General features: G+C 47.4%; 3 protein-coding genes across 4 annotated transcripts; 1 reads left to right on the top strand and 2 right to left on the bottom strand.

Moving 5' to 3' along the window:
* Window positions 1-1,239: 1,239 nt before the first annotated feature.
* On the bottom strand, window positions 1,240-11,229 carry POLL (DNA polymerase lambda). The gene is made up of 7 exons (XM_059821058.1): window positions 11,115-11,229; window positions 10,549-10,843; window positions 9,838-9,880; window positions 5,515-5,688; window positions 4,420-4,548; window positions 2,230-2,398; window positions 1,240-1,842 (listed from the first exon to the last, which is right to left on the bottom strand). Exons 1-7 carry the CDS (start codon window positions 11,227-11,229, stop codon window positions 1,478-1,480), a joined length of 1,290 nt encoding a protein of 429 aa, XP_059677041.1. The 3' UTR covers window positions 1,240-1,477.
* Window positions 11,230-12,892: 1,663 nt separating this feature from the next.
* On the top strand, window positions 12,893-21,442 carry DPCD (deleted in primary ciliary dyskinesia homolog (mouse)). 2 transcript variants are annotated; one of them, XM_059821061.1, is made up of 7 exons: window positions 12,893-12,959; window positions 13,189-13,269; window positions 13,940-14,064; window positions 14,896-15,029; window positions 17,831-17,837; window positions 20,094-20,153; window positions 21,304-21,442. In XM_059821061.1, exons 1-7 carry the CDS (start codon window positions 12,896-12,898, stop codon window positions 21,406-21,408), a joined length of 576 nt encoding a protein of 191 aa, XP_059677044.1. In that variant the 5' UTR covers window positions 12,893-12,895; the 3' UTR covers window positions 21,409-21,442. The 2 variants fall into 2 exon arrangements, with proteins under 2 accessions (XP_059677044.1, XP_059677042.1); XM_059821059.1 differs by lacking the exon at window positions 17,831-17,837 and having other exon boundaries at window positions 20,051-20,153.
* Window positions 21,443-24,227: 2,785 nt separating this feature from the next.
* FBXW4 (F-box and WD repeat domain containing 4) lies at window positions 24,228-87,556 on the bottom strand. Its single transcript, XM_059821215.1, is given in 10 exon segments — window positions 24,228-24,972; window positions 25,224-25,365; window positions 25,538-25,678; window positions 40,723-40,788; window positions 70,301-70,395; window positions 72,915-73,047; window positions 74,217-74,402; window positions 76,469-76,564; window positions 87,220-87,418; window positions 87,421-87,556. Coding segments are annotated over 10 exon segments (1,311 nt in total). The 3' UTR covers window positions 24,228-24,855.
* Between the last annotated feature and the right edge of the window lie 19,609 nt (window positions 87,557-107,165).

Here is a 107,165-nt window from a genome sequence, read left to right as displayed (position 1 = left end):
ATCAGGTGTTCAGTAGAATGGCTGAGCTGACAAGTGACACTGCTGGGACCAAGGCCTCCCCAGCAGACACCCTAGCCCCACTGCTGGTGCCCAGCAGCCACGGCTGACACTGCAGCAAGAAACTGCAAACCCACCAGGTTTAAACGCCCTTGTGCCTGCCCTGGCAGCAAACATGCAGCTTGTCACTGCACGTGACAAAGACACAGCAGAGTGCAGAGCAGGGGCGGCTGGGTCCCCCACAAGACAAGGGAGCAGGAAGCCAGGCCAGGCCCAGAGACCAGCCAGAGGGAGTTCTGGGGTCCTGGCAGAGAAACACCCACCATGGCATTCCTGGCAGCCAGTGCTGCAAAGCAGCACCTCTGCCAGAAGGAACCACTGCAATACCTGTACCGGAGACAGAGCACTGAAAGTCTCTGGGACATTAATCTCCAGAATATAAAAATAGTTGGTTTCCTGAGAAATAAAATTCACTCCCATAGAACTGACAGGGCCAGCACACACATACATGTACACTCAAACACAGACGCTCTCTGATCAAAGACCAGATGACTCCATGGCTTCCACATGTACAAAGGGAAATCTTTGCTTCACCCAAATTAGAACTAAACTATCTCCTTGTGTTTCTCTCTGCCTCCATACCTCCTATGCACAAACACACAGCCCTGCTGGGTTACATTCAGTGCCGTTACATTCAAACCCCTCCTAAGCACAGCTCCCTTGAGCTGGGAGGTCCACTCCTCTGCTGCACTGAGAGGAAAGGAGCCCTTGGGGCCAGACCGGGGGGATCACAGCTCTCTGAACTGGGGGATCCTCAGCACATGACGGGCTGACAGCAAGCAGGCACAGCACATCAGGTCCCTACACCTCCTTCAAGGCTTACCTGGCACCAGGGGAAGCTGCAGCATTCTGGCCCCATGCAACGAGACCCACCAGAGGACCCAAGTCAGCTCAAATGGAGGAAGGACACAGCAGCAGCACAGGAAGACCCTTCACGATTACCGCAGTCGCGAGAAGGGGAAAGGCCTGTTCCAGGGCCAAGCCAGATCCTGGCTGCCTTCACACACAGCTCAGGCCGGAGATTTTGGGGTGTCTGTGCTCAGATACAGAGGAAGACACATCCCACTTCCCCTGTTCCCAACCACTGGGAGGGGCTGGATCACAAGGCTCTGCAGCCCAGCATTCTGAAGCTTCCCTGGGGAGAGCACGGCCAGGGTAGCTGATGGGCAGCGAGCCCTTTTGGTAGTCAGGGGCTGGCTGTGGCATCAGGCAGCGCTTCCCGTGTGATTCCAGCCCACAGCCTCTGCTGGGTGAAGCCACACAGTTCTGCCAGCAGCAGGGCCTTGTGCTTGGGAGGAGCCCTAGTTTGCTGGGTTATGTTCCCCAGTCTGCAGTCACCACAGAGCAGCACTGGGGAAACCGGCACCCTTCAAAACAGCAGCATGGCAATGGTCGGAGGGTGCTGGGTGAGAACCAGGTGTCACCAGTCTCGTTCTGAGGGCTCCCGGTAAGGCAGCCCCAGCTGAATGAAAACATCTTTCTCAGTGGGAGTGGGCAGAGTATGGCCAGATGCCACCTTGACACCTCCAGGGCCTCGCACCACGGCTGAGCTGAGGGCATGCTCCGAGAGGCTCATGCCTTTGGTCTTGGCCAGGGCCCGCATGGAGCGGTTGAAGTGAGCTGAGCCGGTGAAGTAGAGCAGGGCACAGGCAAACTCACTGTAAGGCACCACGATGATGTCAAGCCGGCGGTGATGCCGGGCTGGCCCGGGGAGGCGGCACACCCCCAGGTACTTCTTCTGATCACCGTTGTCCTCTTGAGTCACCAGGTCATCCGTAAGGAAGCCTGGGGAGAGAGAACAAGCAGAGAGGAGCTGAATGGCAGAGACTGACACCCCCATTCTGAACTCCCTGCTGTCCAGACAGCAGCTGAGGTGTCTCATAACATCCTATGGGACCCCAAGGGCAACCCAGCTTCAGCCCTGACAGCCTTACGCAGACAGGAGAAGCCAAGCTGAACTGCAGCAATACTCCCTCCTTAGCACTGGCTGTAGAGCTGCCACTGGAGCAGGGCCAGGACCAGGGGCAGTACTCTAAGGACTTACAAGATGTCCTGTCCTTGGGAAAAGCGATCACACGCCCTTCAATGAATGCCATTCACCTCATTGCTTCCTCAGTTTGGCCATGCTAAGAACAGCTTTGAGCACCATGTGCCAGCCCCCAGCCCTCTTACCGCTCCTGTGGAGGCTGTCAAGCAGCTTGCTGAACACCCCACGGTGAGACTGCCCATCTGGGTGAGTGACCAGCACATCCACATCTCCACAGGTGGGCTTCCCCCGACGGTAGGAGCCACATGCCACACACACGAGCCCAGGCTTCAGGGCCAGGGCAGCTTGTCTGACCTCCAAGAAGAGAAAGAGGGATGAGGAGTGAGAGATCAGTCTCTTCATGCCCTTTTCATCAAGGCAGCAAAGGATCTTGTGCCTGCCTTGCAGCCTGTCCTGCATCTCCAGGGTCTCCATACAGAGCAGACACTTGGCAGGCATGGCAAACTGCCCCACCAAGGAGGCTGGCCTGCTGTCAGGCACCACGTGAACCGGGGTGGCCTCCACCTGGTCCTGCAAGAGCCCAGCACACTACCACGGTGTTACCATCACTCATCAGCTCTTGGGAGCACTGGGCTGGAGCTTGGTTGGGACAAGCAGGAAGATGCAGCAATGCTGAGGAGGCAAAGTACGGCACAACCGTTCAGAGCCTTTGGTTTCCGAGACAGCAGGAGAGAAGAGGTTTTTCAGCTCTCCTGTGGGCCAGGAGGGCAAAGCTCACCAGCTTTCCCCACAAAGAGAATCAGTTTAACACAAGATGGTCACAGGTCCTGTTTCAGAAAGGGAGATGGGCTCATGGAGAGTCTCCCTAGCAGGACACAAGACAGCAGTAAATCTGCAAGTGTCCCTTGGAGTCCACTCCTGCCAGGAGCTCTGCCTTTGCAGGAGAGCTGGGCTTCGTGACCCAGAAAAACCACAAATGTCCCAGCATTTTAGACCGAATGGATGCCAACATGCTGCTGCCAGCAATCAGACACATATAATCAGAACTTCCCCTAATGCAGCCACCTCCAGACTTGGACCCCAGCTCCTGTTTTGTGCAGACAGTGCTAATTCTGATGGCTTCATTCATTAAATGCTTAAGAAAGGCTCCCAGGTCCTTGGACAGGAGTAAAGTATTCTTGGTCTGATTGTGCCAGTCACCCTGCTGGCAGCAAATAATTAGGGGCTCAGCAATTGCCAGTGATGAGGCCATCACAGAGGCTGGGGTTCAGGAAGGCAGTGTCCATGCCCACAGCCCCTTGTCACTCTCGGGGATCATCCTTCATTAGCAAGAGATAAACCCATTAACCTTTGCCCCAGAGGTGCTCCAAGAAGCCACAAGCCTTTCTCATGCGGAGCAAGCCCTCCTCTGGTGTCCTTGCCCCCCTTCTGGCTTTAAATGAAGATTTCTAGAAAACTCCTAGCCCCACCTGAGAGCCTAAAAGCTCCTCAGATCTCACTGTGACAGGCAGCACAGACAGTGACTAATCCCTCATTCTGTCTCCTGGGCCTGGATCAGAGGTGTGTGCGTGTGTATGGAGGCGAAAGCAGTAATCCCATCAAGATAACAATAGACCCACCCCCAAGAGCCAGTTTCTCAACCCAGCCTCCCTGGGAAAGGGACCGCTCACCACCAAAATGGCTAATCCGGCACACGGGACTGACACCCCAGCATGAGCCTGGCGGGAGTGTATTCTTCGTGGCCAGGCCCTGTGGCCGAGTGACAGGGTCACGCTGGCTGCTGCTTCCATGGTGATCAGAGAGCATGGGGTAGCAATGACAGTGTGTCCCCCAAGCTCTCTGCTCACATTAGGGTACACTGGCTTAGCACCCCATAATCCTGGAGTGCCATGGCATAGTAGAGCAAGCAGCAACCTGAATCCCCTTTGCTTCCAGCAAGGATATCCATGCTCGGTCTCCCCACTGACAACCAGCTCAGAGGGTGCTCACAGCTTCCTTTGGAGAAGCAGCACCAGGGAGAGAGCTCAGGGGCCTTGGCTGAAAGCAGACATCTCAGAGAAGATGAGAGGCAGGAAAGAGGAGCTGGAAACCTGCTCAGCCCACCATGCCACACGCAGTCTTTTTCAAAGCAGTGTACAGAACTGACACCTGTGAAGTATCCTCCTCCTTGCCAAGCACTCAAACTGAACTTTCCCATGGGGCAAAGTAGGTGCCTTGTGTGCCCATGCCCAAAAAGGGTCCCCCAAGCACCGACCCTGCTCAGAGGAGAGGCTGGAGAGCTCAGCTATAACAGCGAGGCACACTTCCAAGTATGCACCCTCCTGTCAGGTCCCAGGAGGTACTCTACTCTGAGGGCCCGGGGCCAAGCTACTCACAGTCTGTTCTATTTCTGCAGCTTCCTCCCGAGGCATGCGCTCCAGGAAATCTGCGTAGTGCTTCAGCCCCACAGCTTGCTGGCTGGTGAGAGTCGCCTTGGTGCGGATATCATCCAGCGTCCGGAAACCCTAGTGCAGACCATGTCATGATATTCAAACATCTACCGAGACTTTGCTGTTTAAATACTTTCAACAAAGATTTACGGATATTGTATTTAAGCTGTCTCAAGTCCAGGCCAGTCACAGATTCTGAGATCACACGTAGAGATCACTTAGGGCCTGGTTCCTAAAAGAAGGGATTTAGGCAATCCCACTACCCACACACACCTCTAATCTCCACCCAACAATGACTTTGAATCTTAACTAAAGCTGACAGAAGGCTACTGTTCTTAAGGCACTGTGTTCCTACAGCTTGAAGGAAAACAAGTGATGCAGGTAAAGGAACAACACCTAGAATATCCCAATGAGGGAAAGCCTACAGTGTAAACACAACTGTATTTTTAAGACAGCAAAGAATCCAGTCACAAACCAAACACTAGAGGAAACCAGACTTCATTAGCTCTGTGCTCAGGAAACAAACTGTTTTTAAAGAAGCAACCCACCCAGCGGCCTGGGTTGCTCCTGTTGGCACAATTACTTTAATCTCATTTTTACAACTGCCAGACAAGGTGGACGGCTGCTCTGACAGCTACAGGAGCCAGGCAGGCCAACAGGCCAGCAACTGGATCAGGAGCTTTCACGGCCAAGATGTCCTGGCTCAAGCCTGGCTCTTAGCAATGTCATTGCAGTGAACAGTGCGAGATGAGCTCCAAGCAGCGATGCTAAGGGAAGAGGCAGTGTGTCCCTCACTCCTCCTATTGCATGTCTCTGTTGCCTATCCTCCACCCAAACTCAAGTCTCAGCCAGGTGCACTCCATTCTCCCCAAATACACCCACAATGGGAGACAGCCTCCCACCTCCTCCCATAAAACCAGACTCAAATCCCATGTCTTGATATTGGCAATTGGAAACTATTTGCGAAAGTAATTCTCCTGCACTCAGAAGCAGTCTTCAAACCCTAGTCTGAGAACCTCTTGTGTAAGGCACTAAACTTACCTGCTGGTACCACATCTGAGCTGTCTTGACCCCTGCTCCCCAGATGTTGGAAAACAACTCCAGCACAGGAACACTCTCACTGATGTGATCCAGCTTGCGCAGATGCCCACTCTCCAAGATCTCCAGGATCTTCTCTGCCATTCGCTTCCCAATCCCAGGGATTTTACAGGCTTCCTAGCAAGAAACCAGAGCCGCTGCTGGGAAAGTGAAGGCTACAATCTGGGAGGCTGCTACCCACTCAGAGCCTGGTTAGCCATTTGATAAGTGATTGATAAGTGGCAGGACTAGTTCTGACTGCTGCTCTCTTCTCTAGGCCAGGCTTACATAGGCTACATGGATTCAATGCCAAGTGGAAAAGGACAAGCATGCAGAACAGGACTGAAACACTAACACACTGAATGGCTGGACTGTCACAGCCAATCAGGCCTAGATCCAGTTACTTTTATATATTATCTTCAATGGTGGCAGTTGCTGATACTTAAGAGGAAGGTGAAAATGTCTCTGCATTGAGCCTGGAGAAGGCATTTATCTCATGGGTGCTCAGATCTGGTCTTAAAAGACTCTGACTCCCCTTTTCTGCTCATCTGAAAACACAGCAGGTGGTCAATAAATACAACTTGCACTTACTACACAGCTTCCATCAAAACCCTCCCACAGGATGGAGTTGCCAAGGCCTGAAGATAAGCTTTTCTGTGTACAGACAGAGAAAGGAATCTGGCTCATAACAGAGCTAAGACGCTGGGTCTGTCTCCCTGCTCCACCACCCTAGGAAGGTATCTTACCTGATAGGAGGTGACTGGTTTGTGGTAGCTCTTGAGTGCATTGATGGCTTTGGAGTAGCCCAGAGCTCTCCACTTGTCCCCCTGGACAGAATAGGCCTTTGCCAGCACTTCCAGCTTCTCTGTGATGCACTGGTTGTGATTCTCCTTCTTGCTGTTGGAGGAATGGGCACAAACCCACTTGCTGGCAGGTTGGGCCACTGTGGAAGAGCTGTCACTGGTCTCCTCTGACGATTTCACAGGGTAGCGGCCAGAAATCAATGCTTCCAGATCTCCCTGGGTGACAGTAGCATCTTCTCCTTCACTGTCGTCATCATCAGAGACTTTCTTTAGGGAGAGATAGAAAAGCAGCCATGTGAGAATAAGTGCATGCCTCACATATGTCCCCTTGGCACAGGCTGCTCCTGAGAGCAGGAAGTCAGAGCACTAACCAACCTCCAGGGCATGCAGTGCTCAAATTGCTATCTCTGGAAGCTGTTGGTTATATGCACACCATAGGTCTTCATTCCCCAAGCTACACATGCATCCCTTGAAGCTACATGCACATCTCACAAAGCACAGGAGACTAGAGACTGCTGTCCACCTGTGATCCAAGCACAAACGCCACACTACAGCCAAGCCCCTGAGACCTAACTGAGGTAAGACGCTGTTTAAGCTAACAACTGCCACCAGCAGCATGGTATAACAATGCTGAAATCCCTGTCTGGGGGAGATCCTGACTCCCTGCTCCCACTGGGAAACCTTTTACTGGTCTGGTGGCTGCATAGACACATCCCTCACATTCAGACTGCACCTTCCATCCCATGATGCAGATCACAGGACATATGCACTGAACTCTGTTTTCACGTTACAGACACGAAATCTTAACAGGGTAGTAAATTACAACCCCCCCATTTTCCCCATGGCTATCTGCAAGAGAAAAGGGGGAGGAAAGAATGACACAAAGGACTCCACATTCCTCAGTGACAGAAGAAAGAACCAATGTATACATTTGCTGATACCCTCAGCATTAGGATGCCTCTGTGTGGACTTAAGAAACAATGAGCCTTGGCTTCAGGTAACGAACAAAAGGGGATACAAGTGGGAAGCTGCACACAGGCTTTGTAGACTGCTTTACTCACTGGGGTCCCCCTCTCTCCTGATGTATAAACACTGGATTCCATGAAGATCCAAGAGCTCCTGTACTGTGGAAGTAACCCTGAATGGCACAGGGCTGTTTGGGATCAGTCCAACAAGTCCTGTTATGAGTTTCTCCAGAGCATCAGCCTAAGTCAGAGCCATATCCTTACTACCTCTGGTACTGCTGGCTAAGTTAGTCTGGACACAATTCCTGCAAGATACAGAGCTGAAGTCTTTAAGCAGAAGAGGCAATCCTGTTTTCCAACTCTGAAAACTGGGTCAGACAGAGGACTTGATAGACTGAAGTAGTTTTATTCGCCTTGAAACGCAACTCCTTTAAGACACTGTTCCCTCTAAGGGCAGCAAAGCCTCAGAGTGTTCAGATTGGTTAGTAAGCCCCTTAAAGGCATTTAAGGAGCGTGTTATGCAAGCACAACGCAAACAACTCTGCAGCTGGAGCATGCAATTCCCATCCTTTTGGCCAGCAGTGTCACATAGATAAAGCAGTACATAAATCCCTGACTCTCTACGCTTTGCCAACAAAGTTGATGGACTCTTTACAACCATACGCGCAAAAACAACTAGTCCGATTAGCTTCTAAGATACTCCAGGATCCTACAGCAGCTGACTTGCTAACGCTGGGTGAGGCTGGGATGCACATGGTTTGTCTGAAGCACAGCACAGGAACCAGGATAGCATCTGAAGCCAAGTACCTGTGGCAATACTCCACTTGAGAGGGAGGCAGGCAGCCTGGGGTAACACGCCCAGGGTTCAGTGAGTAACTGGCACTGCTTGCAAAGGCTGCCTTGCAGAAAACTACTGCATCCAGATGCCAGTCACACAGTGGTTGCTACAGTCTGACTGGTAACAGGGTTTTATCACAGGAGTTTACATCCAAACACAGAACTCCCAGAGCAGCCCCTGTTCAGTATGAAACACTGGCACACTCATCATCTCCTAGAGAAAAAACATCCACCCAAGCTAGAAAAGACTCTGGGCTTAAATGGAGGCTACTTCTAAGCTCAGATTTCAGCTTCAGCTTTACTGTTGTAGCTGGGTCTTAAAAGTGGTTGGTACTGTCTTTAAAGCATAGCCTGTGGGTTCTCTTCTCCTCCCCAAACTCACATAGTCCTAAGCTTGGGACAAGAGATTTTACTGAAGTGTCTACATGGATTGCTTTTGTGCACAGACTAACAGGAAATATCATTGCTTGAGGGGATTTGAAAGAAAAAAAAGGCAATAAGGCTTTGACTCTAGCAGCTGTCTGACCACCCAAAGTAAATGTGAGCAGAAAGCAGGGCAGATACCACAGGATCCGTAACAGTACAAAAGATCCTTTCTCCCATTAAGTGTGAGATTTGTTAATAACGATTGCCACTAAATTAGAGTTACAAGAAACAGCAAAGATGGGGTAATTGCTAAGGTGATGCAGTTAAGAAGCAGCCAACTCTCCCTATAGCACACTGGATAGTAAGTCTGGGGAGAAAAGATCCCCCCCCCCCCCGCCATATTCAAGAGAAAGACTGAAACAAAGGAGTCCTCAGTGGGCTGCCAGTTATGGAGTAACTACAGGGTTTTGTGAAAAAAAAAAATTAGGACTGTATTTGAAAAAAGATGCCAGCATTACAAGGCAGCTGCTGCTCTAAGAGGTCTGGGGTAACTTTCCTACAGATAGATTTGAATGATGCAAGTGCCCAAAAAGAATTCAGCAAACAAGCAAAAATACAGAGAAAGGAAAGAAAGCTAACAGCAGGTCAGAGAAGCTGACTCACAGCAGAGGCCACTAATAACCCAACACAGATATTTTAAGCACACCACCACGATAGTTCAAGTAGCAACCTGATCCATTGCACATGTGTCTGAACAGGGTGCTTGCCAAGGAGTGGAGAATGGGTCAGTATGGCTCAGGCAGGAACACGGGATGAAATATCAGAGACAACTTTCTGAAAAAGAGATATTCTCAGCCAGGGAATATTCCTCAAAAGGATGCAGGGGAAACACGATCACCAGAGTGAACCTTGGCCTGATCAGAGCACCAGGACTGCTTCAGCTGGAAATGTTCTGATGGGGACAGGAGTTTAAGAGGTGCTGTTTCTATTTTTAACACCTAAAAGGGACAAAGAGAAGCAGTAACCATGTCCACAACCTGAGTCTGCCAGCACCAACCCACTAAAACATCCAAATGCCTTCCCTTTGCTGAGAATATCTAGCACTGTACCCCTGCAGGGATGGTCTTAGCCAGGAAAAGCAGCATGCAGGATCTGTTCACAAGGAGAAGGGCCTGAGCAGGAAGCCTCACCTCAGCCAGTTGCTGCTGTCCAAGGGTGCCCAGGCCTTGCTGTGAGGAATCCTCCACCTGTGCTTCAGTATTTGGTTTCACTGCTTTCTCGTCTGCTGGGGGCTGGATCTCTTCACTGCCCAGGACCTGCTGCTGCTGCTCTTTCTGCCGTTCTCCCTCCTCCATGTACCTGCCATGCATCAGATGCCTTAGTATAGGAGAATGAGGACTTTTCAGCCCCCAGAATTTTCACTGAGAAATTTTTCTGCGTGTTTTGCGATGGAGCAAACAACCTGTATGAATTGTACTCTCTCAGATCACAGATTAACTACTCTGATTTTGGCTCAATTCCCCAATTTCCATCCACCTTGCTGACCTGCAACTTCCACTCTTATCTACCTCATTCTTAGACTCTTTAGCCGGAACTCTGCTAAAACATTTTGATCCTAACCTGTGGCTGCCTGCTGCTCCATTCCTTATTTCCTCTTGTGGCTAGTTGTCAATTCTCTCTCTACTTTTCATTTGCAATAAGTAAGAAACAGCATTTAATCCTCAGCATTTTTAAAAGGAATCTTATTATCACTGATGGATTAGGAAGAGTTGCCTTCAGCACTTGTAGCAAGTGACAGCACTCCGCACTTCTGGGCTCTATTCCATGTTTTGCTACCCCACCGAATGGCCACTGGTCACAAAGTCATTAAACTTCACAGACTGTATGGGGAAAGGTGACTTTGAGTCATGCCCACAGGAGGTGCACGGAGTTGCAGTGCGAGATTTTGAGCAGAGGTCAAATTTTAGTGCTGTTCAGTTTAGGATAGAAGCTCTGTAGGGAGGAATGACAGCATGGCATTTGCATACCTGTGCGGAATAAAGACACCGTAGCCAGTGGTACTCAGCAGCTTCTGGTCTCTAATGCAAGCACTTAGCCAGGATGCCTTCACTAGCTGCAATCCTGAAGGTAGCTTGGTTAATTTAAGGAGCCGAAAGGCCCGATCACAGTCCATGTCTTCAGCCACAATGACGTGCGTCACCTCCAAGGAGAGCTGGTTGTGTACAACACCCCCATTCTGGACAATCTGCTTGTGGAAGATCTCTGCCCTGGCTTGGCCGATGCCAGCTTGCAACACGTAGGCGGTGACTGGTTTCAGCCACTCTGCTGAGGAAAACACAGGGGCAGAAGCTCAGTGACAAGAGAAACAGTGTCCCAAACCAACAGGGTGACATATCTCACATAGGACTTGATGGCATCAACAGCGGCAGGCAGTCTTTGGGGGGCACCAGCTGGACACACCAAAGCAAGCTGGCCATGATCTCTACAGAAAACACACTCAAGGGCCAGAAAAAGCCTTTGGGGGAACAGCACCTCCAGTTAACAAGCTGGGGTAGGAGTATGACATTCCACATCATGGGCATGCAGGACTTACTGTCAAGTATCTCTGTTCCTTCCTCTTTTGAGATCTTTGGAGGGACGCTTTTCCCTGAGTCATCCCTCACCTTCTTCCTCTTGGGAAAGGCTTTGACAATCCCTCGTGGCTCCATAGGCCTGGTGGGAAGTTTAGCTGCAATTGCTGAATACCAATAAGAAAGAGGGAGGTTGCTTAGAACAGTGTTACACAATCACAACAACTTAAGATTCACTCACTTGCTCACTGTCTTTGTTGGTTTGGAGTTTTTTTTGTTGTAGCCTTCCAAAAATGCTTGCTCTGAGGGAGGCACCTGGAAACAAGAATTGCAGCCCACAAGGTCAGAAAAATCAAAGTTAGAAACCACCAAAAAGCCAATTAAGAAGGCACTGCTTGAATACCTTAAAAACCACTAAAGCTGATTTCTTATAATAGAAAGTATTCAGCTACTTTAACATTTTGGAGCTCCTTCCTGCCCAGCCAACAGAAGCAACTTTATTTCCCAGGTACTTCTTCAGCACGTTCCCAAGAGGGAAAAGCCTCTCCTGCCAGGGCTGAAATCCAATCGCCGATGAGAAGAGATAAAGCAGCTGATGGACACCAAGTGTTTCATACAGCCACAGGAGGAAAACATCCAACTTGGCTTCAGCTGGAAATAGCAAATTAGTAAAGATTAACTAGCCAAGCTCCATATGGGTACAACTGTAGCTTTACCATCACAAGCCTTGCAAAAGCGAACTCTGGGCCATTAACTATCGGCCGAGGCTACCACGAAGTTCAGTTTTCTGTAGCCCAAACAACCCCTCAAATCTCTGTATATCCCAACAGCCCTTTCCACCCAGCTGCAGCATTAAGTCAATGCCAACTTGGTTTCCTCTTTGTGCAGCGCTTTGTGTTTTGCTTAGAGGTTTCTCACACACAAGCCAGCACAAAACTATCACATTAAGCCTGGAAGAGCTGAAAATGGTCCCACCTGGCCATGTCTCCTCCCTATGATCACCTTCTCATCCTAGCATTAAACACAATCCTCTGGAAGACCAGCCCAGAGCTGGACTCAAGTCCTTGCTTCAGCAAGGAAGAGTTCAGCTTCAGGGAAGAAGAAACCCTGCTACATTTCTAAAGCTCAGCTTCACAGAAATGTTCCTGTTTTCAGGACATTTTGACCAAAAAAGCCCTCTGAAAACAGTAATACTTTCTATTAGACAAAGAAAAAAAAAAAACTACACCCAAAACCTCCAAGCTTCTAGGTGCCCAAGTCCTTTTCAGGGCTTGGAAGACTGTTTTTCCAGGTAGTATTTTAACTCGTCTAAGACCAAACATGCATGCCAGGTACCAAGCTTGCCTTGCCAGCATCCCCAGGGCCACGAAGGCTTCAACGCCACCAACCCGGCTCGCCCCAGGACTAGCGGCACCCAAAACCTCGGGGGCAGAGACAATTCCCCCGAAACCCCGCGGCTGGGCCCGAGACCGGGCGGACCGAGGACCAGGGAAGGAAGACGGGAGCCTCCCCGCGCCCCGGCCTGAGGAGGGCTTGCGAGAGGGCCGAGACCCCCCACACCAGCGGGGGGGAGCAGCCAGAGCCCCCACGACCCCAGCCCCGAGGAGGGGAAGGGCCCCCCTAAACCAGACGGGACGCGGGGGCTTTCCCGCAGCCGGGGAGCGAGTCGGGGGGAGGCAGGGCCCTGCCGCGGGGCCGCTCTCACCTGCGGGCCGGGGCCGGGGCCGGGGCCGGGGCGGCGGGAAGTGGTTCCGGGTGGCGGCCGGAAGTGTCCGCGTTGCCGTGGCGACGGGGCCCGGCCGCCATGGCGGTGCCGAGCTGGCTGGAGAGGCTGCGGGCTGCCAGCAAGACAGCGCTGGTGCAGGACGGTAACCGCGGCGGCGAGGCGGGATAGCCCCCTCCTTCCCCCCCGACGTGTTTTGGGGTGACCCTGAAGCGAGCGGGCGGGGGGACGGAGCGCTCCCAGGGAGGGCCCTGCACCCGGGAGAGGGCCCCAGCAAAGGACACTGGGACACGGCCCCAGACAGCGGGACGGGGCCCTAGATACCCAGGGATAGGTGTATTCCTATGCACCCTCACCACCTGCCTTGCCTCTAGGGAAGCGGAAGATCCACTACCTGTTCGAGGATGGGAAGGAGATGGCCGAAGAGTATGAAATGAAGACGGGTCAGTTAGTGAGTAAGTGGTGCTCTCAGCTGGCCCCCAGCAGACATGGGTCAAGGCAGAACTGTGGCATGCATGGCAGCGGGTCTGCATTCACAGGACTGGGGTGTTGAGAGGAACCACCTGGTCAGGAACAAATTGCCCCTAAATATTCTAGGAGATAAGCATGCCTGTAGCTGAATTTTGCAGGGACATAAGTATGGTTCAGTTTGGGCCCAGGGCTCTCTGACTTCTGTGGCGTAGCAGACCTTGTTTTAGCCCAGGATCTCTCCCAAACAGCTCATCTGTCACAGGAGACTTGGACGGACTAAATGGGATTGCCATCTTGCATTGAGTCTGTACCACATGCTGGGGTGAAATATGCTTTTTGGTGGCTTCTGCAACCACAAACAAGCAAGGTGTCGGTTATGGCTCTTGTCTAAAACCACATCAGCTGCGGCACGGCACCTGTTGCAACCCCACCATGGCTTCAGCACCAAGTAGCAAAAAAGAGAGGCACCCGGTACAGAATTTCTGACTTCAGGAATAGGTCAGCTAACAGATCCACTCACACCAAAGTGGAAATTATGGGCATTAAAATATGTATCGTCCTGTCATCTCGGTGTGCTGGGCAGCTTTGGCAGTCATTTGCTGGAGTTCTTCTTTTAGAGCAGAATAGTGAAAACCCTTCTTTTCCCTTCCACAGGTAGAAAATGGCGGGAGAAGAACACACTTGGGGGCTCCGGCAAGTGGCAGGTTGAAGTGGGAGAGCCAACCTCGCCGCTCCTGGGACCACTGGAATCAGACCTCATAAAGGAAAGCAGCTCCAATGTATGTAAGGGTCTGCAGGCGCAACTGCACCTAAAACTACCTAGTCTTGTGCTTACAGCAGTAGTTGGTAGACTGCAGATCACTCACAGCCCCAAGAGACAGCTTTAACCTGCCCAGCACTCTACTACAAATTGTCCCAAACCTGCAGGGCTGGGTAGAAAGAAAACTTAGGTTCTTTTGGGGTCTTCAAGAGATTTGTAGTTTCCTTAAGTAGAGAAACTGTAGTGCTGTGTTGGCCAGCTACAATTCTGGCTTCCGAAAGAGCAGGCTGAAAAGAAGGCCAGTGCCAGGACAAGTCAGGGGATGGAAAGCAGAGCCCATGACAATGAAAGGCTGACACAGGCAGGGCATAGCAGGCTGCTTCTTAACATAGCACAGCCTGTTTCATCTTCACATCCCTCTAGCATAAGGGGCAGAGGTTTTAGTCTCTCGCCATCTTTTCTACAAACCTGAAACACAAGCACAGCCCTGCACAGCAAATTGGGGCTGAGCTGGGACTGAATCCAGCAGGTCCCTAGGGTAGGCAGAGCTCAGTATTCAGTTGCCTGTGAGGAAGAGGCCCGGTTTCCCTGTAACCCTGTCCTGCAAGGCTCCCTTGCTGAGCACTTTCAGCCTCCTACAAGCATGGCAGGCGGTGCCCTGGGTAAAGGCAGAGCAGTGCTAGCTCTAGGGAAGTGATGCTCAGGCACTTTCTTGAGTCACTCCCTAATGCTCCAGTGTGAAAGAAGAGCTACTCCCTGTATTACCTCAAGAGGCTCCTCATGGAAGAAAGGGACAGGGAGTAGAGGAGACAGCTAGAGGGGCCTTGCTAAAGGTACTTGTTTGCTGTAGCCTGTCTTCATGAGGAAGGATACACTGACCAGCTTCCAGTGGCGGATCCGTAACCTGCCCTACCCCAAGGAGGTCTACAGCGTCTCTGTGGAGAAGGAGCAGCGCTGCTGTGTCATCCGGACCACCAACAAGAAGTCAGTAAGAACAGCACTGCTGGTGCTGATGGTCCCTCGGGGTGGGCTAGCACAGAGGGCGGGCTAGTGATTGCACAGGGCTAGTGATTGTCCTTTCTTGCCTTCTATCCCTAGTGTGCAAGGGCTGAGGAGCCACACCTCACAGCTGCATTTCTCCACCTGTCCGGTTTCCATTCCCAACTGCCCCAGACATGTTTATGGTAGAGCCCCTCAAGCTCTGTGCTGGCCTTTGCAAACCTATCTTACAGTTCCAATAGCATGGTGTTTGCTCTGTACTTTCCCTGTCAAATGTCGCTCCCTTAGAAAAAGTAAGAAAGACCCCTGCAGACCTTTTGAAGCTAGAGCATCCCATCCTCTCCCCCTGACACGATACTTTGATCTAGTCATTGTATCTCAGAATGCATGGAGCTGCAGGATTCAACAGGTACAGCAAAGTCTTGGGCACCCAGGCAGACAGATCTCCCTGTGTAAACCTGTCTTGTAGTCACAATGCCAATGATATGATCTGGAGGTAGCGAGAAAAAAAGGCAGACTGAATCTAGAAAGGAAGCACCACAGTATTCTGCCAAAAGAAGTTTGAGATGGGAGGGGGAAAAAAAAAGAAAAGGCTTTTAAGCATCATCTTATACTGTGTCATTACATGGCCTCTCTCATGGAATGAGAGACACACTGTGCCCCAGAGCATTTACAGCCTCAGTGAGATAAGACAGGATGAACAGTAGTATTGGGAAGAGACAGCAATGAGTGAGTATTAGGAGAACAAGGGAGGATATTGGAAGATAAGTGAAAGCTATTTACAAGCTGGGATAATACACCGGTATGGAAAGCTGGGAAGGCTGCCCTCTGCTTGCCTTCCCTCCCCGGCGTTGCTGCAGAACACAGAAGGATCAGATTCATGGGTAAAAACAACCCCACGGTTTCCCAATCTGCCCCCCTGCCCTCTTTAAGCCGCTCTTTGTGGCTGGCTGTAGGTGGTGCTGTTGGCAAAGAACTGCTCCACTTTGGCTGCTAACGCCTTTCAGATGGCAAAACCTGCAAGTCTTCAGGCAAGGCTTTACCACATCAGAGCCCGTGGCAAGGGGATGTTTGAGTTCTGCACCCGAGCACACCTGGACTCTCAAAAGCAAGAGGCGGCTAGACAGGAGGAAGGGGGAGTCTGCCCCATGGAAGCAGCAAGCAATTACAGCTCTAATACAGAAAAATGCTGGCCTGAATCCACACACAGGGATTCACAGGAGAAGAGTAGCCATTTAGTAGGGAGACCTATGTAGCAAAGATGAATGAGATTCCCGTCAGCCACCTGTGGGTACTCGTGGAGCTAGGCTAGGAAAGGAATATGTGAGCCTAAGTCCAACCCCTGTCTATCACAGGCAGGCTTATCTACTCCCAATCCTACTAATAGAGTCATGGTGAATAGAGTGAAATCCAGTTGTCGGCCGGTCACAAGCGGAGTCCCCCAGGGCTCAGTTTTGGGACCGGTCTTATTTAATATATTTATCGATGATCTAGATGAGGGGATTGAGTGCTCCCTCAGCAAGTTTGCAGACGACACCACGTTGGGTGGGAGTGTTGATCTGCTCGAGGGTAGGAAGGCTCTGCAGAGGGATCTGGACAGGCTGGATCGATGGGTTGAGACCAATTGTATGAGGTTCAACAAGGCCAAGTACCAGGTCCTGCACTTTGGCCACAACAACCCCATGCAGCGCTACAGGCTTGGGGATGAGTGGCTGGAAAAGGACCTGGGGATGTTGATTGACAGCCGGCTGAACATGAGCCAGCAGTGTGCCCAGGTGGCCAAGAAGGCCAACAGCATCCTGGCCTGTATCAGGAATAGTGTGGCCAGCAGGAGTAGGGAAGTGATTGTGCCCCCGTACTCGGTGCTGGTGAGGCCGCATCTCGAATACTGTGTTCAGTTTTGGGGCCCTCACTACAAGAAGGACATTGAGGTGCTGGAGCGTGTCCAGAGAAGGGCGACGAAGCTGGTGAGGAGTCTGGAGCACAAGTCTTATGAGGAGCAGCTGAGGGAGCTGGGGTTGTTCAGTCTGGAGAAGAGGAGGCTGAGGGGAGACCTCATCGCTTTCTACAATTACCTGAAAGGGGGTTGCAGAGAGGTGGGTGTTGGCCTCTTCTCCCAAGTGACTAGTGACAGGACAAGAGGAAATGGCCTCAGGTTGCACCAGGGGAGGTTCAGGCTGGATATTAGGAAAAATTTCTTTACTGAGAGAGTGGTGAAACACTGGAATAAGCTGCCCAGGGAAGTGGTGGAGTCTCCATCACTGGAGGTGTTCAAGGAACATGTGGATGTGGCATTGCAGGACATGGTTTAATGGGCATGGTGGTGTTGGCTGATGGTTGGACTTGATGATCTTACAGGTCTTTTCCAACCTTAGTGATTCTGTGGATAGTAGTGTGTATGTGGGAACTTCCTTGCCTGCTTGGGTGCTGTAAGGTTATAATGTACCACTGAGGCTTCACTTCAGTTCACGCTTTTTTTTGTTCCATCCTCAGGAAAACAGTAGAGTCCCCCCACAAGCAGTCTATGCCTACACACTCATAGACTAGAGATAGTTAAAGGACCTGACAGCAGCTCATGGCCTGCATATAAAAGTTAAGGACTTTTGGAATTAAAGCTGAAAGTCTCCTCACTGGGGACAAGAACGATTTTGCTGTCAGTAAAGAGCAGGGACAGACTCCAGCACCAGAACACTTAGTACAGGCTCCAGGATATCTTGTATCATTTCTCCTGGGTCTCGGCCAGGGCAAGGCACCACTCAGCAACTAATTCCAAGATAGCAACAAAGACATGATGTCCACAGAGAGGGTGTGCATCACTATGGGAGAGAAAGGAAGCCTCGGAGCCTCTCCAGCCCTTGGAAGTCAGCCACACTGCTCCTGAGCAGCAGAACTGTGCTGACCGCCAGCCAGAGGCACAAGCAATGGGATGGGTTGCCAAGTCACTACTGAGTAGCTCGGCTTTAAATTCTCAGCATACCAGTAGCAGTTTTCCCTGCAGGCTGACAAAAAGTGGGTTTCCAGTAGGAAAATAAGAAGTGACTTCACATACTCACTGTGGATCTCGGGCCAGGACCCAGGCTGAGTGCAGTACTGCCCTTGGCCATGGGGTGAGAGGCGAGGGCAGAGAATCCGCCTGCCTCAACAGGGGTAACCGCCCATCAGCTACCTCCGCAGCCCAGACAGGAGCTCTTCACTTCCACCAGTCACTCCCGTTCCCTCTGGCCACGGCAAGGTCTGCTCAAGTGGGATTTGCTTAAAACCTCTTGCTGTAAAATAAATCCATTAAACTAAACTCCAAAAACAAACCCAGAAAGCCACCTCCCCAAAGGCCAAACCTGATTCAATTATTGTAGCGAGAGGCAGTGGTAATGTTAGGAGGAGGAGGGGGTGGCCAGGCAGATCTAGTTTCCTTTGATCTTGTCACAGATTTTAGTTTGAGGCCAGCCAAAGCCATTCTTTTCCCCTTCTCCTTAGTCCTGGAGCAGCAGAATGCTGCTGTTTCATTGATGACTCCCAAGGCCCTTTGAAACAGTGGGTTTTTTCTGTGTACTGCTTTTTTTTTTTGTCTAATCGGTAAGAAGTTAACACTTCCTTAACATGTCTTTGTGTTCATCTAATCTCTGCTGTTTAACCTTTGACATCTCCCTTATTATCCATGTCTGCCACCTTTTCCAAATACCGACAGCAGTGACAACACAGAACGGTTTGAGCCCTGCGGTAACAAGCTGTGTACATTCCTCCCACTGCACCAGGAGAGCCATTTGCCCTTTGTAGCTGTTTTCACCATGACTTGGAAAATAAACTGCAATTTGGGCAGAGGTAGCTAGAGAGGCCAAGCCTCATACACAGCCAGCTGAGTGGATAAGAACCCCTCATGGCATGACAGCAGCTGCTGCCTGTTCCAGCTCTGCTCTGGGCGCCTCAGTACCAGCTACAGGCCAGGTCCTTGGGGAGGATTACCCACGAGAGTGCTGGAAGAGATTAAGAGCCCAACCATGCCTCTGCACAGGCATAGGACTACCAGCTAACGTATTTGGTGCAGCCTCAGAGAGAAGCAGCAGATACAGGGCAAGCCATGCCAAGGAAGAAGGGTCTCAGGCAAACATACACAGGTCTACAAGGTTCTGGTCCCAAAGTCTTAGGAAGTCTCTTAGCTGCCTAGACAGCTTATAACTGCTCCAGTTATACCTGAAACATATCCCTTTTCCTTCCTATTGAGCAAAGCCTAATGTTTGGTCCATGCAGAGGCACAGGCTGGATAGGGAGCTGGCAAAAACCTCTCTGTCCTCTGCTTGGATGTGAGTGGTGGTGGGGAAACTGGGATAGAGACCAGGGAGAGGACAGCTAGGGGAGCTGGGAGTGCAGAGGAGCACCACAGCCACCATGGGGGCTGCATGGAAACGCTGCAGAGCGGAGGCTCAGGTGACTGTGGGCAGCTACACCTGGAGCTCTGTGCCTAGGGGTATGCCTGAGCAGCGCCATGCCACCAGGAATTGACCTAGGAAGCACAGCAAGAGGCCGAAAAGATGGGTTTAGGAAGAATTGCAACACAAAATGGTGCATCACTCAGGAAAGTATGTCACAGGGTACAAGGGCTTTGATAGCTGTTTTGACAAGAGCTAATGGAAGCTGGTACTTAGAGGGAATGAGAGGCCATGAGCAGGGACAAAGACAAGGGACACCTCTTGGCAGGGCTGAGTAGTCTGTCCCTAACCATGTCTGGAACTACTGAAAGGGAAGCTGGAGGGACCAAGCCTGGTCTCACACACCAAAGCCCTTCAGGATTTCACCAGCTCCGATTTCCAGTTTGGAGGTTTGTTTCCAGTGCTCCTGCCAAGCCTGGGGGCATCAGCAAGCACACAGCATGGCATAGGGTCCTCCTGCCAACCCTGAGCGGTCTGTTGTACTCATCTACACCTTGTAGAACAGCATTCCATAGCTCAGCATTGCTAGCAGGGGAATAGGAACCCCACCTTCCTCACTTCTGTCTCCTCTCTCATTTGTAGGTACTACAAAAAGTTCTCTATTCCTGACCTGGACCGATACCAGCTCCCCTTGGATGCAGCTGCCCTGAGCTTCACCCATGCCAACAACACCCTAATCATCACGGTGAGGTTTTAGCCACGCAGAACAGCACTTTGCTCTTCTCTTTATGTCCGCAAAGAAGTTAAAATTCTTACACGTGGGGAAATGAGGCAGAGCAGGGAGATCTGCTGAGGGTCACTGATGAGCCCCCTTCTCTGTCACACAGTTGGTGGGAGTTTCAGATTACACTGGGCATGCTGACACTAGCCAGGACAGCCCACACCACAGGAGGGTCCCTGCTTGCTTCTCAAGGTTACTTGCAGGTGGAAGAGTGTCTGTCGTGCCCTGTTTTCCATGTGTCCCCTCCCTTAGGCCTGAGCAAGACTCCACTCTCAGTGACAGCAAGTTTCTCTTGCCTCAGAGAATAAATGTTAAGAGTCCAAGGACCTGCTGCAGATGGAGATCTCGCAGTCTTAAAAAAAAAACAAACATCACCTGCTGGTTTGTGCCAGAGGGAACACACTTCCACATGCATGGTGGAAGTGAGACACTAGCAAAATGGGCACTTGCCTATTGTTGCAAGGAGCAGACAGAGGCAGACAGATGCTTTTGAGCAGCAGGTGCTCATCTTCTTAAATGTAGAGCTCGGCTATCCAGAGAGCATCCCCTCTGAGGGAAACCTTGCAGCAGAGCTAGGGGTGCACGTGCAGAGGAAATAGGCCAAGGTAAGCACCTTGAATCCTTCTGAGCTTGTTTGCTATGGGCCAAACCCTTGCCAAAAAGCACCTGCATCCACAACTAAACTGCAGCTGGGTGAGAGGGCTCTGAGGCATGGATAGAGGAACTGCAACTCTTACTTCTGTCTGCCTTTTAAAAAACACGTTTTATGTATCTGTATCTTTCTCTCTCTCTCTCACACACACATGTGAGCATACAATCAGCAAGCACACCAGGGATCTACATGACACAGGATATTCCAGAGGGGTTGGTGGGGTCCAGGACTCCACATCCAACTGGAAAGTTTTACTTGCACTGTAAAAGACACTCTAGATCTTAGCAAATGTCCCTAGTGTGATGGCACCACCTCTCCAAACAGGCTTTGGAAGTAGCTGGTAACAGAAAGGCCTCCCGTGGCAGGAGGGCCCCATCTGCACTGGTAGCACCCGGCCCCAGTTCGTCTGCTTGGAGCAGAGGTTGGACAGGAGTGCTAAGGGCATTTCTTTCTGTCCTACAGTACCAGAAGCCGAAGGAGATCCTGGCTGCAGAAGAGCAGCTGCAGAAGGAGCTGAAGAAGATAAAGGCAGCAAACAATGGGGATGGCGATTGTAAGACCCAGTAGGCAATGGCTGCTAAGAGGCTGAGGTGGGGGCAGCTCTCTGGCAAGGCTTCATGGTATTTATTTTGCCTTTTCTAATAAAAATTAGTCATGTTGTTAACAGAGTCGTTTGGAGGAATCTTTGCAGGCCCAGGGAGACGGCAGGGTGGTTGATCTCTTTACTGCCTGGTTTGCTGATTTACACAGACATTAATGATCCTTCTATGAGTTGTGGGAAGCTGCAGCGTGCAAAGGAAGTGCGCCACAGCCACATCCCTCTCTCCATCCTCCATGAGCAGAATCGACATGAAAGCTGGGTAGTTCCCCTCGGGAATTCCCTCTGTCTGCCAACCCTCGCTGAAGGCAGTAACATCTAGAAAACAAGAACCCTTTCCTTGCACCCCTTACCTGCCGGGGATGTGCTTGGAAGCCACTCCCCTCCTGTGCTGTTGTGCATGGTCCTCTATGCAGTTAGAAGGGTGGTTTGGCAACTCTGGTATCTCTGCAAACTGCATCAATGCTTAGACCTGAATGGGCACAGCCTGTGAAGTAAGGTGAAGGAGGACTGCTTCCTTACCGCCAGCCATGCACAACGTGACATGCAGAACACAGGCAGCTGTGCAGAGCGCAGGAACCGAAATGCAGCCACCTTCATTTGCATGGCATGGAGGGGAAAGTGATGACATGGGCCGCTGGCCAGCTCAGGAACAGCAGTAGCACACCCCTTCCGAGAGGGCACAAACATGGCCCATCACAAACCTCGCTGCACAGACAGCACCCCATGCACAGGGACAACCCCAGCAGTGCTGCTTTAGCAACTCACCGTCCGAACAGCTCCTGTCTCCACCCTGCACCAACCATCGCTGTGCTTAGATTACTGTGTCTCCTGCCATCCCGGTTCATATTTTGAACAGCTCCTACCCAAACAAACACTACTTTGAAGTGAGCAGGTCACAGGTCCCCAGCATAACTCCCCTGATGAAGACTGCTTTCAAACCATGAAAACTCCTTAGAGCCCAGGTGGCATCCCCAGTTAGAGCCTCACTGCTGGGTGGCTCCAGGACCCACCTGCGTAGTCCTCCCAAGACAATGGAGGCACCATCAGCTGACAGAGCTCACAGCCAGTGAGCCAGCTCCATCTCCAGCTTCCCCATTCCCCAAAGTCACCTGAGATGCAAGGGTGCAGCCTTCTACCCACCAGTGCTGGCACCACCACGGGGCTGCAGCTCTGCTCCAGGCTTCAGCCAGGAAGAACCTAAAAGCAGCTACAAGAGTGCAGGACCCACCAACATGGGCTGCAGAAAGGGACTGGCAGCAGCAGTGTTGCAGGAAGGGCTGTCACAGGATTCATCGCCTGCACCAGTGATATTTGTTCACCTGCTCAGCTGACATGCTCATTCCCACTCTGGGCCTTGCCCAAGTCCCAGGGCAATAAAGAACCTCTCCTCCCACCCCACAGTTACTCCAGTTCCTTCACAGCCTCTCCTTGGGGACACTGCCAAAGACATTTAATATCTCCACCCCTCCCTCCCAGTTTCATTACAGGACCTGAGAAAAACCAGACCTCCCCCATTCCCAAGCTCTGCCAGCTCTCTCTCTCTGGTCTTCTATCTCATGCCTAATCACTTACCTCACATGCAGAGCCCAAAGTGCTCCAAGCAATACAGCAGCAGTATTTAGCAACCTCTGATGCAAAGCACCATCTTTTCAGCAACAGCTCAGTGTTACCAATAACCCATAGGTCCCTCAGAATCATTATCTTGGGCTAGCAGTCTTTGGGATCTACAGCTTTGAGCTGATGCAAGATTGTTCCAGCCATGGCTTCTTTTTGAAGCAGCAGATCATTGCTTGGGGCACTTAGACATCAACTGCCACTTACACAAGGAGAATACGTAGCATCATGGTAGCTACAAGGGAGCTGGCAGCAAGCAGGCAGGAGTGGCAGCAGAGGAACAGGCACAGATCAGGAACTGTGACAGGGAGCTGTGCTGAAAAGATCCTTGTGAGATGTGATCTTGCAGCAAAGGCATGCTTTTAAATTACTTTACACCCTGACCTGCTGTCTCACATCCACTGGGCATGGAGGGCTGCTTTCAAGCAGGTGAGGAGCTGGGTGGTTTCGCTCCAGCCCTGCTCAGGCAAGGGCTCCACCAAACATCCTCTTCCAATTTTTGTGCATCACAAGGGAAGAGCAGCCTCTTGATAGTGGAAATTACCTATTAAGTTCTAACAAAGGACCATGCTGCATGCTTTGCCCTAGAAGTGCTCTCGGTTTGTGATACAAAACCTCTCCTCTACCCATCCAGCATACCCAAACTCACAGCCAAGTAGGGTTCATGCACCTCCTTCCCCAAGGAGGACCAGACCACAGACACTGCTGCATTCTCCCACAGCACATTCATCCATAGACCATCCACATTCATCCAGACAGCACAGAGCACGCTGAAAGCTATGGTTGTTCCGAGACCCAGCTGGAGTTCAGAAGGGCTGACACAAAAAGGAGCAGAGCCCACTTAGATGTGCTTGCAGGATCCCAGTAAATCACACCAAGGCCTTGGTGTTTGCACTAGTCCAGTTTACTGCTTCATTATGCAGGCAGCAAGCAAATTGCAGATCCTACTTCTTGATTTCTTGTTGAAACAAGTGACATGAGATCCAATATCCCAGGACCTGCCTTCAACACAGCAGTGTCACAGGGTCTAGCCAGGGAGAGAGATCTAATAAACATGTAGACAGCATCTGAAAATAGACCCAACCTCCTCCACCCAGCCAGGCCTCTGCGATCAGCAGGTAACATCACAGCCCCTTTGGAACTTGAAACAAAACCATACAGTCTCTTTTGTTTCCCATCAGAGTTTTATTTAGCAAAACGCGACTGTTTCAGCCCTGCCAAGTGCACAGCCCGACCTGACAGCCAGCCTGGGGAGGCATACACTGAAAGCAGGGCTGGCTCTGCCTTTTAGCTCAATTCTTGCTGTTGGCTGTGAAGGACAACACAAGCAGCTATCAGAAGAGCAAGCGCAGGTGAAAGGTGGGCCCTGCTCCAGGCACCTTTCCCTTCCACCAAGTCAGTCCACCCCACACACAGCCTAGACTTGCTTCACATGGCTCAGAGCTTGGCTGATCTCAACCTGACCAGCACATACAGCTGATAGGGGCAAGTTGAGCCGGGATGCCCTCAAATGCTGTATCCATAAAAGAAAAAAAAAAAGAAAAAAGAACAGTTAATAAAACAAACCCTGACTTGCACAAAATAAAAAGGCTAAAGGACAGTCAGCCTTTATTTCCACTAATAGGCAGGTGAGGTTGAGAAAGTCTGGCCCTTTGTGCACTCTTCTACGTAGCTTTCTGGCAGGCAAAAAATCCCTTCAGAAGCCTTGGGGGCCATTCTCACCTCTCCTGCCCTGCGATTCCCTGAGCCAAGTGTCAACTCTGCTGAGTTGGGGTGACCAGAAGCAGCTGTGGTGCCCTTCATGGGGCCGTGAAGTCTAGGACGTACAGGGCTGATGCCAGGGCAGCGTACAGATGGGTGGTACTGAAACGGAGGCAGTACACTGGGCTGCTGGTGGGTGAAGACAGGTGAAAGCTCTGCAAGAAAATAGGAGAATCAACTTTTCAAAGAGGTCAGCCCAAAGATCCCAACCAGTGTTACAGATCCAAAGGCTGAGATGCCTGAGCAAAGCAGGCTTTTCCCTGCGTATAGGTTAGGTTCCCCATGGTGGGCTCACCCCAAAAGACAGCCCAGCAGCCCCTCTCTTTTCTTCTAAAGAGACACGGTCATTGGGCTGCCAGCGAACCACTCAAACTCTGCTGCTGCCCTGCTTCTGGCTGGCCCTCACCTGCAGGCACCGAGTCTGCCGCTTATCCCAGAGGCGCACCACGCCGTAGTAAGAAGAGCCGCTGGCAATCATATGGTTCATATCACTCCTTATGCAGTACAGGGCACTGTCATGGGGCTCTTCCCACTCCTGGATGCACTTCCTGCAAGGCCAACACAAACGGGAGCGGGGCTGAGCCTCCACTCCTCCACCACTGGAACTGAGGCCCAATTTGCCTGAAGGAGCTAATTCAGCTGCAGGCGAGTCCCCAGACACTGCACAAGGAGAGCCCAGGAGCCTCATGCAGGCCCTAGATGTCAGCAGGGTAGGCTCACCTGGTGCTGGTCCGTATGTCCCAGTAGCGGATGTAGGTGTCATACCCACAAGAAAGGAGAAGGGAGGGCGTTTCGTAGAAGACATCAAGGACTCCAGCTCCACGGTGGAAGTCAGTCCCTAAACAGGTCAACAGCTGACCACTGCAATGAAACACAATAGGGGAAGAGTCATTCAGAGCAGAGCACCCTTCCAATTCAGCTGGCCAGAGAAGAGATGGTGTCACAGAAGTCTCCTAGATCTCATTTCTGTAATTTAACAGAATGCAAAAACCCGCACAGTTTTCCTCCCCCAGCTTCTGCTACTGGTTGGGCCACTAACTGTCATGGAGGGTGACCAGCAGGAGTCACAGCTGTAAAAGGAAGAGCCAAGGAACAGGCACAACTGACCCCCAGCAGAACGGGATCATTTTCCTTGGGAGAAGTGACCAGTACTCTGAATGATGGGGCTCCATTTCCATGGGAGACAATTCTCAACTTAGTCAAACTCCAGATAATCTGCAAAAGACACTTACCTGCTCAATCCCATCCCAGATTCCATCCTTCAAAACACTGCCCACTAGGGTATTTCCCCATATCTTTGGCACACAGCTCAGATCCACAGGCAAATCAGACTCTCCTGACCCAGTCTGCCATGGCTGCTTTCTTCAACCCCCTCCAGTTACACTGCATACTGCAAACACTGTATCTGGGGCTGAATATGACAGGTCAAGAGCAACCACCCCAGGGCTGCTCTGGAAATGACTTTCCAAAGGCTAGTTTGTTGTTTGGGGTTTTTTTGACCCCTTCCTCCTTTTTAATTCCTTGCTTGCTGTGAAAGAGCAAAAGCAAGATCTCCACAAAGCTCTAAGCCAGATGCTTTGTGGCTGTATCACTCAGCTGCTTGTTCATGTGCAGAACCAGCAGCTCACCAGGTGGATGGTGCCTGGTGAGGGCCCACCCTGCCAGACTGTAAGAAGGAGCTTGAGCCCCTTCCCTGGGTCATATGAAATTGCATCAGGCACAGCCCATCCCCAGTATCACTCCACCAACCCCAGCAGCCAGGAACATCCAGCCATGGCAGACTCCTGGGAATAGAGGAGACAATCTGCCCAGCTGCTTGAAATGGCCACTATTGCAAACCCTCCTTTTCTTCCTACTCCTCCTCACACCCTCTAAATCAAAAATGCTGGACACAATAAACCTTGAAACACCTGCTTTTCAAACCCTGCTGCACAGCCACCCCTCTCCAACAGACTCTTGGTTCTCAGGACAATGAAGCAGTCCTGAAAGCCAACAGCACAGATCCCACAGTGGGGTCACTCTCAGCATCTCCCCCCATTATTTTGTTACTTTCTGCTCCTTGATCCAGCACCACACAGTTCTGAGGCACATCGCCAAATGCCTTAATTCTATCTGTAATCTGGGCTAAAGCCCTCGTCGGGGGATAAAGACCACACAAAAGGAGAAATAGAGTCCCAGGAGATGTTAAAACAAGTAAACACCTTTGTGTCAGGAGACAGAAATCGCTGATAAAGCAGATTAGCGCCTCGAGCCCTGGTGTCCCCAGATCAGAAGGCGAGCCCTGGCCGATCTTTGCAGCCAGCACGCTTCTATGATCACAGAGCTGGCGGCATGCTGGGGCCAGCCTGTTTCCCCACAGTCACTCTCCAAAGAGCAGATTATGTAGAATAACAATTTCTTTGTGGCTGTGTAATTCCCTCCGTGACCGTGGCTGTGGGCAGCTACATTGGCCCTTGATGCCAGGGCCCTAGCAACCATTTAGAGAGGCCAACCAGCCCTAGCGATGGCCCCCCCGTGCAAACCTCTCGGACAAGCTTTAACATCAAGTGCATGAATTAATCCCCCCCAACACGAATCCAGGGGTGCTGGCTTATTGGACTTTGTGTTTCTCCAGGCAAGGGATCGAGGGGATTCCAGGCTTCAGCCCTTTGCAACCTTCTCACAATACATTAACCCTTGGAAGGTTACTTGCAAAACAACCCAGCAGCAACTCTGCACCTGTGTGCAGGTCGAGAGGTTGAAGTATTTGCAGTTTGAATACTGGGAGCAAGAGCTGTGGGGTTTGGCTGAGGCAGATGAGTCCTCAGCTCCACCATGGGGTGAGACATGGGTGGGCATCTCTGAACTCTGGCACACCCCTGCCCCTCCAAGCACACAGATCCCCTCCATCTGCCATTCTGCAAAGCCAGCAGGACAGATGGACGTGCACACAACCCTTCAAGGCTTCCATAAAACCTTCTTCATCATACAAATTATATGTGTGGCCCAGAATTGTAAGACGTACAACAGAGGTATGAGGAGGAGTCAGCTGTTCTCCCAAACAAGAACCCTTGCACTACCTGTGAGATGCATAAGGGACCAGACTGCTGAACCTGCAGAGTCCTCTGCCAGTTGCTCAGGCAGGAGCAGGGAGTTACAGGAGATGAGCTATCTCAGCGAGCCCTAAGTAGCACCAGCAGCTCAGACCCCTCTCTCCCCACTTCTGCATGCTACTGCTTTTTTTTTTTTTTTTTGGTTTTGCAGGGTAGCCCCTGGACTGGTGGTCTGAGCATGTGGCACTTCAGGAGTGGAAACCAGGATGGGCAGCTGCACATGGGCCATGCAGCCCAGCAGCACATCTCCTGCTAGCTAGCTGAAGCCTGTTTGTGTTATTTCCTCTCCACCATTTTCCCTGCTAATACACCTTTAATATGTAAAGGGCTAACAGAGCTCAGGGAGAGACAAGCACTGTACTGAAGAAAGGTAGCAGGACACAGAAGCACATCCAGGCGTCTTTCACTCACTGGGACCAGCCCTATTGCTCCTCTCAGGTGCTTGAAACAGGTCACAGCAGATCTTCTCACAACCTCCCACCTCTGAAAAAGCACCCATCACACCCAGGGCAAGCCTGGCCACACTAAAGCTTGTCTTCCATCTCCCAGACCAGACCTCAGTCTGTAGTGCTGCAAGAAGGCAGCAATTTTTAATGGCAGCCTGGTGATGTCTCCAAGTGAAAAGTTTCAGCGTCAAAGGGACAGGAGAAACCATAGAGTCTGGATTCCTGCTTTCAGAGCCTCCTGGGCAGCACCGAGCACCCAGGTGCCTTGCTCCTAGTGTTTCTCCATGCCTTCACACCTCACTGCAGTGGTACCCAAGCATCCCAGCAGAGTCACACCTGCCTTCCTCCCTCTACTTCCCTTTCCAGCCTAGGCAACAAATAAAGAAAGAAAAGGAAAAAAAAAAAGGAAAAGAAAAGGATTAGCTTTTCTCTGTAGGCAGAAAAGGAGCACAGATACTTGCAAGTTACTGCAGCAAAGCAAACCTTGCTTTGCTAGTATGTTAATCAGTTCAATTCTCCTGCCCCAAGAATAGGTCAGCCAAGGCAGCTTCCAACTGGGAGGTCCAGCCCCTGCATACAGCAGCAGTCCTTGTAGCAGTTTACAGAAACAACACATTAGTTGCTACAGTGAAGCACTTATAATCTGACACCAGGGGAAAATTATACTGTGCACTGGGCACACAAACCAAAAGACCTAAGTGTTCTGGCATAGGCAGACTTAAATTGATAAAGGCGCAGAACATGATTAATATTTTCCCGTTTTTCAGCAGATTACGGTATCTCTGGACCAGCTACCACCACGTCAGGCTAGCTCCGCATCCCTGCAGCATACACAGCCATGCTTGAGCCCATGCTGGGAAGGGAACTCTCTGCCACCACAACTCTCCCAGCCTTGGGATCACAAGTTAGTGCCCACAAATTATCCAGTCTTCATTATTCCAAATACTCCCTGCCCTCAAACCCCAGTCCTCAACAGCTTCCACTTCTTAAGAAGCAAGACCCACAGCTAATCCTTAATAACCCATAAAGGATCAAGATAACCCATCAAGAGGCAACAGAAGAGAAGCAGATACACCAGCACATCACTGATGGTTTTCTAACAACTTACATGGGCAGAAGTTATCTACTCAATGAGGGACAGAAAGAAATATGACAGCTATCTTGAACCTTGTTTCTCACCAGCTTGCAGAGATCACCAGCACCAGCCAAATGCAGCAGGGAACAGCCTTCTCCTTTCCTTTGTGGGCCCTTTTTCACCCTCTGCAACAAACGCCTTCCAAAAACCAGGTAGCTGATCCTCAGCACTTCAGAGGCCAGGGTGCCCTGTCCTTGTTACGCGCTATGAAGGCTAGTCAGCAAGTGACTGTGAAGCCCAAGCAAAACCAAGCACGCAAGGTCCACACCACCTCCCCAGCGTGCCCTGGCCCTCCAGCAGTAGCGGGTAGAGGCTGTTTCACTCCAAGGCCTTCTTCGGGCAAGCCAGGTAGTTAACAAAATGCCCACCATCTGCACAGCTATGTTTTCTGTACCGAACAGCCTGTGCCAGGTAGTGCCAGAGTTCAGTCCCCGTGCTGGGTGGCACTGACAGAAACAGCTCCACACCAGTAGAGCTCTGAGGAGCAGAACCACAAATGCGACAGTCCAGGTTTTCTGAAAAGGCCAGTTTAGAGCCAGAGCTCTCTGCTTCAGCACCTTAACCACAAACCACCTGGGCCAACACAGCACCTACAGACACACAGGTAGGCCTCCAGTACTGAGCAGGAAACTCACAGATATTCCTACTTTCTCTTAACCATCTAGACAGACTGAAATCATATTGGCAGTAATCTGGTACCAGCCCACAAGGAACAGAGCCAGGGCAAATCCAGCAGCCCATTTCGTCCCTAGCACAGGAAGGCCGTGTTAGCCCCAGGCTCTGGACTCCTTGCTGATAGAACAAGATGTTTAAACGAAGTCCCTGGGCCTGGGAAATGTATTGAACTGATGAGTCCAAAAAATGTACGACATTTTGTTCAGGCACTATAGAGAATCCTTTGATTCATCTCCAACAATTCCCACATCCTTCCAAAAACAAGACTTCTTAAAATTACTTTTAAAATAAGGGGTTTTTTGGGGATTTCCACATTTGACTCTTTTCTTTCCATGCTGGAAATCTAGCCATGAACATTGCTATTGTGACACCTCCAGAAGGCAGGAGCCTTCTAGCCTGGAAGCAAAGGGAACTACCAAGGAATGGCAGAAACAAGCTGGTTTAAGTTGTTTTTTTCTTTTTAAAAACTTCTTAAGGGTCTATTCCTCCTCACCCCAACAATATGAAGACAAAATAAGATCAGTCATGGCAGAGCCCAGATGGTTAGTTTCCAGATAATCCATGGGATGCTGCCGTCACCAAGTTAAAGCCATATACAGCCTCCCAAGCCACAGTGATTATTTGTGTGACCATAAAAGCTCAGGATTTCCCTGAGACCTTGTTGCTGCAGGTCTTGGCCAGCTGTCTCCAATACACATGAACTACGCTCCAAAAGCTGGGATGAAACAATAAACACTTTTCTCCCCACCCTCAATTTCTGGTGACCCTGATTCACTAGAACTGATATTACACAAATATGCAAATTCTAGGAAACTGCTGAATTTAGAACATCTGCTGAAAACAGATGTATGAAATTGAGGACATACTCATTCGCTCTGGAAACCTCATGTGTGAACTGTGATCATCCATCGAAGAAGAGAAGCCATTGCACGTAAGCAGGTGACTGTTCAGAAACTGGGCAGAACTCTAAACCAGTATTTTATCCCCAATAACTACTTGCAACAAGCCAGGTGGGAAGCACATACTTTAAAAAAGCTGAAAGAGCACCGTTCAGTTCAAAGTGCTGGGATATCTGAGCAGAGTATCAAACACAGAAAGGAAACAAAATCCATTTAAAAACAATTATCCAGAGTGCAGCATTTGCACAAATTCTGTTATCCAATTTGGAAAGCATACTAAAACCAAAGGGAAGAGCTGAGCTGTCTTCTCTTCCAGGTGCTTTGCAACAGCAGCTGAGGCACCCAGGGGACGCAGCAGCTTATGCTAAGAAGGGAAAGCCTTAGTCAAACAACATCTGTAATGTACATAAAGAAAAGCATAGATCCTTGGTAAAGTTATTCTTCATAGAGGTATCCTACCCCAAGGTTACCCCTGCGTTTAGCCAAGGCTACTAATTTCTGCAGGGAGATGTGGGATTGGCTTGGGGAATGTTGAGATCACCTCCATGTGAAATGGCTCAGAGATACCATTATAAGTAATTTTCAGGAGAAATACCTCTCTCAGCTTCCCCAGCACAGATGAAGGGACTCAAGGCAGTAGGGGGGAATGACACCAACGATGGTTTGAGATTGTGTCGGGGCGGGAGAGACAGAAGAAGGAGTTTTGCCTTCTTTTCTTCTGCTTTCTCTGAATTGGCCCACACACGCTTTAAATGGTCCAATAAAAAGATACAATTTCTTTACCTTTCCAGCTCTGGGACCCTGTGAGTTTTTGTTGTTCGGGTTCCCGTAAGGTTAAGTTCAGAGGATAAACTGACACGCTGGGCTATGGGAAAAAGCCAGTTTCTTCAAATAAAGCCACAACAGTGCAAAAGAGACCCTGCTGGGGCTTTTATTTGGGAAAACAAACAGAAATGGCACCAAGCTCTTCTGCTTTACGAACCAATTTAACTATAAAACCAATGTTCTCCCTCTCGGGGGTGAGGAGGGGAGAGAGACAGGACATGACAATAGTCCAAAACCTTTGGCAGGGGGGAAAGAAGATAGGACAAAAAAGGTTGTCTGTCCCCTTTTCTTTCTTGTCCATGGCTCCTTTTCTTAGCACACGTGTGTTCTTGTAAAAACGATTAGATTGCAATTTGTATAACATGGTGACCCCCAAATTCAGACATTTAACCCCTTTTCTCTGCAAAGAATGTCAAGAATGTCTTCTGTGTCTTTCTTTCCAACGGGAGGAGTAGGGGGGAATTCTCTCAAACTGTGATTTCTTGGGGGAAAAGAAAAAGAGGGAGGCAAGGAAAAGAAGCAGGGAATTCTCAAAGCCTCTCGCCTTTCGCCCCACTTGTGTGGGAACAGGCGGCTGTATTGCTCCCTTTCTGGACAGAGCTCTGCAGGTCTCCTTTAGTGGGGAGACAAAAAAAATGGAGAGTCCAAATCAAAACAAAGCCATCTGTTTAAATGAGCTACCGCTAGCCAGTGGCAGAGGGGGTTCCTCATTCACTCCTTCCATTCTTCTCTCTTGCCTCTGTTGATTCTCTCTCAACCCAGGGAAAAATAAAGATTGCTTTTGCTTTGGCTCAGAGGGATGAAACTGATTGATGCACTTGGAGTGTCCAGCCCCTACCCACACTCTGATTGTTCGGGGCCTTGTAAAGTTGTCATAAATATGCCTGAACAGGAGTGCAAAGGCCACAGCATGCCCTGGACATGCACACATCCAAAGGGCAGAAGCTGGCCTCATGCTCATCTGCAGTGAGACAGGGCCAAGACCGCCATGGGGAGGAAAGGATTTAGGATAAACACCTGTATGTTCTTCCTCTTACAAGAGCTTTACATTTAGGTTTAAAATATACCAAGCCCTCTTTAACAAAAGAAAGGCAGAAGATACCCAGCTTATGTGAGCGGGTTCAGACAGATGATGTCAAAAAAACCCCCAGAAATCAGTAAAGAACCACAAGGCCCCAAGCGGTTTTGAGAACACATGCATACCATGGGAAATATATTGCACAGACAAGACTGAAGCTATCCACTACAGCTAAGAGACAGAGCTCTGAACACCACAAAGTCTGCTAAAAGGAACAGTCATCCAAAAGATCACCACCTAGCTTGCTGCTGCAGGGAGCCTCTTTTCTCCAGCACTGGCTGAAGTAGTTGGCCATAGGCCTGGTGTCCTGCCTCCAACAATGCCCAAGATCTCAGAGCAAGGGAATCAAATCCTACAGTTGAGAGCTGCAGAACTGGGGTAGGAGTTTCCTTCTGGCCTTGTCAAGCAATTCATTCATGCCTGAACACAGGAGACCTGTCTGTATCTAGTCTTGCTGCTCAAGTCACAAGTGGGGTTGTCAGCTCCATAAAGAACCACCTGCTTTTCCCTTTGCCTAGATCTACATCCAAAATCTCCATTCTACCTACCTTACTGCAGAGGGCACGGTTCTCAAGGACCAAATCAGAAATCCAAAGACAGTCGTCTTTCCAAACTGATTTAATATCAACAGGCCAAGAAAGGGTTCACCTGAAGACTAGAATTACCCTATGACAGACCCCAGTCTGTCACCTCACCCACCTTTTTCCTTTGGATTTCAAGAAGAAGGTATGGCATTTGTGTTCCTGATTAACCAAAGGACATGTAAATGGGAATACCCAGAACTGATGCTTTAAAAAGAGTAACCAAAGCCAACTGTGGATGGGATAGGGAAACAGCACAGCAAAAAAACAAGCAGGAGAGCCTCGGGAAAAAGACAATGTACAGCCAACTGAGGAAGGGCAACTACCTGTGGATCGTCCCACTGCAGTGAGTGGAGGCAGTAGAAGGCACACATTTGCATTCACTTACCCGATGTAAGCACAGCCCAGAAAGCTGTTTAGCTCACGGTTGGACAAGTTTTGGATTGGTTATTGCGATTTAAAACTGTGTTCAGCCAAGACAGAGGTGCTGAGAAAAAAAAACAAGCCTGAAAGGAGTAGGGAGCCTCTTTCCCACAAAGCCTGGTAAGAGTTTTCTTGGCAAAAAAAAAGAAGATAATTGGCATGATGAATCTATAGAAAAGCAGGGCAGGAGAAGGGATTCTGCATCTACAGCATGGTATTTAGCATTTAAAAAAAACATTTAGCAAACTTTGTAACTAAGAACTAGACCTGCAGATTCTCATTTATCTACTTCCACACATAAAAATCTGAGCATGACAGGATGCAAAGCCAAGGACTGGATATAAACAGGAGAGCATCAGTAGTGACCAGCTAACCAGGGCATTCAGTGCGATATGGAGGTAACAGAGAAAGTCTGGAGGAAGAAAGACTTTCCCTTGGTTGAGGAGGATCAAGTTAGAGACCAGTGAAGTAAACTAGACATCCACAAGTCCATGGGTCCTGATGGGATGCACCCGTGAGTGCTGAGGGAGCTGGGAGAAGTCACTCCTGGGCCACTCTCCATCATCTTTGAAAGATCCTGGAGAACAGGCAAGGTGCCTGAGGACTGGAAGAAAGCCAGCGTCACTCCAATCTTCAAAAAGGGCAAGAAGGAAGACTCAGGAAACTACAGGCCAGTCAGCCTCACCTCCATCCTTGGAAAGACGATGGACCAGCTCATTCTGGACATTATCTCAAAGCATCTGGAGGAAAAGAATGTTATCAGAAGTAGTCAACATGGATTCACCAAGGGGAAATCATGCCTGACCAATCTGATAGCCTTCTACGATGGCACGACTGGATGGACAGATGAGGGGAGGGCAGTGGATGTTGCCTACCTTGACTTCAGCAAGGCTTTCGAAACTGTCTCCCACATCATCCTCAGAGGCAAGCTTAGGAAGTGTGGGTTAAATGAATGGACAGTGGGGTGGACTGAAAACTGGCTGATAGACAGAGCTCAGAGGGTTGTGATTACTGGCACAGAGTCTAGTTGGAGGTCTGTAACAAGTGGTGTTCCCCAGGGGTCAGTACTGGCTCCAGTCCTGTTCAATATATTCATCAATGACCTGAATGAATGAGTGTGCCCTCAGCAAGTTTGCTGATGACACAAAACTGGGAGGAGCAGCTGACACACTGGAAGGCTGCGCTGCCATTCAGCATGACCTGGACAGGCTGGAGAGTTGGGCAAGGAGGAACCTTATGAAATTCAACAAAGGCAAGTGTAGGGTACTGCACCTGGGGAGGAATAGCCCCATGCATCAGTAACAGGTTAGGGGCTGACCTGCTGGAAAGTAGGTCTAAGGAAAGGGACCTGGGAATCCTGGTGGACAACAGGATGACCATGAGCCAGCAATGTGCCCTTGTGGCCAAGAAGGCCAATGGCATCCTGGGGTGCATCAAGAAGAGTGTGGCAAGCAGGTCAAGGGAGGTTATTCTCCCCCTCTACCCTGCCCTGGTGATGCTGCATCTGGAGTAGTCTGTCCAGTTCTGGGCTCACTGGTTCAAGAAGGACAGGGAACTGCTGGAGAGGGTACAGCAAAGGGCTACAAAGACGATTATTAGGGGACTAGAACATCTTTCTTATGAGGAAAGGCTGAGGGACTTGGGTCTTTTTAGTCTGGAGAAGAGAAGACTGAGGGGGGATCTTCATAAATGCTTATAAATACCTAAGGGGTGGGTGCCAGGAGGATGGGGCCAGTCTTTTTTCAGCGGTGCCCAGTGACAGGACAAGACGTAACGGGCACAAACTTGGTCGCAGGAAATTCCATCTAAACATGAGGGTGGCAGAGCACTGGAACAAGCTGCCCAGAGAGGTTGTGGAGTCTCCTTCTCTGGAGTTATTCAAAACTCACCTGGATGCATTCCTGTGCAATCTGTTCTAGGTGAACCTGCTCTGGCCGGGGCGGGGGGGTTGGACTATATGATCTCCAGAAGTCCCTTCCGATCCCTATCTTTGTGTTTCTATATACTGCAACTGTCAAATTACACTTGCTGTTTCAGAACAGCACAGGGAGCCCAAGTTTTAAAGCTCTTCTTTGTTAACAATTACTCACATTCACTCACTCAACAGCTCTGAAGAGCCACCAAAGTAGATGCAGATCAACATATGCGGAAATTTGAAAGACAGCAACTAATTCTTGCCCACCCCACTGCACAGACAGATGTAACCTAGCAAGGGTCCCATGGAAACACATACCAGAGGTCAAGCAGCAGCAAGTTAGCAAACTTCAGCCAGCTGCTTATGATGGTAACACTCATGCTGGCTCCCAGAGAGAAAGAGCACAACGCAATAGCACAAGACACAAATACTGATTACTAACCTGCTCAGCAGCTGCCTGGCTACCCTGAAAGACTCCTCCCCATCCCTCTGCCGAGGGCACCAGCCACACACCTGAATCTCCCTTCTCCTCCACTCCCAAGCCACTCTCATGAATCCTCTACCTCCCACCTCCCCAAAACTTGCAGACATCAAAGGCACCTGCCTTGAACACCTGAAGAGCAGGGGGGCCTGACGGTCAAGAAATGCAACTCTGTATCTTCCCTTTCCATGCACTCTATTTTTTTTTTCCCCCTATCCCTTTGAAAAAGGTGGCAGAGATAAATGGAGAACAAAGAAACAAGAAAAAGCCACAGCTTTGGCCCACACCCTGCCTATTACTTAAGGGGGAAGGAACTCTTCCGAAAGAGGAGGAAAAAAATGTGCTCAGACACAATGGCTCAAAAGGCCAGGCTGCAAACCGGGCCACTTTGTACTGCTAACAAGGGAAACCTAATTACAGGAAGAGGGCAAAGAGGGACAGATAAAAGGGATACAAAATTTCAACATCTGTTGCCATAAAGGGATAAGAAGTGGGGAAACGCAAAGTGTCAGTTTGGTGTCAGTGACGGCGTAAAGCCACTTTCAAAGGGCTCAGGAGAGGTAGAAAATCCGAACAAGAAATTAGAGGGTTCTTAAAAAAAAAAAAAACACAAACCAAAAAAACCCACTCTGCCAAAAATGCTTTCAAAAGGGGGGAGGAGACGGACAAAGACTGGGTATTTAAAAGGTAGAGGATCTGGGGTGGCTTGAAGGGCATAGCTAACTTTGGCTCAGTTTTCACAACAGCACTCATGTCCTGTGTCGGTCATGTTGTGTCACAGGAAAGGACAATGTAGGACTTGTGCATTCAAAGTGTTTACAGCATGAGGACTACCACACCAGACAGATCACTGGTCCATTTCAAACATTGGGCTTGGCAGAATAGCTCCAAGGATTGCTGCAAAGTAACCTCTGGAGTACCCTACCTTATGGAGAAGCACCCTTGAGGCAGGGGCATTTGTCACCTAAAGACATGCAGACCACCACAATAGGCTGGGGAGCAACAGTTCTCCACAGGCAAATGACAAATGCTGGCCTTGGAGCTGTTCCCAGTGGTGCATTACCCTCATCTCCCAAGGAGTTTAAACTCCCAAAGGAGATAGGAGGTGGGAAGAGAAAGAAAGAGGAACAGGATCTGAAGAAAGTTTCCTTTTTCTTGCTTGCCATTAACCGGTTGTTCTGCTGAGCTATACACTAGCACTGGCAGATGAGACAGGAAGGTCTGAGCAGAGAAAGGCAAAAGGGAGTAGAAGTACCTGACCTGCAAGAGGGGCAGCTGCCATCATATCCCTCCCTGGCACAGAGGGGCAAGGGGACTTGCAAGAGGCCAAGGAGTCAGCACAGTCTGATACTTGATGCAAGGACACAGGTTAGTATCCAGTGGCCCATACTGCTAATCATTCTCCTTTCCTGTGCAAACTTCTAATCACTTAAGTTATTCACAGCCCCCCTCCACACACATACACACCTTGATCCTGAGTGGCAATAAGTGCACAGCAACTTCCCCACACCTAAAAACAGTCAGATGGCACAATGTAGCATCTGTGGCATGAGATACGTCCTCCAGAGGTGCAGCTAGCCAGCTTCAAAAGCTTAAGAAAAAAATCCTCCTTCATTACAGGAGAAAGGGCCAGGTGTAGCAGCAGCTGGAATTTCAGCTATCAGAGACAGTGTCTTGGCATTACGCAGTCATTCCCCTGCTTTAGACTCCCCTTGACAATTGCTTGTTGCTGCCTGTTGTGGCTTTGATCCAGCGCCATCATCTCAGCAGAGTCAGAAATGAAAGACAGTTGTGGGGGTGGGATGCAGCAAGAGGCATCTCCTTTCCCCACTAAAAATTTCCTCGCCGCCAAACCCAAGCAAGCCCTTTTCAAAGCCCAGAACATATTTCCAGGTGAAGACATTATCCCCTTCCTCTCGGAGGAATGAGAATAGCTGCCCCAGGGTCAGGGAACAGCGAAGGTCATAAATACGAAAACATACCATGACCAACAGCTACAAGCACCAGCCAAGGACTTATCTGGCCTGGAACTAAGAAGATCAGTACACAAAAGGTTATTTAAGCTTTAAATCCTTTTGTAGCATGTTCCAGCTCTCAGCTGTTGGGGAGAAAGACCACCTACCCCAAGGGAAGAGAATGCCACAGAAACTGCTGCAATGTTACTTACACACCCCCGCATGCAGAAAAAACCCAGCTAACTGAACTAAATGGTCTTGGACAGCACTAAACATCTAAGTGGTGCTAAGGATCCTGTAGTTTCAGAGAACACGCCTCAAGCATTGGTCTACCCTGGCTTATTTTCTTGACAGAGAAGTTGCCTGGATTCTGCTCTTAGAGATAATGTCCTTGCAATGTTCAGCCTCTGCGGGTCAGACTCTGGCCCTTTGTGGCCACAAGGAAGGGGTAAGCAGCAAACTCAGGGGACCTTGGCTCTGTCTGCCAGATGTTATCAGGACACACTGGGCACAGGAGGAGCTTTTCAGTCCTGGGTAGCTCTAAGATTGAGTTTCCATGCCACGCCCCCACTTCCAGAGTTTGACCAGGGAGACAACATGCACAAGCCTCAAAGGAAGAAATATCATTTCCCTACAAGATTGCTTCTGTCGACCACTGAAGCCTTTGAAAATTAATCCAAAGCTCTGCTGGGAAGAGGAACAGTTTATGGAGAAATCAAGACCTAGAAGGACAGCTCTGTACTCCCTCACTATGAATGATCACATCAAGCTTCACATGCTAGTTTCCTGGCTGTGCTCCCTACTTAGCCTCCTGCCCTGCATGTGCTGACGAGACTCCCAGCTCACACACAGGTTCCCAGAGAGGAAAAGACCCAGTGGCATGGTGCATTCCAGCTGTGACAGGTGAAGAGGGAAGAATAAGTTTGACACTCCAGCCATTGCAACAGAGGCCCAGTGGCCTAGGTTGCCTTGGCTTTTTTATTTGCCTGTCACTCAGGCTTTGACGTTATTGAAAGATCAAACTCCGTTGTGCCTGCTCATTACCTTAATCCTATTTTCTACACAGCTTTATTATCTCTTCAGGCTTCCTTGGGAAAGGCTGTCAGAGAGGCTGGGGCAGGGGGAGAGGGTTGCCTATCTCCTCCTGTCAGATGCCTCTATTCAAGAACAGCCAGAATACTTGATGAGCAGGGGTATCACAGCACAGCCTGCATCCTTCTGGGGTACTCCAAAGGCACCATTGGATTAGGTCACTGAGAAACATGCACCATGGCTGAATGCACTGGTACGCTATCTTTCCTGCTCTAGTTTGTCCTTTGTGGGATGCATCCTTTGCAAAGTCTTTATTTTTGTTACTTCAGAGAAAAACAAACTGGTTTATATTTGTATTTGTTGCAGTTGACTCAGACAATCTAAACTATCTAAACTATATATTAGAAAGCAATTGGCCTCAGACCAGCATCCACACCAATCCTCCTCTACCTCCTTTCCCCAAATACAGCTCTGCTGACACCCCTTCAGGTCCCTTCTGCCATTACCCCCATCTCTTCCCTCCAAGAGCCCACCAGCTCACCTCAATCCTGATGGCACTCCCTTGATAATCTGTGCTGCACCACTCCTACCCAGAGCATACCCGTCCTGGAAAGCTGAGCTGCTGTTCAATAATCCTGCCAAATATTTGCTATCTGTCCATCACTACACAAAGACCCCCAGGCTGAGAGTTTCAAATTTGTCAGCAGTTGAGTCTCACATCAGGATTTGAGCCCAACATTTCCCCCAGTTGCTAAGATCAGCACCTTCACCAAACAGGAACTACTCAATGGCCCCAAATCAGAGGCTACAGCAATTAACCTCCTCAATGCTTATTAAGACAGAGGGAAGACAACATGCCTAAGTCACTTCCGTAGATAACCTGTTGCCACTCCTCACCTCCCTGAGCTACCAGGAACACCAGCCAGGACAAGATGACCGTAGAGCCTGCGTTTGCCTCTGGCTTCTGAGCACCACAGACAAGTGGGTGAATGGGAGGATGCAGATCACCCTCCTCACCCCTCTGGCTCAGGGCAAAGCATCAACTGAGACAGAGGAAAAGGAAGGTGTAATGGGCGTATTCTGACTGGACATGGGTAATGGGAAGAAACCAGGATGGCTGTGCCATCAACTAGAAAAGCTGGGAAGAAAAGTTGAGCTGCTGTTCCCTACTGAACCAGAACCATCCCCCACATACACCTTTCTACACCAGTTTGTTCTATCTCCCACTCTGTCCCACATCTCATGTTTAAACATCCCTTGCCTACATGGACTAAAGGAATGATTTTTATGGCATCTCCGATATTGCATTTCTCATTGTTACTCACTTTTCTCATTAAGTCCCTCCCTGTAACCTGGAAGCTCACTCACCTCTCAAGGTCCCAGATTCTCAAAGGTGAGGTGTGTCCACAGCAGGCTGTCCCCGTCACAAATGAGCTGTTTAAAAAAAACAAGCAAACAAAAAAACCACTTACTAATCCTCATGTTCTGAATAATTAGCGCACGAGCAAGACAAAAAACAGGCTACAAGACAGACTTTGAATTCTGGTTCAAGGCTATTTCAGCATGTTCCACCGCATTTCACAAGGGGCAGGCAGCAGCAAAGGGAGAGGTGCTCCAGAGCTCTCAGTAGCTGAGTTTCCCAGATGCAGCAGGTCACAACTGCAGAGAATTGGCAGGACATAAAGCTGTATTTGCATATGCAAAAGGAAAACCTAAAACAGGAGCAGCTGTAAATTGCAATGACATTTTCAAAACAGTTAGCACAGTACTATGCACATTTCATATACAGTCAGTGCTGTAAGCTGCGGAAAGCCCCATGGAAAATTCCCTGTTACTTCCTACTTCATGTCTCGCTTCTGTTTGCTGGCAACTCCTGAGCACAATCATGAATTGGCTGCAGCATCACAGGCCTAACAAATCACAGAACAGAGGTCTCTGGTCCAGCCTGCTCAAAACAGGGCCAATTTCAAAGCTGGATCAGGTTGCCCTCCCCAGTGCTCAAGCACTTGCTATTAGAGGCAGCACAGCTCTCCTTGCAGCAATATTTGGCTCAGTTCACACTCTGCAGCAGGGTCCATTCTAAAGTCCTCTTTGGCAATGCTATGTCCCTGCTGTACATGCTGGCTCCAGAGGTTGCTTGACAGCCACTGACCTCAAACTAGTTGATAAGACAGGAACAAATACTTAAAATCAAGCAGCAGGAACACGGGTGCTGTGGCTCTCCACACCACACTGCTTGTTTTGTGCCAACTTCCTATCCTTAGTCCAAATAAGAGAAAGCAGCTCATACAAAGATTTCTAAGTAAGCTATAAATGACCTCTCACAAAGCCACATTTATTGCAGCTACCAAGAATAAAATGCCAAAACTATGTTTAAGTCACTGCAACAAGGATAGCATGAGTGCAGGAAATGAAGCCTGCTTTAAATAAAAGCCAACTCTATGCTTTGCCTTAACATCTTTTGCAGCATGACATGGGGCTGGCAGCTGAAAGAGGAAAGCAAAATAAAGAAACAATGTCATGTCTGTAAAAATAGCAGTTTTTATACATTTCTTTGATTGTCTACAACATTCTTCCTCTGGAAGTCAGAAGATGCCTCCAAGCCTCTACTGTATCAGGAAGGGAATCTTGCAGCGTCCTTGACTTCTGTGAGAAGCACTACTGATGCTATTACAAGGCACCCAGCAGCAAAGTGGTGAACATGCACTCAACTCAATCAAAGCCAGAGAAGAGCCATGTGGAAGCAGGGCCAGAACTCAGGACTCCTTCTACTCCTAGCTCTGTGGTTTAGCTGAGCAATTGGTTTTTCCAAATCATAAGGCCAAAGAAGCACTGCCAACACACTCTGCAAAAAAGGCAAACAGATAACATCAAGCCATCTGAAAGAGCTACAGGAAATCAAGGAAGAACTACAGCTCTCAAGCCTCTCTTTTCTTGCTGGCTTTATTCCTTCTAGGCAAGCTCACATACCTGGAGGTGGCCGTAAGTCCTGTGACCCTTAGCTGCCCTTCAGGGCTAGACAAGGCCTGTAGCACCAGAGCTATTTCAAAGTCCCACCAACCAGGCTGTCTTACATGTAAAATCCCAGGTTTACTGGTAGTCTACACTCAATTGGCCCAATGCACCTGTAGCACAGGGCGCTCTGCATAGGTGCTGCAGGGTGCACATGTTATTCTTGTCCATGGAAGTCCCTGACCAAAGTCTGAGAGTCTAAGGAAAAGCCAATTCCTGTTGCTGTACGGCAGCCATGAGGACTAATTAAGACACCGTGCAGCATTTCATATTTGGAAACAGGGTTTCTGCTGAACACCTGCCTTCTCTCCACCACCGTGCAGGACAAGAGGGAACATTTCTCTTTTGCCACTGTCTCCCATCTCAGAGGAAAACAAGCAAAAGACACCCACTCTGACAGCTCACCAGTCAAACCCCATGTCTGGAAAGCAGCACTTTGGTCAGGGAGTCCCTCAGCTACAAAGCTAGGTGTTGGGTTCTGTCCCTCCCTCCCCAAACATAATCCATTAATAACTACTAAAGCCAATTATCGTGGTTAGAAACATAATAGCAGTCAGGGAGTCAGTCAAGCAGGCAATTGGGTGCTTAAGTTTTTTCTTTTTGGGGACAAACTGACTCTGTCCCAGTAGAGAACGCCCTCACGCGGGAGACAGGCCCCTTTGTGCAGAAGGTATGCACAATGCTTTGATGGTTGCCACAGGTCTAAATTAGCATGGAGGCACACCAACAGGGAGAAAAAGGTGGGAGGAACAGCAAGGTCTAATCCCCGCTCATGCTGTCAGTTCTGGACTTCAGCTTTCCGTCCTCAGTTCTTACCCCCCACCCCTTCAAAAAACAAAAACGAGGAAAAAAAAAAGAAAAACGGAAAATAGCATTAGATGAAGAGATTTCTCTTTAGCATCGCATACAGGCCTCAGGGCCACAAACAAGTCTCTTCTGGGTAAAGCTGACTCCGTTCAGTCAACAGGAATTTTGTCTTGTACTTCAGCAGGATCAGGTTTGCAGGCCTTATCTTTAACAGGCTGGAGCCCATTAGCAAGCAGAGATAAGACTTCTCCCAGAAGAGCAGGGCACCCTCACTGCCTGGATTAGGAAGCTGCATTCACAAGACATGCACAAGAAGTGGTGCCAATGAGATATGGTGCCAATGAGAAATGGTCAAAGCTTGAGAGCAAACTGACCCGAAGTCTGGATTCCCAGAGGATGATACAGAGCCCCTCACCTTGAGTCTGGTCTGCAGGCATCTACCTTCAACCGCCAGGGAAGGTTAACTGGGAACCTCGCAGAGGTGACAGTTTCACTCCAAGCAAAAGGGCAACACAAGTCAGCTTTGGTAGGCCTAAAACAACATGCAAATTGGAGTAAGCATGTAAAGCTTGGCTCCAAAACTTCTGAAACATCATTCAGCAGAACTGAAGCCTTCTACCAGGCTTGCTTCTTTCAGTTTACCTTCAACAAGGCTTTTTGTCTTAGGAAGCACAGAGCACACACCAAAAACCTCTGACCTAGAGAACTGCAACCTCTTCACAACTGTTCTTGCCAGCTGCCCAAGAGAAACACCTCAAGCTGAGTTAGTAGCTTAGTGAGTGTCATTTATTTTGCCTACATTGCTTTCAGGAGTCAGAGAGACTGAGGAGAGACTAAATTGGGAAGAGGAGAGCACAAGATACCCTATATATATTACTGCAGGGATGACCTATCTCTCTGAAGTATATATGATACTACTGATGTACACAGACACTGACCAGATGCACCTACATGCTGCCTAAAACCTGCTATGTCCAAGCTTTAGATGGCCTTGGAGATGCAGAGTACCTTCCCCACTAAGCTTTCCTCTGCCCTGTGAAAGCTGCTGGGTACCATGACTACAAGCTCCCTCCAAAAGGCTCCTCTAATGTGAAAATGAGCACCATCGCAGGACTTCCATAACAGGGCATGTTGTCTTCACAGGGATCCCCCAGGAGATAAAAACAAGCAAGCCAACACAGCATTTTCACCTCTGCTGTACCAGGAAGGTGAGGATTTTGCAGGCATTTTCCAACTTATCCGATACTTTGATGTTCTCTTCCCCATTTGAAATTCCCTACTGAGAAGGAGGAGAGAAAAAAAATAGAATAAAAAGAGAAAACTGCTTCTCCTGAAGCCAGACCTTTGCTATGCTACAGAAGAGACATTTCATTAGAGATCATCCCCCCACAATAGAAGCTGGGCTAGGGGATGAAAGAGAACACACATCCTGGCAGTACTGTTGGAAGAAACACAAGAACTTCTCCCCATCTGACTGATTTGTGGTTGTTGAAGATCCCATGGCATTTCTGGCAACAGCAATAGTGCTCTGGCTACAGTCCAGCTGCAATGATCCCATGCCTGCTCCCAAGGTGCCAGCTACACAGTTTCACCCCACCTGTAGCATCCCTCTTTACCCCATCCTGGACAGAACATTGCCAGATGTGGGTGAACCAGAGGGAAAGAGGTACCTGCCCATCAGTCCTTTTGGAAAGATGCTGTTTGTCATGGGGCTTGGAAACAGTCTCAGCTGCAGAGATACAAATCCCATTGTACAGTACATACCTTCCTCACTGTCAACCCAGCCTTCAGAGCAGGCACTGCCTGAGCTGGGAATACTGCAATGCAAAGTCATTGAAGGAACCTGGGCGAAACAGGCCCTTTCCAATCTCTTCTCTCTAAACCTCCCCTGTGCCTCAGGCTTGCGCCCTTCCCTTGTACTGTAAACAGATTGCTTCTCAAGTACCTTTCTGCTTTTTTGGGATTTCAAATCCAGAATCTGCTTGACACGTGCAAGAGCCTGTTCCGTCCTCCTCATGTGCTCCCCTGCCCCCTGGAATTGGACATCATTGTTCCATTTTGGAGACTGTTATATATGGAGACTCATCAGACTGAGAAACAAAGAAGTTATTACTTGACAGAGTCCTGCAGCTGGGAATGTGGAAGATGGGGGGAGAGGAGGGGGAGCACCAAGGGAGACGGGGGGGCGGGGCTGGTAGCAGTGTTATGAAAGTTATCAACAGAAAGGACAGCTCAAAGATGGGAAACATCTTTTTCAAAAAGTCTCAAGTGTGATGAGAAAAGAAGAAGAGAAAGCAAGTCCAAAATGGAGAGCGGAGAAGAGAGAAAGCAGTTGGTGCTGGCAGTGCCACGGGTTAAACACACGGGTCTGTGGGTTTGTGTAGCCTTTGATTCAGCACTGACACGCTTTGGCAAGGGAGGCCACCGGAGCTGTCAAATCCTTCACCAACGTGCCCATCAATTGTATTCCGCTCTCCCCGACCCGCACTGGCATTTTAATTACTGTTGGGTAAACTAATTTGTACAAATGAAGGCAACTCTGCCTAATAGAATATGCAAGCTCTCTGACCTCTGACAGGCGACGACACAAGATACAAAGGAGGCAGAGGAAGGCTTTTTATCAGAGCCTTATTACTCTCTATTACTCCAATTAGTTAAGCTCCAGTGCTCCTAATTGGGGGAAAAAATTGCAATTAAATCAATTTTTGATGGGCTGAAAGTGGGTTACCGAACCGCCCTGCCTGTGAAACACTGATATTATAGCAGCAAAGGTCAAAGTCTTTGTCGGCACCTGTGGGGCCCCCACCTCCGCTCTCTAAGCCCCTCTGTGCCCCCCAACACACATACGCAGCTCGCTAAGGCGAATCATTAGAACATGTCATGTCTTATCGCGGCCGCCACCATCCTGCTAACCTCATCAGTTGACATCATTACGGAAGGTAACTCCTCCAGCATGAATACAGTGCTAAGGTCACACAAACTTGATGGAGCCCCTGCTGAAGAGCCCAGGAGGCTGCGGAACAGATGAAACAGTAACAATATTGTGAAAGGAGAGGAGGGGGTCAGAAACTCAGCGCAGGGTTTCGGCACCTCCAGTGTGAGGCTTCGCTAACAGACCAGATACACACAACGGCAGGGAGATTGAGAGCACAGGGAAGCAGGTGCTCCTTCCCCAGGGACATTTAATTTGCAAGAAGAAACAAAACAAAAACCACAGCATCAGTTCAGAAGTTTCTTCTCCATGAAAAAGTGGCCACCACGAACACGCAAGAAGTCCCACCTGCCTTTGATTCAGGCAATGCTGGACAAATCCAGGATGGGGTGGTCCTGCAGGGCTGGTGTTGCCCCTTCACTGCCCCAGGTCGACCCCTTTAGCCGTACTTACTTTGTGCCTCTTGCAGGATGACCAGAGAACTGAACCAAGCACCTTCAGTATCTCAGAAGTAAGTCCGGATAGCTGGGTTATGTGCTGACAAACTCAGTAACCACAAACTGAACAAAGATCAGCAGGTAAGGCAGTTCCACCAAAAGTCTGGCCACTGTTAATGGGCCAAAATTACAACTTTCGAGAACAGGGAACATGGGGAGTGAAAGCCTATTTAGAAGAAAGTAAGATTGGAAAAGCTGAAGAAGCCAATGACACATGATATAACTGTCCAAAACCTGAAATAACAAGTGCAGATTGTGTCCAATTTACTACAGCTCTGCAATAACCCTCTGGCTTTTTGGGTCAAGACTAAGTCTTTCCATATTCCTCAGTCCTCAAGGGCTTTCCCATCCTTCCAGTCCCCTGTACCACGCTCCTTCCGCATCTTTGCCATGCAGTGCTTCAGCTCCAGACCTTCAGTGCAAGGAAAAGAAGACAAGGTCCATCAGACAGACTTAAACATTTTCTATTTGCATTGCTGGCTGCTGTTCCTGCTGTTCTAGGCTCAAGGCTACCCACACTGCACTTTGCCAGCAGAGTCCTGAAACCAGGCTTTAACAGTCTCCTCAGGTCCCTGTACTACACCAGACTCAGCATAAAGAAGAGCTTCTAGAGTGCTCTGGAGCCAAGCTTATATTTGGGCCCAACTGCTTGCATGCATGTAAAATAGCCTTGTATTTGGACTCAATAACAGGATAGAGTTCACCTGAGCAAGTGGAAACCCACTGCAGCATAGCCTCATCTTCGTTCAGCAGTGAGTAACATTGCCAAAAGAGAACCAGCAGCTGGAGGCAAATGACCAGGCTTGTTCCACAAACAGACTGGAAAGCGCTGACACATTTGCTGCTGCCTCCTTGAGCCTCATGCGCATGCCACAGCACCCCTCAAGGCATGTCAGCTCAGGGTTGAACTGTGCTCCTGATATGCATCATAAATTGCGCACAGAGAAGCTACAGAAGAGCTCTGCCACTCCCCACCAGGGACTCAGCACAGAGAGAAAACAAAATGCGTAAAGACGACTGCATGAGCCGTGCAACATTTACAACCACTGCTGCTTCAAGAGGAAATGCCATGCTCTGGCAAGGAGCACCAGCGACACAGGCACAGACAGACTCATTCACATGCTGCCTCGAGCCCCATATGGACCACTAGAAAGTGATGCCCAGAAAGAAGGCATTTGCATTTTGTACTGAAGGACACTGTAGAGATGCTGCGTTGAAACAGTAGTCTCAGATTTGAGGCAGAACTCCAGCGCTTTTGACAGAAGAAATGCTCATGTCATTGTCTCCCACGTCATTTACTGCATGCCTCAGGGCAGAGGGAATGACAGCTTCACCTCTCCAACCCTCTGCCTTGGCCTCTAACTTCAATGTCTTCCTCCAGACTTCAGAGACCCACAGGCTGGAGAACAGAATAAGCCTTTAATATCCCCAGAGGCCCAATTCCCAGCATGGTAGATGGATCACCCCAACTCTAGCAAGTTGATTAGCTGGTACCCAACCTAGACACCTCCATCTTGCCTTCATTGAGTTGCAGTTTCACCCCATATTGTCTGCCCAAGTCATCCCATAACCTTGCTCACTATCCCTTTGCCAGCCCTTCAGCAGGTAAGTTTTGTGAAAACGGGCAGGCAGATATAGAATGTAATCCCTATTTCTGGAGAAAAACTGAGCTCAATGACATTAAGACAGAGATATTCCTGACAGGACAGACACACACAAACCTCTTCCACACTGCAGCACTGAACAAGAAAATATCCTTTACTAGAAACTAGTGAGTCCACCCACAGAACAGTCCTGATGTTTGTAAGGCCGTTTGCATCTAAATATTACCCCCCTTTCTCCAACACTCCGTATGACACATACTTTTAGGGAGAAGCAAGTGTCCAGGACAAGACCACATTCAGATTAGCTCTATGAAAGTTGATTGAGTGTCCTGGGTGTTCCCGTACAAGAGGGATATTCAAACAGGGCTTTTCACAGTGCTGCTGTCATTTTTCAGAACCTCAAACAGAATTACCTTTGTGGCTACACAAGTATTTCTACTGGGTTGATATCAGCCCTACTCCTTTATTAAAGGAAAAGGCTTGATAACCCATGTTTAACGGTGTAAAATACTTATTTGCATAGTATGTCCAACACTCTTCATCATCCTTCCTCACTCCCCAACCTCTGGGCTTGCCAGGCATGGAGCAGTTGTTCAGGACAGAGGTCTCTGTACAAGAACTCCTGCATCCCTAGCTCTCTCCAGACCCAATTTAATCCCCAACTGATGCTCAAGTTATTACTGTTTTTACAGGAAAAAAAGAGACTCCTTACCCACAGAAGAAAGGTAATCCAGTATGTAACTTGAGCACTGGTCTGAACAACATGCACCAAACATCAAGGGGGGCAGAAAGCCCATGCCAAAACCATTTTGCCTCTGCATGCTTACCAGGCCTTTCTGTGAATAGAGTTCTCTTTGCAGACATCCACTGAGGTTACATCTTGGAAACTGAATCATAAAGAAACATGACTCTGCTGAGAAACCACTTCTGAGTCTAAAAGCTGGGCTGTGCAAGAGATACAGTTCTCTATTCCTACCACAGAAAGCTTTCTGGGGAGAAAGAGAAGAAAAAACAAAGGAAAACAAAAAAGAAAAAGAAAGAGGAAGTCTAGGGACTTCCCAGTCAGTCCAAGACTAAGTGGTCCAACCCTACAGTAGGGTTATTTCAGCTTCAGCTTACCAGTAACCAGAACAAAACCTCACAGGACATTTTTAATTCTCAGAAGCTATAACACTGGAAAGACAAAGGAAGTCACTACTAAGGTTACATTCATGTTTTGAGAAGTTCAGGGGGTTTTTTTGTTGTTGTTTCTTCTTTTGCAAGTGCAGGTGAAATAAAGCAGTCCAGATACCAGATGTGGTTAATTACCTATGCATTCTCCTTTCCAACATCACTAGGGCAATCTCAGCCATCTACAGCAACATTATCCCATGCTTTGCTCCCCAGAGCAGGCACTCAAATAGACTGGCAAGACTTCTGCTAAGTACACCACCAGACAGCATGCTCCAGCCCCAACTGCTGCACAGGCCATCCGCAATACAGTGCAAAGGAACTGCAAGGTGACTTCATAAAACCACCATATCTTGAGCAAATCCACTGGCTTTTTAGAACCATTTGAAAGGAAGAAACAGGTGAAGCTGCTGGCTGAGCAGCAGGGAAACATGGTCCCTGGATGAGATACACTGGACAACACCTGCTCCTGGGATAAGGCAGGGCACCTACAGACCATCACACAACTCAGGCAGCTCTCCAAAGACCTGGCACTCAGTTCTCACCCACCTGCACACCTACCTATAGCCTTCACACAGAGCACCTATCCCCTCACTTCTGGGCTCAACACCATCAGCCTTCCCCCTCACACCAATCGTGAAGACACCCTGAGCCTGACCCTCACCCACCTCCCCAGATCCAGCAGCCCCCTCGAGCTCAGTGCTCTGGGCCCACACACAGCCTTACAAGAAGCTCTGAACTCCAGCCCTCACTTTCTCAAAGCCTGCCCAGGTGTAAAGCTCCAGCGATTCCTTTTTCTTTGCCATTTTCCCTCCCTCCTCCCTCTCCCCCTAGCCCCACCAACACTTTTAGGCCACACAGTGAGCAGGAGGTTGGAGTACATGAGGACCACTGCAGCAGTCATGCTGTTTCAGGCCCCCCCATCCCAAGACAATTTCTAAGAGCCATTTCTTACCCTCCCCTCCATGAAATGATTTCTGTTAATTGCCTGGTGGGAATCACTTATACATGGGGGAGACTCTCCCCGCCCACACACACTGGCCCCTAATTGGCTTATTGAAGTTTTAACAGGGCTTTCACCTGGAGAAGCTGGTAATTATTGCCTTCATTCCCCTCTTGCTTGTACCTGTAGCTTCACACTTGGGGCCTGCCTGACTCCACGGGGGGGACTTTGTTCCCTTTAACTACAGGCCCCACACAAATGGGCCCAGCAGCAGGAGAATGCAGCAAAGTGGTAATTTTCAGCCCAGCGTAATTAGCCAAGGTTCTTTCAGCCCAAACTGCTGAATGGGGAGGGGGCTGCCAGGGAGGGTGCGCCATGTGGGAATGGCGGGACAGGAGCTGCTCTCAACAGGCGGACAAAGACCTCTTGGGGGCTCTGATCTGGGACGATGAGGAGGAGGGGGCTGAAGCAGGACGACCTGCCTGGCAGAGCAGGGGCACGGTCAGCGGTGGGACACATGCCGAGGAGGTCAGCTCATAACAAGCATCTTTACCCCAGCCCACGGAACAGGGCAGTGCACAATGCCAAAAAAGAGGTAAAAGGAGAAAAGAGATCCAGTGATGCACAATAGGAGCATGTGAAGAGGTGTGATGCATGACAAATTCTTGAAGGCCTGGTGTAGCCTACGCTCTCAGGGCAGGATTTCTAGTCTAGTACCTTTGCACTGAGATCAAAAAGAGGCAAACAGACTTGGGGAGAGGAAACTGAACAGTGCAAGTCCCAAGACAGGATAGCAAGAACTGTGCCGAGGACAGAGTGAGAACTCATTGCTGAGAAAAATCAGGGAAGAATCATTCACCTCCTCCAGCATCTGCTCCAAAAGTCAGGCAAGAAGCAGAACCAGGAGGCCAGCAGTGAAGGCTCCAGGTTCTCTTTTTGCTGAGCCATTTCCCCTTAGCAAAGTAAAACTGCGTTTCATAGTGGGACCTCACTTATTCCACCTCCCTTTCTGCTGCAAGCCTTTGGTTGTGCAAAACCTGTCAGGAAACCTGCTGCATGTGGGTTGACCAAACCACATGGCTCCCAGTGTATTGCTCCTGTGTCGCACCACAGTGGCATCAGCTGTCCCACAAGCCAGAACCAACATCCTGTGGCACAGGAAGCAGCTATGCTTTCTTTGAATTATCACTGTTGCCTTCAGGATAGAAATCCTTGTTCTGGCTGGTCAGCTCCAGGGCTGTAGACAAGTTAAACCTGCTCAGCTGACTCGATGATCACAGGTCCAGTGCAATAGGGACTGGGTTTTTTTAAATGTTAAATTATATTTTGAAAAAACTCATCTTGTGTCTCTTATGATTGCAGCATCCTACTGGAAAGGAAGAATTGTCACAGTCTAAAAGCTTGGTCCTTATTCTGCAATGAAGACCAAATGGTAAGCAGGCAAGTGCAAAGATGCCTACTACTTTCACCAGGGCACCAGTTACACAGGCATGCTGAGCAAGCCCTAGGAGATGATGCAATCATAACAATCCTGACAACAAGAAAAGGAGATCCGCAGAGACTTGATACATAGCAAGGAGCCAAGCACCACACACCCCAGGGCACAGGCTTGTACTTTCTGAGCTGCCTAAAATACACAACTGTGACCCAATACTGCAGCAGGATGCAAACTGGAGAAGTAAGTTGCCTGATTCCACCCCACGATACTCCGGTTTCTCTTCAGATCATCTATATCTTTCACATTTTACTAAAGACTCCCACAGAAAGGTCCATTTTTCAATTTCAATTCAATTTTTTGCAGCCTTACCCAAGCTGCTTTAAGTCCTCGCCACAGAGATGAGTTCAGCTAGATAGTGTGCGCCTTCGGCTCATCAATGCTCAAGACTTTTTCCTTAAAAGCAATTTTTGACACTTCTGAACAAAATATGCTTGCCATGAAATCAATGCCAGCATCTGAGAAGCAGACACCAAGAATAAATATGAGCAGATCCCAATTGACCAGACCAGTTTCAAGGCTACGCAGAGAAATATAGCGAACATTCCCAGCACCAGTGGGAAAAGATATGTAATGTTGCCTATGCTCATACCTCATCACAAACCCTACAGTGCCCAGGGCTTTTTCTTCTTACAACCCCACACCCTACAACAAGGGGACATGTAGAATTGATTTAAGTAAATACTCCAGCTGTCATTGCTTTAGACAAAAGTCTAAATACATACCCATGTGTAGAAAATACTTAAAGAATCATGATGCAAAAAGAAGAAAACCTCTCCTATTTTAAAAATACCTCCTTTTGATTTTTTAAGCTTCAGGACTGCCAAGGCCAATCCCAATATATTTTCAGACGTGACTGGCAGAGTTTTCAGTATTCTTTTAAAAATGCGTATATATAATGACAGCTTATCTAAACTTTTCCATTAGACCATATGACAGAAAATGACTTTTCAATAAGCCAGCAATCTGTGCATGCCAGTGAGGTCAGGGGGAGGGGAGAATCCTTTCAGGTTTGCCAGAAGAACTAAAACCCAAGAATGTTTCAGTTTAAAAGTAGGAGTGGGAAGGAATCTGTTTTCCTGGTGCAACAAGCCAAGAATTATTTTTGTCTTATTCCTTTTGCCATACACACATGTATACCAAATTCAATCTTCCCAATGTAGGAGAATTTTGAAAAAAGTGATCGGGATGGTAAGGAAGACGATGACTTATCAAAAAACATATACTTTCATCGTCTTCCCACAAAGGGCAGCAGTTCTTTTCCCACATCATGCAGAGACAGGAGCTGTACTTGTTTGCACTTATAGGAAAAAGAAGCCCAATCACTTAAAAACAGAGTGCTTGATCTTCCTCCTCTGCTCTGTGATATTGAAACACTTTCTAAATGAAGTCTAAATGAGTTGTTCAGCAGGGGAGAAGGAAATAATGCTCAGAGGCTTTTAAAGAAGCTAAAGGCCAGGGAAGGTGAAAGGGGAGAAGTGTGTATATGTAGCACACGCTACACACAGATAGGTCCAGGACGCTGAGGCATGGAGACACAGGTGCTCTGCGGAGGAGGCAAGCAAAGCCTCATCTGCGTTTAACTCAGCCATGAAATGACTCCTAGAGCTTTCCTGCTCTGATCGTTCCAGCCCCAACATGGACACGCTTCCAACAACCTCACTTCATTTGCCCTTAAAGCTCTGGGCAGCTTCCCCCTCCCCAGCTCTCCGCTCTATGCAATATGATTTGCTTCAGGGTTTTCATGCTAAGCATTTGGAGCATATCAACTGTTTGCCCCTAAGCGACCAAGATCCTGAATGAAGACCTTGCTCTCCATCTGCAGGTTCAGGGTACGCTTGGTTGTGAGCAAGCGCCAGAGAGAGAAAAAACCCACCAGTCAGATGAGAATGCCTCAGCACTGTACACAGAGAAAAGCACACAAGATTTCGTTAAACCACCAAACTGACGACACATGTCTAAGGTATAAGGATGTTTAGTGGCCACCTCCCACACAGATTCAGAACTACTCAAAAACTCACTGAAAAAGCCTTGCAGGAGCCAGAGCTCAAACCATCCTGACATCCATATACGATAACTTGTGCTGTGAACCTGTGTTTTATCATCTTCAGTATCTGTAATCAGGCTGGGCTACAAGGCAGGCCAAGAACTACTGAATTTCAGTGATAACTGAGATTAGCCAGATGAAGATAGGAAAGGGATCAGGCAAAATAAATGCAAGGGCAAGAAATAAAATAGAAAAATAATAAAGATATAAATAAGGGCAAGAAAGCAAGGAATAATTTATTATGATGCTCAATGTCAGTATATTGGGAAAAAAATGACACAGAAAATGAAGGAGGAGGGAAAGGATTGCACTGGAAAGGACTGGGAAAAAGCCCCTTCAGGCACACATATCCCAAGTCTGCAATGGAACAGAGGATGCCCTGAAACACATTGTCCTTTGATGTCAAGAAATATCTGATAAAGGGATATGAAGTACCGCACTGCCTCCTGTCCCTCAGTAAGCTGCTGTCTAGGTGAAGCAGGACAACCTGCCGGCAGTCAGCCCTCCAACACTTCAAGGAACATTAGTCTGGAAGCTTTAGATGCACAGGCAGCTTTGCAGGCAGGAGTGTGAAACCACAGTTTCCTGCTTTCCTTTCCACGGCCTACCATATTCCCATGCACACTGAGAGTTTAGGAAGTCTCATCCAAAACCACAGTTATTAAAAGAACCATTTTTACCTGGCAAGTCAAACACCCACGTGAAGCAATGCCAGAACCAAGCTTGCTCACACGTCCTCCACTGAAATAAGCACATTACTAGAGTATCAATATTTGATTCTGCAGCAAGTTAGGAGTGTCCCAGTCGAAGCGGTCACCGATTTTTATCATGTGGATACACAAGATCTAATTACATGACCATCAATTCAGGTTAGGCTGCATCTCTGTGGACTCCAGTCAGAGGTTGCACTGGGAGGAAATTACGAGCTTATCACATCTCAGGGACGCCTACATGTGAAGTCCACTCTAAATAACAACTGGCCAGCAAGTACTTGCAACCATCGTGGTTTACTATGCTTCACACAAGGCCGTCGATACTAGAGTTGAGGTGGCTTGGGAAAAATACTAAAATCGTAAACAGAGCAGAGGGTATCCAGAGGGAGGAATCATTCACTGTATACCCTCATAAGATGCTCAGGCAAAAGGTTTAAAAATAGAATAAAGTGTTTCTTCCTCAGGACACAACACTGAATTGGAAAGGAGCCTAAGACGACCAGAAAATTAACAGGTTCAGAAAGAAGAGATGAGCTACTCACAGAGCTAGCCTCTGCAAATATGAAACACTGGTCCGGATGCAAACTCTAGCCAGGGAAACCCTAACCTCCCCATCACTGGAAGCTGGGAAGGAACAGGATCTTTTTGCGCTTGTCTTGTTTCTTACCCTTCTCCCTAGACATCTATTACTGACCACTCCTGGACACCAAACACTGGGGTAGATGGATGCTAGACTGACCCACCATGGCCAGAAGAACATGAGAAATGCCCACATTGGTCAAGCCACGGCCCATCTAGCTCACCATTTTGTCTCCAGCAGTGGTACTAGCAGATGCTGTTTAGGAAGAACACGTAAGCTTGGCAACTTTCTGTGGTCATTCTGCCCCAGCATCCACAACTGCCGTATTAAGGATTTTGGAGAGTGTATCCCCACCTAGTCCTTCATTATGGACCTGCTATCCACGAATTTGCCAAATCCCTTTCAAAATTGCTGGCATCATCCACGTCCATAACCTTCTGGAGCAGGAAGTTCACTACACACTGTGTGAAGAAATACTATCTTTTGTCCATTTTAAAGCAATCTCCCAAGTAACTGCAAATGTCTCTAGTTCTACTGTTGCAGGATTTGGTGAATAATATTTCCACACTCAAACTTACCCACCAACATCTTACTCTCCATATTTCTTTTCAGGTTGGTTTTATCAGAACTGACTAATGGAGGCAAACACATATCAGAACATCAGTAACTTCTGCAAAGTGTTTGACTTAGGACCAAATATGGGGAAAGACCACAAAAACAAGATACAAACTAGTAGTGCAGCCACTTCTTTGGTACAGAGGAGTGTTCCTCTGCTGTATCTCCTCTTCAGACCCTGTTAGTTCATTGCTCCTTCTGCGGCAGGTTAGAGTTAATTGGTTGCTCCAAGCTTTGAGGCTTCATCTAGTCTCAGTCACTCCGAGACCAGCAGGGACCCTTATCGCTAGCTTTCACAGTGAAGCCAGAGAACCAACATGGATCTGAGGACCATCAGGGTCTCGCAAACCATAGTTTGGGAAGCAAAGGACAGAGCCATTGCACAGTGGGAACAGTACTGTCCACCTGCACTCAATACTATTGAAGTACCTGATATTTTCCACCACACAGCAGGAGCACAAAGTCCTTGATCTGCCAGGCTACAAACTTATCTGAAGTGGTCTGCACACAATCCACGGTTCCCAGATTGCTCTGAAGACAGATGCTAGAGAAATGTTATTGCTTTTCTAATTTCTGGAACAAGCTCCCTTGCTTCTCCACTGTCAAAGTGGAGAAAATCCAGGGGGAATATATGGAAAAGGAAAACATGCTCTAGGCCACATGTGCTAATCAATACTCTGTGCAAGACAGAAAATAAGAAGCAAGAGAAAACCTGTTCCATCAGACAGTCCTGCTCCATCCCCATACCTCATTAAATCAGCCTGGACAGGTGAAGCAGGTCACTGAACAAAGCACAGGTGCAAAGCTGAAGACAGCTGCACCAGGAGGCAGAGACCAAGCACAGCAATCGTAGCAGTTGCTGCTTGACCCAGCTTAGTCTGTAATTGCTTCCTCTGATCAGTTCACTTCTTTCTTTAGTCTCCTTTTTTTTTGAGGGGGGTGAAGAGGTACACACACAGGTGATCACCAGACTTCTTTTGCCCCTGAAAAACATAAACTGTTCGGTTCCAGTTTGCAAGCCTCTATCCAGCCCCCACACTAATAAATCTCTGGGACTATCAATCACCTTGGTACAGGTCTCTCTCTTCTCAAAGGAAATGGGCTCTCTCTCCTCATTAGCTGCCCATGTCTACCAACCATAGCAGGGCCTCATTTCAAGTCCTCTTTGATTGACGGCTAGACTTAGAGGAATATGTACCTCAACCTCAGAGGAGAGAGAACAAGGATTTACTAATTAGGCAGGGCAATGCACGTTAAAAGCTGGCTTTAATACCTGGCCCCAAAGTAGCTCTACATCTGTGAAGTATCAGGATGCCTACAAACCACTATGAGTACATCCTACAAGCAGGCATGTGCAGAGATGGCGAATGGAGCATCATGAACTCACAACACCTCTTTAGAGCAAGAAAGTGGTTGCAGCAGTTGTGCTTCATGCAGGTGGAAAGGAAGATAAAGACGACCTGACAAATCCTAGATAATGAACCACAGAACACACTACAGGCAACACTACACAAACAGAACAGACTTTCCAATCTGCCTTCCAGTCTGGAGCACTGCTCTGAAAAGAAATCAGGGGCAATGGAGCCAAGGCGAGAGTCACAGCCACACAGTTCTCTCCACACGTTTCCAGTGTCCGATTCCGCTTGCAACAAAGATGCAGGATGCCAGCTACCCAGGGAAGTGGAAGTTTAGCTACAGGCAAGAGGCACTCTGGCATGCTGTATTTTAAAGCATATTAGCACCCAAGCCAGATGCACAACTGCACACATTGAGGATAAATTCCCATTCTTCAGAGGAACGAGTTTGCCTTCAAGCCCTCCTAGTCATTTGCTCCTCTCCAAACTCCAGCCTCTCTGATCCCACTCCTATCTCCTCTCTACCTCCCCCAGTGTTTCAAAAGTAGTTTGCTTTACTAATCTAGAGCCAGACTGATGCATTTGCTCATCTTAAACAGTCTGCCAAGCATCTTTTTAGAGAACTGAAGTGGCTGGAGAAGGCTGGGTTGGGAGATATCATCATCCTGATGTGTGCCAGACCTAATATGGGAGAAGCCCATCTCTGAGCCATGCCATGCTTTCATTTTTAACAGTATTTTCTCTAGGCCTGAAGATATTCCTGTGGGCAGTGCTATGCTCTGTAAAAAAAAATGCCAAAATTCAGCATCAAGGGTTAAGTCAGAGATTCACATTTATGAATTCTGTAAATTCATATCATCTGCGACTTCATCCTGGGCATGCAGATAATGCAGCCTGCCCAGGATGAAGGCACTGCTGCTGTAAACATCCTCCCAGTCCGCTGGGAACTACCTTCTGTGCAGACAGGACCCTTCCTTCAGCAGTTTCCTACAATCAACATTCCTATGCTTGTATATTCCCTCTCCTGAGCTGGAACAGCAAGTTTTGTAACTATAGATTGGCAGAGCAACATACATTGCATACCACACACCTGAAGCAAGTCTGTGTTTCTTTTTTTCTTCCTTCCCACCCCCACCCTGAGAGCACTGACTGATAAATAATCCGGAAAAAAGAAACTGTCTCCCCCTATTCCTAATCCAGAGATGCAATGGAAAACTTTGTCCCTTGAATTCCCTCCAAGTTATTTTTAGCACCCATTTATATGTAAAGACGCACATATAAAGAATATCCATGCATGCCTGTTTCTCAAGTTGGCACAAGCTATTTGGACCACAAAGCTATGCACAAGCCCCAGTGCAGCCACAAGACATTCTGCGCTGGAAGTCAGCCACTGCTTCCCCAGGGATATATCCAAATTCCTGTTGGATACAACAGCTCTAGTTAGAGGCAGAATCAGACAGACATGCCTTGAACAAGTGCTTTGCACAGCATGGACTTAATACGGAGTGTAAAGCAGGCTTGAACTGACTCTACTGATCTTACTCATAAAACATATATCCCTATGCTTCAAATAAACTAGTGCATTTTGGATACAGTCTAGAAATTTGATTCAGCAAGTACTAGCATCAGAAAGTTACCATCACCTGCAGCCTCCTGTAAATTTTTTAGTTTCCTTCAGGAAAACTAGGACTAGCACCTGACTTCATGTGCACACAATCATTGCTTTCTTCTCTCAATAACCAGAGAACTGGTGCTTTACTATCATTCCTCTTCCTGCAGCAGTCCAAAACCTTCACTCTGACAAATTCAGTCCTTTCTCAGTTCTCTCCCAAATATATTTTTTTTTAACTTTTAGAAGAACTTAGGGCAGGGGGAATCCCCCAAAGAGGCCCAGTGCTTCCCTCCTTGTAATGAAACCCTGTAATGGAATGCCCTGCACTCCAATTAGGAAGAAATGCTAATTTTCTCCAGTTGAACACCCCCTCTAGATGTATCTAATTTGTTTCACTGCTTTCATCTCTCCCCTCCATCGCATTTTCATTTAAAGGTTATGATCTGTTTGTGCCCTTCATGCCGTGCCCTGACAAGACACCCCTATGAGAGGTTGCAGGGGCCATGTTGCCCTTCCTAACCCCATTCCCAAACAAAAACCAAAAGTTTTTTCCCTCCACCGCTTCTTCAAGAAATGCAGAAAGATGAAGGGGAGGAGCAGGGAATTGGGAAAACAATAATTAAAAAAATAAGTAAGTCTTCTTGCTAGTTGGGTTATTGGCTGTTTCCAACAAAAGGTTAGAGACCTTTGCACCATGACCAACATCAGTACAACCAGCGCAGGCCAGCTGGGAGAAACAGCATTAGAGCTTTACTACTTCCCCAGATCCATTTTAGGAGCAGCTGCCATGCAAGAATACCCTTTTGCAAAAGGTTTTGAGATGCTGAATTGTTTAGCCCCTTGCAGGGCTGGGGAATACATTCCCTCCCACCTGTCCCAGAGGGACTCAGGTCAGAAAGGACAAGGAACGTTGGCTTAGATGAGGAGAAAGTCTCAGTAAAGATTTCCCACTCCTCTCTAAATGGGTTATGCCTTGTTCTGGCAGCCTGTGTTTTGAGAAGTTCCTTCAGTAGAGCAGAGGCTTGACCTGCGTAGTGTGGGCTTTGGAATAGCTCTTCATGGCATCCATAAATTTGAGCTGCTACAGTTCTAGCTGGCCACGGGCAGGCTTGAAATCCTCAGGGCAGAACCCATCTGGACAGGATGCCTGCCCGGAAGAGCTGTCTACAAAGGCTGTATCTGTAGCATATATGAGACAGGCATCCAGATCACCATGCTGGTGCCACACCACTTCCCACAGAAGGACATTTTCACCAAAAGAATATTATTTAAAAAAACTCCAGCCACCAACCTACCTCTGCTTCCTCCAATGAGGCCCCTTTGCAGCCTGGTCCAGTATTCTCAAACAAAACAGTATCCCTGGAGCTGAACCCAGGGTCTTCCCTACATGCACACCCTGCTCCTAAGCTAAGACATTCATTACTTGTGCTCAGTCTCTCCCCCCCCCTCCTTCAATTCTTGTCCATTAGAAAGGAAATCCCTGATCTACACTCTCTAGACACGTTCCATCACACATCTGTTGGCAACACCCTACAAGTTGAAAGCACCCAAAGAACCTCTTTGGAGGCAACGCAGCTAAGTGGTCCCTGACTGAAATGGGGTGGGAACCACTGGGTTCCACCTGTGGCACAGGCTGGAACATCTACCCTCTCAGAAAAAGGAGAGGAACAGCTGGATATGTTGCCCAGGCTGAGCATTGAGCAGCCTGTTCTTTAACAATAAGATGAAGCTAGAAAAGTACTGCGAGAGTGTTTTCTGTTATTAATAGGCACTTTGCTAATACTGCCCGAGATAGCCGGCTTCCTCCCAGTCATTTCCTGCTGCAGCCCCTGAATCCCGTCAGTCAGAGCACTATATGCTCCATTACAGGCTATTTCCTCTCTACATTTGCAATGCCTCCAAAAGCTTTTGCAGAAAGTCCTGATGATTCCCCCCCCGCCCCGCTCGCCTCCACACACGATTCCCTCATAACTTGACTTTCTGGGACCACAAACAGGGAGCGGGTAGGAGGCACACAAAGATTTACTCTTCATAAATAGCACACTTGCCCTTTCCTCCCCCCCAGGCCCCCTCTCTATCTGGTCCATGCAAACAAACCCTGAGTGGGAAAGAGCGTTTGGAAGAGGCCTGTGTCTGGGCCAGCCGCCTTTCATCCAGAAGATGCCTCTTCCCGTTGGAAAATACAAGCATTGTGTGAAAACATTTTAATATATTCATGCACATTCCTACAGCTCGCAGGAGCGAGCGGCTCCCAGCACCCTCCCCTCCCATGCCTTCCAAATGATTTTCATAGGCAGCAATGCACTGGGAATGCCACCTGTTTTCTCGAATGCCCGCGAGTATGTAAATTGTGGGAATATGCAGGCCAAGCGCTGCGGTTTTATTGTGCTGCAGAAAAGATTTTACTAATTACTTGCCTAAACTCCAAAGCAGTACGCCTGCTTTTTTACAAAGCGCGAGAGCAGGGAAGGTGGGGTGATGGGAAGAGGAGGAGGGGGAGAAAAAAAAAAAATGGGGGTGGGGGGGAAGAGAGAGTGAAGGGAAAGAGGGAAAAGGAGAGGGAGCACAAGGGATGCATTTCAAAGTTTCTCCAGCAATTGGATGGGGGGGGAGAGCTGGGCACAACGTGAAATCATAGAGGTCAAAGGTGGGTCTCCCTCCCTTGTGAGAAAGTGGTGAATCAGGACGGTTTATCAAACGATCATTTTCTTTTGAAACTGGGAGGCAGCGGCTGGGACAATTCTGCAGATGTGCTTGATGAGTTTGGGACAAAAATGGGCCGCCTCCTCCCCCCCTCCCCCCTTTAAGGTCTCCCATCAGGGGTTGCTTCTCCCTTCACTGCTTCCAGGAGCCTCCCCTCCCTTCTTCAGTGGTCAGCTGAGACCCCCACCCACTGATCGCCTTTGTATTCCTGGCCTTTGGACACACTGACAGGGCCCTTTATGAGACCCCAATCAAGACCCCCATGTCACAGGTACCTAGTAGAGATACCAGACCCTTTTCAAATGAGGAACAACAAGGAAAATATGCTGGCCCATTGTCCCAGCATGGCACCAAGGGAGATGAAAGGGACAGGCTGCTCCCTCTCCACAGACCGCCTGCCAATCAACCCCAGTTATTAAGGTCACGATGTGGAAATTCTTTTGACCTACACCTAATCAAAGATGCACCAAGGCCTTTTGAGACAACATGGGGGAAGGTGGGAGGGCAGGCATCCCCCCGCCCTCCCCACCCATAAATACAGTGGAGCTTCCAAAGAGAATTTAGTAGGAGTTACCCCAGTTAGTGCCACAGCATACTTGCCCCAAATACCGCTGGGGCAGCCAAACTGGGCTCCACACTAGCATCAAGCCTCAGGAGAGCTTAAATTAAAAGCTTTCCTCACTGAAAAGTTACAGACTGAGCAACACTGGAGGTGGCTCAGAAGTCACGATCAAGGACCCTGTGTGACAAGTACTAAGCATCCTCTTTCCCATTCCCGATAGCTTTGTTCTGCGCAGGCTGTGCGTTTCACGAAACATGCTCAGCACCATGCGACACTGGGCACTGAAGAATTAAAACTCAGTGGGCATGAACCTATGAATCTCAAAAAGCTGAAGCACCTGGAAGACTGGATGGATACCAGCAGTGCAGAGTAGACATTCTGAATCACCCTTGCATTACACAGGATGAAGATACCCAGACAACATTGATGGTGGTAGTTCTTAGGACTATGCAGAAATATCTCACAGAGAGGAGTTAGGACCCATTTGCAGTGACAGAGCAATCAGATGGGTGGTACAAAACAGTTAGAGCATGGGTCAGATGGGATCCCACCACACAGCTCGAGAGGACTTGAAATATGGACAAGATCACTGGGCCCTGAGAAGTTGTCACTCACTGTTTGAAAGTCATCACCATACACTCAGTAACAGAACCGTTAGACACGATACTTCAACCTGACAACAGTGATGCAAGAAGCGACAGACTATAGCCTGTGGTAGTTCACACAAAAGGGCAAGAAAATCCAAACTCGAGAACAGAAACATTTTTCAACATACATAGGAGGCTTCTGCAAGTGCATGATTTTGAATTAGGTCCTCCAGAAGAGCCACATGGTGTAAATCATGACCACTACCAGCACACGCAAGACCAATCTTGAAGAAACAGAAACTTCTGGTACCCCTCTTTATGCAACTATCTATCAGCATGCAGGAAAGACCCTTCCAGATCCCACTGCCAGCTTGCTGTTGGCATCCTTCAAAGGCCATCTAGATCAAGCTCTTAGTGAAAGGCAAGCAAATTTGGGGTGGTGGTAGAGTGAAGACACGAACAGTGTGATAGTCACAGCAACTAAGCTGCAGGTTTCATTATGCTTAACACTTCACTCATGTGTTGGCTCATTTTCCTCTGCCTTTTATCCACTTTTATTTCATGAAAGACACCAGTTCAGTGCTTCTGAGCCCCCTAACTCCTGTCGGGGAGCCCACAGAAGATAACAGCCTACCAGTGGTGACCAGCTGGGTGGGAGATGAGAAGTGGAAGATTCCAAAAGAGCTTTGGGACAAAGACTCAAGTGTTTACATAAATCCTACTATACTGCTTCTCTACTGCAAGCAGTTTGCCATTCCTAAAACGGTCCCCTTGTTCCTTGGCTCTTACACAATTGGTAAAGCTGGTGGAAGACAGTTTTTTCTTCTTGATGTTAAACCAACCAGCTCCTATACCAGAAATTACTTGGCTTACCACAGTCTAAACCAGGCCATGCCTTGCTGTAGCTAAGATCCAAATGGACACTTCAAACCAGCTATCTCCTCTACTGTTACAATAAGGTGCAGTGCTCAGAGCAGGCGTGACTTCAGCACTACAGGAAAGACAACAGAGGTGAGTTTATTACTTCAGGGCAATATCCTCCACTATTGCCCTCCTTTCAAATGCCAATGGCAGGCTGAGGACCAGCCTCCTGCTGTCCTCAGAGTGAATCAACACTCCTTTAGAGGGGTGAGGCTGCTATCTTAGGACACTACAGTTCCACTTCCCACCTCAGGGCATGAGCTTGCATCCCCTGAGTGACACCTCCGGCCTCATCCGGGAGGAGTAACAGTGGAAGCTGAACCTGGTTAGAGGCATCTGCACCTGGGGCTCTCACCATGCAAGAAAGGTCCATCCCTCTCTGTCCCTCCCCGCCCCCGAAAGCAGCCCTTTGAAAGGCAGGTGAGGGAACAGACACCGCTCTAATTGTAGGAGTGAAACCTGGCATCCTCCTGCCCATCTACCTTTGCACTCTATTTCTGATTCTCTTTGAACCTCTGGTACAGCTTGTCAGGTCGCTGCCCTCCTGAGAGATCAGAAAAAAAATATGGCAGTGATTACTATTGTACACTGATTTGCAAGCTGGAATAAAGAGAAACAGAGAGAGACAGAACAGCCTCCATGTGTCAGGCTATGAAAGGGCTGCGACTGAAGCCGCCTGAAAAACAAACCCTTAATTTAAATGTTAATGAAAGTGCTGAAGAGACATCAGAGGCTTTAGTTTCTCTACAAGAGGCAGAATCACCAGGTCCAGAATTTATGGCCCCCTTCACCTCCCCTCTCCCCTTCTCTGCTCCATCAGCCAGAGAAGTTAGGAAAGGAAAAAAAACCCTAATTTTAACATTAACTCCACACTTCCACCCTGGGATGCAATTGCTAAATTATCTGTTGGCAGGACACTGATCAAAGGTAGAAAAACAAAGGCACACTGCACAGCCAAGCAAAGGTAAACAGCAGCCAAGGTCTGGTGAAGTTACCTTCTCCCCCTGCGAATTTAAAAGGCAAAGAGAAAATGATCACAAACTGGAAATAGAAACCTCAAACCATAAGGCTACCAGCCCCCTCAACTAAGTTTCTTCTGTCACATCGATTAAACAGACATGGATTCTCCTGTGCAAACCAAGCAGCACAAGAAAGATGCTTCCCCCAAGCTTTCCGAGACAGACTTTCCCCTCAAGCAAGGGGAAAGATGAGAAAAAAACTGCAGGGGGAGAAAAAAATTCTATACGGAACACAGCTCCACAGGATTAGAAACAGATGTCTGGGTTCCAACTTACTTAGCTACTGCATCCCAAAACCTGCTCACCTACCGACAACCACTAGCAAACCAATTCACACAGTCATAGAAAATATATACATTAGAGTATTGGCCAAAAGTGACAAAAAGGGAGCACATCAGTCATGTGAACTTTAGAGGGCAAAGGAAAGAAACTGAAGAAAGGTAAGTTGTATAGTTTCTCAACTTATAGAAGTGTTTGCATATGTGTTTGTTTCTAGAGGAGAGGGAAAAGGGATATGTATGTTCACATGTTGACCCATGTGAACACGACCATAGTCATTATCACACAATTAAGAAGGTAAAACAAAGTCGTCTTCCTCCCATCATCAACGGAACAGTCAGGGCACATGGATAAGGCACAGGCATCATTTTAGCTCCAGAGGGGAGAAACTGATACTTATTTCCTGCTCTTCAGCTTGGGGGTGAAAAAGCACCAAGTCAGTTATGACTATTGCATATATCTAAAAACCCGCATCCAGATCACTCTCTGAGGTCAGTAAGAGGTGGTAGTTAACGCCACCACTAACTCTGAAAGTCCACCCTGGAATCTCACAGTTGAGCAGGTTCTTCCTGCCCCTGCTTAAGAAACAGCTGCAGGTCAGAGTCCCCTCTCAATTATTCAAACTGATCAGGCTCTACAGAGATCCCCAAGGACAGCAGAGCTATTGCTGCCTGCTATTTTGCTGGCAATGCAAAAACCAGAATAAAACCCAGTTACTTGTCCCAAGTCCTAGCAGGCTCAGAGAGGTTAACTGCGCAAAGCTCGGTCAAAACAGAGCATCACTACAGCCAAGAGCTCATCTTAATATGCAGTAGGAAATATGTGCTGATAAAAGTGGAGCAAGAAGTGAGGTTGGGAGGAATGTTATCAAACATTTTAACTGCTACACATTAGGGCTTCAATTGTACAGTTAAAACCACTGCAAAGTTGTTCTGACTCAAGTGGGTTGTTTTCCTCTAATGCAATCTGCAAGATCAGATAGTTTCACAAAAAGTTTCCAGATAGCCATTAAAAAGCAGCCCTCAAAACTAATCATTTTGACTATTCTCAATGGAAGAGAGGCCCATTCAGTCAAGGTGCCTGTCAGTAACCCTTCTCTTCCTTCCTTTCCCCAGGAAGTTTTAGATATATGTTTTACAATTCATCTGAGGTTGTCCACAGGGGCAGAGGTCTTCCCAGATATTACACCCCCATAATATTCCATGGGAGAGGCAATTAGGTTAACAGAGATTGAAATTAGCATTTTAAAATAGAGGAGTCAGGTCTCAACTACAACACTGCATAAATAGAAGAGATAGAGCAAGCCTGGCTTTTTAAATTCAACTGCTCACAGAACTACTCATTTTCCTTTAAATTAAACATTCAATGCAGATAGCTAGTCTTTGGTACAAACTTTCCTCCTCTCCGGTGTAAACCTGCACTTCACCAAGGCAACATGTGCAAGGAGAGATCATGTACTGCATTAGACCAATGACACAGTTGGAATAGGAGAGATCGCCTTTTGGGCTTACACACCCAAAGCACATCTCTGCCGCAATAGGGCACATTACGGTTGCCTGACATTGCCCCAAATTGCACCAAAGGTTTCCTAGCTCGCTATCTACAGTTGCACACTGAAACCCATTTTTGTACCACCATCTCTTTTCTTGGTTTAAAATCTGACACACTTTGAGAACAACATGGGAAGACCAGCTCTCGTGATAAATATTTTAAAATCTAAATAGCAAATGCCAGTGGCCAGACCCAGCAGGAGAAGCCATGTTAGATTTGAATACTTTTTTTAATCCAACACCAAAGAATTTCTGAATCAGAGATTAATAGCAAATTTAACACCAAGGTCCGCTTTTTTTCTTTCCCTTCCAATTTACAAGCTTCTCTACCATTACAGAAAAAAATTGCAACAATTTTCCCCCAAAATAAAGGAACATTTCAATAGTACAACGTGTATCATAAGCCCTGTGTATCTGCAGTCATAAATGCCAGGCAATTGGACCTCATTTTCTCCATAAACCTATCCCTCAAATTAGAAAGTGTACAGTGGTCACTTCTCTTCCCTGGCTACTGCCACCTCAGGGAATCACAAAGCATGAAGGTGCCACTATTGCACTAGAAACCCCTGGGTTTGCCTCACTTTGCACGTTTGAATTGGTCCACTGCACTCAGGCTTGCCCTGGTCCCTGAGCACACATAAGTCACTGCAGTAAGCACCAGTAAATGAAAGTTTAACATCTGCATGACGCAGAGTTCAAAAGGCAAATGAACTCGGGAGGAAGGGGACTACAAGCAGCTAAGAAACGTGGTTTAGGGTACACATCCTCTCTGTATGTGCAACTTTTTACTAATCAGTGGAGAAGGACAGCTTTGGAGACCAATTAAAAAAGTTGCCGGAGCAAGCTTAGGCACCCTATTTTAAGGATACTCTCAGACCCTTCTCTAGTCCCTGATGTGACAGGCAATGTGGGAGCTGCTGTCCCAAGTACACCGACCAGTACAGCTATGCAGAAGACCTGCTGAAAACCCAGAAGGAACACAACACCTTCTCCATCCCCGCTACCCTGCTGGGTACTGTTAGGGATCCCCGAAGCAATGAAGCTCCAATAACTCACATGGATGTGAAGGCACTTCCATGGCTGAAAAGGTTCTATGAAGGACTAAGTACAGTTCTCCCCGGCAGAGTAAGAAGAGAAGATCCAGTAATCTTGGTACCCTTTTACCTTACTTAATCTCCCTTACGGGCATCATTCTGTTTGCAGACCCTCCGAGCATGCAGCCCAGCATCACTACACAAAGACCAAGGAAGCCTCCGCCCTAGCTTAGCACATCTGCAGGAGGATCTCAGTAGTGCCACAAGGGAACTGCAGACAAATCAAAGCAGAATATCCAGAAGAGATGCCTGAAGCCAGAGGAGCCGCACTTTAAAAGCGCAAGTCTCTGAAGCTTAGTTTGGGCGTACAGGCACTGCCCATTAGAGCAGCAGTCCTGCAGAGCAGGACTACAGCAGACATTGCAGAAAACCCAGCTGTGGGTCAGGAGCACATGGGATACTTTCTAAGGAAGCTTCACACAGAGGGAGATATCACTGAAAAGCAAGAAGAAAAGTTTCAGTCCCGCCCATTAACAGCTGAACTTCAGTAAGAATACAACCCTGACTATTCTAGAGAGTCTTAGTCCTGGCAAACCTCCACTTCAGGAAACTGCAGCCTCTCCAAAGCACTTTCAAATGGCTAGAGCTAGAGGAGCCCTCCCTGCTTCTACCCCACCGTGCACAACTGCTTTGAGCTGTTCCTGAGCTCTGTGTGTCCATAGTAGAGAGAGCTGGCGTGTTCTCAGCAACAATGGGCCAAAATATTTAGGTGGTCGTAGCCTGATTCTACAGCAGTTCTACACCAGACCTATCCGCTCTTATGGAGAAGCTCTCAGTTTACACCAGCACAAGTGAGAAGGGAGAATCAGGAGGGCACGTCAAATGTTTTGGAGGAAGTGGAGGTTATAGGCTACATTCAGCATCACTGAGGAACAAATGCATCCAAGCTCCAGTGAGAAGGATGGGGCCTGCAAGGGAGGAAAAGCTTCACACACAAGTACATAGAGAATGCATACGAGTGAAATATGGGCTCTTGCAAATAAAACAGAAACCACAGAGCTCCCCAAAGCAGACCTTCCTAGAAACCAGATATTATCTTTTTGATACTCACCCTCATTAGACAGCAAGTAATAAAACCTATTAGTAAAAAATTCATCTCCCCTGCCCCTTGCCCTGGCCCTCCCCCACCACATGCCCTCCTGCTCTGATCCTCTCTCTCTTCTAGGATGGCTGCGATTTGTTCTGAGAAGCGACAGGTTTATAGGTTAGCCGACACCTTCTCTCTGTGGAATTTTAATTAACTTCTCCCATCGTCAATATGTTAAGGAGCAGAGTTCCCATTATACGAGGTCAGCAGCGTGTTTCAGGCCCTGCTATATCAGCCGTCAAATTGAAGAATTAATGACGTGGCTAATTGGCTCTAATTCTCCACCCCCCCTCCCCAAAATATGGAGGGGAGTGGGGGTGGTAGGGTGGGCTAGCGGAGGAGGCTGGTACAGTCCACAGTCTCATAAAAAGTGAGAGTGCACAATTTAAGCCCACTTGTTGATGGGGTAGCTGTTCCACCACCTCCCATTCATCACTCTGCAGGGAGTAAAAGGGGGGTAGGGAGACAGTGGGTAAATATTGTGACAGAGAGTGTGCACAAGCGTGCACACCAGGGAGAAGAACACTGTCCTGACAAGAGGCCACCTCAGTAGGTCATCACTTAGGAGTAGGAAGCAGCATGCCACTGGGTTCTAACCAGCCATGGTGCTAGAGCCAGAGCCTGTCTGCTAGAAAAGAGGCCCTTGCAGCACAGAAGACAGCAAGGACTTCTATTTAACATCTTGCAGCAGCATTAACACACATGGCACTTCTTCAAAAACACCACCTGTCTCAAACATTCAGAGCAATGGGACGAGGGAACAGCAAAATCATAGCAGGCCTTGAGGGTCATTTCCCTGATAATGCCATTAGCTCCGTACCGCTAAGTTTCTGCTGCCTGCAAAAAAAGGTTGGAAATCTAATGAGGACAGCAGTTGTGGGAAGTATTTTGGTTTTGCACAAGCCTAAAATTCACTAGCTGCAGATACCACATGGACAGCAACAACAGCTCTTCTTCCTCCCCTTCCTTGAGGAAGGCTGAGGAAGAATCTCTTGCATGCAGAAGACCAGCTTAACAGTGCACCAAAGAGACAGATCGTTGCCAGCCACTGGAAGATTCTAACAGCGAGAGTTTAAGTTTCTCCGATTTTCACTTCCTCAAGAATAGAAGCACTTCGAAAAACACCCTGGAAGACACTGGTGTAGGTACTGCCCTTGCCACCCACGCTGAAGTTGTAGTTGTAGCATTACGTCCATACTAGAAGCACAGGGCTACAGGCAATGGAAAACATCATCCCCAAATTCCACTTCCATCTTACCCAGTCCAGCACGATCAATTTACCAAGAAAACTGAGCACTAACTACTGCACACAGCTCCAAGATAGCTTCCCAAGCAAAAAAAAAGCAGGGACTTTTTTTCTTGGTATCTCTTCTGCCAAAGAATGAGAATACAAGCTGGCATCTTTACAGTACAGAAAACCTCAAGAGCATCCAGCTCATAGCTTCTAATTAACAAGGCAGAGTAAGTCAGAGAGATCACTCTGCAAGTAAGAATGAACAGGTCCCACCTGGGACAGTAACAGGAATGCAGGGCCATTTTCACAGCCTCTTTATGAGAAGACCACTCAGCTGTTCTGGGGAACAAAGACCATATGCTCTTTCCTGAGCTCCTGCTGCAGGCACAAGCACCTGATCAGCCTCCACCCACATCAAAAGTCCCTGAAATGTCACACTGGTGCCTCAGAGAGATTTGCAGACACACAGCCTATCCAACTCCTTTACTTCTCTCTGTTGGAAATTGGGAATAAAAAGATGTCAGTTACCTTAATAATGGGCTGATAGCAATGGACCACACTCGATCCTCTGTCTGCACTGTATGTAGACACTGCCCAACTCTGCCCGTGGACAGGGACCAAACCTAAAGAGAGAGATGCACATTATGCCACATCACCCAGAAGGTGAAGAAGGTAGGATGCACACTGCTAATGTTGTGCTGGAAGAGCTGCCAAAACTGCCATGCTCACCTTCCCTGAGATCCTCTCCTTGAATTCCCATTACTTATTTTTGAGGAGCAGAGCCTTCAATCACTGGCAGAAACAAGCACTTAAAGTTACACGAAGATTCAGCTTATGAGTATGACCCTCGAACCCACTGGTAACAAAGAGAGCACCCCCATTATCACATGTTCTCTAGGGCAGCACTCACAGAGACCTCTCATCTTCTGTAGTTAAATAAACAAGAAGTGAGATTTATTCAAATATCTGCTGTTCTCTTGAACAGTGTGGGAAGACTCTGTACCATCCCTGGAAAACTTCCATTCATATTATCTATAAAATTAATCATTCGCTATCCTGTAAAATAGTTTTTTATAAACCAACCCCCTTTCAACCAAGTTTCTTAAGTGTACACCAGGCTATTTTCAAACAGGTCCCCCTTGCTCACTGACAATGTGGGAGAATCTCTTCCCTCCCCCATCTGTGCATACATGCACATCCCCTTCCACCAGTTCACCACACACATCCCTTTATTTCTGGGTCCTAATGAAGTCCCCCAGATTCTTGCCGGGGCTTCTGCTTGTGCCCCTCACTTTCCCCACCTTGCCCTCATTCTTGGCCCACAGGACTCGAGCTCCCCAGTTCTCTGTAACAGACCCCCAATGTTTCACTTCAAGACTTCAAAGCTAGGAGTGCCCTATTTGTTTGTTTGTTGATAATGCCCAGGATTGCAGGCTATTCTTGTCAGCGGGGAATTTAGCACCTAGTGTCAGCAAAAGCAGCAGAAAAGCTTAACTCTTAAGGCATCCCTATCTCCTACAGGTTAAAAATATTGCTCAGAGCACACTATCTGGTGCCTATCACACAGGAATGTACATTAGCAGCTCTTCAGGGCTTAGTCCTAATCAACACTCAGCAGAGCTCTCAATAGCTTAGACACTTAGAGCCCCTTTAAAAGGCTGGTAGGGATTCCCTTCCACCCTCCAAGAGTCTCATTCACGCAAAACAAGGCAGCCTACAAAAGAGATGATAAAAAAAAAAAAAGAGGTGAACATCCCTAGAGCCTATGCTGTGGGGAGCACTGGGTGGGCAAGATCTCACACTAGCTCCAAGAAAAACAGCCTTAAATTCCCCTCTGGCCTTCAGGAATTTGTTCTCAAGGTCGGGGAGGTCTGTCCTCTGGCTGCCAGGGAAGCAGCAAGAAGGCACTCTCCCAGCAAAGAGGTTCCACAGAACAGAGAGGAGCAGCCCTGCTTAAGTGTGAGACAAAACAGCATCAAGGCCTTGCTCCCAGGAGCCAAGCAGCATCCCCAGTGCCCTTTGCATCTGAACACTGCTCTGCTTGGGAGTGATTTTACCCAGGAGTACACCCATACAGAGGGACCAATGAGAATAGATAGGGTCATGCTGCTCAGCAGCCAGTCAGTTACCCATTACCACACACTTCCTATAAAACCTTGAAAGATACATTTAAGTCTTTCTTTGCCCCAACTTCCCCTCTTGCAAAACAGGAATAGCAGTTTTTCCTCTTACTTCCATTAATGCTCTACGATATGTACCAGGGACCAAGAGTATCCATCAGCCTACCTTGAGCAACAGCCAAAGCTTTCAATATACAGCAACCACCTCCAACAATGAAACAAGTGGTTGTGAAGATGCTGCAGGTACTGCATCATGCTACCAGGACAAGGGTGAAACACCTACATGGATTTTCCTAAACTACTAAAACAGAGCTGCTTACAGCTCAGGACAACAACTCTCCAGCTTCATGTAGGAACAGAGCACTGCCAACCAGATCCAGAAGGACAAAAATCAACAGTCCTGCCTCAAAAAGAAATAGTCAAAAATTATGTGACAGGATTCAGTGATGCCAGCTGGAAGAGAAAAATGGGAGCTAACAGTATTCAAAGTCTAATTTTACTCCTGGTTTGCAAACCAAAAACCATTAAAAAAACCCACCACACCAAAACCCACAAACCCCAAATAAACAAGCCACAACCCCACAGATTTGGAAAAGACATCATGCAATCCCTTAAAAAGATCAAGTATACAACAAAGAGCACGTGAAGCAGCACCACATCACAAAGCAAGGATGTGCTTGAGATACATACAGCAAGTTTCAGACTAACTGGCATGGATCTCCACTACAGTGATAGACAGATGTACAGTGAAAGAAACAAAACATCAGCTACCACCTTCTGCAATTCCTAGTTTAAACGAGCAGCCGACATCATAAAGTACTGCCAAATCTCTTTCTTAAAAGCCTGGCACAGCAAGCATCTTTTCAGAGACATCAGCCTGTGCCAAGATACCCAGCACTTCTCCTGCAGACACAAAAGACAGGGCTCACAACAGTTCTGCTGATACTTAAACATTCATGGCACAAGATCTCTGAGGTCACCTCTGCAGCAGCACCTGCAGCATCTGGAACACCACTGCTCACCTTTGCTGTTCTGTCCCGGGAGCCGCTGACAATGAGGCCACCTTGGAAGTCCACACAGTTCACCTCCTGTTCATGCGCAGAGAATTTGACACTGTAGGAGCCATGGATCTTGTGAAGGACAATATTTCCATCTCTGAAAAACAAATCCCCAGGCAAGAAGTCTTTATCAGCTGCATCTCCCTTGGCCAGGCACCTTCCATTAGTGCTTAGGAGTGCCACGAAAAGACCAGGACTGATTTCTTATGGGAGCTGAAATTCACCCTCCACTCCTCACATATCACCTGTTCTCTTGCAATCCCACATCTGGCCAGTCAAAGCCTGATCTGCTGCATATGAAAATTTTCCTGGCTATCTTTCCACCCTCCACTTTGTATTAAGCTACAGAAACCAGCAGAGCAGCCATTCCTCCTCCTACTGCTCTGAGCTTGCCAGAATCCTGGCTGGATGCTGAATGGCTGGAGTAAGGGAACAAGTAAGGGGTCATTCTCACCCATGTCCAAGCCTCAGTTTTTCATTCATTTCAGTTTTTCATTCATTTCAGAGCAGCCGTGCAGTGTATTGTGCTTTGAATTAACTACAAAGACATTGAGACTTTTTTCAACCAATACAGTTACTGGGATTTTAAATGCATGCCTTCATTTTCACCTGAATTTTGGGCTACAGTTCACAGAGGAGAGTCTCAAGATACCCAGGGCAGACAGCCATGCTTGCATCTCCCAATTCTGTGCTTAAGTGCTGTGTATATTAATAGCTAAAACTTTATAAATAGCAGTTCTGTCATTTGCTGTAATTGAAAAAGGCCAGTCCAAGGCAAAATTAATTGGAGAAGTGTGTGTGCACGAATGCTTGGCAGTTTTCCCCCTCTCCACAAAAATAAACATATACTTGTCTCTAGAAAGCTTTATGCACCCCTCCAGTTCCAGTTAACCAGCAGTTCTGAATATTAGAACACAGTCTAGCTACTCTGACTCTTAACAGGGAAAGAAATGAAAATTGCACATCAGTCAGGATTGTCTGATCAGTCAATCCTGATTAAACAATCCTGTGGACATCTACACAAGTTCAAAAGAGAAAAGGACACTTTATAAAGTCAACAGCATGAGACTCAGCTCCTCCACTGCTGCAGTAGAAGCTTTGTCAGGACAGAACCAAATCATAAGAGACAAAGCAGCAGCAGTTGAACACAGCCAAGTATGAGGACACTGTGTAGCAAGATTGACCCCTCTGCTCGGGGCTGGAGTTACACAAAACCTTTCAACTTCACTGCCACACTCCTTGGGTTCCTTCATTCACCCAACTTACCCTCCTCCACTGACGATGTGGGAGTTGACAAGAACAAAGCGACATACGTCCTCCTGGTGGCCAGAGAAGATAGCTTGAGGATGACACTGCAAACCTGTACCGTCTGGACAGAGCTGGTAGGCCTGGATGTTCTCTGCTTGAGACAGGTAGAGATACTCACCATCCAGCTCCATCCAGGGCATCAAACTGCAAACAGACAGCAGGTTGGAGGGGTGCAGGGGTGGCGAAAAGAAAACAAAACAAAAACCGTCACACACAAAAAGAAAAAAAAGATTGCATATGTAAACATATCAACAACAGCAAATGCCCACTCAAGAAAACTGTGAAGTTGGAGCTGCTGGTCACATGCAAAAGCAGGGCTTAATATAGTAGCACAGCTAAGAAGTGAAGCTTCTCCAGCAACATACAAAGCAGATCACATTGCTAGCATTTTTCTAACCAAGAGCTGAAGAAAAGGAAGCATGGAATCTCCGAAAGAGAAGACGGCCAAGAGTCTAGTGAGTTTAGACAGAAAACACTTAAGGCTCCCTGACCACTCTTCATGAGCCCTGTACTTCTTAAGAAACCAGACTATCAGGCATTTGTGAGCTATGCCGAGCATTTCTAACAGAGGCTTCAATATGAGGCTCTTGGTGCAAACAGTCAGTCTTGATCCTCCACATTATTTGCTGATGCCCAGCAGAGACCACAAAGCTGCCACTGATTCACACGTGTCTGAGCAGGGGAGCAGGTCACATCAAATAATCCAGGCCTTCCTACAGACAAAGTCCTCCACCTCCTGCATTCTCTATATGCTAATACATAAAGCAACAGGATAAGCCTGAGGCTATCCAAGAACTTTGCGCTCATCATGTAGAGGAAGTATTTTTCTACATTCACACCTCTTCCACTGCTGAGCCAAAAGCAACTGCACAGCAGAAACAAGCAAGAGGACAAGATTGCTTATTAGAAGGTTCCTGCTTGCCTGCATTCATCTCCAATAACAGGCTTTTAGTCATGCGGACAAAGAAGTTGAGCATAGGTTACAATGTTCATCTGGGACTTGATCATATGCATGGAAAAAATAAGAGGCATCTTTGGAGCAGCAGCTTTGGTCTTAGGCACTTTGATTTCCCCTTCCTTCCTCCACTCCTACGCAGTCCTCTAAAAGCAAGTGAATATCCAGCTTACCTAGACTACAGCCTGTTTCTGTGGCTCTCCTCCTGCTGCAGTTTAGCTTTTTACCTTTTTCTATGGCTTCTTCACAAGGAGCAGTAACAAATTTGAAGCAGGATAAATGAAAATTAGAGGATGCAGTTTGGATGGTGGCCTCATTAAATCCATCCTTGCCTTTTCACCTGTGAAGCTGGTTTAGTAATGATCTCTAACATCCACAGAGCCTGTCTTCACAGATGGTCGCAAGCACTTCAAAGACAGGTATACAACCTACACCAAAAACCACTCTGCTCATTACAGCTGTTCCCAGGACTTTAGACAAACATTGGCACATTATCCATCACTTAAATCTACACAGCACAAAGAGGCATGAAAGCTCAGTTCTTCAGCATCTAACAAACCATAGCCTTTCTCACTTCTCCTGTCTGATGATGTGAAGGCTGAAAATTTAGATGTGCTGTTCAGACAAGACATCTACCTTATGCTTTGCTTTGAAAGCCAACTACACCTTTGCAAGCAAGAATTAAACAACAACCTCCTCTCATTAGTGTCAAATATGCATTTTGTTTTAGCGAAGGAGGGAAGCATAAGGTAAGAGAATGAAGAAACATAAGGTAAAAGAATGGAAATTAGCATTTTAGATTTATACATCCAAATCAGGGGTGAGCATAAAGCACGGCAGAAAAACCAAGCACTTTGAGGGGACACAAATCCACATCTGGGGTCAAGGTATGCTCATTGTGAGGGCGGGACAGAAAATTGCTCATAGTATACAGCAATAGACAGGAACATAGCAGTTTGAAGTCTGTAGTAAAGATTGCCAAATCCAACTAGAACTGCACAGATCAGAGCGATGCCAAATTCAGGCTCCTGGTAAGAGAGGAGCTCTTGACTCAGTGAATCTCTAGGGCAAGACAGCAACTCCAGCTACCCCACATCCAGTTAGCGAGCAACATCCAAAACAGGCCCCCATCATCACTTGTAAGACGCCATGGATCACAAGGAGCAACAAACATATCATTTCAAGGCACAGACACAAACCCAAGGCCCCACAGCGGCTGACACAAAACAAAGTAGAAGAGAAAGTAGCCACTTGCTTGCATTTCCATCTCAGGACTGTCTCCCTCCGGCAGCGTCCATGCCTCCAGTTCTGAGATACTTTCACCCTTTCCTTCACTGGAATGCCAGATGCTCTGCAGACAAAGAAAGAAAGATGAGATTAGCAACCAGGACTGATGCTATATGGACAACAAATGCACTCAAGCTGGTCACAGGTATGCTCTCACTCTGGTTGCACAGATGATGAACTGGCAAACATTGATGGTGCCTGAGCCACACTAGAGCAAGTGCACTCGTGAGAGCTGACAAGAAAGGATCACTGAGCAGACTGGGTGCTTATCAGCAAAGAAAGCCATCCCTGATTATCCCTAGCGTACAAGCCTTAAATCTGATCACGACCTGATCTAGTATGCTGAATGCAACACAGGTTCGGACAAAACGTAATCAAAACAAGATGACATGGAAAGAAACTACCAGAACAACCAGAGAAACAGGACATCACTCTTCTAATAGAGACTAAAGAAAGCCAGTTAAGATAAGGACAACACCATACAAGAACAGACGAAGGAAACACTTGTCAGGAGAACACTGAAACTAGAAGCCGGAAAAAGTGTGTCTAGCCAGAAAACTAGTAAAGAAACTGCTCCAGACCCTCACCTGCCTGACAATCACATAACCAGATACAATAATTAGAAATCAAGCTATGTTCAAATTAAAAATAAAATTCATTCATCTGTATAACCACCCAATGCACTCACGGCCCAAGACGGACTATCTTTTGCAACAGCTCACCAAAGGATAGAGAATTCCACCACATTGCTGGAAAATTCTCTACTTACAGTCAGATGAAATTACTAGAAGAGAGACTGTAGTTCATAAGCAGTTGCTGGGACACAAATCAAAGTTATTGGGACAAGTTGAGATCAACACAGCTCAAGAGGTGACAAAAGGTAGGTACCACAGAGACCTGGGACCAAGGTCTCTAGAGTCTACATTAACACACCCAGTTCAAGCAGCTGTTCAACATCTGTTTTGCTTTCATGATCCAGAGTTGATTAAAGAGAGGGGAAAAAGGCAGCTTTAGCTCCCATCTTTCTCATATCATGAACTTAATTATTCAATATCCTTGACGGAGCTGCTTAGGTAGAAAAGATGAGAAAAGTACAAACAAGAAGAAACTCTTGAAGTCGTCCTTTGTAACTAGGAGTTGTGAACCACTTACTAGATTACAAGAGTTTATCCCCCTTTCACGCATTTCTCAGCAGCCAATGTTCCCAGATGCATAAGATGAAGGGAAGATCCTTGAGAGATGGGGACTGGTACCCGACCAGAACCAGTCCCCTCCTCCCATCTCTACCATGCCCCCAACCCACTTCCCAAAAGTGGGATTTTTGGATACTCTGTCATTTTTAAAACAAAGATTAGCTCCCTGTAAATAAACATCTCATGTGGTTGTTAATGGGTGTAGGAATCTCTAACCTGGCCCTGGGGCCTGGCCAGATTCTCATTTTCCCAGCCTTCCTTCCATAGCCTCAGGCTCCTTTTTTTCTGCTCACCCTTCCCTCCCCTTTTCTATGCTTTCCGGCACTTAGTCACCATTATAATTTGACTGCATTCCTGGGCATGTGACCCATTTTAAACAAAAACCACACACAGAAAAGCTTTTCGTCCCCTAGAAAGCTTCGCAACTATAAGTTTATGATCAGTAGAGGCACACCAAATAAAACTGAATTTAGGAAGCTACAAACTCTTTATTTCTCCTAATCTTTTAAAAAATAAAAATAAAACTTACAGAGTTAGCCTACGCTACAAGAAGAGGAATTCCTTTTTTAAAGGGAGCACTTGCAGGAGCTCATGGGGCCAGACAGCATCTGAGATGAGGAATGCACAGCACTGAAAAGTCAGGTCAGGTCCAGCAACCTCCTCATTGCTTATTACTCTCCCAGACAGAGTTCAGGCTCTCCGCCTACATCCAATTCCATTCACTACTCCAAAACACTTCTCCCCACACTCAACCCTCAGTTAAGTTCTCCCCATGTACAGATTTTAAGTCACCAGCTTGCACAGTGATGGAAAATGCACTTATGCTACAACCCCCTCCCAACGCATAGTGGCCCAACCAGACATCCTGAGCTCAATGCACAAACCCTACTAAGACTAGATGTAATTTCCAAGGCTCTGAAAAAGGTGAATCCAAGGTCAAAAAAAGCAGCCTCCATCTTACACTGTTGGTCACTCTTCTAGTTGGGGGCAGGCCTTGATCGTCCTGCTGCTGAAAAAGGAATTTCCGAAGAGAATCACACATTGGCTTGGCCCTGAGTACCAGTTCACTACTGCAGTTACTCCTGTAACAGACACCTCATTCTTTCACACAAATCAACAGTTCCTGTCTGGAAGGGGCAAGTGTTGGGTGGGGAGGACTGGTACCGTTTTGGGGGGTTTTGTTTGTTTTACTGTTAACAGACATATTATTCATCCAGCCTGCCCCCTCCATATAGCAATTCTGGATCCAGCTGATTTAAACATGTCTTGGAAGTATCCACCTTTTGTTTCCCAGACATTTTATTTATTCAAAATAGAGGCTAGAAAGGGGACAGAACATATGGAGGCCATGAGAAAGGGGATGTATAAATTGGACTGATACATCCCTCCCCTTTGCCAATACCAGGACAGCAGAGACTGAACTGCAGTGATTTTCAAGTGTTGGTCAGAGACATCTGACCCCCTATAGCAGAAGGGAAGTTAAATCAAGCCCACTGATGGAATCAAGTGCTGAGATATAATTTGCTTTGATTCCTCAACAGCACCCCCCAGAGCAACTCCCAGAATACATCAAAAAAGGTGATGAGCATCACTACAATGCACGAGAGTTCTCAAATCTTAGAAAGTTAAAAAGGGCATCACTGTATAAACATAATCATTTGACAAAAAAGATCCTTTGCTCCCCTACAAAGACTATTTTGCTTCAATCATGATCAACACACTTTCTCTACATCCAAATCTTTAAGAATTGTTCCATGATGACCTGAGACAATCAACAGACATCACACATCTGCACTGAGTGGTTGACTTAACCAAGTACCTCTCACTTCAGCAACTGGATTGAACTAAACCACCTTATGAAGACAAATGCTATGTAAAATGCTGTGGAGGGACCACTATCTACCAGCCAATGAATACCTTGACCTTTCTTAGTATGGAATCCAGCAAAATACTAAGCCACATGCTTAAAATTCAGTACATGCTTAAGCACTCTGTGAAATCAACATCTTGGCATGCATGTTCTCAGAGAAGCCACCCAACAATAAACTTCAAGACTGCTGAAGGCTGACTCACTGAGGAAGGACTGTCATTTTTACTAGGACCTACACAGCCCTGCATCAGAAAGCAACTGAAGTACAGCCCAACGTCCTAGAAGGATGACAGGAAACACAGGATGAAGGAACCAGTGAATACTGAATGTGAAAACTCAGTGAAATTCAAGCAAAGTGTTCTTAAAGCCCAGAGTCCATTATTTTACCACCTCTGCTAGGCCGTCGCAACTATCAACAGCTGATAATATTACATGATCCAGAACATGCAAGCCTACCTTTGTTACTAGCTAATTAATCCAAAAAGCACTCTATCAGGATCCCAAACCATACAGTGCAATATATGACCTGAGCTACACATGTTTCCAATTGCATGCACTCCTCATGGAAGCTCCCTTTACAAAGGCTTTGTTACACTAAGAGAGAGAAGCTGAACATTTCTTACAGCCTGAGAGTTAGTTCCAGGATAAAAGCCACCCAAGCAACCCATTATAAAGGATTTTTCATTTCCCCCTTCCTACCTCACCCCACCCTACAAAAAAAGTTAAAGTATTTTGCTCAAATTATGGATTTCCTCTCTTTCTTGGCAGAGTTACCAAAAGAAATGTAATATTCCTTCTGGAGCCCACTTCCCAGCTGCTGAAGTGAGAGACTGGGACTATCCCTCCAAGCACCATTGACCCAGGTGACCTCAGCCACCATGGCAGTTGCTGGCCTGGGCCCCAAAAGAAAGCAATGAAAGAATCACTCAGCCAGAGACTAAGCACATCTCCTCCTAAAGCTTCATGTCCAACAGCTTTTGCCTTCAGTGATCCCTTCCCCAGCCAAAGTCCTTTGCCACCAGAAATGGTATCTCTGCAATAGCAAAAGCTTCTATGCTTTACTGCATCCCGGGGAGATTTCTACTGGTCATCTACAATTTCAGCTTGTGCCGAAACAACGGTGCCTGCAACAACATATACTGTGTTACAGAAGATAACACCAACATGTCATACTGTGTATTTTCCCAGCTGCATGGGGCATCCTAACCCACCAAAGTCCATCACATTTTGCTACATTTTAAATGCTGGAGAGCTCATCTGGAAATGCAAGTCTGCAGAGAACTGCTGAAACAGAGTCTCTTCTGCGGACAAAATCTGCTGTCTGCATAAAAGCTGTCACCAGCCTGCCTCAGGGCTGACTGGAAGGGTCATACAGAGGAACAAATAGGTCACAGTGGCTAAGCCCCACTTTCAACCTTGGCCCTGTGGCAGGGTTGGTTAACATGGGGACCAACTGCACTTATTTGTGTAATCGGGACACACCTGTTGAGTGGCAGGGTCTCAGTGCAGTTGCAAGTCACAGGCCACCAACAGACAGCCAAAAGGGAAAAGCTATTTATGTCAGGAGCTCCTGTTGCTGTCCTCAAGATGTTGGCTAGCTTTCAAAATGTCTCTTCCAGGACAAAAATTCCACCTGAATTCCTTCTGCACATGACCCTTATTTAGCTTACCGCCAGGTTCAGTCTGTCTTCTGTGCTCCCCCCCTTCCTATTTGACACAGGTTCATATAACTCCAAGATGGAAGAGAGCTCTGCTGACTGTTCTCTCACTATTCCTTGCCTCCTTTGGTGTGTCTACGCTATCTCAGTTAGACATTATCAGGCTGTGCAGGTTTACCGCTCCACCTCACAGCTCTTGTGAACGATTCACCTGCATGAAGAAGCCAGAGACTAACAAGAACCAGAGGGGCAGGCAAATTTCTGTACACACAGCAAAGTCACACACCTTCACATAGGCTTCCCCCAAAAAAAAACCAAACCATCACCAAGACTAAGCCAGACCACTCTGCCATCAGATGCCCCCTCACTTACAAGTGATTGCAATGTGAACATGGCTAGAAACTCCAGGCAGGGTTTGGCCTCTCTCAGGGACTTATGTAGGCTTTTTGTAGACGATATCTGGGCTGCTTCAAAAAAATGCATAGCCCTAGGAAGATCTAAGAAAACTTGCAGCTGCTCAATAGTTGTCATGTATATTCTAATTTGAAAGAGTAGACTGTCAGGGTAGTATTTGGATAGACTGAAATAACCCCTAGCTAGTTCACTTATGCAGGTTACAGGGATAATAGCAACAAGCACAACACACTTTTTAAGCCCTGAGCTAGATAAAATTCTTCTTCCTTGTGAAGATTTTAAGGGGAAGGTAGGCAGTCGTGAAAGAACTCTTACAAACAATTTCATATTCCCAGAACAAGAAGCAGTTTTGATATTGTGGAGCTGTCCTGGCAGATCTGTCCTGCCCAGAACTAACAGTTTAAGATGAAATACGAACAAATCTAACAGGAGTTTCCAAAATCCACTGACTTTTCCAGCACAAAGCAATAGCTGCATGCCCTTTTCCAGGCTTTTGCTGTTATTGCAATATCCTCCCCAGAGTATTCCCCTCTGCGTCATCTGCACCAGTTCATTGCCTACTTCATTTTGGACTTAAAAGTAATGAAACTTTGGTAAAACAAGTTTTAAAAGATGAAGGAAACTGAAGCAGCTTTACACGCCCTCCCCCTCCAATACCAAAGGCAGAGGTCTCCCATGGATTGCTGCAGTTTGTATTTTGACTTGCATAGATTGGCCATTTCCTGCTCCAGCAGGTGTATATGTTTTTCCAAGATCTGGAGAAAACACAGCTTTTATTAACTCACAGAAATGCTTACACAAGCGCTTAAATACTCAAAAGATGATAAATTCATCCATTAATGAATCTGTTTCTCTGAACTGGAGAATATACTATGATCCTAGTGGGCAAGGCAGAACAAGAGAGAAAAAACATACTGTGGAACATTTCTATATTTTGACAACAGCTATTAATGTATTACAAAGAGCACATTGTCAAGCTACTTAGGTTGCAACTTTTAACTTGCCCTCTAAAATTCCTTTGTAACAAAGAGGAAATAAGTTTAGCCCAGCTGCAACTTTATTCCTTTCTTCCCTGCTTTAAATAAAGAACCACCTTGCAATGAGCTCTTCGCCTCTCCAATTTCTCCAGTCCAAGGTGGTCCAGCAGGCAGGCACTGGATGAAGGCTTAAAGCACCCTCTGCTATTCCTGGCTCTGACACTGACCTGCTGCACAGAGGGCAGCTTGGCTGACATCTCTCTGCCTCTGCTTGCCCTCCCAGCCCTTGTTTACCCTGGCTATTTAGGCAGCAAGCTCATCAGGGCAGACACTGCTCTTGCTGGGCCTGTACAACAGCTGGCAAAACAGACACAGGCTACCAGACACAACTGTAATATCACTATACTCACTAAAAACCCCAAAGGCCGTAGCCCAGCTACAGTTTAGCTGCCAAAAGCGTTCTTAAGCCTTAGCTCTTCTGTGATATGCTGCCATGCATTTTTAGAACAAAAATGCTCCATTCACCTTACGTCACAAAGACAGGGCTCAACTCTTGCTTCAGCTGCTCCTATGACTGAATGAAGCAAAAATCCTCAGCGTAGGGACTATCTTTTTACCATACCCATGACAAGGTCTTGTTGCGGTACAGGTCTATACATAAAATTAACATGACTATAGAGAAAAAGTGTCAGCCTGACATAGAAAGACTTGTAGGACAGGTGCCAAGAACCACATCCATCTAAAACCACTCTATACTTCCATAATACTGACACAATATTCTATTAAGCATTTGCTTACTGCTGACTCAAAGCAGAAACAGCACATTTTTCACAGTAAGAATGTGCTTTAAGAACCCTTCCAAGTCAGGTCCTGCTGTCCCCAATATACAGTAATTCACACTGACATGAACCTAGTGATTCCTGCCTCCCCCCAGGAACAAAGTTTACAGAAACATTGCTCAAAGCAAATTTCTTTCTTCTTCTGCAAGCGTACAATTGAATCAATACCTTAAAAACTTAACTTCGCTTACATCCACAGCCCCCGATTAGCTGAATCTGACAATCTCATATTTGCCCTTTCTGGTAATGTTGTGAATATGCCTTTCAGCGTAACAGCTGGTGTCTATGATTAATTCCACACCTTCCTTTGACAACATTAGCAAACCAATTTAACATTTTTTAAGCCTAAGTACGTGTCCCGAGATAACCATAGCTGGCAATTTTTAAAGGTAGATAAAGGATGAGAAGTAGATCATTTTAAGAACTAAATCAAATCATTTCAGCTATACTACAATTTCTCTCTTCCATGCTGCTAACATCTAGGGTTTTGCAAACAGTTTCTTCTATATTTTCTCTCTTGCCTATTTCAGCATAAAAAAGTTTTATAAGCAAGCTGACTGCACAAACAGTTGTTTCACATACAAGCTAAAGCCTGTTCCCTCTGATCTTCTTGTTGCAATTATCTGAAGATATACCTAACAGAAACAACATTTTAAAGAAATGGTGTCATTTTCAAGTTAATCACCCTTTTAAAAAAAATGGTTAAGTGGGGGAGGGGGGATAAGTTTCACAGCTATCTTACACTCCAGGCTCAAATTTACCCCTATTTACAGAGCATTAACAGATGGCTTATCAAAAACCATTTACCAGCAGAAATTATCAAACTATTCTGAGATGGTTTTTTGTTTTAAACAGTAAATACTCCCTAGACTAGTTTTTAACTTATGCCAGCCTCCCAGGGACCATCAGTTTAAGATCTAATGTTAGAACCATGCATGTTACTTCATTAAGTACATTTACCATAAATGGTTCCAGCTTTTGCTTTCTCAATTGCAGACAGTAGTGCACAAAAACCTCTTAAAAGCAAAAACCAGTGCTCACCTCATGCAACGTTATCCAGAATGTGCAACAGAAGCTTCAGCTCTTGAGCGAGTCAAAGCCAAGCTTACAAACTTAAGATTTACTCTATATCACTAAGAAAGCACAGTTATCAAGAAGGTCCAGCTATCCATCACCTTCATCATCATTCTATTTACCCAGTGATATTTTAGCTTAACTACCTACTCAGCTCAGATTTAACCTTCAATGAGCAACATATCAGGTTCCCACTTAGAATTACTATCAGGAAGAAAGACTCCGTGCCCAGAAGCTTACCTCAAACCTCTCCCCAACTTGTATCGGTTAGTCAAATGAAATATAGCCTCTCTCTGCAAATCTTACTCCCTCAATTGCAAGAGCAGCAATCTTGGAGATTGACGTGATCTTGATCTTGGAGACATGCATGAGGAACAAGTGGTATGGAAGAGACATGGCTATTTAAAACCCTCAAGCTGCAGCAGAGACTATTAAAGTCTTCTTCAGCTAAGTACAAATTTTACAGCTGTACCACAACTCAACACATGCACTCATGCTGGTTCCTCTGGAAATGTACAGATACTCAGACCCCCCAGTATTGCAATACGCCCTTATCTTTTATCTGCTGTCAGAACTGTCTGCCCTACCAAAGCAAAACTCCTGCAACTGCCCCCAGATGCTGGGTCTCCACACTGGGAAAACTAGTGCTTGGCTTTCAGGTATTCTCCATAAAATCTGGCAAGCTATTTCGAAGAATTTAAGATTATCTGAACCTTTCATGAAATTAAAAGTAATTAAAGAATTCATCCTCCAGGTATATATCTCAAGGTTCCTGCATAACCAGCTTGTAATGTCACTTGGTGTGTTACCCATGATTGAACTCCCTAGGACCAGGGCAGCGCTGACCAATGCTAAAAGCAGCACTCAGTACTAGAGTTCAAAGAAAACTTGAAAATAGGCCTCAGCACAAAGGCACATCCTAGAATTACTAAAAAAAACCTGTTCATAGCAAACCTAACAGCATTGAAATCCCTGGGAGCTTATGATACTCAAGCAGCCTTCCCTTCACTTAAACCCTCTGACCTAGCAAACCTCTTCTGTAGCTGTTTATAGACTTGCATTCCTCTGCAGGGGGAAGTGGTGGTCCTTACATACACTGCACCTGCTCTGCTGTACACCTGATCCCTCCTGCAACTGAAGGGGCACAGTATCACCTTATTCTTAATGAAAAATACAGAATTTCATTTCCTCAGGAGACAAAAATCACATATCACAGTAGACAGAGTCCAACTCACAACCATTTTACAGCGCTTATTCCTGCTGACTTCCAAGGGAACCATATTTAACTTTCAAGCTGTGAAGACTGAACAGGTTGAAGTGCTGACTTGAAAACCCAACACAAGGATTTTCAGCACCACCAAAGTTCTGCTCCTGACAGCAGGAACTATAATTGTTTCTCTAAAGTCTGCGCTATTGGTGAGATAGCAATATGAGACAGCAAAATAGGCCTCAAAGCCTGGCATCCCTTCTTTTGATTCATGTCAACACTGTGTGTGTGGAAAAAATACTGTGGCACTGGATGACAAACAAGATCCTGGGCTAGCAGCTAAAGGGAAACGATAGGAAGGGATTCATAGATCCTAAGAACACAAACTTCCTCTTGGGAGCCTTAAAGTAGCAAGGAAAGCCCACATTGTGTGGCTGCCTGAGTGGTGTTTCATATACTAGGAAATTTGAGGGAGAAAAGGCAGTCTTAAGGTCCTTACCAACCACTGCCAAAGTCCAAGCCCCAAAAGCACTTCATCTAAAAAGATGCTGGTATCACACACAGCAAAGCCAAGAGGGCTCACACCTATGATGTGCTGTTGAACCAGGGAAAAGAAAAAAAACAACCCTGTCCACAAAACTTCAAAACCCAGAAGCCATGAAGAGTTCAAGAGTCACTTCCTCTGTGACAACCATCACCAGGGATACCAGCAAGCTGCTCTGTGAGCAGGAGAATCCAAGATACATGTATTCCTGGGGCTCCCTGCCATGAAGGCTCTTGAGCCTAATAACATATGTAAGCCCACTCTCCAGCTTTTCCCCAAGACACCAGCCCAGGCCTTGCTCCCTTGCAGCTTCCCCTCTGAGACATCAAGACCGTGGCAGGGGCCGCTTCTCAGAAGTGGGGAGGGAGCGTGAGCACACTGGAGTCACCCCAGCTGCACGCGGCGGCTCTGTTTCCTCCTGCTCCCACCTCCCCTGGCTTGAAGCCTCCGACTCTACGTGTTTTGTCAGAGGGAGTTTGGGCGACCGACGTTATCTGGAGAGGGCCTCAGGCCGCAACGCTTGAGGGCCGCTCCTGCCGGCCCTGGCGCTGAGGGGGCCCGGGAAGCCCCCACCATACTCGCCCGCTTCCTCGCGAGAACAAGAAGCGCCTCCTCACAAACCCCCTCCCCTCCTGGGCAAAGCTGGGGTCAGGCCCCACCATCCCGGGGCCGCCACACACGGTCCCTCCCCTCCCAGGGGCGGCCCCACGGCGGGCCCGGCGCTACAGGCCCTTGCCACCCCTCTTGGCGCAGACTAAAGACGGCGCAGCCGCGCTTCGAGAATAGCTCCCCCCTCCCTCACGGCAGCGGGGAGCCCCCCCTTAGCGACTACGCCAAAAGCGCAGAACGCCCCTTAGCAACCGGCTAGGCCGCAGCATCCCCGGCCTTTCCCAGCCGCCGCGGCCGCCTCCCCCCGCCCTTCCGCCGGGAAGGCCGCGCTTACAGGTCGGTGCCGAGGTGGGTGAAGCCGGAGTTGAGGCAGCCACGGGCTATGCGCCTCCAGAGGAGATCGCGGCTACTGAGGAAGCGCAGGCGGCGGCAGACCTGGCCCAGGCGGCCCAAGGCCTGCGCGTCCAGGTAGGAGCAGATGAGGAGCAGCAGCTCCTCGGGTAAGGCCCAGAGCGGGGACGGGGGGGAGGAGGAGGTGGGGGGGGAGGCGGCCCGGGATCCCCCCTCCGCCTGAGGGGATCGGGGGCTGCCCTTCCTCCCCATGGAGCAGCAGCTCCTGCCCCTCCTCCCCGGGAGCCGGAGCTGCTGCTGCCCGGGGGAGGCCAAGCCATGGACGGGGGCAGCCGCTCCCCAGTCACATGGGGCAGGAGCCGCTACCCGTCACTCCCCCCTCCGGGGGAGGAGGTGGCTACCGGGGCGGGAGGGGGCACGGGGCTGCCAAGCCCACCCTCGTTAGCTAATTAATTCATTAACGGGAGCCGCTGGGACCCCCCCGCCTCCCCGCAGCCCGGTGCACGGATCCGAATTCTTCCAAGCTGGGATCAGTAACGTCACCTGATCCACGTACTCATTAATAACGTGAATAATTAATGGTGGGGACGGTGATCCCAGGTAACTAGAGCATCTGCTCCACCACCTGGAGCAACCCTGGCTGGGCGCAGCACCCCTGTGAAGGAAGGTGAACAGCAGGGTGATTAATGCTCATTAATTATCCTTGAGCAGGAGCACCTGTCACCCACGAAGTGACAGCAGGGGTCATCTGGTGCTGCACAGCAGTTTTCAACACTCACAAATTCCTGGGCCACATAAAAGAAAGGGTCTTCCCCAGGTAAGAGCGGGCCCTGATACAGTGGGTTTAAGGCTGGCTTTTCACACGGACCCTTTGGTGCAGTCCATTCCCCTTTCCAAGACATCACAGAGCATGGGCTGAAAAGTGCTTGCACTTCACGCGTGTGTGTGTACATATATACAAGCACACTGCCACGAAAGAACAGTTCATAATAACTGAGTCATTGTTGCCATCCACAGGAGCCTGGAGTACTGACAACGCAGAAGGATTCTGGTCCAAAATGGCAAAGTAGCCCTCCACACACAGTGGAGCAGGAAAACATGAGTCTAGTGTTGTGTTATTCTTTCTTATAGTACTTTCCACTCTACAGAAGCCTGAAATGCTTGGGGAAATCTGTCTCTCAAAATTAAAAAATAGATAAATTATAAGAAGTTCATCATCTGCCTAGAATGCTTTGAACAGGTATTACTTACCCACCACAGTCTACATCTCCTTTTGCACAGTGGAGTAGGAAAATAAATGTCGGCATGTAATGAGGTTACCATAGCATACAGGCCTTTAGACAGTACTTGCATCCTGTTCCAGAAGGTCATCTTGTCTGTGTAATCTCAAACACTCAGGTATTCATACAACTAAATCATCAACTCTGGAAGCCTTGTATTTGAGAGGTTCAAAACTGCTGGCTGAGAAACTGTCTGGTCCACCTACACCCAGTTTCAGTACACCCTAGAAGTCAGGGAAGTTCCAGAAGGCAGCAAATGTTTTATCAGTGTTTATAGTGAGTGAATCAGATGGCCCAAGTAATTAAAAATTTCTCAACTGAAGTTTGAGCTCAGGTGAAATAACAGCACATCTGGTACAAGACTTAAGTAGCCAATTGAAAGGGAAGTAATACAACAAATTTTGCTTAACATGAGATTATGGAAACTTGGTGTGAATGCAGTTTTATATCAACTTAATCTCTCTTTGATGACATTAAACTTAGCTCTTTTGTAATAGACTTCGGCAGTGTCTGAAACATTAAATTTATTAAAAGCTGAATGGCTTCTCCGTCTTAAATTGTTATTGTAAAGACAGATTTATTATCAAGTTGGTCTTTCTCCCACAGAGACAGCTTATGGATCCTACATTATTTAGTATTTTTACTAGCAACCGGAAAAAAAATCTGAAATCATTATTAGCGAAGCTTTGTAGAAGGCGCAAAGCATCAGGCAAGAGGCAAAGGATGCTTATGGCTGCATAACCCTATGTTAAGTTTAGGCATAATCAAGTCGTATGCATTTCAATCAAGGCAAATGTAAAGTCTCACATCTAGGAACAAAGAATGTAGGTCACACTGAAAGGGTGTAACTCTATCCTGCAAAGCTGCAATTCCGTAAAGACTTCATTAAGATGAATAATCAGCTGAACGTGAGCTCCTTCTGCAGTGCTGTGACCGAAGGGCTAGTGCTGTCCTGGGAAACAAACAAGAGCCAGGAGGTTCTTTTACCTCTGGTTTTGACTCTGTTGTGACTGCTTTGGAAATAATTTGTCGAGCCAACATTTCAAGAAGGATGTTGAAAAACTAGAGGGGTTTCAAAGAAGAGTAGTAAGAATGATTACAGGACTGTCAAACCTGTTTTATAGTGAGACCCAAAGTGCTCAGTCTATTTAGCTTCCTAAAGAGAAGGTTAAGGTGCGAGGTGATCATACCTTATGAGCACTGAAACAGGAAGAAAAATCTGGTAATACCAGGATCTTCAATTTAAGCAGACAAAGAGATAAGATCTCTTGACAGAAGGTGATGGGAAACAAATTCGTAAATAAAGCATGCTTTTGTAGTGAAGAAAATTAACTGTTGAAACAGCTTATCGAGATTTGTTGTAGATTCACTATTAGAGGATTTTTTTAAAAAAACAGTATCAGGTGGTTTTTTTCCTTTAGAGAGAACCTGGCTAGACCACAGCTACTAAAACTTAAACCAGGAATTGACCTGGCTAGTCCTAACTCAGGATATCAGCCTAAGACAGTCAAAGGGGTCCCTTCTGTTCTTAGACTCTGTTACTCTACAGAGGCTACATCTGCCATAGTGCATGTCTCCCTGCACCCTCCTCCCTACACCCGTATTCCAGCGTGCAGTAGTCTCCAGACTGTGGCCATGTCACTTTACCAAGGAAACTACTTGGACCAGTCCAGAAGGAGCCTGGGTGCAAAGGAACACGTGCAGTGTGACCCTCTGGGATACCAGGACCAAGGTATGGACAGCTGCTGCCATCTGTAGAAGTGGGGCCTTAGTGCTCTCCAATTTGTGACCCAAGGTATAAACAACTATGAAATATTTGTCTAAGATGAAACATGTGTTTGCATGCCGTAATCGTGGAGAGGGTCAAATATGCTCCAGACAGGGGACACAAAGTAATATGAAGAAAAAATTACGGTATGTTGCTCTTAATTATAGCATTGTTTTCTAGTATGGATAATTGCCTTACAACAGAGTAACAATAATTATTCTTTGCCCAAAACATAGATATCATCCGTTATTTTCTTTGTTTTTTAAGAGAAATGGACCTGCAACTATATACACTTGTTCTCAGGCATGGTTTCAGCTACTGTGACTGCTGTGGAGCTGTCAAAACTGTGCATCACAGGCTAAGAATCCAATGGCACTGGTCTTCCCAGCAATGCTGAAGTAAGTGCATGTGTAGGCGTCTGCAGGAGCAAGAACCAAGGAAGATTCTGAACCGTTACCAAAACTGTACGTGTAGCATAATTATTTCCGATACATTGTTCATACGCTAATAAAGGACTTGGTGCAGGTGCTCAGTGCAGTATAATCATAAAGTCAATAATGCATCCTTCACAAATCTTACAGTCAGAGATCCCAATCCTTTTATGGCCCATGACCACTCTGAACCTCTAGAAAAAGGGGTAGGGTTCTGTGCTGACATAGCAGACCATTCCAGCATCATGGCTTGCAGCGTTTGTAAGCTAAAAATCGGGGGGCTTAGACCTGTAAAGCTTGTGCTTTAACAGTGTAAGTCAATGAAATCCAGCTTGGAAAAAGCACCATTTCAATACGTGCCTGTCCCATTTTTTTTGCTGTCTTCAAGGGGTTTTATTCTTTGCAGTGCCCTCAAATACACCTTTCCAGCTAAAGACACAATCATGTGGACAGCTCTTTGTTTTGTTTTTCCTTCCAACCAATGCTTTTGTGTATTTCTGAAACTTAAGACACCTCCTCTACTACTACAGTACTTATCTGTAACACCATCGCTTTGAGGGATTAAAGCCAGGTTACTTGTTACACACTTAGATCAAGAGTTATCTGAGTAGAAAGTCTATCCCGTTAGGGTTGGCGGAATCTGTTTTTGATCTTGAGTTGTTTTGATTTTCTCTGAGAGCAAGTAACATGTTATTTTAACTTCTGAATAAGGTGTGCTACCTGACTGTGTCTCTTCTGTTTGGCAGAAAGGATTAGAAACCTCCACGGAACTTGCACTCTATTAAAGCAGAGTGCTCACCATTGAGAACCAAGGAGCTGAATTGTTTTCAGATTATATGTGTGTGTGTGTCTTTCCCACATCAAAGACTTTGATGGAAGCTGTTCACGCTATTGTCAGGAATGCAGGGATTGGCACAAAGGTGATTAGCAAAATTGCTTTTCTGCAGGAGAAGCACAAAAATTATCAAAGGATTAAAGAGGATAAAATTAAAAGGTTATGCTGAATTTGGGGGTAATTTTTCTCTTTTTTATCCCAAATTATACATATTGATTTGGTTTTACCTATAAAGGTCTGCCAGAAGAAATCAGGATTAGAAGCTATTTGGTATGGTTTCTGTTAAAGGGTGAGGAAAAAACTTCCCTTAAAAATAATCTCAACAGACCCTATTCTGTGTCCTTCCAAATGACATCTACAAGGAGCTTTTAATGAGTACTAAGGGGATCCACCCAGCAGCCATCCCTACAAGGTTCTCAGCAGTCACAGAATCAGGACCTTTAGTCATAATTATGCTGAAAATTATGAAAACAATTCCATAAATCAGTTTGTCATCAATGATGCTGTTTATTTACTTTTCTCACTACACTCTGCTGACAAAAATACTAAACTGAGTAGATCACTTTCATTATCCACTTACTGGGCACATGCAATGCTTTTGTATTTTGATCAGCAGCTAAGCTGCTTGAATGGTTTGGAAAAAAAGGCAATAAAAATGTATTCTCAAATATTTTAGCATATCAAAATGAACAGCCGAGCCTTCCAGAAGCTCTCTTGCTTGGCAAAACTGCAGTGCAATAAAAAAACAAATGTATCACCTCCCATAGCCAGCAGAATTGTCTCATATTGCTGGTTCAGACTCTGTTTATTGTTAGTTTTATTTTGAACAATCCTCTATTATTTGCTAAGTACCAGCCGTATATCTATTTCTTGTCTTTGCATTTTGAGTTTTGTTTGTTTGTTTTACTAATCTGTTATTTTCTGGAAGTCACCCGGAATGTTTTATTTGTTTTTAACCTCATTTATTAAAGTATTATCTAAAGCATCTGTTCAGAAAATGTTCATTTTAACTGTTTTCCCAACAACGGCCTTCTTCCTCCCCCCCAGGCCACATCAAGTTGTCACTCACCAGACAGCTGTGGAATTTGGAATCATTCCTTTTAAACGCTTTACAATTCCAAATGGTAGATTTCTAATGGCACAATATGATTGCCACAAAGATCTTTAAATTTCCCAATCCTCCAGGCTTCAAAGGCTGGACCGTCCTTGATCTCCTGAAGGAATGCTTTTGAATCTTGTTCTTTTATAGGGGCTACCTATGAAGATATTTTAGGGGCTTTTTCCTTTCATACTTAGAGCCTGAGGAACTAAACATTCAAATACCCACTGGCTTCTTTGAGAGTAAGATCAAGACTTACAAAGTTGTTTCTAGAGATTTTCAGCTCAGTTTTCATTAATTCCACAAGTTGTTCCAAAACTTTTGGAGTGTTTATAAAGCATTGTAAGAGCATCCTCGGTGTAGCAGTGACTATGATACTGTTTTATCCTACATCTGCCTTCCACCTACATGGCTACTTCATGCAGTTCCTAGCCTGCCATGAGCAAGTCTGACAGTGTCCTGATTCATCATGTGCCCATGGGTTCAGAGGGGTCCCTTGCTCTTGGAGGATGCTCCGCTGTCGTATCACTTACAAGGTAATAATTTGCTCAAGGAAAGTGAGCAAACCTAATCCTACAAGCAGTTTTGGTTCTGCCTTGACCAGGCAACCAAGACAGCAGAGCTTAATTACCTGCAACAATTACAAATTTGCTGAATTACTAGAGTTCTAGGCTTCCTTCTCTCTTCCCCTACAGCCAGAGGCAACATTTAACTAGTAGTCCTTTCTTGCACAGTAGGATTTCTCAAACAGGAGGCTGTCATTTTTTTTTTCTCGCTGGTTAATTCTGTTTTATCTCATCACTGAAACACAGAATCTATCAATCTGAAGTTAAGAGATTTATAGAGCTGCAACAGGAATCCGGTTGGTGCTAGAAACAGCCTTTATTTCTATTCAGTTCAGCTTATGCCAAGCCATAAGGCAAATTTTACCCTCTGTCCTCTTATTAATGAAGCACACGTATATAAAAAAATATAGAGTAAGGTATCCCCCTGTCCGTACACTGTAGGTCCTAGTCCTGCAATGGAGCACCACCTGAGTGCAAGGTCCCACCTAGCAGATTCATCTGTAGGTTTGGGGGCTTTGGCTGTAAATCCCTTGGGGAAAGCGCTGTGCTTTCTATGCTGCTACAGTACCTCATGTGACACGACCTCTGCTGTGAGTGCAGGCTCTCAGGTATTATAAGGAGCAACTAATGCTTTGTCACTGCAGTAAGCGTATGTTTAGATATCCTGTATTGCTAATGCATGTGATTTTTAAATAGTCTTCAGCCTAACCTTGGGTTTTGTGCCGACAACGACAAACTGCAGGAACAACTAATTACTAACCCAGTTTATGGGTCAGGGAACAGGCCTTAGATCCTCATTTACACAGGTTTCTTATGATCATGTAAGCCCTACCTCTCCAAGACTATTTTTGTTTGTTTGTTTAGATCAGTTTAAAAAAAAAAATCCCCCATCCCAAAATAGAGAATGTTTTCCTTTGGAACTGGAAGCAAACACACTTGATGGCTTTAACATCTGCTGGACAATGCGTGGATGGGTGGTGGGCACCTCACACAGTTTTGTGACAAACACATGTGCGTACAGCGTGTCAGATTATAAATCCAAGAATAAAGAGTCATTAAAACCTCTCTTCTCTAGCCCACCTGCCATGAAAATAGGCCTTTCACTCTATCTATTTAAACTGAAAATGAGTATTGGGAAGGGAAATGCTGACATTCCAGGGATTCAAGTCAAAATCTCCCCCTCCAGTAAAGGAGGTCTGTCAATTGAACATGAATTGATCCATTGTCTGTCTCCCATCAGGACCCACAAGCCACCCCATGCACGTATGCTTCTATTCTTGCTAGAAACCGAGACCTCACAGTCCAAGACCTTCACAGTAACATTTACATCTGTCATTGGCTTGATCTGAAACTCTGCATAAGTCTCAAATACTTTTTCTGCTTTTGCAGCCTGTTAGTGCCTGGTGTAATTTTTGGGTGCAGATTCCTGTGAGATTAGCTTGCTACCCAGCAGAGCACAAGCCCTTTCAGCTCCACCATGAGTGCAAAGCTTTCTGCTCTTGGAAGGGAGGAAATGAGAAAGAGCCACTTGCACTCTGGATCAGCTCTTACCAGAATTCACTCGAGTGCCACGAGTGATAAATTTGGTCCTGTTCTTTCTCTTTTCCCCCAGTCTTGCACTGGACTTCTCTTTGTTAGTGTGTCTGAATTATTAGTAGCATTATATTGAAATGCAGCTCAAAGGACAAAACAGCCAGGCTGCGTAAGATGCCTGTGACCCTGCAGAGCAGAAAGGGCTTCTGACTTACAGACATCAGTTGTGACTCTCAAAACTGAATTTACTAGTGTGTGATGACTGACAAATCACAACACTTCTCATAGATTACTCTCCTTACCTGTAACTGTGCTTCTTCATCTGTTTAGACATTGTGAGCCTTGTAACACACTCTAAGCCTTATTAACTGCATTCGTAATGCAATGCCAGGAAAGGAATAGCTTTTTAAAAGGCATAAAGCCCACAGCATTTTTTCCTGTTGCTTATCTCTCTTTCCATGCACACAAACATACAAATGTGCTTTTTTTTCAGCATGAACTTCCATACAAGGAATCGGTGAAGCCATCTACTTGCTTATTTTCTGTCGCCCGGTCTGGAGTGCAAGGCCCATTTGCTGTGTGGATGCCCTAGCAGGTGTTTGGATATGCAGGTGTGTGCACAGGCAAAGTCCTGAGCACAAGCACGGACAAAGATTCAAATACCAGGGCCTTTTAGCCTGAACCTGACACTGCCACTTTAAAACCAGAGGCATGGACATCAAAGTTTTCCACTCCCCAGAAGGAATGGGCTGTTTTGCACCCTTCCAAATGATGTCTCTCATCTCTCTGCCTTTCCTACAGCCTTCCTTCTCTCTCACACACACACTTTTTCTAATACCATCCCTCCCTCTCCACTTCAAACCATGGGAAAAACCTAGGAAAAGAAGCTTGCCGACTAAGGGACCGTTTCACTGTATTGTGTTTTCCAGCTAGACCTGAACAGACTGAAATCAATTCAGCTCTCTCTCGCTCACTCTTTCCCTCCCTCTCCCATGTCTTTTTTTGTTTCTCTTAGATCGTGCTCTCTGCCTTAAGAAAGCCCAGTTTAGTTATATCCATCCCCATAGCAATAAAGTGACCAGTGTTTTTTTATTGCTTGTAAAAACACAGTATCTTTTTCATGGGAGTCAGGTTCTTCTTTGGTTTGAAATGCCCAGTGAGCAGTGGCAACAACCTGCAGAATCTTTGATCAATTCTCACATATCCATTTGAAGTATCTTTAGTAGACCCGTCAAAAGAAAGGGGCTTGGTAATTAATATTTTAATATAGTGCACCAGCCTCTCATTGTGTTATTGGCAAGAGGCTTGATTTAACAGAAGCGTGCAGAAATACCTGTATCTGATCTGAATTGCTACGTGGTCTAAAAAAAATTACATTATTAAAGCTGAAGTCCAGCTGTTGCTGTATTAATATCCTCTGTTTTTTATTTGCTCCTACCTTTTGGAAGGTTTCAGTTTTCATTCTGAAATTTTCCAGGCTTGCTCCCAATACTGAGGTTATAACTGCAGGGTGAGAACCAGAGGAGAATGCAAGAAGGTTCACTGGAAATTTGAACAGGCGAGATTCAGCACAGCCGAGCCAGCAGCCCGAAGAAGGCAGAAGTGCCACTTAAATTTTGATCATACCACCTGTTGACAAAGGGACAGAATTGAGATGTGCATGTAACCTGACTTTTATGCCTTCCAATCTTTGGAATAGGTAATTACACAGTTAGTGTTCCCTTAACATATTTTTTTCTTTCCCTGAGTTGTCTAGGGTCTCAGGGCCAGATGTGAGGTTGCTGTAAACAAGTTTCACTGCATTTAGCAGAATTATGCCGCTTTACATCAAAACAGGGTATTACCCAAAGACAACACAAAAATTATCCACCTGGCCTGTCCAGAACTTCCATAATAAAGAAAACCCAGCAACCGAGATTAACCACAAAACAGAAAGGTCCAATGAAAGCCAAACACCACCATTGCAAAACACTTCAAGCAATAAAAATAAAGGTGTTGTGAAGTTGCACGTTATCACCACCACCCAGCAGACAGCCCCAGTGGGGATTTTATAGTTTTCCCTAAAAAACACAATGCTCTCCCAGTCAAAGTCCAGCCAGCAGATAATGGCATGCCAAGAGCTTCTTCTCATGTAGCCCCAATTGACCATAAATTGGTGAGGTCTTGATATGCTTTAATGATAGCTAGTTCAAAACCAGCACTGCAGAAACCCACTCACCACTTACAAGGTGTTCAGTTCAGGTCATGTCATCCATCACCCAGTCCAGGGCAGGGCGTACATCCCATTTAAGAAGTGGATTGTCACCTTCTGTGCTATCTGCAGTTTCCAGCCCGAGGCTGGAGCAATCCTAAATACAAGCCATTGCACCAAAACCTGCCTTCCAGATTAACAAACTCAAAGTTGGTTGTCTGCCTGTCTGTCACTGACTGCTGAGTATCTGTGAAAGTCAAGCAGAACTGTTGGGTGCTCAACACTACTGGAAATGTCATTTTATTTAGGTGCCTAAACACTGTTTTCAGTGTCTAGCTTCTGACTCCTAACACTACAGGTGCTGCGACCCACCTGCCTTTTGCACTACTTTGCTGTGGTACGAGCTTTAATACTACAATTCCAAATTATTTCACCGTCAGCTCAAGAAGCGTGGGCTGTCCTTCCTCTACCACCTCAAATACACTGGTAGTATCTGGTAATCGCCTTGCAACTTAAACTACCGGAGATTTGTAACCAGTATCTCCTAAGTATCTTTATTTTGGCAGCACCCAGAATGTGGCCTAATTATTTTCAGCCAGCTGCACAGCTTTTCAGAACTATGTTTCAGGAGAAGAGGTGATTAATTATGATCCTAATGTTATGCAATACAGACTTTTAGGTAAAGGAATCAAAGAGCTTGGGCGTTCAGGTCAGCAACAGTTTCATTTGGTTTATACATGTCAGTATTGTGTTTGTATGTGTTTTTATAAATATTCTGTGTGTTTAATAAAGTGTATTGTGTAAATACAGTTTACCAAGTACTTCTCCTATAAATTAATAACGTCAAGTAACACACAGTATAACAGATTCTATAAAAATTGCAGAAAAGGGCAAATAAAATATCACACAAGAGGAAATCCTAGATGATAATAGATATTTTTCTTAGAGCATAAACGAAAGCGTCTAGAATTTATATTATCTCTACTGTGAGGTACCTCCTGATTGGCGTGCTTAATGATAAAACACAACGGTCTCCTGGAAGCTTTAGCACTGTTTTTTTTCTTTCTTTTTTTGAGAAAAACACTGCTGTGATAAAAAGAGAAAAAAAGTAAAAAAGAACTTAAACATGGGGCAAAGCTTCAGTGTATGGTCATTGTGGTCAGTGTATTTTCAGGAGCAGTTTCCCAAGAGCTCAGTTTCTTACATGCTGTGATTTCTTCTGACTGTTTTGACTCCTTGTTTTAAATAATACAAGATTAAAATATGAATATAAGCTTTTCCAAACACTTGTAGGTGCTGAAACTGCCTGGTAGCTCTAGCTGCCTACTTCCAGGACTGCTGAACTTCTCTAGCTTGCAAATTATTGCCATGATTGTGTGTAAATGCCATCTCTTGGGACTCCTGGGATAGATACTGTAGGAATGCAGTTCCCCTGGAAGTAGCCAAGAGGGATCCACTTCCCTGCACATCTTAAAACATTCTTGGGAGAAAAACTCTTTCTCTCCATCCAGACTCTCAATTATGTCCCTGCAAATCCTGGTAAGAGGGTTGAAAACAAGGTACACACTCCAAGAAACAAAAAATATGAAAGTTAACAAGGGAATGGGGGAGAATAAAGACATTTTCCCACTCATATGAACAGATGGACAAAAATAGCCCTCTGAGCAATCTGAACTTTGTACAGGAGCATAAAGGCAGCAAACGAACATTGTATTATGAAGGCAGAGGAGAGAACTACAGTGAGAAAGCGGAGAGATGGTGTTGAGACATTTTCGGGGGGGGGGAGATGATTCGTTGGGCCAAGTGACCTTTTCCCATCCAGCAATTTCTTCTGTCCCAGTGCAGAATGACAAAGGGAACCCAATGGCAGCACAATCTGACATCCACGTCCATACCAAAAGAGATTCAACTCGACCGTGCTGTGCTGCTGCGGCCATGGGATGCTGTGAAACAAGCCTGACCCAAGTTTCCAACTTGCCCTCTTTTCTGTTGTTGTTGTTATTGCTGTTTGTTTCCATTCACCTTCTTTTATTCTCCATTTTTTTTCTGTCTTGACTCTGATGGGGGCTCTTTTTGTGCGAAACAAGCCCTTCTGATCTCTTTGAAAGGCCAGCTCTTGTCATTCTTCCAGATCATCATTGTATGACATGTTTTTATATCAGACTGACAAAGGAGCTATTTGATCAGGGGGTATGGTGTGTGATTGTAAGAAATTCAGCTAGCCGGTGGCAACCATTGTTCCCCAAAGCGGCTCCCTGACCCTATTCTATTCAAGGAAAAACTCCCTTGGAGTGGCCTCTATTCATTGAGTAACACCAGTCCGCAGTCTCACTCCAGGAGTATGCTCAATTCAGAGGTGTGTCACCGATATTGCCCATCAACCAGCCTTTAACTCTTTCATCAGCATTAGGTTTCCAACACAACAGCTGTTATCATAGGATGAGCTGGGGAGGGGGGGTTGCAATGCATTCCAGCTCACTGGAGCTCTCCTTATCTTGGAGAAATTTAACCTTCCTTTCAAAAGTTGCCTTGGAAAATATCCGTCTGCTGCTTTCTGTAGAGTGCAGCCTGAGTCACTTGCTTTCCCATCCCTGTGCCCTGAAACATCCCTGTTTGTTACTCAGCTTCTAAGACAAGTACCTCTGTGCTCGCTCAGGCTAATGAGGGGCTTTGCATTGAATTAAATGGTCTTTGGATTTGGCCTAAAATGATCTGTGACCCTTCTGCGTCCCAATCCCACAACCTTCCCTCTCCCAAATAATCTTGTACCATGTGTGCACCCATGGCATCAGTGCGGCTACTGGCTGTAAGAAAGAACACACAGCCGAGACTCACCTGTCTCCCTAGGAGACATTTCAGCTCACATTATCAGCAGAGAAAACTTAGGGCATTCCCACGAGCTCTGAGAAGACTATGCACTAAAACTGTTCCTGCTTCCTTGAACGGAGGCTTCTGTGCACTAACACAGAGTCTCCAAAACCCAGGGAAATCAGTGAAAAAGCTCCCATTAGGTTTAAGAAGCTGTGGATCAGGCCCACAGTCCTGTGCATGCAGTGGTTATAGAGCATTGCCATGCAGCCAGAACGGGATCAGACTCAGGTGCAAGATAGCAAACAGCTATGGATTTGGCACTGCAGTGATCAATCGTTTTGAAGGCTATTGGGAGAACTGCCTAGGTGACAGGATTAAAACTGGCCAGCCCAGTACAAATGCAGGTACACAGGTCACTGGCTGTGCCTCGGACGAAGTCTCTGGAGCAAATTAAACTCAGTTCATCCATCTTAGCATGGCTCTGCTACATCTTTCAGTGCAAAATTCTTTCCCCATGCAATGAGCACCTCCCCTGGCTCTTGCAGGCCACCCATCTCTTGACATGGTTGCAGTGTCCCAGGAGTAGAGTTACTTGCAGGGTCTCCTGGCGAACCATTAGCTTGCTTCCCTGGTTGGAAACACAGCCCTGCTTTCAGCATCACCGCGAGGTCCCCTCCACCTTCCGCAGCCTTCCTCCACCGGCGAGCACCCTGGCCGGGCTGTGGTACCACCTTGATAGCGGCTATCTCCGGGATCGGGATTTGTTAATAAACTCGGGCTCCCTCTGCTGGGACAGAGCACAAAATACTGGGGGGGGTGTGGGGAGGGGGGTGTGTGGTGTGTGTCTGTCTGCAGGACAGGGTTACTTCACTGTTTGGCTTCTGGGTTTTTTTTCCCATGACATTTCAGTAGATGTCATGATGAACCCTGCATTTTTCTCCACTGGGTGATAACGGTGGAATAAACAGCAATGCTTTGCACTGCAGCATCCTTCACTGCATGCTCCAAAACCTCTGGGAAAATTGCATTAAACTTCCAGTGACCTGTGAAGTGATTTGGCACCATCTCCATTTTACGCAGGGGGCAGGAGGAGCTCAGGTGGTCGACCAGTTGTTCCATGTCACGAGCTGAAATGTGTGGCCCTCTCCTCTGTCCATGTGTGGGAACACATGTATTTCCACACCACAATGCCGGATTTAACCTCTCTGAGAACAGTACTTTAAAAATGTTTCTGCCACAGACCTGCTCTCCACCGCAGGAGATTTTTTGCGTCAACCTCAGACGTCCACAAAAGTTGCGGCAGATTGGGGAAACCCTCTCCTCCCCTCACCCAGCAGCGTGCTCTGCAGCAAGACCCAGTTGTGTGCATAGAAAGCTGCTTCTTGAGAGGGGCTGTGTCTGCGCAGCCATCTCTGCGTCACAAGTAGAAGGCACTTCCCTGCTCCACCTGCACCATGCTAAGCTGCCACCCCATGATTTAATGCATGGGGGAAAGATTCAGGTGCAGACCTGCTAGCCAAGCATTCCCAGTGTGCAGAGGTGTAACATCCCTGCACAAAATCAGTTAGCATGGCAAAGAATTGCATTAACTGGGGCTGCTAGGATAAATCAAGAAAAGGGGAATGTGGATTAAATCTCAAGAAAAAGGTCCAGGCAAGAGTGAAACCTGCTAGGAAAGAGAAGCAAACACAGTCCTTGAGTAGAAAAGACAAAGCTGCAGAGAGGACACTTCAGGGAGACTCTTCCCGTCTGCTGCCTATGAATTCAGCACGCTACATTATCTCTATGACCTTTAATCCACCCCTCGTTACTGTGCAGAATGTTACTGCATCAACGTTTATTCCAACAAAAACTGCAGTGTAGATCAAATTAAATGCATTTCCTCAGCAAAGCTGCTGCTTTCACTGCTCACGTCTGTGCTTCCTGCCCAGAGACCACTGCTGAGGGTAAGCAGGCTGGTCTGGATGCTCTAGTTTCAAGGAAGGTCAGACATTTCCCTAGCAGCTCAATACAGGCCAAATAACTCAAGGAGACCTGTTGCCTTCCATGAGAGCAATGACAGATCTCGACAGTGATTTGGGCACCCAGCTTGCAGCTAAGTCCACAGTACTCTCCTGCAGCGTCCTGACATTCACCCTGCTGCCTCCAGTCTTGTCTGGGGCTGAGCCTTCTCTGTGTAGGCTGTTGGCAGAGGTAAAAATTCACTGCTTTGATAGGGGAAGATTTGCTTTCCCAAAATGTGTGTCCCTGAAACAATATAGCAGCAAACAGCTTCAGAGTTCCTACCTCCACAGGGACCAGCTACAGGTTTAAATCAGAGCAAGCAGTGACACAGGAAGGTTTCTGGGGATGAGGGCTCCATACTATGTTGACAGTCTCTCCTCCCCATCCCGAGCTCTTCATGCCCTGCCAGCAGCCACCCTACCTTTTGCCTGGCTGACAGCTCTTTGAGCTGCTCGTGGTTTTTGTATCGTGGCCACTTACCAGGTGGCTTGCTTCAAATAACAGCTCCAAACCTTCTTCAAATAACAGCAATGGCAGTGTGTATCCCATGCATAAAAACCAGCAAGGGAGTGCACTTGGGAATAAGTCAGCACACTCAGAGCTTCCCTGCACAGAGGACAACCAGGAAGGCCAGACCCATAAGTACCGATGGTTTCGGGGCACAGTACCTGTGATGCTGCCCAGACAGCAGAGCAGAGTCTGATCTCAATGTCCAACATCTCTCCCAAGAAGTCCGTGGAACTCCTCTGGACCACGCATCAGGACAGGGTACAGCCAGGTCAGCCCAGTTCGCCACGCCGTGGGGTGCGCCCAGCTCTGGGGTGGAGCAGGCGGTGGAAGAGCAGTGAGCAGGGGCTGCTACCCAGCAAACTAGCCATGAAATAGCTGCCTGTGTCACTAGGGTTTTGCCTCGCTGGCATTTCTCTACGTGAGGGTCCCCTAAGCAGCCCATTAGAGGTTCACTTGGTCACAATAGCAGAGGCTGCACATTTGTCACCTCTGGGTGTCCTCGAGGTGACAGGAGGAATAAAAGCCTGTGTGCTTCACTGACTGTTTGGCTCTAGCTTCCCTCTCCTCCCCATTCCCAGGGAATGTACTTTAGGGAGCACAGGGGTGGGACCCATAGCCTCTCCTCCCCTCTCTGCTGGCGAGTCCAGCTGCCCAGCAGAGAGGGCTCCTCTGCCTTTCCAGTTGGGACTTACCCATGCTCCTGCCCGCTTTGTCCCCTCTGCTGCTTGTCGCTTTGCTCACATCACCAGGAGAGCCTTCCCCACCGTAGGCAGCAAATACAAAAGAAATGCCCCATCATCACCACGTGTAAGGTGATCCCACCTCACAGCGCTGAGGGTTTGTCTGGAATCCCAGCCTGCTGAGCCTCGCCATCAGGGCAAAAATCTCAGCCGTGATTTTCTCCTCCCTGTAGGTAAGTTTCTCATCCTCACTGATGCGCAAGGCAAGCTGGCTCCCCCAGGGAGCCCCAAACTTGATTTGGGGAGCCCTGGCTGGTGACCGGAGTGCCTGGGACCATGGTGTCCTGAGGGCTGCCGCATCGCACCGCACCAGCTGGCAGCATGACCCGTGGGGAAGCCACCTCCACATCACACCGCACCGCCCTGGCGTTCAGCCTTGTGCCAGGAACGGCATGTCTCCTTCTTGCAAGGTGGTTGGAGGGGAGCATTGGTGGAGGACAGGCAGCTGCTGCGGTGGAGACAGCCGTCAAGCGCAAGTCATCCCCCTGCACCAGTGTCAAGTGCACAGCGATCCCATCTCTGCAGGGGGAGGTGGTGAAACCCTCAGCTCCTCGCAATGATCGCTCTGAGAGGGAGTGAAGTGCGGACACTTCTCCAGGCCCCACGACAGAGGCTGCGAGGGCTCAGCGTGTGCCAGTAACCACTGCTCTCCCCTTTCAATCCCCCCAGTCTTTTAGGGGCTGGGGATGTCCCTCTATCAGCCAGCAGCAATCAGTAGGAAAGAGCTTTTCTTATGATTAACCGGGTCATGATAGTGGTGGGATTTGGACCAATGCAGCAGGTGCTGCATGTACTGCCACAAGCCGTAGCCATGCCCTTGGGAATTTGTGGTTTCCACAGCACCTTCCCTCTCCCTGCCCGGTCATAACCCCCTCCATCTTTTGGTCACACCTCGGCAACTGCTGTGGGACAGCATCTGGGGGCAGTGGCCAGCTCATGAAACACAGATTCTGCCAAAACCTTTGGGTATGTGAAAACCTCTGCACTCACTGCTGTCACTGCGGTGGCTCAGTGTAGGAGAATTGCAGATATGGGCATTGAGGATAATTAGGTGAAACCAACCTCTACTCTCATCTGAACTAATCCAGAGCAATTCTAGTGAAATCAGAGGAACGACTGTGGCTTTACCCATCACAACTGAGAACAAAAATAGATCAGACTTCACCAATTGAATATTTGAATGACCAGAGATGGAGCCCTCCTGGGCAAGTGTGAGACTCGGGATTTCAGCATTCGTTATAAAATAAATGTTATCTTTGCTTTAGAGATGTTCTGTAGCCTTTGCAACAGGAAACAAGGAATAGGAGACTGTAACCGTCCCTTAGCGGTACCTGCTGCGGGGACCATCCATGCCTCTCTTCTTCAAAACAGACTGGAGTTACAGTGGTCCCGACCAAATGAGGGTTACAGCTCCACAGTCAGCTTCAATAGCTCCGAAAGTCCCTGCAAGAACCTCTTGGAAAGCACCAGCCCCAAGCAGAAAGAGATCACTCCAGTGGGTGGTCACTGCATCATTTCTCCTCCCAAGATCCTAGACACAAGCAAGCCAACACCAGACTCTACTGCCAGATGCTGTGGCCAAAATACTTGGCTGCACTTCACAAGAGATGTTGACAGATGGGAATCAGCTTAAAAAATCCCCGCAAGAGCTTGGAGAGATCTGGAAAACCCGCTTGCAGTGCCTGCAGAAGCTTGGTCAGGTTGGATGGCACTGTAAACTGGAAGAAAAGAGTACAAGATCAAGTGCTGTGAGTTGAAGTTAGGCAATTTTAAACCAAAAATACCAAATAATACTGAAATATGGGATCCCTGCAGGATATCCTTCCTTTCTTTTCCTTAAAGGAGGACTAAGGCTTTCACTCAGAAGGCACTGAGCAGGATCCTCTTGTCTGAGTATTGCAGAAGACTGGGATGGACATTGAGAGTAATCCCCATGACCTCGAAATCTGTTCATGTACAAAAGTAAGTTCCTTCCAGTCGGGATACAGGACAGAGTCCAACCTTCAGTCAAAGCTGGAGAATCCAACATGAGGTTTAGAAAAAGATCAGGTTTGTGGTCTTGTACTTCATTTATAGCTCAGATTATTGCATATATTCATTGCTTCCCCCATTGGGCCACTTCCATACCTTTTTTTGGCCTCTTGCAGATTGATTCAGCTGATTCGCAGCTCTGCCAGGAAGCTCACCCCATGCCTGCACAGAGCCTAGAACAGCATTGGCTGCTGTGGAACAAGGTAAAAGGAGGAATGAGGATGCGAGACTTCGGCGAAATAGCCCTGGAAAGTCTGCGCCGCTTCTCTTGCTGAATTCTCTGCTGAGGGTTTGGCTCCGTTTGCGTTGGCTGCTGAAAGCTAAGCCAGCCTGATGATGATGGAGCATTTTTGATGTCTAAAAAAAGCCCCCAACAAAACCAACGGTTTCTGTTTATAACTGACCTTCTCTGTTATACAGAAAAAGTCTGACCAGCCAGAGCTCACCCGGCCTCAGCAGGTGAGAGGCACCCATCACCATCTCCTAGAAGGACACGTTTAGCAACAGCTGAGGGATAATGAGACACTCAGAAGATACACGGGCCAGGATTGCTGTGTGCACCCCAAACACTTAAATACACAAGCTGCAAATAAAACATTTGCTCACAGACCCGAGGAGCAGGTAAACTGGGTTGTCAGGTCTCCTGCTTACCCAGAATTTCTTATTTTTCCCTTTGTGAGAATCAGATTCTCCTTCTAGAGACCAAAGGGAGAAATCCTGACTGTCCCCCAGGATGCAGGAGTTCACTGCACATGCACTGCCCAGCACAGGGAGAGTCCCAGCTGCAACCCAGCCTCCTCGATAAGGGTGGCAAGATAATCCCAATATGGGAGAGAGCAGAGCTACTTTCAGCAGGTATTTGATGAAATAATCAACTTTGTCCTGTTTGCACAAGGAATATCTAATACAGCTAATCAAAGAAGACATGCACCATGCTGGGTATGTACTGGTGGGAATCTGGGATGACCGAATCTCCCGTGAAAGGACGGCAAAAGCATGGCATTGGAGGGAACCAGATCTGCACTTGGAGGAACCCTGCGGGAAGATCTTTGAAACGTCTACAAGGGTCCCTGGTGCCCGTATCCCGCTGAAAGGTACCAGGACCCAGCTTCAGAAACAGAGCTCAGGTTACAGTGCCAAGGACCTGGCAGGACAACAGGTCCCTGAGTGCCCTCAAATGCAGGAGGACCATAGCATCGTATGCCAAGTCGCTCACTCCTTGCCCTGTACCGCTTTGCTACCCACTGCCGTCAGAGTGTACATTTCACAAGGTCAACCTCTGCAGCACAGCCTCTGCGTTTTCAAAGTCTTTCCCTAACAGGTGGCTGTCTCCTTCCTCCCCGTACATGCTACAGCTTGAATTGGCCACTTTAATCAGGGGGAAAATATCCCAGGGGAATAAACCCTTGCGGTAGCACCAGCAATGTGTCCGAACCAACCTGCCAGTGCACAGCAGAGAACCAGGGCCTGAAACAGCGGAGGGAAATGGATGAAGACCTGACCAGTAATCTTAAACAAAACCCTGCCTGAACTTCGGGCTGTCGGCCTTACCTGGGACTCAGAGTGTTTTATGGCTTTCATGGAGATACTCACATCTGCAGATGAGTCAGCATCACCCACCAGCAGACACAGGCCAGCATCCCAGGCTGCTCTGGAGGCATTCCCATGCTTGCATATGCCGATGGGAACTGCTCTCCCCATACAAGCTCCCAGTTAGAAATGGCCCAGGTGATTTGGGGAAACACGCGAATATCTAAACAGGACAAACTAATCTGTACAGGTTTGCTGGCTGGAACAGCAACTGTGGAAGAGAGCTGGACACCAAGCAGTTCCCATCCGTAGGGGCTTTGGACACTGTGATGCTCCACAGGTATGAGTGACTGCCCTACAAACAGTGGTGGCTACCTACCTGGAGCACGGTGGCAACGCTGGCCCACTGGCTGCCGGTTCATCCCAACAATCCATGCTTTAATCAAAATAGATAGAAATCCTGGCCGTCACCTTGCCTGCTCTACTGGTGTAGGACAGCTTGAATGTTTGAGACAGATGTGTTCCCAAAGTCTTGGCTTTAATGGCACTTTGTGAAACAGGTTGGCTCCTCCACTGCAGCCCCAACTGCTGAGAAATCAA

Source organism: Gavia stellata, chromosome 9, assembly GCF_030936135.1.
Source record: "Gavia stellata isolate bGavSte3 chromosome 9, bGavSte3.hap2, whole genome shotgun sequence".
NCBI classification, from domain to species: Eukaryota; Metazoa; Chordata; class Aves; order Gaviiformes; family Gaviidae; genus Gavia; species Gavia stellata.
Note: the sequence above shows the minus strand (reverse complement) of the source record. Positions and strands in the feature narration are given on the sequence as shown.

Coding starts and splice junctions, on each gene's coding strand:
- POLL (XM_059821058.1), bottom strand. CDS start 11,229: ATGGAGCCACGAGGGATTGTCAAAGCCTTTCCCAAGAGGAAGAAGGTG. Junction 5,689..9,837: donor AGAAAGAGCAGCAGCAGCAG/GTCCTGGGCAGT, acceptor GTTTCTTGCTAG/GAAGCCTGTAAAATCCCTGG. Junction 4,549..5,514: donor CTCAGATGTGGTACCAGCAG/GTAAGTTTAGTG, acceptor GGTCTGCACTAG/GGTTTCCGGACGCTGGATGA.
- DPCD (XM_059821059.1), top strand. CDS start 12,896: ATGGCGGTGCCGAGCTGGCTGGAGAGGCTGCGGGCTGCCAGCAAGACA. Junction 12,960..13,188: donor GACAGCGCTGGTGCAGGACG/GTAACCGCGGCG, acceptor CCTTGCCTCTAG/GGAAGCGGAAGATCCACTAC. Junction 14,065..14,895: donor TAAAGGAAAGCAGCTCCAAT/GTATGTAAGGGT, acceptor TGTTTGCTGTAG/CCTGTCTTCATGAGGAAGGA.